Source organism: Thalassophryne amazonica, chromosome 9 (genome assembly GCF_902500255.1).
Source record: "Thalassophryne amazonica chromosome 9, fThaAma1.1, whole genome shotgun sequence".
Taxonomy (NCBI): Eukaryota; Metazoa; Chordata; class Actinopteri; order Batrachoidiformes; family Batrachoididae; genus Thalassophryne; species Thalassophryne amazonica.
This window is the reverse complement of record NC_047111.1, coordinates 84599260-84743438: the sequence shown is the minus strand read 5'-3', so window position 1 is coordinate 84743438 and position 144179 is coordinate 84599260. Positions and strand designations below refer to the sequence as shown.

The window sequence follows — 144179 nt, the reverse complement described above, 5'->3', positions numbered from 1 at the left end:
TGTAGCTCACACTTGAACCAATAGTGATATGATCAACTCTGACAAACAACTCCAACACTTGTAAGGTTGAACAGAAATGACGTGAACACACAAAAAACATGCATATAATTTTTTCCACACGTGACGTCAGAAAAGCGGTGTCAACACAATAAAAACTCGGGTCGTATCAGGTGTGTCATAATTATGGTATCTGTATTCGTGGGTGTTGTTCAGAACACATAATAATCACTGAGTAATCAGTAACCAACTTTGATTAAGGGATTTTTTTTTTTTTTTAACTCAGCACATCACACCAAGCACAGAGTGTGCAGGATGGAGGAATTTTAAATTTATCGGTGTATGTGTGTGATTTGAAATCCAATAAATAAGAAGTAGCATACATCAATATCGTATTTCTTAAGTGTGTGATATGTTACAGTGACTACACGCATATAGGCTGAACAAAGAAGGTGAAAATAAACAAGAGCAATCAGATTTCTGACGTCCACCAAGTGTTGACGAGGACTCAAAATAAAAGATATGTGTCACATCATGACCCAGACTTCACCTGGATCCAGATTCCACAACACAATTCAATAACTGCATACTGATCCAGAATGGTCCAACTGATCAAGATGTTGGAATCTGATATTTAATTCACAAGCTGAAAGAAAATAGTGTCTTTCTGATCTTGATTTTGCATTGTGATGTCGTATCCGTGAAGACGTTTTGACGTAATCCCTCAAAGCCTATATAAAGTGAACTCTTGATCCAGAATCCAGATACAGATCACCTCCAAAATTCAGCGGAGTCTTCCATGCCCTAAAATCTATTTGTGGTGCAAATTTGTTGAGAATTGGTGAACTAGATTTTTTTTTTTTTTTAACATAATCCTTCAAAGCCTATATAAAGGGAAATCTTGAACCAGAATCTGAATCGGATCCGGATCACCACCTAAATTTAATGGGTTCTTCCATATCCTAATATCTACAGTATCTTTGGTGAACATTTCATCAAAATCCTTGCAGTAGTTTTGACATAATCCTGCCAACAGACAGACAGACAGACAAATAAATAAGTGCAGATGATTTTTATTACGTCCTTGGTGGACACAATAACACTCTGTTTATTGAATTTGTATCATGGTGAAAAAGAAATTTATTCAGTGGTAACTGCCAGAAATACAAGCACAAAGTCAACAAGCAACAACACCTCCCCCCCCGCCGCCCTGCCAGCCTGCAATAAACATCAGAAGGCAAATAAGTGAGATAAAGAGCCAATTAATACATTAATACATAACATAACTAACTAAAACACAAAAGGGGGGGGGGGGGGAATTTGATATCTATATGTAAACATATAGATATGTGTAAAGCACAACACTGTAGTTAGTGCTCAGTTCAAAACAAAGGGAGTCCAGGTCCTTTCAAATGACACATTACTGGTCATCCTGATTTTTTCCCAATTTGAAAAAATAAAGAACCTCCTGATCCACCTTGTACACTGAAAAGAGAATGTCTAAACCAACTTCAAAAAGTGTTACAATTTTAAAAACCTGAATGAATTAAGTTGTTTGAACTTAAGTTTGTAAGTTAGAGTTGATTTAACTTTCAAACGTAAGTTCAAACAACTTAATTCATTCAGGTTTTTACAAATTGTAACACTTTTTTAAGCTGCAATTCTCCACTGCCAACCACATTTTGCCACAGAGGAGGTGTAAAACTGAAGAAGTGAAAGACAGTGTTGGCAAGTACCAATATAAACAATGAGGATGGAGCAAATGAGAGAGGCAAGGTGAGGATGTTGAAGCAAGTCAACAGTCTGTCAGATGATTATGACTAGGAAAAATATCAACAGGGAAATTACTGATGGATAAGTTAACCAAAAATTGCATTTAAACTCTAAAAGATGACTTAAAAACAGGGAATGTTGCATGTGTAACAGAGACTGGGCTTCATTCCACTTGCTCGTTGTATGGTTTTCATTAATTCCATGGCTCAAGAGCGCCCTCTCTCTTTGTGGACTATATAAACCTGGTAGGCAGTGGTACCGCCTTATCAGTGTATGAGAGAGACGCTCAAGTCTGCTGTCGGAATGAGACGGCGAGCTGTGATGTCTGATCAGTTTTCTGTTTTGTTCGGAATAAACAACCAAGTTCTGAAGTGAGCCTCCCGATCTTCAATAAAATCACACAACGCAGAGTCGAGGGGTTTACTGAACCAGCCCAGTTGCATGAAGTGCAACTGAGCACGGTTACACTAGTGCCATGAACCCGCCTTCAACTTCGTCGCGTCGGAGGACCCGTCTACTTCCTGGACGCCATTGGCGGGCTCTGAAGACGACGTTCGCTTCACTACAGTGAGAGGGCTCCGTCTACTTCCTGATAGCCGCTGGCGCGGGAGTTTCGTCTGGTTTTTGTTTGGCGCGCTGTGACGTTCCCGCCTCCTGCACTCATTTGGCGGGCTACGGGAAGACGCGCCGTGACGTCACTGATCTGCAGCGGCTTTCAGCGGGGACGGACCGGGCAGGTGCAGCCTTTGGCCGCTAGGTGGCAGTGGTTAGTCACGTTTGACTCAGAACAGGTATCTGGTTCTCTCCTTGTGGAACGGTGTGTCCTGACATTTGAAATATGTTGTATTTGTTTTTTTTTTATTTTGTGAGGAGTTTTTTTTGTGTGTGCCATAAGTGAATCCATACATCTTTAGGGTTATTTCTCTTCGTGTATTGAATTGTGTGCTGCTCATTTTTATTTGTGACTTAAAAAAAGTTAATTAAAAAAAAGGGAGCGAAGAAAGGAGTGATGGAGAGACACAGGTGGTTGGTAGAGGGAGAGGGTTGGTAACATTTACTCCATTACCTTCATTTGGTAGAGGAAGGGGGTTGTACAGGCCAGACTCCTCTACACCAGAGCCATGTTTGGGGGGGCTTGTTCTCTTTGGAAGACTCTACCACTGGAGCACCTCAGAGTGACCCAGTCACTCCTGCACTAGATGATGCAGGTGTGTCCGAGCATCTGCTAGCAGGTGTGGCAACAAAGACTGGGGTCTATTGGTGAAAGCATTTCAGCGTGCATTGAGTCACGCTTATGCTGTGGGGTGGGACATACGAGGTCTGTCCATAAAGTATAGGTCCTTTTTATTTTTTTCAAAAACTATATGGATTTCATTCATATGTTTTTACGTCAGACATGCTTGAACCCTCGTGCGCATGCGTGAGTTTTTCCACGCCTGTCGGTGACGTCATTCGCCTGTGAGCACTCCTTGTGGGAGGAGTCGTCCAGCCCCTCGTCGGAATTCCTTTGTCTGAGAAGTTGCTGAGAGACTGGCGCTTTGTTTGATCAGAATGTTTTCTAAACCTGTGAGACACATCGAAGTGGACATGGTTTGAAAAATTAAGCTGGTCTTCAATGAAAATTTTAACAGCTGATGAGAGATTTTGAGGTGATTCTGTCGCTTTAAGGACTTTTCACGGTGCGAGACGTCGCGCAGCGCTCTCAGGCGGCGTCATCAGCCTGTTTCAAGCTTAAAACCTCCACATTTCAGGCTCTGTTGATCCAGGACGTCGTGAGAGAACAGAGAAGTTTCAGAAGAAGTCGGTTTCAGCATTTTATCCGGATATTCCACTGTTAAAGGAGATTTTTTTAATGAAAGACGTGCGGGTGGATTGTAGCGTCGGAGATGACTGAAGACTGTCGGAGGAGGCAGAATAAGGCATTTGATTATCTGTCTTGAGACTTGACTGCCATGTTTATTCGCCATTGTCCTGACCCCGAGTTAGCTCTCATTTTCAAGTGTAAGCCCACACAATAGTGGACTGCAGCAGAAATTCATGAGAGACTGGTTGAACATAGCAGAGACAAGAAGCTTAGTTTGCAGGAAGTGACTATCAGTAGCCAACAGGTGACGAACACCCACACTGCTTCAGCTCAGAAGCCTGTTACAGTGCCATCTTGTGGACTGCAGACAGATGGTCCCCCTGATCGTCTCGATTGACTTATTGCCATGTTAGAACAGGTTCTTCAACAGCAGCCACAACAGCCTAGGTACAGAGTTGGTGCCCGACAGAATTCCAAATTCATAGGCAGACCAGCTTTGCCATGTGACATTTGTAGAGACACAGAACACACCACACACTACCACTGCAGAACCCATCAGCTATGCTATTTCTGTTTTGCCTCCGACCACACATGCGCTAATTGTCCCAGGGCTGTAGCCAGGAAGAATCGTGCTGCAGACTCCACAGTCAGGCAGGAGGGAAACTAGTTGGCCTGCACGGGGAGAGGACAAAGTGTTGGACCTGAGAGTGATTCCCCAGTAACTGATGGTGTTGAAGATTCAGAATCTGTCTATCAAAAGTGTAGATGAGGTGAGAGAAATGGGATGCAGACCGATTTTCCAAAATATGCAGAGACTAGTACCACACGATGAATTATTCTATGAAAATGTTACCTTGGGTGGGAAGGTGACAGTGAGAGCTATGCTCGACAGTGGTTCTATGGCTTGCACTCCTAGCTCTGTGGTGATACCTCAGCTGTTACAGCAAGACGTACTGAAGGCTCCCGCTTTTGAGCCCACTGATGTTGTCCTGATTGGATGTGGTGGATCAAAAACATTCCCATCAGGTGTGTTGGACCTGGAGGTTGAGCTTTATGGCTGTAAAGTTCTCGTACCAACGTTGGTGGATTCTGGGCAGCATAACAGCCTTATCATTGGTAGCAATCTATTGAAGTACCTAGTTCATCACTTAAAGATGGACACAGGCCTTTTGGGTTCATGCGCCAACTCACCTGGTCCTGATGGGTCCTCAGATAAACATCTGTCTGGGTTGATGGCTCAAGTGGAAGGACAGGAGACAGTTGGTGTGCTGGACAAGATTGGCACTGTTAAGTTGAAAAAGGCTGTTACGCTAGAGCCCATGACCGAACACCTGGTCTGGTGTAAGCTACAGGGACCAAGTGAGCTGCCTGCTGGTAGCACCGTTATCTTGGAGTCAACAACCTCAAGAGCGAGACCGCGATCGGTGATTGTAGGGAAACCGTAGCACTGCTGACAGATGACAGCTGGTTACCTCTCAAGGTGATTAATCCTTCTGAGAAGCCTGTCACATTAAGAAGTAATGCTAAAATGGGTGACGTGTACTCCTGTGTGGCAGTGGAGCGTTTTGGTGGTCTTAAAGATGCTGGTGACTCTGTGTGGTGTGCAGCAAAATGTGCAGCTGTCCAGCTGCTGCTGTGACAACGGCAGCCTGACCACAGAAGTTTCCAGCTTGCCTGATCAGCCTCCACCGAGAAAACCAGGTTGTCAAATGGATCCTTGGCATTCAGTTTTGGACAGCCTGGGGTTGTCTGATCTGAACATTGACTCATGCGAGGTGTCATCTACCTGCAAGGAAAGGCTGGTCAATCTCATTGCAGAATATCAGTCCATTTTATCCAGAACCAAGTTGGACTGTGGTAAGGCTACAGACTGTGTACATCGGATCAGAGTTGTCGATGAAAAGCCTTTCCGACTTCCCTGCCGACCTGTACCACCTACGCAGTATGAGAAACTCAGGCAAGCATTGGATGAGATGGAGGAGAGAGAGATCATTCGGAGATCCAACAGTGAGTTTGTCTCACCGTTGGTACTCGTTTGGAAAAAGTCAGGTGAGATTAGGATATGCAATGATTTTCGTTGGCTTAATGCCCGAACAATCAAAGATGCTCACCCTCTCCCCCACCCATCTGATGCCCTGGCAGCCCTCGGGGGCAATGCATTCTTCTCCACAATGGACCTTACCTCAGGGTATTATAACGTGGAGGTCCATGAGGATGACAAAACGTATACAGCCTTTACATCGCCGTTTGGATTGTATGAATACAATCGAATGCCCCAGGGACTATGTAATAGCCCCACAACCTTCATAAGAATGATGCTGAGAATTTTTGGTGACCAAAATTTTCTCAGTGTGCTCTGCTACCTGGATGATGTGTTGGTGTTTGCCCCCACAGAGGAGCTGGCATTGGAGCGTTTAGAGATGGTCTTTGGGCGCCTCAAGGCTCACAATCTCAAGCTGGCTCCAAACAAATGCCACTTCTTGCAGAGATCTGTAAGATTTTTGGGGCATATCATCAGTGCTGATGGTATAAGATCTGACCCTGACAAAGTGGCCGCCATTACGTCACTGACTGAATCTGATTTCATGGAGCAGGGTACCAACATTCCATCTCAGAGAAAGATTGGTCCTTTCTTGGCATGGTAGTGTTCTACCAGCAGTTCATTGAAGGTTGCTCGTCCATTGCAAAGCCGTTATTTGGACTCACAACGGGTGCTCGGAGCCCTCGTGGAGCTGGGCGTAAGCAAAGCAGTTGCAAAGAAAGCTGACTGAAGCTGACTGGACACGAGTGCAGCCAAGCTTTTGACAAACTGAAACAGGCATTGCTGGAGCAGGTCCCCTTGGTTCACCCTGATTTCAGTAGACCATTCTTGCTTTTTGGATGCTTCTTGCAATGGTCTTGGAGCTGTTTTGTCACAGACTGCAGATGGAGGGTCAACCGCGAGGCCAGTTGCCTTTGCAAGTAAGTCGCTCATGCATGCACAGTCCAAGTATCCAGCCCATAGGTTGGAATTTTTGCTTGAAATGGGGTGTGTGACAAATTCCATCATTGGTTGAGGGGTCAGCAGTTCACAGTTTGGACAGATAATAACCCCTGACTTACATACTGTCCAAAGCCAGGATGGATGCATGTGAACAACGATGGGTGGCTAAGTTGGCGCCTTTCCAATTTGACATAAAGTACATACCAGGCTAAGAATACAGTTGCAGATGCCTTGAGCAGAGAGCCTTTTGTGACCCCGTGCATCTTATCGGCTGATAAGAGTGCCTTATGATGACTTGTTGGCTGAAGCAACGGCTGTCTGTGCACATGGTGTGCAGGATGCTTTTCGCCAGTCCATGCAGCCATCTGACAGATTCACAGCCGGATGCCAACCACTCACTTCACAGTCAGCATTGGTTGCTCATCTGGATCCTTGTCATCAGAGGAGGTGGCAGCTGTTTTTCAGGCTCACCACCAGCCCAAATCAAAAGTGTGCCCACATGCTTACCTGTTGCCTCAGTTCCCTCAGACTGTGCTGACTCCAGAGCATGTCGATTCCGAGGTGATCCCTCTCGATATTCTAGCAGAGAGACAGCGTGATGACAGTGTCCTGAGCAGAGTGTTGTTCTATTTAGAGAGGGGTCGTAGACCATCCAGGAGGGAGCGCAGCAGGAAGCTACCGGAGTTGTCAGGTTTTTGAAGTGTTGGGACAGGCTTACCTTGAGGAACGGTTTTGTATGCTGTGGCAAGGAACACAATCACGAAACAAAAGACGTATATGTACGTCATCCCATCTTCCTTGCATGCAAAGGTTTTGCAGGGTGTACATGACGAGGCTGGCCACCAAGGGCAGCAGCGGACATTGTCTTGCAGGCAGAGGTTCTTTTGGCTTGGTCTGCATGAAGATGTAACTGATTATGTCAGGAACTGCAGACGGTGTCTAGTCAGTAAATCACAACCAGAAGCTCGGGCACCCCTGAAGAACATTAGAACATCAGAGCCCCTAGAACTGGTGTGCATTGATTTCTGGACAGCTGAGGATCATGCTAACAAGTCATTGGATATACTTGTTGTCACGGATCATTTCACAAAAATGGCTCATGCCTTTTTGTGCCCTAATCAATCGGCAAAAGCAGTTGCACATCAGTTGTGACATAACTATTTTTGCATCTGTAGGTTCCCAAAGTGCCTGCATTCTGATCAGGGGGCTAACTTTGAGAGCGCTTTGATCACGGAGTTGCTCAGTGTTGCGGGGGTTCAGAAGTCTCACACGACTCTGTACCATCCTATGGGCAATGGGTCCTGTGAGAGGATGAATCGAACCTTGGGCAACATGATCCGAGCACTTCCTCCAAGAGCCAAGCAAAAGTGGCCAGATGCACTTAAGTCTCTCATGTATACAACTGCACGATCCATGAGAGGACTGGCTTTGCACCTTTCTTGCTTATGTTTGGCAGAGTGCCGAGGCTTCCGGTTGACACTATCTTCAGTTCAGTTCTGGACAACAAAGAAGTTGCCGACTATGACCGCTATGTGCAGGCCTTGAAGAAAGACTAAAAGAGGCCATGGAAATAACCCAAATCACTGTTCAGTTCTGGACAACAAAGAAGTTGCCGACTATGACCGCTATGTGCAGGCCTTGAAGAAAGACTAAAAGAGGCCATGGAAATAGCCCAAATCACCGCTTCAAAGCAGTTGCGCCGTCATACTGAGCTCTACAATAAAAACATACAAGGGGCCAGTGTCGAGGTTGGGGACCGCGTGTTGCTCGCCAACAAGGGGCAGTGAGGCAAAAAGAAAGTTGCAGACCAGGAGAGTGCAGTATATGTTGTGATAGGAAAAAATGCAGAAAGCCACACTTTCAAGATCCAACATCACATCACAGGACAGGAGAAAATTGTCCACCGAAACCTGATGCCAGTTAATTTTCTCCCTTTAGCTGAAGTTTTGACCAAATTGAGTTTGATGTGTCATCAATGCTAGTGCTGAAGACCTACCTGAAAGGTAAGTGGCAATTTCAGAGTCTGAGGAATCGGCGGAGTACAGAACAAAAGTTTGGGTGTCTGAAGTCTTATTCCGAGTTTTTGGTGGGGCACATTTTCTGTACCAAATGAGCCGTGATAGATGTACGTGTGTGTCAGATGAAATTTGGCCGACACCTGCAACGAGAGGGTCGATGGGATCGCACAGCACACACTCTGTCTTTCTGCCACTGGTGTGCACAATGTTGCACAAGTTGTTGCAACAGGTGTATGAGGCGCTGAAGGCAGCTACAAAATTACACGTTTTTGCACACAATCCTGCTTCATGGCACTTTCTGCGCAAATCGACCAAATTTGCACTATGTGTGAAGGCCCTTAACACAGTAATGTCAGTGCCTTTTGTCCTCACCTTTAGTGTGCCAAGCATGTTTAGGAGCATGATGTTAAACCTTTCAACAGGGTTTCCCCTGGGATGATAAGGCGCAGTTCGGACTTTTTGCATTCCTGCAGTCCAACAGAGTTCTTTGATGGCCTTAGATTTGAAATCTGGCCCTTGAACACTCTGTAGTTTCTCAGGGATGCCATAGTGAACTACAACCCCTGGCAAAATTATGGAATCACCGGCCTCGGAGGATGTTCATTCAGTTGTTTAATGTTGTAGAAAAAAAGCAGATCACAGACATGACACAAAACTAAAGTAATTTCAAATGGCAACTTTCTGGCTTTAAGAAAACATATCAAGAAATCAGGAAAGAAAATTGTGGCAGTCAGTAACGGTTACTTTTTTAGACTAAGCCGAGGGAAAAAAAATATGGAATCACTCAATTCTGAGGAATAAATTATGGAATCATGAAAAATAAAAGAACGCTCCAACACATCACTAGTATTTTGTTGCACCACCTCTAGCTTTTATAACACCTTGCAGTCTGAGGCATGAACTTAATCAATCAATCAATTTTTTTTATATAGCGCCAAATCACAACAAACAGTTGCCCCAAGGCGCTAAATTAGTGACTTAATGAGTGACAAACAGTACTCTTCATCAATCTGGCTCCAACTTTCTCTGATTGCTGTTGCCAGATCAGCTTTGCAGGTTGGAGCCTTGTCATGGACCATTTTCTTCAACTTCCACCAAAGATTTTCAATTGGATTAAGATCCAGACTACTTTGCAGGCCATGACATTGACCCTATGTGCCTTTTTGCAAGGAATGTTTTCACAGTTTTTGCTCTATGGCAAGATGCATTATCATCTTGAAAAATGATTTCATCATCCCCAAACATCCTTTCAATTGATGGGATAAGAAGTGTCCTGTTGGGGAAAGTGTAATGACACGGACCACAACAGGGGGCGCAAATGAACGGTCAATAGATGAGCCAAAAGTAACAATTTAATGTTCTGAATGTGCACAACGACTATACAGACAATCTCAGAATATGATAGCAGAGAATTACCTTCACAGGTAGATGATATCTCGCAATGAGGTGGAGATGACGTCCGGGTTTTATGGAGTAGTATGATGAAGTGTAGATGGGTGACAGCTGGCATGAGATAATGAGTGACAGCTGTCACCCCCGGCTGTGTCCGTGGCGGCAGCGCCCTCTCGTGCCTGAAGCCCACACTTCAGGCAGGGCGCCCTCTGGTGGTGGGCCAGCAGTACCTCCTCTTCTGGCGGCCCACACAACAGGACCCCCCCCCCCCCTCAACGGGCGCCTCCTGGCGCCCGACCAGGTTTATCCGGGTGTCGGCATTAGAAATCGGCCAGGAGGGCCGGGTCCAAGATGAAGCTCCTCTTCATCCAGGAGCGTTCTTCGGGTCCATACCCCTCCCAGTCCACCAAATACTGGAACCCACGGCCCCATTCGACGGACGTCCAAGAGCTGGTGCACTGTCCAAGCCGGCTCCCCGTCAATGATCCGGGCAGGAGGCGGCGCTGGACCGGGAGCACAGAGGGGTGAGGTGAGGTGTGGTTTAATCCGGGAGACATGAAAAACAGGGTGGATCCGTAGTGAAGCCGGGAGCTGGAGCTTCACTGCAGCAGGACTGAGGATTTTGACGATCTTGAATGGTCCAATGAACCTGTTCATCAGTTTGGGGGAGTCCACCTGCAGGGGAATGTCCTTGGTTGGCTTGGTTGATAACCACACCTCCTGCTCAGGCTGGTATGCAGGGGCCGGGGACCGCCGGCAGTCTGCATGGGCCTTAGCCCTCGTCCGGGCCTTTAACAAGGCAGAACGGGCAGTGCGCCACACCCGACGGCACCTCCGCAGGTGGGCCTGGACCGAGGGCACACCGACCTCTCCCTCCACCACGGGAAACAATGGGGGCTGGTACCCCAGACACACCTCAAATGGGGAGAGGCCGGTGGCAGAAGACCCTGGCTGTTATGTGCATACTCGATCCAGGCCAGATGGTTACTCCAGGCCGTCGGGTGCACGGATGTCACACAGCGGAGGGTCTGTTCCAACTCTTGGTTGGCCCGTTCTGCCTGTCCGTTCATCTGTGGTTTTACCCGGACGGAGGCCACGGTGGCCCCCAGTTCTCTGCAGAAACTCCTCCAGACTTGAGAGGAAACTGGGGACCACGATCCGAGACTACGTCAGTTGGTATCCCATGCAGATGGACGACGTGGTGGACCAGGAGGTCTGCTGTCTCCTGGGCCGTTGGGAGCTTCGGGAGGGCCACGAAGTGGGCCGCCTTGGAGAATCGGTCCACTATCGTGAGGATGGTGGTGTTGCCCTGGGACGGTGGGAGGCCCGTGACGAAATCCAGGCCGATATGGGACCAGGGGCAAATGAGGCACAGGAAGCGGCTGGAGAAGTCCTTGGGACCTTTTGTGGTCTGCCTTGCCCCTGGCACAGGTGGTGCAGGCCTGGATATACTCCCGGACGTCGGCCTCCATAGACGCCCACCAGAAGCGCTGCCGGACAACTGCCACGGTCCTTCGCACCCCTGGATGACAGGAGAGCTTGGAACCGTGACAGAAATCCAAGACTGCAGCTCTGGCTTCTGGTGGGACGTACATACGATTCTTCGGACCGGTTCCGGGGTCTGGGCTCCGTGCCAGGGCCTCCCGGACGGTCTTCTCCACGTCCCAGGTGAGGGTGGCCACGATAGTGGACTCCGGAATGATGGGCTCCGGTGGATCCGACAGCACAGTTTTGACTTTGTCTTCGTGTACCCGGGACAAGGCATCCGATCTCTGGTTCTTGGTCCCGGGGCGATAGGTGATCCGGATGTCAAAACGTCCGAAGAACAGTGACCAGCGGGCTTGCCTGGGGTTCAGCCGCTTGGCGCTCCTGATATACTCCAGGTTCCGATGGTCAGTGAAAACCGTGAACGGCACAGATGCTCCCTCCAACAGGTGTCTCCACTCAAGAGCCTCTTTCACCACAAGGAGTTCTCGATTGCAGACATTATAGTTCCGTTCAGCGGGGGTCAACCTGCGAGAAAAGTAGGCACACGGGTGAAGAACCTTATTGGTCATCCCCGCTCTGGGATAGCACGGCTCCTATCCCTGAGTCAGAGGCGTCCACTTCAACCACAAACTGGCGGCTAGGGTCGGGCTGCACCAGAACTGGTGCAGACGAGAACCGGCATTTCAACTCCTTGAACGCGGCTTCGCACCGATCCGACCAGGTGAAGGGGACTTTTGGAGAGGTCAGGGCTGTCAGGGGGCTAACTACCTGACTGTAGCCCTTAATGAACCTCCTGTCAAAATTTGCAAAGCCAAGGAACTGTTGCAGCTTCCTACGGCTTGTTGGTTGGGGCCAATCTCTCACCGCCGCAACCTTGGCCGGATCAGGGGCGACGGAGTTGGAGGAGATGATGAACCCCAGGATGGACAAAGAGGTGCGGTGAAACTCACACTTCTCGCCCTTCACAAACAGCCAGTTCTCCAACAACCGCTGCAGGACCTGACGTACATGCTGGACATGAGTCTCAGGATCCGGGGAAAAGATGAGTATGTCAACCAGATACACGAAGACGAATCGGTGCAGGAAGTCCCGCAAGACGTCGTTTACCAAAGCTTGGAACGTCGCGGGGGCGTTGGTGAGGCCGAACGGCATGACCAGGTACTCCAAATGACCTAATGGGGTGTTAAATGCCGTCTTCCATTCGTCTCCCTTCCGGATCCGAACCAGGTGATACGCATTCCTAAGGTCCAGTTTGGTGAAAATTTGGGCTCCATGCAGGGGCGTGAACACTGAATCCAACAGGGGTAAAGGGTATCGATTGCGAACCGTTATGTCGTTCAGCCCCCTGTAATCAATGCATGGACGGAGTCCGCCATCTTTCTTGCCCACAAAAAAGAAACCTGCACCCATCGGTGAGGTGGAATTCCGGATCAGCCTGGCAGCTAATGAGTCCCGGATGTAGGTCTCCATTGATTCGCGCTCAGGACGTGAGAGGTTGTACAGCCTGCTGGACGGGTACTCAGCGCCTGGGACCAAATCAATGGCACAATCGTACGGATGGTGCGGGGGAAGGGTGAGCGCCAGATCCTTGCTGAAGACGTCAGCAAGGTCGTGGTACTCAACCGGCACCGCCGTCAGATTGGGAGGGGCTTTAACCTCCTCATTATCATTTACACCGGGAGGAACCGAGGATCCTAAACAATTCCGGTGGCAGGTTTCGCTCCACTGAGTCACAACCCCAGACGGCCAATCAATCCGGGGATTGTGTTTAATCATCCATGGGAAGTCCAAAATCACGCGGGAGGTAGAAGGAGTTACAAAAACTCAATCTCCTCCCGGTGATTCCCAGACACTACCAGGGTTATAGGTAGTGTCTTGTGTGTGATAAAAGGGAGAAGAGTGCCATCTAGTGCTCGCACCTTCACTGGCAAAGAAAGCGCCACCAGAGGGAGCCCTACCTCCCTTGCCCATCTGCTGTCGAGCAGATTCCCTTCTGACCCTGTGTCCACCAGTGCTGGGGCTTGAAGGGTTAAATCCCCGCTCAGGATTTTAACTGGGAGTCGTGTAGACAGATGTGTATGACCCACGTGAATGTTTTGACCCCCCCTCAGCCCAGTCTCTAAGGGTGGGCGTTTGTGTTTTGACCGTTTGAGGCAGTCTCTCTGCTGATGCTCACTCGAGCTGCAGACAAAGCACTCCCCACGGACCAGCCTCCTCTGTCTGAATGTGGCCCTGCTCGTGTCCCTAGCACCGTCAGCAGGGGGAGCTGTAGCCACACGGAGCGCTGTGGCTGTGGAGCGTGGGGAAGACGGCTCCCTTTCGGACCCGGGAGGAAGAGGGACGGCTTGTGCCTGACCACGCCCTTCGCCTCGCTCCCGTCGGCGTCATTGAATGACCAGTGGAACGTCTGTATTCGGCACCGGGTTGGCAGGAGGAGGAGCTGCAGCAGCGCCCTGAGCGCGCGCTTCCACCTGCGCGGTGAGAGCCTCCATCCTGCGATTAAGGATGACGTGTTGCTCGGTCATCAGGTCCATCCGAGCGGTAAAGGCGGTGAGGATATGCTGCAACTCACCAATCATGCCTCCAGCCGACGCCTGTGCACCCTGCTCTTCCATTGGCTGTCCAACAGATGGTTGATGCCCCTCGGGATCCATGACACGTGGCCGAGATATCCTGTTGGGGAAAGTGTAGTGACACGGACCCACAACAGGGGGCTCAAATGAACGGTCAATAGATGAGCCAAAAGGTAACAATTTAATGTTGTGAATGTGCACAACGACTATACAGACAATCTCAGAATATGATAGCAGAGAATTACCTTCACAGGTAGATGATATCTCGGCAATGAGGTGGAGATGACGTCCGGGTTTTATGTAGTAGTATGATGAAGTGTAGATGGGTGACAGCTGGCATGAGATAATGAGTGACAGCTGTCACCCCCAGCTGTGTCCGTGGTGGCAGCGCCCTCTCGTGCCTGAAGCCCGCACTTCAGGCAGGGCGCCCTCTGGTGGTGGGCCAGCAGTACCTCCTCTTATGGCGGGCCACACAACATGTCCAAAATATCAACGTAAACTTGTGCATTTATTGATGATGTAATGACAGCCATCTCCCTAGTGCCTTTACCTGACATGCAGCCCCATATCATCAATGACTGTGGAAATTTACATGTTCTCTTCAGGCAGTCATCTTTATAAATCTCATTGGAACGGCACCAAACAAAAGTTCCAGCATCATCACCTTGCCCAATGCAGATTCGAGATTCATCACTGAATATGACTTTCATCCAGTCAGCCACAGTCCACGATTGCTTTTCCTTAGCCCATTGTAACCTTGTTTTTTCTGTTTAGGTGTTAATGATGGCTTTCGTTTAGCTTTTCTGTATGTAAATCCCATTTCCTTTAGGCAGTTTCTTACAGTTCGGTCACAGACGTTGACTCCAGTTTCCTCCCATTCGTTCCTCATTTGTTTTGTTGTGCATTTTCAATTTTTGAGACATATTGCTTTAAGTTTTCTGTCTTGACGCTTTGATGTCTTCCTTGGTCTACCAGTATGTTTGCCTTTAACAACCTTCCCATGTTGTTTGTATTTGGTCCAGAGTTTAGACACAGCTGACTGTGAACAACCAACATCTTTTGCAACATTGCGTGATGATTTACCCTCTTTTAAGAGTTTGATAATCCTCTCCTTTGTTTCAACTGACATCTCTTGTGTTGGAGCCATGATTCATGTCAGTCCACTTGGTGCAACAGCTCTCCAAGGTGTGATCACTCCTTTTTAGATGCAGACTAACGAGCATCTCTGATTTGATGCAGGTGTTAGTTTTGGGGATGAAAATTTACAGGGTGATTCCATCATTTATTCCTCAGAATTGAGTGAGTCCATATTTTTTTCCCTCTGCTTGGTCTAAAAAAGTAACCGTTACTGACTGCCACAATTATTTTTCCTGATTTCTTATAGTGTTTCTTAAAGGCAGAAAGTTGCCATTTGAAATGACTTTAGTTTTGTGTCATGTCTGTGATCTGCTTTTTTTCTACAAAATTAAACTGAATGAACATCCTCCGAGGCCGGTGATTCCATAATTTTTGTCAGGGGTTGTATAAAGTTTTCAAAGAGATACTTGGCTACTGTTCTGGCTTTCTGATTCAGAGTTGGTGTTTCCACTGCATATTTTGTGAAATAATCACTGATAACCAGGACATATTTTGAATTGCTGCAGTCAGGCTCTATGGTTAGGAAATCCACGCAGACAAACTCAAGAGGTCACATAACGTGAGTGTTTACAAGGGATGCAGCTTTGTCTGGTGGTGCTATCCTCCATACATAGTGTTTACACTCTTTTATCTTTTTCTCAATGTCAAAGGCCATTTTGGGCCAACAGAACTGTGATCATATGAGGTCAAGGGTCTGATCAATACCTAGATGACCCATGTCATCATGAAAACTCTGTATAACCATTCTCCTCAAGCTTTCTGACAGAAGTAGCTAGTATTGAGTTCCATTGCCAACCTGCCTCTTACGAGAAAGAATTCCATTCTGCAGCTCAAGCTTATTAAACTTTTGTAAAAGAATGGGGAGCTCACAAAGTTCTCTCCTCATGGCAGGAGAAAGCATTTCACCTGTTTCCAGCTTGCAAATCTCATTGATCGCAAGATCATTCCTCTGTTCTTATCTCAATTATTCTTCTGAACTACTAGAAATGACAAGAAAACCATCACACTGTTCAAAGCTCTCTGGAATGGCTTCAGCAGACATGGCAAGACATTAAATGGCTTCAGCAGATGGTGAGACATGTTACAAGAGGACAATGACCACTTTCATCCATGTGAAAGAGCAAATATACAAGGTGTCTCTCACAAATATCACCAGCGGCACTGTGGGGAACATGAGTGAAACTGCAAAACTCAGGTGGGTGGTGCTCAATAAACTGGCAGATCCATTCCTGTTGTTTCTGGGAGACTAAATCGTTGAGTGGCTGAGTATGAGGCTGTTGAGAGAGACCATTAGCATCTAGGTTCTGTTTCCTGGGTCTGTACTAGAGCTGGAAATATCAAATCAAATCAAATCAAATCAATTTTATTTATATAGCGCCAAATCACAACAACAGTTGCCCCAAGGCGCTTTATATTGCAAGGCAAAAGCCATACAATAATTACAGAAAAACCCCAATGGTCAAAACGACCCCCTATGAGCAAGCACTTGGCGACAGTGGGAAGGAAAAACTCACTTTTAACAGGAAGAAACCTCCAGCAGAACCAGGCTCAGGGAGGGGCAGTCTTCTGCTGGGACTGGTTGGGGCTGAGGGGAGAGAATCAGAAAAAAGACATGCTGTGGAAGGGAGCAGAGATCAGTCACTAATGATGAAATGCAGAGTGGTGCATACAGAGCAAAAAGAGAAAGAAACACTCAGTGCATCATGGGAACCCCCTACCAGTCTAAGTCTATAGCAGCATAACTTAGGGATGGTTCAGGGTCACCTGATCCAGCCCTAACTATAAGCTTTAGCAAAAAGGAAAGTTTTAAGCCTAATCTTAAGAGTTTCTGAACACACAATGAGATTGTTCAAAAACACCAAAAAGTCTTTAAGGTTGATGTCACTCATGCTCTGAGGCATCCTATTGAACTCCCAGAAACATAACAGGTACGCAAAAGCAGTTTGAGGCTTGCTTGTGTATCCACCTAGATCTGATAGTACCCTGACTTGGGGTCAAGTACAGTAAACCACTTCAAACCGCTGACAACAGAGAAAGTTTCTTCTAGGTTCAGCAAAGCATAGGCATCTTTAATACCCCCGTTGCACTAGAGGCTGAATGCGCCTGAATCCCATTTGAATGAAAATTCGACCTCCATTTGGACAAAGTGGAGTTGCAATTGAAATCTCTGACAGCAGTCTGAGTGCACTCCAAACATTCGAGCACAGTCGCGCGGCCAGCCCGATTGTAGATCACATGCTGTCTACTTTTGGGGTGTGTTTGAGGTAGAAAAATATTGAACAGCAGTCGAGGTGGTTCTAACTGCATTCTGACTGTGATTGAAATATTCTCACGGCATCTAAAGAGCATTCAAAACAGTCTGATAGAACTCAAGAGACATTCGCCATGGTCAGGCACGTCAAACCTGCCGGCATGTCCCGGCACCACCAGTGCATCCTGTTCGGGGTGCGCAAAGGACATATTGTAATGAACAAGGTCTGTGGCACGCATTCATTTTGCGAATCAGACGTGAACATTGCGCCATCAAACCGGCAACATCGTGTGTCGCTATGAGTGAATGTGCCTCAGAGCAGTGCCGCGGAGCAGCATGCACATCTGAAAGGGTGTCACATCCATAATAACCATAATATTACAGATACATTGTCACTCCCTCTTATGGGTTAGATAAAGTATCGGTGATATTATGTTCATCATAGCTGTAACACTACGTGCTGCTGTGCCACAGCGAGTCAAAGCGTTGCGATGGCTCGGCGCAGCACAGCACATCTGACCTGGGTGTCACAGCTGTAATTAACATATTATGACAGGTACACCATCTAACTCATTAGAAGAACTGACGATGCAACTTATTTACCACGGCATTACAATGTAAATAAAATAATTACCTTTGGAACGGTTCCAGATGCGTCTCTCACCGCACATCGCTGCAGCCTGTGATGTAACCCGTGTGAACCTGGGAGCAATGTCAGATAGTGACATCTGCCATGATCCGAGGGAAAATGTACCATCCACTATGAAATACTGCCGTCCAGCTGCTGCACGCAGCGATGTGGGTGGACAGTTCTGTGACAGTTCTGAAGAAGTTTTTTTATTCTACTCTTTAGATCCTCACTACCGGTTCAGATTGGGCCTGAGATTCCTGCTCATTCTTGCTAAGTGTGACTAATGGTCTGAAGGTTTAACAATAATCAACAAAAAGTCTTGCATCTCCATTTCTCTTCCTAACCACCACTGTGGGGGAAGAAAAGGATGAGCCAGGCTCTCTGATTACTAAAAAATGTTAAAAATTTTATACTTACTGTTATTCTAAACATAAACCTAACCTGAAAATGACTTTCGGAACATTAAATGTCAAACCCAAATGCAAAATGCACGTTGCATATGCGCACGGAAATTTGTAGGAATATACACAAAATATTGCAGTTATATATTTGTATGATATCATACATGCATCGTGAGAATATGTTGAAAACCCACACCCATATCTGGATCATACCCACCTTATCACTTCTTCACAAATGTTTCTAAACCAAACAAATAAACGAACAAGGGGGGTGATCACATTCAGTATTAGTGAATTCTGGAGATAGCAAGAGGTGCAGAAATACAAAAAAATGCTTTAGTTTTTAAGCGGACTTACCCATTAAGTCAGGGTTCAACGCGGACGAGTGCATAAATTATTCTTTTGACAGTTTGAAGGCAGGAAAATAAAACATTAACAGAGACAAGATTATGAGCTGAAGCCTGAGTGTCTGCTCATTACTGTAACTATATGGCGGAACTTTGAACCAAGCGTTTGATTGGCTGCAGACATCTTGCTTTTTGATAAGATAGATACCAACCGCACGTGCTGCTTTGAAGTTTCTCATCAACAAAGTCTTTATAAGTCCATGATGAGGTCTCTTTATTTGTTGAGGAACGTATGGAAAAATGTTTAAATTGCGAGTGACTGAGCCACCCGGCCTTTACGGAACCGCTTTTATGCAACGCTATTCGTCAACATCATGGTTAAAGTCATCTCCTCCAATACCATAAATGGATTTACAAAGAACACAAAATGTATCTTTTGTTTCGTTTTACACCTGTTAATGTTTAACTAGTGCTAAAACACTTTCTGCATTCAATAAATCACCCGCCAACTACTTTTCCTCCACTTTTAAGTGTTTGCTCTACCCTTTATTCCATATTTCCTCATATGTATTTGAAATGACCTCTCTAAAATCATAAGCTACCAATTCCTCAAAAGGGATACGGACAGGAGGATGAGATGACGTGAGCAATCAGAAGGAGAAAATTGATGCCCAGCTTTAAAATGTTCTCTTAATCTGACTAACATCAAGTACAATATACTTGTTCAATTTAATGAGCCTCCTTTTCATCATATTAGTACAGAATTATTGTTAATTATCTCTTAACTGCTTTTGAAAATTAATGACATGTCAGAAGAATTGGTGCCAAGTCCAGCTGTCAATTTAAAGGTTTGTGCTGATGGATTTAGAGCCATCATAAATGTTTTACAAGATGTTATCCTTACCTCCATTGTGCAATCAAAAGTGAAAAAAATGCTCATTGTATATTTCTATGATAACTTCCCAGTCATGTGAAATGTCATCAATTTTGGGCGTGAATAGCACACTTATAACGTTGCTACAGTCAATGATTCAATGGATTCAAAATCCTGAGTCAGTTCTCCTAAAATGTGCACCAGACACAGAAGCTGTGAATAGAGCTCCCAGGAGAGGAAACATCTATAGGTTTTATTACTTCTTAATACCATATTTCTTTCAAGATGATGGCGATCATTGAGGTTGTAGCACTTTTCCTTGGTTTTGCGAGTTGGATACTGATTATGGTATCTCTGCAAGATCAGTATTGGAAGGAATCCACCACAGATGGCAGCGTCATTACGACCTCCACAATCTACGAGAACCTCTGGATGTCTTGTGCAAGTGATTCACTGGGATTCTACAACTGTCGTGACTTTCCATCCCTGTTTGCTCTGCCAGGTAAGTGAGATTTGATCACAAAGTTTGATATTTCAAAGTTGAAAAGTCACAAAACAAATTAAGTTTTTGGTTTATAAAACAGATTTCTCTGTCAAGTACATGCAAAAAGACTCATTGGACTGGATTTACATCTAATAAATACATGTAATACCAATTAAATTAAATTAAATTATCTTGCATGGATGTGCTTATTTTGAGTTGGGGCTACATATATTTATTAGATGGAAATGCTGCACATAACTGAATTGAGTTCATCCAATGAGTCATTAAATGCATTATGTATGCTTTATTGACTTCAAAGATATGTTTTTATATCAGCAATGAGCTCAGATTTTCCCTAGTAATTCAGCTACACAGTAAATTTTGTTGAGTAAAATTTACTCTGCCAGGATAACATTTGGTCCCAGTCTAAATAGAGTAAAATACACTCTATTATAGAGTGAAATTACCTCTACTGTTTTATCAAATCAAGTTTTTCTACTCCAATAAGAGTTGATTTTACACTGTGATAGAGTTGATTTAGCACTGTGATAGAGTTGATTTAACTCTATTTGTACTGGGACCAAATGTTATCCCAGCAGAGTAAATTTTACTCTGCAAAATTTACTGTGTATAACTTCATATGTTCACCAGTACAAATATATAAAATAAAGTAACCCACTGGATGAACTCAGCTCTTTCCATACAATAAATATGTGTGCCCCAACTTAAACAAAGTACATTCATACAATATAACGTAGCTGAGTTTGGCTACATATATATAAAGAATGGAAATCCTGCACAAAATGAAATTGAAATCATCCATTGTTTTTTTTTTTGTAAGTGCAGCTATTTTCCAACTATTGCATTGCATTGTGGAAAAGCAGCTTTATTTGCATTTATTTAAATTTTTGTTCTCTCAAGTAAAATGCATTTGACTATTAGCCCATCTACTGTCATGCATTTATACATTATCTTCGAAAATAACACTCACATAAATCAGATTTGCAGTTTAATTCATTATTCAAATTTTCCTCTTTCTGTTCAACATAAAAATTATGATTAGAGTAGGGAAATATTTTTCCATTTTATATATTTGTAGACACAACATCAATGTGTTTGCAATATATCAAAATAATGTGTATGCAAGATATCATAGTTGGTAAGGTACTGTCATGTATTATGTGGAAAATTTACATTTTCACTGGCTTATGTGAGAAAACTGATTATTTGGAATCACAACATAGCTTTATCTTTAAAGCAACATAGCTTTATCTTTAAAGCTATGTTGTGAAGTCAGTCAGATTTGACTGGGTGGAAAAACAAACACCTCCCCAATCCCTTAGTTTTGCAAATGTTATTAAGATGAATGAGTATTTATCCTTCTCTGCCAATTTTGAGTAGATTTTTGTTAATTGTAAATTTTAAAAAAGGTTGCTCTATTTGCAGTTCTGTATAAAACTATTTTCAGTTCTGGATAAAACTGCATAATTTTATGCAGGTGTTTTTTCACCTTTTAACTATTTACGTAAGTCTATGGGCTCTGTCCCACTGGCGTTTAGGAGCATTTGCGTATGGATTGCGCACAAAATTGGCCCATATTCGTCAAACATCCGCAATATCCGTGTAACATGCCTGTATGAGTCGGTCGTCATCCGAACACGCCCGTGATCATCCGCAGAGGCACGCATGTCCGCAGCCAGGATTTTTGAGCTGTTCAAAAATCTGAAAGCGGATAACATCCGCCTTACATACTCCAAATATATTCAATTCATACACAATACATACTCACTCTATGCGCTGTATATCTGCCGTTAACCACTGATATCCGCAACTGACGGGGATTTGCAGCTTGACAGCGGACCAGGACAGTGTGTAAAACAAATATAGTATATCATGCCCATCATGTCCACATCACAAACTAAAATAAGTTGTAGCGACTGCATACAGATTGGCCACAAATAAAGCGTTTTTATTACACCTGCGTTGCAGCTGATTTGCAGACAATCTGTGAATGCATAACAAAGACGTCACGTAAACCCAAAGTACTATATTTGGCAGAAAGCGACATACCTGACAGTCAGTGCCGGTCCAGCTGTGTGAATCCACAAAGACATAGCTGCTGCAATCCAGGACTTTTATTTAACACCAACAAAAGGAAGAGTTGCTGTTTATAGCCACAACTCACGCTGAAGTCTGTTTTCTGTGAGGCTTTCAAAAAAAAAAAAAAAAAACATCTCACACCCAAGTGGCTTCCCCCCTCCCGCTCTCCAAACTCATGACCCTCACATGACAACAAGAACATTAACTCTGAGATCAACTTGTCCAAGTCCAGCAAATACTCCAGAGTCTGTATTGTTGGTGTGAGTAATGATGTCAGCAGCCCGAGTGAGCTTATTTTATGACCGCAATGCAGATGCCGTGCACGCACAACACGTGCGCGATGCATTCATAATACACCCGTAATGCTGCCGTGATAATCTCAATGTGTTGGATCAGTTTCCTCACTACATGCGTTATATAACCGTGATTGTTCATCATATATTCGCTATATATTATTAATATCTCCGTGATTCATACTGGGACATTGGTCATTTTTGGCCATTTTTGTTGCGGACGACAACGAACACCCGCAATTTGTATACTCAATTCATGCGCAATTGATCCTCTCCCCAGTGGGACAGAGCCCTATGCATGCTGCAGGTGTGTCAGCTGCTTTACAGGAGCAATTTGCAGTGAAGCACTGCTTAATGTTAACTGGTTTGTGCAAGAGGACACTAAAAATCTCCCTGCAACAACAAAACAGATTCTGCAGAGACTTTCATGTTCAGATTTAAGACACACTTATTTTCCCTTTCGTATGGCTAGCATACTGGCACAGTGTGTTACTATGCTTTTTACTCTTTTAAATTAATGTGGGCTGTGGCCTCAACTTTACCTAAAGTCTGGGTCTTTTAGTGAGGTTAGCGCTAGTCACCAGCGATCACCTTAGTATTTCTTCTGTTTTTCTTCTTGCTCAGTGCTGACAAATTATAATGTATTTGTTGTCTTCCTGATGCCTGATTCTGTTTTTTCGCTGTTTGATGTGCGGCTCCATCCAGAGAAGGGTGTGGGGTCTTCTTCTGCAACCCTTAAAGTATTGCGCACCAGCAACATTTCCTGTATATTCGTTTTGTAAATTGTTTTGTCAATTGTGTTTGTAGCACGGCCCAAGCAGAGGGTCACTCCTTTGAGTCTGGTCTGCTTGAGGTTTCTTCCTCAAATCGTCAGAGAGAGTTTTTGCTTACCACTGTCGCCCGTGTGCAACTTTGTTGTGATTTGTCGCTATATAAATGAAAATAAATTGAAACTGAAATTAAAAATACTCAAGCAATGCTTCACTGCCCTCGTAACAAACTACATTATACATTTTAAAAGAAAAATGGACAAGTCTTAAAGCCTCATTTAAGCTAAAAAAAAAAGTGTTTCTGCAGCCTTTCAATTGTGACCATGTGGTGATGCACTGCAGCTGCTCCATCCTTCACAGTATCCCTCAAACAAAAGCTGAAGTAAGGAGCAGAACGCTACTCGGATCCCATCAATAACTGATTTTGTTGACACAGTATTCAAAGGAAATGACAAAAGGTGAGAAATCTCTGTGCATACAGATGTTAGCCAGCAGGTTTGAAGGTGGGACCTTTTGTTGCCTCTTGAGCAAGGCAAACATCACACAGCCTTTGAAAAGGTTCAATAGACCTGAGAATAATAGTGGAATCATAAGTGAGTAATTTGGTATTAATCATTGATTTTGTACTCTTCTGAAGTATCTTAGCTTACGTGTTGTTGAGAACTCATGTGGCCATCCAGCCCTCGAGCCAACTGATACCTCTGTGGCAGTAAACAACGAAAGCTTGGAGAAGCAACAATGAATTTGTGTTGACGCTCTGCTAGTGAGACTAAGCGAACATGAACGCGATAGTGGAGGGTTTTGCTTTGCTTTTGGGTTTTTTGGCCTGGGTGATGATTGGGATTGCCCTTCCAAATCAATACTGGAAAGAATCTACAGTGGAGGGCAACGTTATCACCACATCAACAATCTACGAGAACCTGTGGATGTCCTGCGCAACCGATTCGACGGGAGTTCACAACTGTCGGGATTTTCCATCATTGCTTGCACTCGATGGTATGTGGCCGTTTGTCTTTTGCATTTATCTGCCTGAAATGGTTTAACTTCCAAAGGTAAAAACAGAATTGTCTTAAATTGTTTATATATGGAGTATGGTTCTGAGCAAACAATGACACTTTGAAAGTGATTCAGGTACAGATCCATTAATTTTTGAAACCAAGATAAAGTGTTTGAGTTTATTGGACTACAGTCATGTAATCCAATTCCATTCCTGTGATTCTAACTGCCTACTCTGGACTTCCATCCAATCCATCCATTTTCTATAGCCGCTTTTTCCAGTTAAGGGTTGGGGGGGGGGGGGGGGCACTGGAGCCTATCCCAGCAGTACACCCTGAACAGGATGGCAGTCTATCACAGTGCCCTTCTCTGGACACATTTACTAAACAGCATTTTATTGGTTGAATTTATTTACTTAAAACTTATATGCAAATGGTAAAATGGTAAATGGACTGCATTTATATAGCGCTTTTCCATCTACATCAGATGCTCAAAGCGCGTTACAGTTATGCCTCACATTCACCCCGATGTCAGGGTGCTGCCACTACACACCGGGAGCAATAGGGGATTAAAGGCCTTGCCCAAGGGCCCTTAGTGATTTCCAGTCAGGTGGGGATTTGAACCCATGATCTTCTGGACTCAAGCCCAACACCTTAACCACTAGACCATCATCTCCCATGCAAGTGGGTGATTACAGTCTAGACTCTAGACTTTACTCATGTTTAGCTCCTTGAGGTGACCTATGTTGTCATTTATTGCTGTATAAATGTTCTGAAAATGGAGGGACTGTGTATACAAATGGCTGCAATTTTTACATGGTTTGTGCAATTTTTGTTTAAACTCAGTGAATTAAAGGTGAACGTCTTTAGTCCGAGGACGTCTTAATTGTGTCATGTCTACTCCATTCATGTGGTATACAGAGGTAGTAAGTAAGTCCCTTCGGCTGCTCCCTTGTTTGCACTCGGGGTCGCCACAGCAAATCCAAGGTGGATCTGCATGTTCCTGACGCAACTCCACATTACATGGAGAAATGTGGCAGGGGTGGGATTTGAACCTGGAACCTTCTGCACTGAAACCAAGCGCACTAACCACTTGGCCACCACCCCTGCTAAAAGTAAAAATAAATAAATAAAACTGTGTAGATGTCCAAATATTTATTGCCTTGACTGTAGCTCACACTTGAACCAATAGTGATATGATCAACTCTGACAAACAACTCCAACACTTGTAAGGTTGAACAGAAATGACGTGAACACACAAAAAACATGCATATAATTTTTTCCACACGTGACGTCAGAAAAGCGGTGTCAACACAATAAAAACTCGGGTCGTATCAGGTGTGTCATAATTATGGTATCTGTATTCGTGGGGTGTTGTTCAGAACACATAATAATCACTGAGTAATCAGTAACCAACTTTGATTAAGGGATTTTTTTTTTTTTTAACTCAGCACATCACACCAAAGCACAGAGTGTGCAGGATGGAGGAATTTTAAATTTATCGGTGTATGTGTGTGATTTGAAATCCAATAAATAAGAAGTAGCATACATCAATATCGTATTTCTTAAGTGTGTGATATGTTACAGTGACTACACGCATATAGGCTGAACAAAGAAGGTGAAAATAAACAAGAGCAATCAGATTTCTGACGTCCACCAAGTGTTGACGAGGACTCAAAATAAAAGATATGTGTCACATCATGACCCAGACTTCACCTGGATCCAGATTCCACAACACAATTCAATAACTGCATACTGATCCAGAATGGTCCAACTGATCAAGATGTTGGAATCTGATATTTATTCACAAGCTGAAAGAAAATAGTGTCTTTCTGATCTGATTTTGCATTGTGATGTCGTATCCGTGAAGACGTTTTGACATAATCCCTCAAAGCCTATATAAAGTGAACTCTTGATCCAGAATCCAGATACAGATCACCTCCAAAATTCAGCGGAGTCTTCCATGCCCTAAAATCTATTTGTGGTGCAAATTTGTTGAGAATTGGTGAACTAGATTTTTTTTTTTTTTTTAACATAATCCTTCAAAGCCTATATAAAGGGAAATCTTGAACCAGAATCTGAATCGGATCCGGATCACCACCTAAATTTAATGGGTTCTTCCATATCCTAATATCTACAGTATCTTTGGTGAACATTTCATCAAAATCCTTGCAGTAGTTTTGACATAATCCTGCCAACAGACAGACAGACAGACAAATAAATAAGTGCAGATGATTTTATTACGTCCTTGGTGGACACAATAACACTCTGTTTATTGAATTTGTATCATGGTGAAAAAGAAATTTATTCAGTGGTAACTGCCAGAAATACAAGCACAAAGTCAACAAGCAACAACACCTCCCCCCCCCCGCCGCCCTGCCAGCCTGCAATAAACTATCAGAAGGCAAATAAGTGAGATAAAGAGCCAATTAATACATTAATACATAAACATAACTAACTAAACACATAAAGGGGTGGGGTGGGGGGAATTTGATATCTATATGTTTACATATAGATATGTGTAAAGCACAACACTGTAGTTAGTGCTCAGTTCAAAACAAAGGGAGTCCAGGTCCTTTCAAATGACACATTACTGGTCATCCTGATTTTTTCCCAATTTGAAAAAATAAAGAACCTCCCTGATCCACCTTGTACACTGAGAAAAGAGAATGTCTAACCAACTTCAAAAAGTGTTACAATTTGTAAAAACCTGAATGAATTAAGTTGTTTGAACTTAAGTTTGTAAGTTAGAGTTGATTTAACTTTCAAACGTAAGTTCAAACAACTTAATTCATTCAGGTTTTTACAAATTGTAACACTTTTTTAGCTGCAATTCTCCACTGCCAACCACATTTTGCCACAGAGGAGGTGTAAAAACTGAAGAAGTGAAAGACAGTGTTGGCAAGTACCAATATAAACAATGAGGAGGGAGCAAATGAGAGAGGCAAGGTGAGGATGTTGAAGCAAGTCACAGTCTGTCAGATGATTATGACTAGGAAAAATATCAACAGGGAAATTACTGATGGATAGTTAACCAAAATTGCATTTAAACTCTAAAAGATGACTTAAAACAGGGAATGTTGCATGTGTAACAGAGACTGGGCTTCATTCCACTTGCTCGTTGTATGGTTTTCATTAATTCCATGGCTCAAGAGCGCCCTCTCTCTTGTGGACTATATAAACCTGGTAGGCAGTGGTACCGCCTTATCAGTGTATGAGAGAGACGCTCAAGTCTGCTGTCGGAATGAGACGGCGAGCTGTGATGTCTGATCAGTTTTCTGTTTTGTTCGGAATAAACAACCAAGTTCTGAAGTGAGCCTCCCGATCTTCAATAAAATCACACAACGCAGAGTCGAGGGGTTTACTGAACCAGCCCAGTTGCATGAAGTGCAACTGAGCACGGTTACACTAGTGCCATGAACCCGCCTTCAACTTCGTCGCGTCGGAGGACCCGTCTACTTCCTGGACGCCATTGGCGGGCTCTGAAGACGACGTTCGCTTCACTACAGTGAGAGGGCTCCGTCTACTTCCTGATAGCCGCTGGCGCGGGAGTTTCGTCTGGTTTTTGTTTGGCGCGCTGTGACGTTCCCGCCTCCTGCACTCATTTGGCGGGCTACGGGAAGACGCGCCGTGACGTCACTGATCTGCAGCGGCTTTCAGCGGGGACGGACCGGGCAGGTGCAGCCTTTGGCCGCTAGGTGGCAGTGGTTAGTCACGTTTGACTCAGAACAGGTATCTGGTTTCTCTCCTTGTGGAACGGTGTGTCCTGACATTTGAAATATGTTGTATTTGTTTTTTTTTTTTTTGTGAGGAGTTTTTTTGTGTGTGCCATAAGTGAATCCATACATCTTTAGGGTTATTTCTCTTCGTGTATTGAATTGTGTGCTGCTCATTTTTATTTGTGACTTAAAAAAAGTTAATTAAAAAAAAAGGGAGCGAAGAAAGGAGTGATGGAGAGACACAGGTGGTTGGTAGAGGGAGAGGGTTGGTAACATTTACTCCATTACCTTCATTTGGTAGAGGAAGGGGGTTGTACAGGCCAGACTCCTCTACACCAGAGCCATGTTTGGGGGGGGCTTGTTCTCTTTGGAAGACTCTACCACTGGAGCACCTCAGAGTGACCCAGTCACTCCTGCACTAGATGATGCAGGTGTGTCCGAGCATCTGCTAGCAGGTGTGGCAACAAAGACTGGGCTGTCTATTGGTGAAAGCATTTCAGCGTGCATTGAGTCACGCTTATGCTGTGGGGTGGGACATACGAGGTCTGTCCATAAAGTATAGGTCCTTTTTATTTTTTTCAAAAACTATATGGATTTCATTCATATGTTTTTACGTCAGACATGCTTGAACCCTCGTGCGCATGCGTGAGTTTTTCCACGCCTGTCGGTGACGTCATTCGCCTGTGAGCACTCCTTGTGGGAGGAGTCGTCCAGCCCCTCGTCGGAATTCCTTTGTCTGAGAAGTTGCTGAGAGACTGGCGCTTTGTTTGATCAGAATGTTTTCTAAACCTGTGAGACACATCGAAGTGGACATGGTTTGAAAAATTAAGCTGGTCTTCAATGAAAATTTTAACAGCTGATGAGAGATTTTGAGGTGATTCTGTCGCTTTAAGGACTTTCACGGTGCGAGACGTCGCGCAGCGCTCTCAGGCGGCGTCATCAGCCTGTTTCAAGCTTAAAACCTCCACATTTCAGGCTCTGTTGATCCAGGACGTCGTGAGAGAACAGAGAAGTTTCAGAAGAAGTCGGTTTCAGCATTTTATCCGGATATTCCACTGTTAAAGGAGATTTTTTTATGAAAGACGTGCGGGTGGATTGTAGCGTCGAGATGACTGAAGACTGTCGGAGGAGGCAGAATAAGGCATTTGATTATCTGTCTTGAGACTTGACTGCCATGTTTATTTCGCCATTGTCCTGACCCCGAGTTAGCTCTCATTTCAAGTGTAAGCCCACACAATAGTGGACTGCAGCAGAAATTCATGAGAGACTGGTTGAACATAGCAGAGACAAGAAGCTTAGTTTGCAGGAAGTGACTATCAGTAGCCAACAGGTGACGAACACCCACACTGCTTCAGCTCAGAAGCCTGTTACAGTGCCATCTTGTGGACTGCAGACAGATGGTCCCCCTGATCGTCTCGATTGACTTATTGCCATGTTAGAACAGGTTCTTCAACAGCAGCCACAACAGCCTAGGTACAGAGTTGGTGCCCCGACAGAATTCCAAATTCATAGGCAGACCAGCTTTGCCATGTGACATTTGTAGAGACACAGAACACACCACACACTACCACTGCAGAACCCATCAGCTATGCTATTTCTGTTTTGCCCTCCGACCACACATGCGCTAATTGTCCCAGGGCTGTAGCCAGGAAGAATCGTGCTGCAGACTCCACAGTCAGGCAGGAGGGAAACTAGTTGGCCTGCACGGGGAGAGGACAAAGTGTTGGACCTGAGAGTGATTCCCCAGTAACTGATGGTGTTGAAGATTCAGAATCTGTCTATCAAAAGTGTAGATGAGGTGAGAGAAATGGGATGCAGACCGATTTTCCAAAATATGCAGAGACTAGTACCACACGATGAATTATTCTATGAAAATGTTACCTTGGGTGGGAAGGTGACAGTGAGAGCTATGCTCGACAGTGGTTCTATGGCTTGCACTCCTAGCTCTGTGGTGATACCTCAGCTGTTACAGCAAGACGTACTGAAGGCTCCCGCTTTTGGAGCCCACTGATGTTGTCCTGATTGGATGTGGTGGATCAAAAAACATTCCCATCAGGTGTGTTGGACCTGGAGTTGAGCTTTATGGCTGTAAAGTTCTCGTACCAACGTTGGTGGATTCTGGGCAGCATAACAGCCTTATCATTGGTAGCAATCTATTGAAGTACCTAGTTCATCACTTAAAGATGGACACAGGCCTTTTGGGTTCATGCGCCAACTCACCTGGTCCTGATGGGTCCTCAGATAAACATCTGTCTGGGTTGATGGCTCAAGTGGAAGGACAGGAGACAGTTGGTGTGCTGGACAGATTGGCACTGTTAAGGTTGAAAAAGGCTGTTACGCTAGAGCCCATGACCGAACACCTGGTCTGGTGTAAGCTACAGGGACCAAGTGAGCTGCCTGCTGGTAGCACCGTTATCTTGGAGTCAACAACCTCAAGAGCGAGACCGCGATCGGTGATTGTAGGGAAACCGTAGCACTGCTGACAGATGACAGCTGTTACCTCTCAAGGTGATTAATCCTTCTGAGAAGCCTGTCACATTAAGAAGTAATGCTAAAATGGGTGACGTGTACTCCTGTGTGCAGTGGAGCGTTTGGTGGTCTTAAAGATGCTGGTGACTCTGTGTGGTGTGCAGCAAAATGTGCAGCTGTCCAGCTGCTGCTGTGACAACGGCAGCCTGACCACAGAAGTTTCCAGCTTGCCTGATCAGCCTCCACCGAGAAAACCAGGTTGTCAAATGGATCCTTGGCATTCAGTTTGGACAGCCTGGGGTTGTCTGATCTGAACATTGACTCATGCGAGGTGTCATCTACCTGCAAGGAAAGGCTGTCAATCTCATTGCAGAATATCAGTCCATTTTATCCAGAACCAAGTTGGACTGTGGTAAGGCTACAGACTGTGTACATCGGATCAGAGTTGTCGATGAAAAGCCTTTCCGACTTCCCTGCCGACCTGTACCACCTACGCAGTATGAGAAACTCAGGCAAGCATTGGATGAGATGGAGGAGAGAGAGATCATTCGGAGATCCAACAGTGAGTTTGTCTCACCGTTGTACTCGTTGGAAAAAGTCAGGTGAGATTAGGATATGCAATGATTTTCGTTGGCTTAATGCCCGAACAATCAAAGATGCTCACCCTCTCCCCCACCCATCTGATGCCCTGGCAGCCCTCGGGGGCAATGCATTCTTCTCCACAATGGACCTTACCTCAGGGTATTATAACGTGGAGGTCCATGAGGATGACAAAACGTATACAGCCTTTACATCGCCGTTTGGATTGTATGAATACAATCGAATGCCCCAGGGGACTATGTAATAGCCCACAACCTTCATAAGAATGATGCTGAGATTTTGGTGACCAAAATTTTCTCAGTGTGCTCTGCTACCTGGATGATGTGTTGGTGTTTGCCCCCACAGAGGAGCTGGCATTGGAGCGTTTAGAGATGGTCTTTGGGCGCCTCAAGGCTCACAATCTCAAGCTGGCTCCAAACAAATGCCACTTCTTGCAGAGATCTGTAGATTTTGGGGCATATCATCAGTGCTGATGGTATAAGATCTGACCCTGACAAAGTGGCCGCCATTACGTCACTGACTGAATCTGATTTCATGGAGCAGGGTACCAACATTCCATCTCAGAGAAAGATTTGGTCCTTTCTTGGCATGGTAGTGTTCTACCAGCAGTTCATTGAAGGTTGCTCGTCCATTGCAAAGCCGTTATTTGGACTCACAACGGGTGCTCGGAGCCCTCGTGGAGCTGGGCGTAAGCAAAAGCAGTTGCAAAGAAAGCTGACTGAAGCTGACTGGACTCACGAGTGCAGCCAAGCTTTTGACAAACTGAAACAGGCATTGCTGGAGCAGGTCCCCTTGGTTCACCCTGATTTCAGTAGACCATTCCTGCTTTCTTTGGATGCTTCTTGCAATGGTCTTGGAGCTGTTTTGTCACAGACTGCAGATGGAGGGTCAACCGCGAGGCCAGTTGCCTTTGCAAGTAAGTCGCTCATGCATGCACAGTCCAAGTATCCAGCCCATAGGTTGGAAATTTTTGCTTGAAATGGGAGGTGTGTGACAAATTCCATCATTGGTTGAGGGGTCAGCAGTTCACAGTTTGGACAGATAATAACCCCCTGACTTACATACTGTCCAAAGCCAGGATGGATGCATGTGAACAACGATGGGTGGCTAAGTTGGCGCCTTTCCAATTTGACATAAAGTACATACCAGGCACTAAGAATACAGTTGCAGATGCCTTGAGCAGAGAGCCTTTTGTGACCCCGTGCACATCTTATCGGCTGATAAGAGTGCCTTATGATGACTTGTTGGCTGAAGCAACGGCTGTCTGTGCACATGGTGTGCAGGATGCTTTTCGCCAGTCCATGCAGCCATCTGACAGATTCACAGCCGGATGCCAACCACTCACTTCACAGTCAGCATTGGTTGCTCAATCTGGATCCTTGTCATCAGAGGAGGTGGCAGCTGTTTTTCAGGCTCACCACCAGCCCAAATCAAAAGTGTGCCCACATGCTTACCTGTTGCCTCAGTTCCCTCAGACTGTGCTGACTCCAGAGCATGTCGATTCCGAGGTGATCCCTCTCGATATTCTAGCAGAGAGACAGCGTGATGACAGTGTCCTGAGCAGAGTGTTGTTCTATTTAGAGAGGGGTCGTAGACCATCCAGGAGGGAGCGCAGCAGGGAAGCTACCGGAGTTGTCAGGTTTTTGAAGTGTTGGGACAGGCTTACCTTGAGGAACGGTATTTTGTATGCTGTGGCAAGGAACACAATCACGAAACAAAAGACGTATATGTACGTCATCCCATCTTCCTTGCATGCAAAGGTTTTGCAGGGTGTACATGACGAGGCTGGCCACCAAGGGCAGCAGCGGACATTGTATCTTGCACAGGCAGAGGTTCTTTTGGCTTGGTCTGCATGAAGATGTAACTGATTATGTCAGGAACTGCAGACGGTGTCTAGTCAGTAAATCACCACAACCAGAAGCTCGGGCACCCCTGAAGAACATTAGAACATCAGAGCCCCTAGAACTGGTGTGCATTGATTTCTGGACAGCTGAGGATCATGCTAACAAGTCATTGGATATACTTGTTGTCACGGATCATTTCACAAAAATGGCTCATGCCTTTTTGTGCCCTAATCAATCGGCAAAAGCAGTTGCACATCAGTTGTGACATAACTATTTTTGCATCTGTAGGTTCCCAAAGTGCCTGCATTCTGATCAGGGGGCTAACTTTGAGAGCGCTTTGATCACGGAGTTGCTCAGTGTTGCGGGGGTTCAGAAGTCTCACACGACTCTGTACCATCCTATGGGCAATGGGTCCTGTGAGAGGATGAATCGAACCTTGGGCAACATGATCCGAGCACTTCCTCCAAGAGCCAAGCAAAAGTGGCCAGATGCACTTAAGTCTCTCATGTACATACAACTGCACGATCCATGAGAGGACTGGCTTTGCACCTTTCTTGCTTATGTTTGGCAGAGTGCCGAGGCTTCCGGTTGACACTATCTTCAGTTCAGTTCTGGACAACAAAGAAGTTGCCGACTATGACCGCTATGTGCAGGCCTTGAAGAAAGACATAAAAGAGGCCATGGAAATAACCCAAATCACTGTTCAGTTCTGGACAACAAAGAAGTTGCCGACTATGACCGCTATGTGCAGGCCTTGAAGAAAGACATAAAAGAGGCCATGGAAATAGCCCAAATCACCGCTTCAAAGCAGTTGCGCCGTCATACTGAGCTCTACAATAAAAACATACAAGGGGCCAGTGTCGAGGTTGGGGACCGCGTGTTGCTCGCCAACAAGGGGCAGTGAGGCAAAAAGAAAGTTGCAGACCAGGAGAGTGCAGTATATGTTGTGATAGGAAAAAATGCAGAAAGCCACACTTTCAAGATCCAACATCACATCACAGGACAGGAGAAAATTGTCCACCGAAACCTGATGCCAGTTAATTTTCTCCCTTTAGCTGAAGTTTCTGACCAAATTGAGTTTGATGTGTCATCAATGCCTAGTGCTGAAGACCTACCTGAAAGGTAAGTGGCAATTTCAGACGAGTCTGAGGAATCGGCGGAGTACAGAACAAAAGTTTGGGTGTCTGAAGTCTTATCTTCCAGAGTTTTTGGTGGGGTGGATTTGGAGGAAGCTGATGTTGACCTTCACTCCGAACTCACCTCCACATTTTCGGTGTCCCTGACTGAACCAGAGACTCAGGACGAACCGGAGACTAACCTGTCTGTCACATCTGTACAGATGTCCCCTGTTGAGGTGCCTGTAAGGCCAAGTGTTATTGCTGTTGTTGGGGAAAGGCAACACTGCAACTGATGACCGACGTGATAACCACTTGCGTAGAGTTCATGAGAGTTCCATTGTGTCTGTTGGAGACACGGGTGGTGATGGTCATGTTAGAACGAGAGCAGGGAGGCTATTGAAACCTGTTTCCAGGCTTATCGAAACAATGCATCAACAGATAGGGTTAGTTTCATAAAGGCGTCATTTCATATGTTGAGCGGTCAGCCTATTTTTTTTTTTTCTCTTTTTCTCTCCCCCATTTTGGGTTTTCTCTTTCTGGGGGTGGTTTTGTTATTTCTTTCTTGGTGAGTTGTCAATAAAGTGAGAAGTCTTAAGATCTCTTCTGCTTCGTACTCTGTTGGTTGAATGAATTCAGTCATATTATTGTAAAGTATGTAACAGGCATATTTTCAATCCCCGTGTGTGTTAGTGAAGTTTGGCCAACCTCATTTCATACTGGCTCTGATGAGCGGATGTTATTTCTGGGTTTGTGACTAATTTTCAGGTCGTTACCTCAGCAGTAAAGAACAGAAGGTGTTTTTTTTTGTTTGTTTTTTTGTCGAATGAATACTTTTTTTTGTTCCCTCTTTCTTATGTACATGGTGGTTTACTGTACCTGATGTTTGAATACTGGTTGGACCAGTCACTTTTTTTCTCTTTTCTTTCAGGTAGCAAGTGGAATTTAGCAGGGGGGGATGTAACAGAGACTGTGGGGTTTCATTCCATGGCTCAAGAGCGCCCTCTCTCTCTGTGGACTATATAAACCTGGTAGGCAGTGGTACCGCCTTATCAGTGTATGAGAGAGACGCTCAAGTGTGCTGTCGGAATGAGACACCGAGCTGTGATGTCTGATCAGTTTTCTATTTTGTTCAGAATAAACAACCAAGTTCTGAAGTGAGCCTCCCGATCTTCAATAAAATCACACAACGCAGAGTCGAGGGGTTTACTGAACCAGCCCAGTTGCATGACGTGCAGTTGAGCACGGTTACACATGCATGTCTGCAAAGTGTTATATTCTCAGGGGGTGACATGTTGGTTGGCCCCAATGTGATACCTCTTCATGGAACCCCAAATCCCTGTCTTGGCATAAGAGTGTTTCCTTTAAGAAGAGATGCTGCACATAACTTTCATTATTCATGTTCACTCGCACTTTTTCAAGCCATGAGCTTCAATGCAAGGTGCTGACTTCCATGTCAGGTGCAATTTGGGTTCAGTGCCTTGTGCAAGGGCACTTTGACACACAAAACAGGTTTAATGCAGTGCTGATGACTGTTTAAGCCTTCAAAATTATACTGCGTTATACTTTTAACACTGAGGATTTTTATTTGTGTGTCTTCTCACACAGGGTACATTCAGGCCTCCCGAGCCCTGATGATTGCTGCCATTGTTTTTGGTTCATTTGCAATTGTAGCTACTCTTGCTGGAATGCAGTGCTCCAAAATAGGAGGAGAAAACTACGTGCTAAAGGGGAGGATCGCGACAATCGGAGGAGTTTTCTTTTTAATGCAAGGTAACTTTCTGAAGGACACACAAAGCATAAGAAGTCTAAAAACCCTCTGATGCCAAAGCTTATCCCCAAATTACAACAAACTCTACGCAAGAAGACAAAAACCTTTGTTTTCAATCGTGTTACATACAGTGATGCCGGTAACGCGTTACTTAGTAACGCGTTACTCTAATCTGACCACTTTTTTTAGTAACGAGTAATCTAACGCGTTAATCTTTCCAAATCAGTAATCAGATTAAAGTTACTTCTCTAAGTCACTGTGCGTTACTATTATTTTTGCATTGTGGGTTGATAGCAGCATTAAACTTGGTCCGTGGGCAGGGGGTCGGGGTTTGACTGAACTTTTTTTGTCGAATGAATACGAACGAATACTCGCTCACTTTAAGTGAGCTGTGAGCTTTTCATCCGCGGTTTTCTGCAGCAGCTACGACTCGTCCTCACCTCTTAAAGCATGGTGACAACAGCACACCTGCACTGAACTTTACAAAGACATTTTTATGCTTTATTTTTCCGTATCGTCTCATTAAAAACAGCTGATCCTCCATGACGCGTCAACAACTAACACTATTTTCCACTCAAATGCACCTAAACTCTCTTTCTGAGGACCACATGATGTGAAAACGCAATAAAACTTTCTTACCTGTAAATCTGGTCCTGTTTTCTGCATAAATAAATGTTATCCATTCTTTGTGCTCAAACGCCAAAGCAGGGGCGAAGGAATGGGGGTGTGGGGCAAGGATGTGCCCCCCCCCACAACACCCCTAGATTAAAGGTCCAGTTTTGAAGCCTTTTTTTGCTACAACTACTAATACTACTTATAATAATAATAATTTCGACAAGTAAAATGTTTAGAGAGAATTTAAATGTTAGAAAAATGTAGAAAGAATTTAATAGTTACATTTATAAACAATGAAGGCTAGAAATTGCAAGTTTTACTGTTAACAGTGCTGTCAGCAGTGAAATATGAGATCAAGAAAGAGGTCTTTATTTTACTTTTTATAAAACAAGTATTTATTTTCATTGAAGTCAAGAAAGGGTGACTATAAAGCGAGTTTTGGATAAGCATGTATCATTGTCATGTTGAGGTGGTAGAGGGTTGTTGTCGACAGCTGGGGAAAGTAACTAAAAAAGTAACTACTATATATGGCCAGCAGCATAGAAAGCACAGTTGGGGAAAAGGAGTTTAACAAGTTTTGAAAATGCACTTTAAAAAGCACTGAAACATCCAGAAAAGTGTCTGGTGCACCACTTGTGTGCATCTCAGAAAATAGGTCAGCAGTTCAAAATGTTAATCCCACACTGCAAGAAACTCACTGATCTCACATAAAAGTCTGCAATTACAAAAAGTCTGTGAGAGTAAACAAGAGGCACAGAACACAAACCATTTAAACCACTGACACTCAGAAAAACTCATGTCATATTCTAAACCCACAATAAACAAAAACTGGACATTATTTTGTTAAAATACACAGTCCAAGCATAGATACACACACACTTTTTGGGTTATTTTAATTTGGATGTACTTACATTAAATGAAATTTATTTGCAGTTCTGCACAAAGGATTTTATCACTTATGTACCTAAAAACCTTTATTGAAAGCTGTTGACCACTGTTCGCCTTTTAGTTGTTTCTTTAAACATTTTATGCATTATTCCATATTAGTTAACAATCAGCAATCATCTTTATGTTTTTATGTACCAGGGAGCAGCTGTAAAAAAAGTGCATAAAAAGTTTAAAGTTAGTACTACCACTATCAATTATTATCATCATCATCATCATCATTATTATTATTATTATTACTAGGCACACACCTCTCCAGGAGCCATCACCTTATCGTGGTGGAGAGGTTTGTGTGTCCCTATGAACCTGAGAGTTCTGTTATCTGGAGCCTTTGTGTTCCTCGTAGGGTCTCCCATGGCAAATTGGTCTCAGGCGAGGGGCCAGACTAAGAATGTTTCACAATGACCCCATGAATAAGCGAGGAAGAGGAAATGTGACCTGGCCCGGAGGAAGCCTGGGGCCCCCCGTCTGGAGCCAGGCCTGGATGAAGGTTACGTCAGTGAGCACCTGGTGGTTTGGCTTGCCACGGAGCCTGGTCAGGCAATATCGACTTCCATCTCCACCCTGTGGGCTAACCACCTGCAGGGGGCACCTCTGGGGTCAGGTGTACTGTCCCATGGGTGGCAGTGAAAATCAAGGGCCTCTACGGACCAAACACGTAAAGCAGAGGCTAGCTCTGGGGACATGGAACATCACCTCGCTGTGGGGAAAGAAGCCGGAATTTGTGTGGGAGGCAGAGCCCTACCAGTTAGGTCTGGTGGGCCTCGCATGCCTCCACACACTGCCTCGGCTCTGGAACCACTCTCCTTGATAGGGGTGGACCTTATTTGTCTCTAGAGTTGCACAGGGTGTGAGGTGATGGGCGGGTGTAGAGGTACTCATGAGTCCACGGCTGAGCACCGCTAGATTCAAGTTTGCCCCGGAAGATGAGAGGGTCGCCTCCCTGAGCCTTCAGGTGGTGGGGGAAAACTATGTTTGTGTGTGTGCGCCAAACAGCATTTCGGAGTATTCCGCCTTCTTGGAGTCCCTGTATGGGGGTCCAGTGGGGGCTCCATTGTTCTGCTGGGGGACATCAACGCACACAAGGGCAATGACAGGGACACCTGGAGAGGCCTGATTGCAAGGAACGGCCTCCCTGATCTACAACCCTAATTCTAATGAAGTTGGGATGTTGTGCAAAATGTAAATAAAAACAGAATACAGTGATTTGCAAATCCTCTTCAACCTATATTCAATTGAATACACCACAAAGACAAGATATTTAATGTTCAAACTGATAAACTTTATTGTTTTTGTGCAAATATTTGCACATTTTGAAATGGATGCCTGCAACACATTTCAAAAAAGTTGGGACGGGGCAACAAAAGACTGGGAAACTTGATGATTGCTCAAAGAACACCTGTTTGGAAACAGGTGAGTGTCATGATTGGGTATAAAAGGAGCATCCCCAAAAGGCTCAGCCGTTCACAAGCAAAGATGGAGTGAGGATCACCACTTTCTGAACTATGCGAAAAAATAGTCCAGCAGTTTAAGAACAATGTTTCTCAACGTCCAATTGCAAGGAATTTAGGGATTCCGTCATCTACAGAGAATCTGGAGAACTTTCTACACATAAGCAGCAAGGCCAAAAACCAACATTACATGCCCGTGACCTTTGATCCCTCAGGCAGCACTGCATTAAAAACCGACATCATTGTGGATGTGGATTTTTATTTTATTTTTTACCACTGTTGTCGTGTGTTACCTGTGCTGCTCCACAGCCTGTCCAGTGGATTTTGATTTTTATTTTATTTTTTTTTAGCACTGTTGTCGTGTGTTACCTGTGCTGCTCCACAGCCTGTTCAGTGGATTTTGATTTTGATTTTATTTTTTTTTTGGCACTGTTGTCGTGTGTTACCTGTGCTGCTCCACAGCCTGTCTAGTGGATTTTGATTTTTATTTTATTTTTTTTTAGCACTGTTGTCGTGTGTTACCTGTGCTGCTCCACAGCCTGTTCAGTGGATTTTGATTTTTATTTTATTTTTTTTTTAGCACTGTTGTCGTGTGTTACCTGTGCTGCTCCACAGCCTGTCCAGTGGATTTTGATTTTATTTTATTTTTTTTTTAGCACTGTTGTCGTGTGTTACCTGTGCTGCTCCACAGCCTGTTCAGTGGATTTTGATTTTGATTTTATTTTATTTTTTGGCACTGTTGTCGTGCGTTACCTGTGCTGCTCCACAGCCTGTCCAGTGGATTTTGATTTTGATTTTATTTTTTTTTTGGCACTGTTGTCGTGTGTTACCTGTGCTGCTCCACAGCCTGTTCAGTGGATTTTTGTTTTGTTTTTTACCACTGTTGTCGTGCGTTACCTGTGCTGCTCCACAGCCTGTCCAGTGGATTTTTATTTTATTTTTTGGCACTGTTGTCGTGTGTTACCTGTGCTGCTCCACAGCCTGTCTAGTGGATTTTTATTTTATTTTTTACCACTGTTGTCGTGTGTTACCTGTGCTGCTCCACAGCCTGTCCAGTGGATTTTTATTTAGCGCTGTTGTCGTGCGTTACCTGTGCTGCTCCACAGCCTGTCTAGTGGATTTTTATTTTGTTTTAGCACTGTTGTCGTGCGTTGCCTGTGCTGCTCCACAGCCTGTCCAGTGGATTTTTATTTTTATTTTATTTTATTTTTTAGCACTGTTGTTGTGCGTTACCTGTGCTGCTCCACAGCCTGTCTAGTGGATTTTTATTTTGTTTTAGCACTGTTGTCGTGCGTTGCCTGTGCTGCTCCACAGCCTGTCCAGTGGATTTTTATTTTTATTTTATTTTTTAGCACTGTTGTCGTGCATTACCTGTGCTGCTCCACAGCCTGTCTAGTGGATTTTTATTTTGTTTTAGCACTGTTGTCGTGCGTTGCCTGTGCTGCTCCACAGCCTGTCTAGTGGATTTTGATTTTATTTTAGCACTGTTGTCGTGCGTTACCTGTGCTGCTCCACAGCCTGTCCTGTGGATTTTTATTTTTATTTTATTTTATTTTTTAGCACTGTTGTTGTGCGTTACCTGTGCTGCTCCACAGCCTGTCTAGTGGATTTTTATTTTATTTTAGCACTGTTGTCGTGCGTTACCTGTGCTGCTCCACAGCCTGTCTAGTGTCGGATTCCCTGTTTGGGAATCCGCTAGCTTAGCGTAGCTACTAGCTCTTAGCCGTTTTAGCATGGCGGCTTCTCCTGTCTCTCCCGTACTTTTCTGCTCTGGGTGTGAAATGTTTAGTTATTCCTCGGCCTCTTTTAGCAGTAACGGTACTTGTAATAAGTGCAGCTTATTCGTAGCTTTGGAGGCCAGGCTGGGCGAATTGGAGGCTCGGCTCCGCACCGTGGAAAATTCTACAGCTAGCCAGGCCCCTGTAGTCGGTGCGGACCAAGGTAGCTTAGCCGCCGTTAGTTCCCCCCTGGCAGACCCCGTGCAGTCGGGAAGGCAGGCTGACTGGGTGACTGTGAGGAGGAAGCGTAGCCCTAAACAGAAGCCCCGTGTACACCGTCAACCCGTTCACATCTCTAAACCGTTTTTCCCCACTCGACGATACACTCGCCGAGGATCAAACTCTGGTTATTGGCGACTCTGTTTTGAGAAATGTGAAGTTAGCGACACCAGCAACCATTGTCAATTGTCTTCCGGGGGCCAGAGCAGGCGACATCGAAGGACATTTGAAATTGCTGGCTAAGGCTAAGCGTAAATTTGGTAAGATTGTAATTCACGTCGGCAGTAATGACACTCGGTTACGCCAATCGGAGGTCACTAAAATTAACATTGAATCGGTGTGTAACTTTGCAAAAACAATGTCGGACTCTGTTGTTTTCTCTGGGCCCCTCCCCAATCAGACCGGGAGTGACATGTTTAGCCGCATGTTCTCCTTGAATTGCTGGCTGTCTGAGTGGTGTCCAAAAAATGAGGTGGGCTTCATTGATAATTGGCAAAGCTTCTGGGGAAAACCTGGTCTTGTTAGGAGAGACGGCATCCATCCCACTTTAGAGGGAGCAGCTCTCATTTCTAGAAATCTGGCCAATTTTTTGGGATCCTCCAAACTGTGACTGTCTAGCGTTGGGACCAGGAGGCAGAGCTGTGGTCTTATACACCTCTCTGCAGCTTCTCTCCCCCTGCCATCCCCCTATTACCCCATCCCCGTAGAGACGGTGCCTGCTCCCAGACCACCAATAACTAGCAAAAATCTATTTAAGCATAAAAATTCAAAAAGAAAAAATAATATAGCACCTTCAATTGCACCACAGACTAAAACAGTTAAATGTGGTCTATTAAACATTAGGTCTCTTTCTTCTAAGTCCCTGTTGGTAAATGATATAATAATTGATCAACGTATTGATTTATTCTGCCTAACAGAAACTTGGTTACAGCAGGATGAATATGTTAGTTTAAATGAGTCCACACCCCCGAGTCACACTAACTGTCAGAATGCTCGTAGCACGGGCCGGGGCGGAGGATTAGCAGCAATCTTCCATTCCAGCTTATTAATTAATCAAAAACCTAGACAGAGCTTTAATTCATTTGAAAGCTTGTCTCTTAGTCTTGTCCATCCAAATTGGAAGTCCCAAAAACCAGTTTTATTTGTTATTATCTATCGTCCACCTGGTCGTTACTGTGAGTTTCTCTGTGAATTTTCAGACCTTTTGTCTGACTTAGTGCTTAGCTCAGATAAGATAATTATAGTGGGCGATTTTAACATCCACACAGATGCTGAGAATGACAGCCTCAACACTGCATTTAATTTATTATTAGACTCTATCGGCTTTGCTCAAATAGTAAATGAGTCCACTTGTTATGTGTCGGACGCAGCTCGGAGAACCGACCAGCGTTTGAAGGACCCAGTATGAAATAAGCAGAGCACGGTACAAAGGCTAACTGAATTTAATACATAACAGTGACCATAATAATAATAAAAAGTGCGGTCTGGCGTGGTGCGCTCCCAGCAGCGCTAATGGTCCGGAGCCAGAGGCTGTTTCGGACCCAAGGACCCCGCCGACACCCCCCCAGGTGGCCGCAACAACCGAGTCTGTGAAAGAAGGAACCATTATGTGAGTCCACACTCTACACACAGAACACTTAAAGGTGTACAAACAGCAAACACTTCCTGGCTTGATTACTGATCAGCTTCCAACCTGCAGGCATGGAACATCTCGTTCACAAATCACCACTGCAGTGGAAGCTGATACATGACTAACATACAGCTCAATACAATAAGGTGTGAGGGACACCACATTTACTGACTGTATAACTGTTAGTCACAAAATCCAACGTACCTCAGGAAGTGTGCTGACGAGCGTGAGACCTCACCCCCTCCTCTTTCACAGACCGTGCATCAAACCTGGACATTCTCAGCGTCCGCTGCTGATGAGATGGCTCCCAAGACGACGATCTCACCCGTCTGGTCACAAGGTCGAGTCTCTGGCAAATGCACACTGTGCACTTCAGTCTTAAATGCCAACATACTCCAATCCCTCCAGATGCACCTCAGCTGTGAGTCCTGACGAGTCGCAGGTGATCAGGGTGAAGTCCTAACAGCCTCAGCAACACAGCCACTCAGTCCCAAATGCACGCCACCTGGGAGGAAACCAAATGACAAACAAACCGGCAGCCAGGCCCCCCCAGCCATACAACAGTACCCCACCCTCACGGGAAGCCTCCCGGCGACCACACACACCTGGCCCAGGAGAAACACCCCCCTCCAGGGACCATGGCTGGAAACCACGTCCGCGCTCGTCCTCCAACAGACTGCCCGAACTGGCTGCATATTTGCCCTTGGTTCTAACAGTCTTAGCACAGGTGTGGCCAGGAGTTCCTACACCTGTGCGGTCAGCCTTTAACCAAACGTGTGATTAGTCAAAAACAAAACAACCAAAACATCCCCCCCCCTCCCCAGGGGACCGTCCCATCAAACCCCAGGGAAGGGAGAAAAGAAAAACAACCCACATGTAAACACACAAACAAAAATGCCAAAAGACCCCCCCCCCTCCTCCCCCCCAAACGACACGCAGGGACCAACACCCCCCAGAGGGCCACCCGCCAGCTCCAGGAGTAATAACCACGGCCGAGGTCCCTCTGGGATCCACCGTCACCCACGGGGACTACCAGCGCCCCCCAGAGGACCACTCGTCAACCCCAGGAGACGCCTCCCCACACGACCAATGGACCCAGCCCCGGCCGCCCACGGCTAGATGGACCCAACGCCTTTTCCCCCCCAGAGGACACCACAGTCAAACCCTGAGGGTGGAAACTGGGGGAGGAAAAAAAAAAAACAAAAACCCCCAACCCCCCCCCCCCCCTCCCCTCCCGGGTGCAGAGGCCACCTGGGAAACGCCCAGCTCAACCTAACTGCACCCCTCCAGCAATGCCGACACTACGGCACCCCCGGCTGGAGTCAGAGGAGAAGAGAGGGCATAACAAAAAACAGAGAAAGACAACCCAAATACCACCCCATCACCCCCCAGGGGACCGTTCCATCTAACCCCGGGGAGGGGGGAAACAAAAAGAAACAAAAAAAAAAAAAAACAGACCAACACACAGTTATTTGGGTCCCCGTCTTTCCTTTTCTTTTTCTTTTTTTGTGTAGCAAAGGCTGCAGGATCACACCCCCAGACAAACAGTGGACAACAAAAAACAAAAACCCACTCAAAAAACACCCACACAAAATGAACCAACACAAAACAAATCAGTGAGGTATACCGTCAAGCTCAACCACATGGAACACACCTGTTCCTACTCAAGAGCTTGACGGTACCGTGATTCAGGCACCACAAGGGGGAACCAGAGTGCTAAAAAATGAAAAACCCCCTTGGTGACAAAAACAAACGAGCTGCATCCTCGTGCGCAGCTGTGTGCAACAACCAAAATGTGCTCAACTAAATAACGCCGGAGCTGAAACAACAGACGCAGTAGTTACCTTTTATCCGGGGAAACGGGGCTACGACTGTAGCACAGGAAGCCCAGCGACCCGTGCTAACAGAGCTCCGCCGTGCGCGTGAACCCATTACAAACGCACTCTTGCAGCTCCCGTTTAAGCCTCTTATCCGGTCGGAGTGTGACGCGAAGCTGTCGCCAGTCACACTCCACCACGACCCACGGATAAGGCACAAACACAGGACACGGCTGCAAGAGAGCACAAATTAGTATCTAGTAATGGGTTCTCAAACACGCACCTTCCGGGCGGAGAGCCCCGCAACTGATCCGGATAACCACTGAACGTCTGCTGCCGCCTTCCCGGCGCGTTACCATCTCTGCTACCGCTGGGTCCGTGATGTTTGGCCAGAGACTACTGTTATGTGTCGGACGCAGCTCGGAGAACCGACCAGCGTTTGAAGGACCCAGTATGAAATAAGCAGAGCACGGTACAAAGGCTAACTGAATTTAATACATAACAGTGACCATAATAATAATAAAAAGTGCGGTCTGGCGTGGTGCGCTCCCAGCAGCGCTAATGGTCCGGAGCCAGAGGCTGTTTCGGACCCAAGGACCCCGCCGACACCCCCCCAGGTGGCCGCAACAACCGAGTCTGTGAAAGAAGGAACCATTATGTGAGTCCACACTCTACACACAGAACACTTAAAGGTGTACAAACAGCAAACACTTCCTGGCTTGATTACTGATCAGCTTCCAACCTGCAGGCATGGAACATCTCGTTCACAAATCACCACTGCAGTGGAAGCTGATACATGACTAACATACAGCTCAATACAATAAGGTGTGAGGGACACCACATTTACTGACTGTATAACTGTTAGTCACAAAATCCAACGTACCTCAGGAAGTGTGCTGACGAGCGTGAGACCTCACCCCCCTCCTCTTTCACAGACCGTGCATCAAACCTGGACATTCTCAGCGTCCGCTGCTGATGAGATGGCTCCCAAGACGACGATCTCACCCGTCTGGTCACAAGGTCGAGTCTCTGGCAAATGCACACTGTGCACTTCAGTCTTAAATGCCAACATACTCCAATCCCTCCAGATGCACCTCAGCTGTGAGTCCTGACGAGTCGCAGGTGATCAGGGTGAAGTCCTAACAGCCTCAGCAACACAGCCACTCAGTCCCAAATGCACGCCACCTGGGAGGAAACCAAATGACAAACAAACCGGCAGCCAGGCCCCCCCAGCCATACAACACCACTCACCACTTTAATCATATTTTAGATCTTGTTCTGACTTATGGTATGGAAATAGAAGACTTAACAGTATTCCCTGAAAACTCCCTTTTGTCTGATCATTTTTTAATAACATTTACATTTACCCTGATGGACTACCCTGCAGTGGGGAATAAGTTTCATTACACTAGAAGTCTTTCAGAAAGCGCTGTAACTAGGTTTAAGGATATGATTCCTTCTTTATGTTCTCTAATGTCATATACCAACACAGAGCAGAGTAGCTACCTAAACTCTGTAAGGGAGTTAGAGTATCTTGTCAATAGTTTTACATCCTCATTGAAGACAACTTTGGATGCTGTAGCTCCTCTGAAAAAGAGAGCTTTAAATCAGAAGTGTCTGACTCCGTGGTATAACTCACAAACTCGTAGCTTAAAGCTGATAACCCGTAAGTTGGAGAGGAAATGGCATCTCACTAATTTAGAAGATCTTCACTTAGCCTGGAAAAAGAGTTTGTTGCTCTATAAGAAAGCCCTTCGTGAAGATAGGACATCTTTCTACTCATCACTAATTGAAGAAAATAAGAACAACCCCAGGTTTCTTTTCAGCACTGTAGCCAGGCTGACAAAGAGTCAGAGCTCTATTGAGCTGAGTATTCCATTAACTTTAACTAGTAATGACTTCATGACTTTCTTTGCTAACAAAATTTTGACTATTAGAGAAAAAATTACTCATAACCATCCCAAAGATGTATCGTTATCTTTGGCTGCTTTCAGTGATGCCGGTATTTGGTTAGACTCTTTCTCTCCGATGTTCTGTCTGAGTTATTTTCATTAGTTACTTCATCCAAACCATCAACATGCTTATTAGACCCCATTCCTGCCAGGCTGCTCAAGGAAGTCCTACCATTATTTAATGCTTCAATCTTAATATGATCAATCTATCTTTGTTAGTTGGTTATGTACCACAGGCCTTTAAGGTGGCAGTAATTAAACCATTACTTAAAAAGCCATCACTTGACCCAGCTATCTTAGCTAATTATAGGCCAATCTCCAACCTTCCTTTTCTCTCAAAGATTCTTGAGAGGGTAGTTGTAAAACAGCTAACTGATCACCTGCAGAGGAATGGTCTATTTGAAGAGTTTCAGTCAGGTTTTAGAATTCATCATAGTACAGAAACAGCATTAGTGAAGGTTACAAATGATCTTCTTATGGCTTCGGACAGTGGACTTATCTCTGTGCTTGTTCTGTTGGACCTCAGTGCTGCTTTTGATACTGTTGACCATAAAATTTATTACAGAGATTAGAGCATGTCATAGGTATTAAAGGCATTGCGCTGCGGTGGTTTGAATCATATTTGTCTAATAGATTACAGTTTGTTCATGTAAATGGGGAATCTTCTTCACAGACTAAAGTTAATTATGGAGTTCCACAAGGTTCTGTGCTAGGACCAATTTTATTCACTTTATACATGCTTCCCTTGGGCAGTATTATTAGACGGTATTGCTTAAATTTTCATTGTTACGCAGATGATACCTAGCTTTATCTATCCATGAAGCCAGAGGATACGCACCAATTAGCTAAACTGCAGGATTGTCTTACAGACATAAAGACATGGATGACCTCTAATTTCCTGCTTTTAAACTCAGATAAAACTGAAGTTATTGTACTTGGCCCCACAAATCTTAGAAGCATGGTGTCTAACCAGATCGTTACTCTGGATGGCATTTCCCTGATCTCTAGTAATACTGTGAGAAATCTTGGAGTTATTTTTGATCAGGATATGTCATTCAAAGCGCATATTAAACAAATATGTAGGACTGCCTTTTTGCATTTATGCAATATCTCTAAAATCAGAAAGGTCTTGTCTCAGAGTGATGCTGAAAAACTAATTCATGCATTTATTTCCTCTAGGCTGGACTATTGTAATTCATTATTATCAGGTTGTCCTAAAAGTTCCCTAAAAAGCCTTCAGTTGGTTCAGAATGCTGCAGCTAGAGTACTGACGGGGACTAGCAGGAGAGAGCATATCTCACCCGTGTTGGCCTCCCTTCATTGGCTTCCTGTTAATGCTAGAATAGAATTTAAAATTCTTCTTCTTACTTATAAGGTTTTGAATAATCAGGTCCCATCTTATCTTAGGGACCTCGTAGTACCATATTACCCCATTAGAGCGCTTCGCTCTCAGACTGCGGGCTTACTTGTAGTTCCTAGGGTTTGTAAGAGTAGAATGGGAGGCAGAGCCTTCAGCTTTCTGGCTCCTCTCCTGTGGAACCAGCTCCCAATTCAGATCAGGGAGACAGATACCCTCTCTACTTTTAAGATTAGGCTTAAAACTTTCCTTTTCGCTAAGGCTTATAGTTAGGGCTGGATCGGGTGACCCTGGACCATCCCTTGGTTATGTTGCTTTAGACGTAGACTGTGTTTCATAATTATTGTATGGCCTTGCCTTGCAATGTGGAGCGCCTTGGGGCAACTGTTTGTTGTGATTTGGCGCTATACAAGAAAAAAGTTGATTGGTTGATTGATTGATTGTGTAAAGGATCTTACCGCATGGGCTCAGGAACACTTCAGAAAACCATTGTCAGTTAACACAGTTTGTCGCTGCATCTACAAGTGCAAGTTAAAACTCTACCATGCAAAGCGAAATCCATACATCAACAACATCCAGAAATGCTGCCGCCTTCTCTGGGCTCGAGCTCATTTGAAATGGACAGATGCAAAGTGGAAAAGTGTGCTGTGGTCTGATGAGTCCACATTTCAAATTGTTTTTGGAAATCATGGACGTCGTGTCCTCCAGACAAAAGAGGAAAAAGACCATCCAGATTGTTACCAGTGCAAAGTTCAAAAGCTAGCATCTGTGATGGTATAGGGGTGTGTTAGTGCTGTAACGGAAAGCTGCAGCAACTTTCAACATCCTAAGTTTGCATCAAGCAAAGTCATGAAATTTCCCCAAAAGGAACAATTTAACACAGCAAGGCCTGGTATATCTCCAGGTGTCAAAGGGAGACCCTCTGAGCTGACACAGGATGGCTCGGTGTCATAAGACTCCCCAAAGTGCATTCCTAAAGGAGCTGTGAATTACCTTATCAAGATCCCAAACCAGATGTGCTAGTTCCTCTCTCATAAAAGGAAACAGATCACAGAAAGGCATACCTTCTTCCCAAAAGTCCTAAAAATGTCTTCCCAACTAGACTCAAGAAAAAAACAGCTCACTGAAGAATTGCCATCAACTTGTTGATCACAGTCCAATTTCTCTGGTTAAAATCGACCTAGTAGTGACCTCGTTCACATTTTGGGAGGAAATCCAAAATCCAGTCCATGGAACAAGAGTGACCCCTGTTGGACGAATTGGGGGAGGGCATTTGACCAACTCGTACAGATTTAAATTGTAACCACGTTTTTTAAAAATACATTGTATTGTTGTAACAGAAAAAAGAAAAGAAAAGAAAACATGTGACCATTTAACCTCATGCATGAAAGTAATATACCTTGTATGTTATACTCAGTTCATTGTGGAAAGTTTACCTAATGTGCTTTTATATATAATTGTGTTGTGTGTGCATTTCCACGGAAAACCATTTACAAGAGTTATCCTACAGGACTTGTTTGGTTTCAAAGCGGAAATTTAGGAGCAGACACTGATTTAAATATATAAAACCAGACAAAGAAACTTAGAAAAAACTACAGTACCCACAATTCTTGGGGGTGGAGTTTTTAAGCCTTTAAAAATCCTGTACCCAGGGAACTCGGTCTCTTATCTCTTTTGGGCTTTCCTCTTTGCTCTTTACTTCATCTCTCTTTTTCCCGAGTCTTGAGACGCCGCCTCAGCCGTCATACAAGATTTACGATTTTCTTTGTTTGAAACCACGTGCTTCTTCAAACTTATTTCTTGTTTGTGCGCGCCAACAAGAAATTACTTTTCCTTTTTTCCGACTAACTTTTTTCGAATAACTTTTGCTCAACTTTTGTAAAGTTAAATGCGCAGGCGCATTTAACTTCCTTTTTGATTTTTCAAATTAAAACCTTTTTCTTCTTAAACTTCAAATTCCTCTTCTGAACATTTTTCTCATAAAGTCAGCTGTTTTTGTATTGATTTTTGATTTGACCCAGCTTCCAAAAGACGACGACGAAAGACAAATTTTTGATTTTTGATAGAGAATAAAGATGCTCAAACCCTTATTCAGATGAGCCCAGGCCACATGCGCTGCAGAGATAAAAACACCTGGGTCAGCTGAGAAGTCAACAGCAATTTGAACCGCCATCATAAGTTACATCATAACAGCATAACAACGGAAAGTGTCCCCAGTAGCGAACAAAACTGGGCGGGTTGGCCGGCAGAGTCTCTTTGTCAAGGTCCCTGAAGCAGCTGTGTGACGGCGGAGCGTCGACTGAGAGGAGACGATTACAGCACCTGACCAACGGAGACCGATCTGCACAGCGCCTCCAAAGTAAGACCGGGCTACGATGTCAGATATACAGAGTGGCTTTATTTAACTCTATCCCACAAAATCATTAATCTTCTCTCACGTTAATAAATACCAAAGTAAATTCCCTGCTGCTTAGGATGAATTTAAATCCTAAACTCCCGCTACGAAACCAAATTCTCTGAACGTCATATAATCATTGCTCATTGAATTTTGTCATCATTAAATTGCTCACTGTGATATGTCCTGTTATTTAACTCCTGCTAGAGTTAAATAAATATCTTAAATGTGTGGAGTTGTCTGTGATTTTTGTATGGTTTTACAGAGGTTGTCAGATCTGACCTGCAGAGCTTACTCCTGAAGTTTGAGACTGATTTTAATATTTCCTATTGACTGACCCTAAAATCAGTGATATTATAACCTTGCTATAATATCGGCAGTGATAGGTGGTGCCCTTTTCTGAGGTAAAATTATCCACAAGTGATAATTTCATATATCCTAAAACACATATTATATTCTTCCTGGTTCTGCTACAGTGCCCATGGCATGGGCAACTTACACTTCTGTGATGGCACCATCAATGCTGAAAAGTACACCCAGGTTTTGGAGCAACACATGCTGCCATCCAAGCAATGTCTTTTTCAGGGACGTCCCTGCTTATTTCAGGAAGACAATGCCAAGCCACATTCTGCATGTGTTACAACAACGTGGCTTTGTAGTAAAAGAGTGCGGGTACTAAACTGGCCTGCCTGCAGTCCAGACCTGTCACCCATTGAAAATGTGTGGCACATTATGAAGTGCAAAATACGACAATGGAAACCCCGGACTGTTGAACAACTGAAGTTGTACATCAAGCAAGAATGGCGAAAAAAAATCTCACCTACAAAGCTTCAACAATTAGTGTCCTCAGTTCCCAAACACTTATTGAGTGTTGTTAGAAGGAAAGGTGATGTAACACAGTGGTAAACATACCACTGTCCCAGCTCTTTTGAAACGTGTTGCAGGCATCCAAACGGATAGTGTGGGTGAACTGAGAAAGTCTGGAGGAGCCCACTGTCTGACAGATCTCCAACTCACACCTCCGGCAGAGATTTTCTGGTATCCCTGTGGAGGTTGGGGGCATTGAACCAGAATAGGCAATGTTCAAAGCTTCCACTGCTGAAGCCGCAGTGGGGACCTGTGGCCTGAATGTCTTAGGAGCCTCAAGGGACACCAACCCTCGAACACTGGTGGACACCAGTGGTAAGGGAAGCCATCTGACTAAAGGGAGGAGTCCTTCTGGGATATGTTATGTCAGAGGACTCTGGAGGCAGTTGCTAGTCATCGACAGGCCCAAGGGCGGCAGCCTCTGCTGTGGGGGAGGCAAAGCAGTGGTGTGAGAGGAGTTTGGAGTAATCATGGAGAAGGACTTTCGGTTGGTGCCAAGGTGCTTCTGGAGGACCGTGTGGCCCCTCAGGAGAGGAAAATGGGGAACCATCCAAGCTGTCTACAGTAAGGATGGGACTCTGACCTCAACTGAGGAGGTAATCAGGCACTGGAAGGAACACTTTGAGGAACTCTTGCATCAGATTGGAGGACCCTTAATAGTAGGGGCAGAGCTGGAACCTGATGGAGAATCATCATCAATTTCCCTGGTGGAAGTCACGGAGGCAGTCAAACAACTCCACAGTTGCAAAGCCCCAGGGGTTGATGAGATCCATACAGAAATGCTGAAGGCTCTGGGTGTGGAGGGGCTGTCTTGGATGAGACGTCTCTTCAACATTGCATTGAGGTCTGAGACAGTGGTGGTACCCATATTTAAAAAGGGGATAAGAGAGTGTGTGCCAATTACAGGGGCTTCACACTACTCAGCCTCCCTCGTAAAGTCTACTCCAGGGTGCTGGAAAGGAGGGTTCAGCCGATAGTAGAACCTCTGACTGAAGAGGAATGATGCGGGTTCCATCCTGGCTGTGGAACAACTGACCAGCTCTTTACTCTCACAAGGAACCTGGAGGGTGCCTGGGAGTATGCCCATCCAGTCTACATGTGTTTTGTGGACTTGGAGAAGGCGTATGATTGGGTAACCCGGGAGATACTGTATACTGTGGGAGGTGCTGTGGGAGTATGGAGTGAGGGGGGGGGGGTCCCTTCTCAGGGCCATCCAAACTCTGTACACGCAAAGTGAGAGCTGTGTTCAGGTGCTCAGCAGTAAGTCAGACTTGTTTCTGGTGGGGGTTGGCCTCCGCCAGGGCTGTACCTTATCAACAATCCTGTTTATGATATTCATGGACAGGATATTGCGGCGTAGTTGGGGGGAGGAGGGTTTCTAATTTTGGTGAGCTCAGGGTCTCATCACTGCTTTTTGCAGATGATGTGATCCTGTTGGCTTCATCGGCCTGTGACCTCCAGCAGTCACTGGATCAGTTTTCAGCCAAGTTTGAAGCGGCTGTGATGAGGATCAGCACCTCTAAATCTGAGGCCATGGTTCTCAGCAGGAAACCAATGGATTGCCTACTCCGGGAAGGGAATGATGTCTTGCCCCAAGTGAAGGAGTTCAAGTACTTCGGGGTCTTGTTCACGAGTGAGGGGACAATGGAGCATGAGAATCAGCGCAGCAGGGATGGTATTGCATTCACTCTACTGTACTGTTGTGAAGAAAAGGGAGCTTAGCCAAAAGGTGAAGCTCTCGATCTACTGGTCAATCTTCATTGCTACTCTCACCCATGGTCATGAGGGTTGGGTCATGACTGAAAGAACTAGACTGCGGGTACAAGTGGCCCAAATGGGCTTCCTTAGGAAGGTGGCTTGTCTCCCTTAGCGATAGGATGAGAAGCTCGGTCATTCCTGGGGTGCTTGGAGCCGCTGCTCCTTCACGTTGAAAGGAGTCAGCTGAAGTGGCCCTGGGCGTCTTCCTAGGGAGGTGTTCCAGGGACGTTCATCTGGGAGGAGACCCCGGGGAAGACCCAGGACTAGGTGGAGAGATTCTATCTTGACATTGATCTCTGCAAACACCTTGTTATCATCCAGTCAGAGGTGATTAATGTGGCCCGGAAAAGGGAAGTTTGGGGTCCCCTGCTGGAGCTGTTGCCAGCAGGGGACCCGCGACCTGGTCCAGGATAAGCAGTTGAAGATGAGTGAGTTATTCCTAGCCAGTGTGGCGGATACAGTGGGGTAAAAGGTATTTAGTCAGCCCCTGATTGTGCAAGTTTTCCTACTTAGAAAGATGAGAGAGGTCTGTAATTTTCATTAAAGGTACACTTCAACTATGACAGACAAAATGAGAAAAAAAAAAAAATCCAAGAAATAACATTGTAGGATTTTTAAAGTATTTATTTGTAAATTATGGTGGAAAATAAGTATTTGGTCAATAACAAAAGTTCAACTCAATACTTTGTAACATATACTTTGTTGGCAATGACAGAGGTAAAATGTTTCCTGTAAGTCTTCACCACGTTTGCACACACTGTAGCTGGTATTTTGGCCCATTCCTCCATGCAGATCTCCTCTAGAGCAGTGACGTTTTGGGGCTGTCGCTGGGCAACATGGACTTTCAACTCCCTCAACAAATTTTCCATGGGGCTGAGGTCTGGAGACTGGATCAGCCACTCCAGGACCTTGAAATGCTTTTTTACAGTACCACTCCTTCATTGCCTGAGCAGTGTGTTTGGGATCATTGTCATGCTGCAAGACCCAGCCATGTTGCATCTTCAATGCTCTCACTGATGGAAGGAGGTTTTGGCTTAAAATCTCACGATACGTGATCCCGTTCATTCTTCCCTTAACACAGATCAGTTGTCCTGTCCCCTTTGCAGAAAAGCCCCAAAGCATGATGTTTCCACCCATCATGCTTCACAGTAGGTATGGTGTTCTTGAGATGCAACTCAACATTCTTCTTCCTCCAAACACAATGAGTTGAGTTTTTACCAAAAAGTTCTATTTTGGTTTCATCTGACCACATGATATTCTCCCAATCCTGTTCTGGATCATCCATATGCTCTATGGCAAACTTCAGACAGGGCTGGACATGTACTGGCTTAAGCAGGGGGACACGCCTGGCACTGCAGGATTTGAGTCCCTCTCTGCGTAGTGTGTAGCCTTTGTTACTTTGTTACTGATAAGACTGAAACATTGATTGTTGCTCCGGAGAGTGCCGTGCCTGCTATTAGGCTGCACCTTGGTGAACTGAATAGTTCAGTTAAGGGCAGCCTGCGCAATCTTGGCATTATCTTGGATAAAGGGATGTCTCTGGAACATCATATGAAACAGTTAGTTAGGAATTGTTTTTTCCAGATCCGGAATATCTCTAAACTTCGAAAAATGGTGTCTTTTGAAGAGTTAGAGATGATTGTACATGCTTTTATATCTTCGCGACTGGATTACTGTAACAGCCTGTTCACGTGTCTTAATAAGAAAGAACTGGCTCGTTTGCAGGTTGTGCAAAACTCCGCTGCACGGCTTCTGACCTGCACACACAGGAGAGCCCATATTAGCCCAATACTCAAGTCCCTGCATTGGCTCCCTGTCTCGTTTAGGACAAATTATAAAATCCTGGTGCTTACATTTAGAGCTCTGCATGGGGCAGGCTCCGGAATACATCAAGGAACTGATCCAACCGTATGTGTCCACCAGGGGCCTGAGGTCCTCCAACCTGAACCTGCTGATGGTTCCCCGTACCTGTTTTAAAACTTGAGGGGACAGATCTTTTAAAGCCGTGGCGTCGCGCCTTTGGAATGAGCTTCCCTGCTCCCTTCGCTCGATAGACTCTGTCGATGTTTTTAAAAAGCAACTTAAGACTCACCTTTTTAAAATTGCATTTTAGCTTGATTTTCTTTTAAATGTTTGTATGTGTTATTTTGTATTTATTGATTTTATCATGTGAAGCACTTTGTGACCCTGGTCTGTGAAAGTGCTATATAAATAAAGTTTACTTACTTACTTACTTTGGTTCCAGCTCCCTGCAGGTCATTCATCAGGACCCTTCTTGTAGTTCTGGGATATTTGTTCACCGTTCTCATGATCATTTTGACCCCATTGGGATGACATCTTGCGTGGAGCCCCAGATCAAGGGAGATTATCAATAGCCTTGTACATCTTACATTTTCTTACAATTGCTCCCACAGTTGTTTATTCACATCAACCTGCTTGACTATTGTAGATTCCACTCTCCCAGCCTGGTGCAGGTCTACAATTTTCTTCCTAGTGTCCTTCGACAGCTCTTTGGTCTTGGCCATGGTTGAGTTTGGAGTCTGACTGTTTGAGGCTGTGGATAGGTGTCTTTTATACAGATAGCAAGTTCAAACAGGTGCCATTAATACAGGTAACAGGTGGAGGACAGAAGAGCTTCTTAAGAAGTAGTTACAGGTCTGTGAGAGCCAGAAATCTTATTTGTTTGTGGGTGACCAAATACTTATTTTCCACCATAATTTACAAATAAATTCTTTAAAAATCCTACAGTTTGATTTCCTGGATTTTTTTCATATTTTGACTCTCCTAGTTGAAGTGTGCCTATGTTGAAAATTACAGACCTCTCTCATCTTCCCTAAGTAGAAGAACTTGCACAATCAGGGGCTGACTAAATACTTTTTTGCCCCACTGTAAGTGGTCATCCTCCATGTCATCCAGAGTTGTATCAGGAAGGCCATCCGGCATAAAACCTGTTCCAAATCAACATGCAGCTCCATATCAGATCTGCTGTGGCAAACCCAAGCATAAAAGGGGAGATGATGGTCTAGTGTTTAAGCTGTTGGGCTTGACAGCAAAGGATCCTTGGATCAAATCCCAGCCTGACCGGAAAATTACTAAGGGCCCTTGGGCAAGGTCCTTAATCCCCTAGCTGCTCCCGGTGTGTAGTGAGCGCCTTGTGTGGCAGCACCCTGACATTGGGGTGAATGTGAGACATTATTGTAAAGCCCTTTGAGCGTCTGATGCAGGTGGAAAAATGCTATATAAATGCAGTCCATTTAAAGGGAGAAGCAGAAAGACCTTATTAAAAATCAATTTTCTTTTTGTTAAAATAATGATGTTTGGACTGCTCTAATTTTGTATTAAAACAGATGAAGAAAAAAATGCCATTAAAATACTTGGGTGTCTAAATCTTTTGCACAGCTATACAAATATGGTGATGTACTGTGAAAATCATAATGAGCTATATATTGTGGTGAAATATTCAATTCTGGTAACATAATCATCAGTCGTGTTGATCACCTGTCTCCATCCTGTTCTTTGCATCTTTTGTCAGACCAACCACCTTCATGTCCTCCCTCAGGACATCCATCAACCTTCTTTGACCTCTTCTTCTCTTACCTGGTGGCTCCATCCTCAGCATCTTTCTCCCTGTATATCCTACAACTTTCCAATGGTTCCACGTGTCCAAACCATCTCAATCTCACCTCTTGTCTCCACCCATCCTACCTGTGCTGTCCCTCTGATACATTATGTCCATTCCTAATCCTGTCCATCCTCATCATTCCCAAGTAAAATCACAACATCGCTTATTTCCACACACATCCAGCTCTGCCTCCTGCCTTTTTGCTAGCACCAGTCTCGATGCCATACAACATAGCTGGTCTCACTATGTTGTAAATGTTCCCTTTCACTCCTCAGATCCTTGTCACACATCACTCCGACCACTTTTCCTCACCCAGTCCACCCTGCCTGCAGTACCGTTAATTATTTTGAACAGTTGATCCCAAGTATTTAAACTCATCTCAGTACCTTTCCAGGAATCTCCCTTGCCACTCCTGCAATAATTGTCCATTTATTCAGCATGTCTACTCCATCACCAAGTACCTGTCTCACGTTCTCCCTTCAAGTTGCACCATCTGACCCTAGGTTCAGCCCTCATTCTGTTGCTCTTTTTGATTCATTGTTTTTATATTGTCATGGTGGCAATTCCTCAGTGGCAAAAATGATTTCTCTTGATTGATGGGATGGTGGACGTGGAGAATATCTACATCCAGGATCAATCTAGATATTGCCTGTGTGTAGGTTTGTTTAATGTGGGAATGTCATTGCCAGCTGACAAACACACGGTCCTTGACAGATCCTTAGCCTGGTCCGACAGCTGGGAAATCCCAGACGATTGAGGTCTGAGGACCTTCTGCAGCCTTCATTTGCCTTCACACTGTTGGGTTACAAGCCATCACCTCCTCTGCCCGATTCACTGTTGAGAACTTCTTGTTTCACCAGAGCCCCATCAGGTGTCTTGTGTTCAGGGTTCCTGTAGGGCCTTCATGGCTACCGTAGCGACTATGGGTTACACAAGGTCTGCACCATATTTCACCCCAACAGGCAATACCCTACTCGATCAGTGAGCCAGGCATCACAATGCAGAAGAGGGGTTGGATTTTGACACCTATTAATTTATGTATATAGAGCCAAATCACAACAAAGTCACCCAATGACCATCACATAGGTAAGGTCTAACCTTACCAACCTCCCTGAGCAAGCACATAGGTGACAGTGGCAAGAAAAAAACTCCCTCTGGCATTTCAAGAGGAAGAAACCTCAAGGGGTGACCAACCGCTTAGGCCACTGGGTGCATGAAACTAAGTGCAAATGATCAAAGTGTAGACAAAAAAAATGTAATTTTCATGCAATATAGAGTCCGAACAGATGTGACTGTAAGTTTGTAGGATTTCCAAAGTGATCCTACAAAGCACCACCCAATACTGTCCAGCTGTTGTCACCGACCAACATTTAAAAAATCTTCAATCTATTTCAGGTTACAGCTCCTGCAGTGTACATTATCTACAACCCCAATTCCAGTGAAGTTGGGACATTGTGTAAAATGTAAATAAAAACAGAATACAATGATTTGCAAATCCTCTTCAACCTATATCAATTGAATGTTCAAACTGATAAACTTTATTGTTTTTGTGCAAATATTTGCTCATTTTGAATGGATGCTTGCAACACGTTTCCAAAAAAGCTGGACAGTGGTGTGTTACCTCTGTGTTGCATCACCTTTCCTTCTAACAATAATAAAGTGGTGATCCTCACCCCATCTTGCTTGTGAACGGCTGAGCCTTTTGTGAACGGCTGAGCCTTTTGGGAATTCCACCTACAAAGCTTCAACAATTAGTGTCCTCAGTTCCCAAATGCTTATTGAGTGTTGTTAGGAAGGAAAAGTGATGTAACACTGAGGTAAACATACCACTGTCCCAGCTTTTTTTTAAATGTGTTGCAGGCATCCATTTCTAATGAGCAATATTTGCACAAAAACAAAAAAGTCTACCAGTTTGAACATTAATTATCTTGTCTTGTGGTGTATTAAATGAATATGGTTGAAGAGGATTTGCAAATCATGTATTCTGTTTTTATTCACATTCACCCAACGCCCCAACGTCACTGGAATTTGGTTGTACATGTGTCTACCCCTTCTAAAATACATATTAACATAGCCATGTCCATTTTTTTTTCAAAAATCCTCCACTATTTGACCTTTCACTTTCCTCCTGTTGTCTGCCAAATGAAACGGGTTGAAAAAAAATTTGTGAACTGCATATTTGGTTTGGCAAAATTAAGAACTGATGCCTTCCTGAGTTTATCTGGACTTTGGAGCAGCACTCAGAATGCATGGGCTCAGGGACTGAATTAAAACTGCAATATTACTAAAACCCCAGTCTGTTTTTTTTTCTGTCTTAGGTTATAACTCTGCTTGGTTGTTGAAAATATGCCACTTATTAAATAATTTATTTTTTTCCCATGGATGTTTTTGTGTTTTCTAGGTTTATGCACCATGATTGCTGTGTCTTGGTATGCGGCCAACATCACACAGCAGTTCTTTGATCAGTTTTATCCTGGGACAAAGTAAGTAGTTACAAAATGAAGCAGAGGTACATCTAGAACAGTAATACAGACATTAACATGACTCATTAGAACATCCAAAAATTCTCAATCGCAATGTCCCAAAAATTATTTACAAAAATTGGTCCAGATCTTTTTCACTCAAGTTTGTGAAAGCTTGTTGATTATTTTTGAGAAATCTTGTGTAGCACATGTGGAAACTAATGGTTAGTGTGTAACGACTAATCCATGATTTCATTTTAATACTAATCACGATTGGCATTAACAGGAATACAGTAGTGATACATTACAAATCTGGAAACTTTCTTCATTATTATTGTATGCATTTTAAAATCATAGGTATGAGATTGGAGAGGGTTTGTACATTGGCTGGGCTTCTGCCATCCTCGCCATCTGTGGAGGTTTGTGTCTAATGTTCGCTTGGAAAAACAAAATGTCACACAATAAAATGTGAGTATGTGCCATCAAACAGCTCACTGACAGTAAGGTGTCTGTGGAGTTTGTGCAGATGGTTCTAATTGTCATTTTCTTCTTTTTTTAAGACCATACCCACATCAGTCAACCTCCAGAAGGCACATGATCTCAACAGTGGGGACATCTCAGTCCAACCTGAGCTACTATGGGAGAAACGCTTATGTCTGAGAAGTTCCTGAAGGCGGGAGTCTGTTCACTCTGCTATAAATAATAAGAGTTTAATTTTCTGAGTGAACAATAAGAAAGAAGCCTTTATCCTGGAGATGCTTTGGAACAGTAACATTAATTTGAAACTGTGGATTAAGCCAATGAAGAAATGTTAAAATTTGGTGTAGTTCCAGATCAAAGGACAGCAATCAAGGTCAAATTTCAACAATCAAGATTAATGCTCAATAATCAGGATCAATAGGTCAATGATCACCATCAAATATCAACAATCAAGATCATATTTCTGTGATCAAGGTCAGTGATCAGTGCAGCATTTCAAAGATGAATATCAAAAATCAGAGGGACAAAAAACAGAAATCTGGATCAAACATTAATTATCAGGGTCAAAGGATCAATGATCAGCACCAAATTTCAGCACTCAGTCAAATTGTCATCATGCAGATCAAAGATTAGTGTTCATTTTCAAATGTGACAATCAAAAATCAGTTGGGGGGGGGGGGGGGATAGGACAAAACCCCAAAGATTAGGGATCAGGGTGAAAGTTCACAAATCTGTTTTGAATATCAAGTTCAAAGTGCAAATTATCAGCATCGAACATCAGTAATAAGGATCAAATTTCAGTGATCAGTGTTCCATTTTAAAAGTGAGGATCAAAGATCAGATATAAGGGGAAATATGAAGAAAATCAGATTATGAATCAGGGTCAATCTTCAGCAGTTGGGATCAAATATTAGTGATTAAGTTCAAAGTCCACCAATCAGAATGAAATACTAGTAACAGGGAGCAAAGGTCAAAACTCATGATCAAAGGTCATTGATCAGGATCAAACACAACAGTCAGCATGAAAGTTTAGCCATTAGGATCAAAGACCAATAATCTGGATAAAAGGTGCCTGTTTAGTCTTATACATTTACCAGTAAGTGACATTAGTGCAATGTGAAAGCTGCTTTACAGCACCACCTTGTGGATTTCACACACAGTAACCTGACGCAGCATAATAATATGTGGTAATGTTGACTGAGAGACAACTGAGGAAAAAAGCACACATTTTTTAAAACTTTTAAAAATTTCTTTAAAACTGGGCAGTTTATCAATAAACAGATGAGTATTAACAACAAAAATATACATAAAGTGCAAAGGTCTTCATATTAATGACAGTATTTTAACACAAATGAATCTCCAGTCCAAATCCTGGGGTGTAGTCATCTTGTGATCTTAGATGAAGTAAAATTTAACAGCAGAAAGTGTGAAACTTTAAAAAGATTTTTCCTCAAGTTGTCATTTCACAAGGGAAAACAAACCCAAATTATTTGTTGTTGATGTAAAGATCCACGGGATTTTACACTAGTTAGTGGTTGTATGAGGTCCGTCTTCAATGAAGTTACTGAACTAGTACACATGTACAATTCAAAGTTGAATTACTGTATGCATCGTAACTATATTATTACAGAATGTTCATCACTTAATTCTAAATATGTTTTTAAAAAGTATCCTCATTTCCCATTGTGCTCTTATGGTTTTTAAATGCTGAGTATTTCCAGGTTGTATTCATGTTTCCTAAAACCTGGACTTGTTTAAATAATAAATAAAAAGTGCATTTGTCTTTCACAAAGCAAAGGTGCATAAGTGTACAGGATTAGCGTCAACTTCTATGAATAACCAAGGGTTTTATATTTTCTAAGATGCAAATACTCATAGGAAATTAGCATTTGGACAAAACGATCAAGCTGAATGCTATTTTTGTAAGTTTGATTCGAAGCTCCAAGGTTTCGCCAACAGACAAAGATTCATACGCAATAACTAAAATGTAATTACAGTCTATCATAATCCATTTCATTGTTGCTCTCTCAGTACAGACTCAAGGTCAAAAGAAATGCCTCTGTATTTTTTTTTTTTTGTACCTTTTTCTACTTTGTGCTGGACACAATGGTATGGTTCCAGTATTGAAATGTTTTTTTTCCCTTATGGGTGAGTTAAAAATGTCCCACTTGAACATTATGTTTCACACTTTAATAAATGTAATTTACAGTGACTGCTTACATTAAAATGACAATGATGGATTGTGATTTCCAGAATGAGATTTCACAAAATAATAATAATCTACAACCCCAATTCCAATGACGTTGGGACGTTGTGTAAAAGGTATATAAAACGGAATACAATTTGTAAATCCTCTTCAACCTATATTCAATTGAATACACCACAAGACGAGATGAGATATACTTTATTGGTCTCACAATGGAGAAATTATGTTTACACTCCAGTTACCTCAGACAGCAGTTAGTCCACAGTTATTACTTGTTTACCGTAATAATGGCACACATCAGAATTAAGGAGAGCACATACACATTTGACATCGTTTATGTGAACTAAATTTGAAGACGTCCGTTATCCGAATTGAAGCAAGTGGGTGAAGGTTGCGCAGCAACCCTGAGTTGCGCCACAGTCAGCTTGGGGGGGGACAGGGACCAGCAGCAGCTAAAACCACGCCGCCCCTGCAGAAGGGAAGAGGTGTGACGTGAGCAGAAGTCGGAGTGGGGGGTGTGTGGTGGGGGGTGGGTAGAAGGAGTGGAGCATGCTTCAGTCCTATGAAAAACAGTTTATTGTCTTTGTGGGTTGAGATAAGAAAGGAGCCAAATAATCACCAAGGCCTGAAAACATTCCTCTGGAGGAAAACAATCGGGCAATTTGTCCTTCAGGCTTGATAAGCCTGCCGTGTTGTGGTTTGAGCAGTGAGAACACTTTTTACAGTTCCATTTGAACAACCAAATCCCAATTATGAATTAAGAATATTCCCAATTATGAATTAAGAATATTCCCCGCCTCCGAAATCTTCAACTTCAACTGCAAGGCATGCATCTGCTCCAAGATGTCATCCAACTTGCGTTTGAGTTCAAGAGTCATCGCAGTCTGAGAATCCAATGCCTTTCCCACCTCGTTAATCATGACGGACAAGCAAGGGGCCGTGGTTCTTGATGCCAGCCTCTTGCCAATTTCCTGATAGATCAGGGCAGCACATAAGCCAGAAAGTGCCAGCCCTGCTACCATAAGACTAAATATGAATAAATCCTCGATGTCCTCAATGGAGAAAGGCGTCAAGCATGCAATCCACCAAGACCCCCAGGAGTCGAGAACATAGCCCGCACGATGCATTCCATCTGGGCAGGTAGGATCCCCCGGTCCTGACCCTTGTTGTAGAAAAGATGGTGCAGTAGCGTTCAGAGTCCCGCTGATCAATTCCATGGTTATCCAATAGTAGTCCAATAGGGCTAGTATCCATATCATTTGAGGAATTCACAGACTGGTGAAGTAAGGGACTTGAAGGTTAAAGCAGAGAGCAGAGATAAGGGAGAGTGGAGGAGATGCGACCGCCACCTCCGTCGAGTCCCAAGCTGAAACCTTTGTCTTGCTGAGACAAGATATTAATGTTCAAACTGATAAACTTTATTGTTTTTGTGCAAATATTTACTCATTTTGAAATGGATGCCTGCAACATGTTTCACAAAAGCTGGGATAGTGGTATGTTTACCTCTGTGTTTCATCACTTTTCCTTCTAACAACACTCAATAAGCATTTGAGAACTGAGGACACTAATTGTTGAAGCTTTATAGGCAGAATTCCCCAAAAGGCTCAGCTGTTCACAAAAGGCTCAGCCGTTCATAAGCAGAGATGGGGTGAGGATCACCACTTTGTGAACAACTGTGTGAAAAATAGTCCAACAGTTTAAGAACGATGTCTCTCAATGTTTAATTGCAAGGAATTTAGGGATTCCATCATCTACAGTCCGTAATATAATCAGAAGATTCTGAGAATCTGGAGAACTTTCTACACGCAAGGCCGAAAACCAACATTGAATGCCTGTGACCTTCGATCCCTCAGGCGGCACTGCAATAAAAACTGATGATTGATTGAAGCTTTGTAGGTGGAATTCTTTCCCATTCTTGCTTGATGTATGACTTCAGTTGTTCAACAGTCCGAATGTGGCTTGCCATTGTCTTGCTGAAATAAGCAGGGACGTCTCTGAAAAAGATGTTGCTTGGATGGCAGCATCTGTTGCTCCAAAACCTGGATGTACCTTTCAGCATTAATGTTGCCATCACAGATGTGTAACTTTCTCATGCCATGGGCACTAACACACCCCCATACCATCACAGATGCTGGGTTTTGAACTTTGCACTGGTAACAATCTGGATGGCCTTTTTCCTCTTTTATCTGGAGGACATGACGTCCATGATTTCCAAAAACAATTTGAAATGTGGACTCATCAGACCACAGCACAATTTTCCATTTTGCATCTGTCCATTTCAAATGAGCTCGGGCCCAGAGAAGGTGGCGGCAATTCTGGATGTTGTTGATGTATGGATTTCGCTTTGCATGGTAGAGTTTTAACCTGCACTTGTAGATGTAGTGACGAACTGTGTTAACTGACAATGGTTTTCTGAAGTGTTCCTGAGCCTATGTGGTAAGATCCTTTGCACAATGTCAGTTTTTATTGCAGTGCCGCCTGAGGGATCGAAGGTCACAGACATTCAATGTTGGTTTTTGGCCTTGCGTGTAGAAAGTTCTCCAGATTCTCTGAATCTTCTGATTATAATATGGACTGTAGATGATGGAATCCATAAATTCCTTGCAATTGAACATTGAGAAACATTATTCTTAAACTGTTGAACTATTTTTTTCATGCAGTTGTTCAGAAGGTGGTGATGCTCACCCCAACTTTGCTTGTGAACGGCTGAGCCTTTTGGGGATGCTCATTTTATACCCAATCATGACACTCACAATTAGTGTCCTCAGTTCCCAAACATTTATTGAGTGTTGTTAGAAGGAAAGGTGATGTACACAGTGGTAAACATACCACTGCCCCAGCTTTTTTGAAATGTGTTACAGGCATCCATTTCAAAATGAGCAAATATTTGCACAAAAACAATAAAGTTTATCAGTTTGAACATTAAATATCTTGTCTTTGTGGTGTATTCAATTGAATATAGGTTGAAGAGGATTTGCACATCATTGTATTCTGTTTTTATTTACATTTTACACAACATCCCAACTTCATTGGAATTGGGGTTGTAGAAATAAATTTATAATCAATACACACATGTAAATGTGCCACCTGGTGGAATTATATGGTGTCACATCTAGGAATGCACTTTGTCTAAAGGAAGAAAAAACAAACTACTGAATATCTTTGATTTTGGACAATATTTGCTTAAAGGGAAACATTACACAGTGAGAAATGCAATATGTTCCTATAAGAAACATACCAAAGAGCTGATATTCCACACTTTTTATACTAGTCCCGCAAGTACATACCTTTATCAGACATTTGAACTTCGCGCTCTCCCGAGCGCCCCCGGGCCGCCATTGTTGTAGAATATCTGGGTATTTCCCGCTCTGCGCTGGCGTCATTGACGAAAGACTGTACATGAGCTGGCGTGACCAAATAAGGAAGTGGGAAAGGTCATGGAGCAGAGGGTCATCTCTCTTGTTTGAGGCACCATTTCAGTATGTCATTCTTCAACACCGCTGAGCTGCGAGGTTGATCTTTTTGTAGTCTTCTTGCGGCGCGCAGGCCTGTGTGGTTACAAATCAAACTGGTCCGGTCTGTGATTGTGTGGAAAATACTGGAATCCATGAAGCCGAGTTTGAGACAGAGGAGTTTGAGACAGAGGATCGCCCCAATCCTCGGGACATTGTAGCATATAGCCACCAGCCGAGGTGGTCTGACGACAAGAAGAAGAAAAAGAAGAAGAGGAAAACTAACTTGGCAGAAGACAGCGGGGAAGCGGGTGCGTCAGCCGCCACAAACGGGAATGAGCAGATCGAAGAATGTGGGAAGGGGGGGGGGGGGGCCACTGCAGCCGCTATAAACGAATCTCCTCCGGTAGATCTGGAATCTATTCCAGCCAGGAGCATGGACAATTGGATTCAAGTCTGGAATGGCAAAGATGTTGAGACAGAAACTTGGCACCTGACCAACATTCTTTGGTGCAGATGCAGAAACTGCAGACTGATGCAGACGGTGTGTAACATGCGAAAACGGACCTTGAATTTAAGCTAAACAAAAATGGGTAGGATTTAACTTTTTACCTTCTACCTGCAGATTAATTCCACAAACTATCAGCACGTTAAGCAAAAGCTCTACTGCATCCTGAGACTGCAAGAAGCCGTCAACTGCCTGATCATAGGTATTAAAGGCACTGTGCTGCGGTGGTTTGAATCATATTTATCTAATAGATTACAGTTTGTTCATGTAAATGGGGAATCTTCTTCACAGACTAAAGTTAATTATGGAGTTCCACAAGGTTCTGTGCTAGGACCAATTTTATTCACTTTATACATGCTTCCCTTAGGCAGTATTATTAGACAGCATTGCTTAAATTTTCATTGTACGCAGATGATACTCAGCTTTATCTATCCATGAAGCCAGAGGACACACACCAATTAGCTAAACTGCAGGATTGTCTTACAGACATAAAGACATGGATGACCTCTAATTTCCTGCTTTTAAACTCAGATAAAACTGAAGTTATTGTACTTGGCCCCACAAATCTTAGAAACATGGTGTCTAACCAGATCCTTACTCTGGATGGCATTACCCTGACCTCTAGTAATACTGTGAGAAATCTTGGAGTCATTTTTGATCAGGATATGTCATTCAAAGTGCATATTAAACAAATATGTAGGACTGCTTTTTTGCATTTGCGCAATATCTCTAAAATTAGAAAGGTCTTGTCTCAGAGTGATGCTGAAAAACTAATTCATGCATTTATTTCCTCTAGGCTGGACTATTGTAATTCATTATTATCAGGTTGTCCTAAAAGTTCCCTGAAAAGCCTTCAGTTAATTCAAAATGCTGCAGCTAGAGTACTGACAGGGACTAGAAGGAGACAGCATATCTCACCCATATTGGCCTCTCTTCATTGGCTTCCTGTTAATTCTAGAATAGAATTTAAAATTATTCTTCTTACTTATAAGGTTTTGAATAATCAGGTCCCATCTTATCTTAGGGACCTCATAGTACCATATCACCCCAATAGAGCACTTCGCTCTCAGACTGCAGGCTTACTTGTAGTTCCTAGGGTTTTTAAGAGTAGAATGGGAGGCAGAGCCTTCAGCTTTCAAGCTCCTCTCCTCTGGAACCAGCTCCCAATTCAGATCAGGGAGACAGACACCTTCTCTACTTTTAAGATTAGGCTTAAAACTTTCCTTTTTGCTAAAGCTTATAGTTAGGGCTGGATCAGGTGACCCTGAACCATCCCTTAGTTATGCTGCTATAGACTTAGACTGCTGGGGGGTTCCCATGATGCACTGAGTGTTTCTTTCTCTTTTTGCTCTGTATGCACCACTCTGCATTTAATCATTAGTGATTGATCTCTGCTCCCCTCCACCAGCATGTCTTTTTCCTGGTTCTCTCCCTCAGCCCCAACCAGTCCCAGCAGAAGACTGCCCCTCCCTGAGCCTGGTTCTGCTGGAGGTTTCTTCCTGTTAAAAGGGAGTTTTTCCTTCCCACTGTCGCCAAGTGCTTGCTCACAGGGGGTCGTTTTGACAGTTGTGGTTTTTCTGTGATTATTGTATGGCTTTGCCTTGCAATATGAAGTGCCTTGGGGCAACTGTTTGTTGTGATTTGGCGCTATATAAATGAAATTGATTTGATTTGATCAGCCGCCCAGCTCTGGGTGAATTTCTACAGCCAGAGCTGAATAAATCCTTGACGATGAATAAATCCTCAACGTCCTCAACGTTCTCTGTTGAGGACGTCGAGGATTTATTCATATTTGGTCTTATGGTAGCAGGGCTGGCACTTTCTGGCTTATGTGCTGCCCTGATTTATCAATCTATGTTCCAGGTTCATGACCTGGAACCTGACAGTTGTGTTGGGTGTAGCAGAAGTAACAAACTCTTGGATATCTTTCCATCCACCAGTACTGCTCATATACCAAGTTTGATTAGTTTGGGCTTGACTGCCTTGGAGATACAACTATTTAGACAGCCAGACAGACTGAGCTCTCCATTATATCCTCCAAATACAAAATAAAATAAAACGCAATGCTAAAATACCCTCAGCCATATGAGCATTGTGTTCTTTATAATTTGCAGTTGTTGAATTAATTATTAAGATCTTATTGTCTTACCTACAATTTGTACATGTTCAATAAAGCCCCTCTATCAATCAATCATTCAAAAACAATATTTACATTTCAAAGGTGTCTGCTGGAGGCTTTGTGTGTGCATGAGCTTTTAACAAGAGCGGAAGTTGTGCAAATCAAGGAATATTTGTAGATCATCCTCTGTGCCTTTGCAGGTATTAATGAGAAAATTTAACTCCATAGGAAGTTAGCTTTGAGTTAGTGCACATTAGCATGCATGCTAACATCCGCTAAATGTCTTATGTAGAGTGACCAGACGTCCTCTTTTTCCCGGACGTCCTACTTTTGAGACCTAAAAAATGTCCGGAGGGAATTTCAAAATCGTCCGGGATTTTGTTCAACTGTCTCAAACATAATACAGTGGTCCCTCGCTATAACGCGGTTCACCTTTCGCGGCCTCGCAGTTTCGTGGATTTTTTTAGTCCAATTTTGCCTGCTTTTTTTTTTTTTTTACAGTGCGTTGTGTTCTGCGTCCTCAAGCAGCCAGTCGCAGCAATGCGAAGGGAGAGCACGCGCATTGTGTTCTGCGTGTGTCTGTTTATTAGTGCCATGATAACGCCATGTTGGCGCACGTTTAGGCATGAGATTGGTCCAAACCTCCAGCTCTCCCACACCTGGTCCCTTCAAAGTGTGGGTTTTCAATTCACAGATTCACAGCAGCATTTAAAGATGTCCCTTCTTTTTTTTTTTTTTAAACACAGTCCAAAAACAGACACTCCATCACAGTTCCGCAGTTGTGCGCTGTGCGCCAGGCTGCTGTCCACCTGTGCACCAGACCAGCTAGACCCGAACTGCGGGTTCCTGGAGAGCCGTCTCTGTGCTCTTTCTAAGTGGCTTCCTTTCCATCCGTGGCTTGCTGGCTTTATTTTTTCCCTGGCTTTAAACAGTCATTTTTACAATGTGATTCCACTTTCAACTTTGTGTTCGTCCGTTTAATTCTGCAAAAGCGCTCTTTTGCGCGCGGTGCCGTTCTGCATACAGAATGAGGTGGCCGCTTTATTATATACACCTAGGATCATTTATATATATATATATATATATATATATATATATATATATATATATATATATATATATATATATATATATATATATATAACTTTATTTCTTCCGCAGCTTACAAGTCACCATGATACAACTTTTAACTTGTGTTACGTCTTCAAAATCGGTCTTTTTCGCGCTCTCCACCTGTGTTGCCGCACAGCTTCTGCTCTTAGTTGCTCCACTGGAGTTATTATCTTCCATGGCTTTAAACACACATCCACTTTCACGCAGTCACCCAAATTTTAAATTTGTGTTCGTCCAATATTGACTGAAAAATCAATATCACTCTTTTGTGAGCTCGTATTGCCTCAGTGCGCACACACAGCGGAGCTCATGTGATCCATTAATTCTAGAAGTGATTAGAGGTGTTTTCAGCATCCAAGGTTTGACAGAAAATGATGAAAGGCGAGGAGTGACTCACTGGAAAAAGGCGTGACAGCGCAGCGACACCACGATGAAGAGGCGCGATCAGACAGAGGAACTGTGAAACACTGGTCAGTCACTATTAATAATTTCTTATGTGTCCAACCTCGTAGGTTGATCGTTAAAATTAAATTCGTTAGTTCTAAAAGACAGTGTACATATGTTGTTTTGTGTTATTCAGGCCAATAAATGCAATTGTTATACAGACACCATGTCATTTGTGTCATAACATACACCGATACACCGATGAATTACTCCCCCCCCCCAAAAAAGGTGTCCTCCTTTTCGGAAACCCAAATCTGGTCACCCTATCTTATGAATCACTCCAGATGTGTTATTAGGTTCCAAAAACAGTGTTTTCAGTTTTAGACATTTGTTAGATGTTTATTTCTCACTAGCTTTTACGTAATATATGAGAAAGGTGTTATATTTACACACAAACAAAAGAGTTTGCAGCTAGCTATCAGCCTGTGATGTCACCACGCTAATGTCCGCTAAATCAAGGGTTCTCAATCCGGTCCTCAAGGACCCCTGAATCTGCACATTTTTCATCTCTCCATGCTCTGTCACAAGCAGATTTGCTAATTCAGGTGTCTGTTAGGAGTTAATTAGCTGTGCAACTGAATTGCAGGTTCAGGGGTCCTTGAGGACCGGATTGAGAACCCCTGCGCTTAAATGTTTTGTACAGCTTCCCAGAGGTGTTATCAGGTTTCAGTTTTAGAAGTGTTTATTTCCCACTAGCTTTTACATAATATATGAGAAAAGTGTGATACCTAGCCAAAAAACGAAGCAAAGTTAGGACCTAACTTGGCGTGACATCATCACGCCAACATCTGCAAGATCATACCATAAAAAATAGGAGCAGAATGTGACATTTTAACCTCTTAAAATACCTCTTACAGCAGGTCTGCATCCCAAGAATGTTCCCTGTGAATTTGAGGACCCTGGCAATAACAGGACTGGACGAAAACAGGACGGACGAAAAGCCCGATGACCATATTTGATGGCCTCGGGTAAAACTAGTCTGAGGCACATCTCTAAGTGGCAAAGACTGACATGGTGCTGCATAATCTGACCAAAAGGTTAGAAATAAAGAGAGAACAACAGTGGACCTACAACCAAAATGTGAGGTATCCCATACTTAACTGTGGAAAATGCAGTGTAATAAAGAATATTTAGAAAAGAATAAAGAATATTTTAGATAAAGCTAGTATAGTGATGTATGCAGATGATTCAACCATTTATAAATCAGCACGCTCACACAATGATTTAGAAACTGTTTTAAATATGGAACTGCACAAGGTAGTTGACTGGGTAACATCTAACAAGCTAGTATTAAATACAGTAAAGACTAACTGCATGATTATTGGCTCCAGTTGTGTTATTATCAAAATCCTCGCATTAAACATTAAAATTAATAATATGATAATAAATCAAGTACATGAGACCAACCTACTGGGTGTAATGGTAGACTCAAAATGATCATGGAAAAACATAAATAATATTTTTGTAAAAATAGACAGGGGTATATCAATTATGAGAAGACATGCAAGGTTTTTAAGTTGTACTACAATGAATTATGTTGTTAAAGCATTACTATTAGTATATCTGGACTATTGCCCAGCAGTTTGGTCAAATGCCACTGGAGAAATGATAAATAAATTACAGATTATTCAAAATAGGGCTGCTCGTATAGCACTTAAGTGCAGTTATAGGACAGATATTACAATGCATAAAAATTTAAACTGACTGTTAAGTCAAAGACAGACTTTTATATTCACTGATCATTTTTACTAGAAAGATTATTGTCACGAAGTTACCTTGTATTTTGTTTAGGAATTTTTCTTTCAGTTCAGAAAATCATAGATACAAAACCGGACATGCTATGGTGGGAAACTTTACGGTACCTGCAGCTAGAACTAACACCATTAAGAACACTGTCATCTTTAGGGGTATGAAGGAATGGAATTTATTACCTGATCACATCAAAGTCACTTCAAATAAATGTTTTGTTTTTTTTAAACTTCTAAAATTGCATTTATTGACATAACGAGCAATCTGGGTTAAACCTTTAAACATATATAGACAATTTTTTATATGTATATAGACTGACCATGTGTGATGATGCATTTGACTGGAATTTTTTTAATATACGAGGTCTGTGAGAAAAGTATCGTACCTTTTTATTTTTTTCAAAAACCATATGGATTTGAATCACGTGTGATTGCATCAGCCAAGCTTGAACCTTCGTGCGCATGCGTGAGTTTTTTCACGCCTGTCGGTTGCGTCATTTGCCTGTGAGCACGCCTTGCGGAAGGAGTGCTCCACCCCCCTCGTCGGATTTCTGTTTGTGCGGAAAATGGCTGAACGGTTGGAGCAGCGCTATTGCATTAAATTCTGCCAGAAACTTGGTGACAGCCAAGTGGAAATGATTCGGAAAATCCAGATGGCTTTCGGAGATGAAGCTATGAGCACCACACGGATTAAGGAGTGGTACAACCGGTTTAAAGACGGCCGCGTAACGGTGGAGAGCGAGCCACGCTCCAGTCGACCTTCAACATGCCGAAATGAGGAGATCGTTTCCAAAGTGAACGCTGTGGTGATGCGGGACCGTTGAGTGACCATCCGAGAAATTGCGGAGGAAGTGGACATTAGTACTTTTTCGGCACATTCCATCGTGACAGAAGATTTGGGCATGAAGTGAGTGGCTGCGAAATTCGTGCCGAGGTTGCTGACGGCGGAGCAAAAGCACCTCCGTGTTGAAGTCTCACAGGACATGCTGGACTCCATTCACACTGATCCCAGCTTTATGGACACCATTATAACCGGTGATGAGTCCTGGGTGTACGGGTACGACCCGGAAACCAAATTCCAGTCGTCACAGTGGAAGCATTCCACGTCACCACGACCAAAGAAGGCGCGCCAAGTGCACAGCAATGTGAAGGTAATGCTGACTGTTTTTTTTTTTACTCCTGCGGTGTGGTACACCACGAGTACGCACCAAAGGGTCAAACAGTAACGAAGGAGTATTACAGGGATGTCCTCCGTCGCCTCCGTGATGCTGTACGGCGCAAGAGACCGGAGTTGTGGGCCACAGGAAATTGGCGCCTCCACCACGACAATGCTCCAGCACATTCCTCGAACTTAATTCGGACTTTTTTGACTAAAACAAAACTCCTGTGGTTCAACAGGCTCTGTACTCTCCTGACATGGCCCCTTGCGACTTCTGGCTGTTCCCAAAAATTAAAAGACCATTAAAAGGAACGCGTTTTGAGATGAGGGAGGACATCATGGCTGCGCTCCATCCGAAAGATGATTTTTTGGAATGCTTCCAACAGTGGCGACACCGCTGGGAGAAGTGTGTGGAGTCCCAAGGAGACTACTTCGAGGGTGATTAGGTTTCCAACGCTCCAGGTAAGCCAGTTTTTTTTTTTCCCAGCCAAAGGTCCGATACTTTTCTAACAGACCTCGTATATTTTTGAATGCATTTTTGATTAATGTATTTATGATTTATGTTATGTATGTAAACCTGTGTGGACCCCAGGAAGAATAGCTGCAGCAGAGCTGCAGCTAATGGGGATCCAAATAAATCAATAAATAGATAAATAATTGCACTGATCAACCTGACAAGTTAAGCTCTCAGCCATGAAAGTACCTGCCTATCCATCTACACATTTTCTAAACCTGTTTACTCCAGTTAAGGGTCACAGAGTGCTGGAGCCACATATAGGCAAACAAACACATTCACACTCTCACTCACAGCTACAGTCAATTCAGTCATTTGTACACCTCAGCTGCATGCAGAAGTGGGAGGAAGCTGGAGCACCTGGAGGGAACATATACAAACATGGGACGAACATGCAAACTCCACACATAAACAGGGTTCCTACACATTTTTTATTTTAAAATTCCAGACTTTTTCGATACTTACATTTTCAGGCTTCTGAGATTTCACTGTACAAATAATTACTCATTATGGAAATTTTAGCTAAGCTGCACCAGTAATAGGGGCAGAACGTGGTAAAAACACAAAAGCTTGCATCATATCCTGCTTTGTATCAATAAATTAGGTTGTAACAGTCTGACAACTGTGTGATGCTATCAGATTAATATGATATACCTTACTGAATTTTCATGGAACAAAACCTGAGGAAGGTTCAAGCACATTGCTGAATTAAAGACAAAGAATTAAAGCAGTTCTGAAAACAAAAAGTACGACAAAGTACAACAGTATGACAAAAAAAGTGTACCTAAGGAAGTAACAGTGAAGTAACAATACCCATATGTTCCACAATCAGCCATGTTTTACCAGGCGGGTTTCTAATCTTTTGGAGCTTCATTTGCCAAATTGTCCAGGATTTGTCCATCAAAGCGGACAAAGTGTGAGCCTTCACTGACTGTCAGGTCCTGAGCGCCTTTGGCAGCGTAGAAGTTCCGAGCTGGAGTGTTCCAATCCCGCACAGACAGCTGAAGCCTCGCACACTGCTTCACTTTGCTCAACTGTGCAAACAACACAGGGTTTCCTCTTCATCACGGAGAACACATTCAAACTGACAGAAGTCATCCGACGTGGGTAACTACTGTGTCACAGCTACTAGGTCATAGGTTTCCTATACATATGGGGGAGGTGATGGTCTCGTGGTTAAGCGTTGGGCTTGAGACCAGACGATCCACAGTTCAAATCCCAGCCTGACCAGAAAATCATTAAGGGCCCTTGAGCAAGGTCTTTAATCCCCTAGTTGCTCCTAGTGTGTAGTGAGCACCTTGTATGGCAGCACTCTCACAACGGGGTGAATGTGAGGCATTATTGTAAAACACTTTGTCCGTCTGATGTAGATGGAAAAGCGCTATATAAATGCAGTCCATTTACCATTTAATTTACCATTTATATTTGTATATTTTTAGAGCAAACAGATGTTTATGCTGTAATACACCTTTTCTGACAAAATACTACAACTTCAAATGACATGTTTCAGAGTTCACCCCTAGAAACCATCAGGTGGATTTATCAGTGTTTGAAAAGATCCACGTATGTGCTCCCTTCTACCGTGTCATCCAGTCATACTATTTTATGTACAGAAAGTCTAAAATCCAATAAAAAAAAATTTAAAATCTTACCGCAGCTACTTTACACAGCAAACCCGTGCCAATGCCATTTCCTGTAAATGCAAAAAGAAATATGAGGTTGAACAAATCATGTGGATGAATTTATTATTCTTTGATTATTATCTCCTGTGTTTCATCTTTGTTGAATACTGCACTAAGGCATAAACGTACAAATGGCTATAGCTCACTAATGTGTACTGCTCCAAAAGTTATACTTATTACAAAAACTAACTAACTTTATGGGCGAAACAACTGAGATTAGTTATTGGATGTCTGCTTGCTTGAAATTACTGATTACCAATTTGTTTATGGCGTTTCAAATACAAAAAGTAAATCAGGCTTCTCAATATAAAAATTTTGAAAATGATCTTCTTTAAACTCAAACTGAAAGCAAATCTCTGCAACTTCATATAAATGAATTAAAAATATAAAGCCAAGATGATGGGTTGCATAACATACACTTTGGTATAATACCTGCAAATAATCAATTTTATTGCCAGTTTTCTTCAGACAAGTCAAGAGATGGATACATGAACATTTCCAAATCATTGAATATGTCTTGGACTTTATTTACATCAGTTACAAAGAAATACAAACAGTACGACACTCTATGGTAAATCTGGGTGTAGTAGACAGTTCTCAAAAACTGAGTGACTGTGCAAGAAGGAGAAGAGTGAGGAAACCCACCAAGACACCCAGAAGAAGAAATGAGGCTTCTGTGGCTGTGATTGGAGAAATTGTGCATAGTGCAGGAGGGGGTTTTATTAAAAAGAAGACCTGAAAGTTCAACTACGAGGTCTATTAGATAATAAACCGACCCTTTTATTTTATTTTTAACTATATGGATTTGAATGACGTGCGATTACACCAATCATGCTTGAACTCTCGTGCGCATGCGTGAGTTTTTTCACGCGTGTCGGTGACGTCATTTCCCTGTGGGCAGGCCTTGAGTGAGATGTGGTCCCGCCCTCTTGGCTGAATTCCTTTGTTTCACACGCTGCTCGAGACGGCGCGCTTTGCTTTATCAAAATTTTTTCTGGACCTGTGAGGAATATCCTAGTGGACACTATTCGAGAAATTAAGTTGGTTTTCGGTGAAAAGTTTAACGGCTGATGAGAGATTATGGGGTGTTTCTGTTGGTGTAAGGACTTCCCATGGAGCGGGACGTCGTGCAGCGCTTCCAGGCGCCGTCGTCGGCCTGTTTCGAGCTGAAATCATCCTAATTTAAGTCTTAATTCACCCAGGACGTCGGGAGAGAACAGAGAAGATTCAGAAGAGGCCGGCATGAGGACTTTATGCGGACATTCCACTGTTTAAGTGAAAGACGTGCGCGCAAATTCGCCGAGTCGTTTCCGTGACGACTCGGCAAATCTGTGTGCGCCGCGACAGGAAAAACACCTCCATGTTGAAAACCATTTGTAAAATTCAGGCGGCTTTTGATGGCTTTCAACAAGTGAGTAACTGAGAAATTGTTTAACAGCTTGGGCATGTTCCAACTTGCCGTTAAGGTTTCCAACTGAGGTGTTTTTCCTGTCGCGACCCCCCGCGGTCGGGTCCGGCCTGACATGCGACTCTGCCCGCACATTCTTTCATTACAAAATTACCTTTAACAGTGGAATGTCCAAATAAACTCTTATGCCGACTTCTTCTGAAAGTTCTCTGTTCTCTGACAACTTACTGGGTCAACAGAGCCTGAAATGTGAAAGTTTTCAACTTGAAACAGCGAGACACTGCCGCCTCGAAGCACAGATCGCCGTCAGGCACCGTGGGCCGTCCTTACGGCGACACTACCAGACCAAAATCTCTCATCAGCCGTTAAAATTTTTTACCGAAAACCAGTTGAATTTATTGAATGGTGTCCACTCAGTTGTGCCTTACAGTTTTGAAAAAATTTTGATCAAACAAAGCAGCAGTCTCTGAGCCATTCCTAAACAATGAAAAAAAATCGATGAGAGGGTGGGCGACTCCTCACTCAAAGACTGCCCACAGGCGAATGACGTAACCGACAGGCGTGAAAAAACTCTCGCATGCCCACAACGGTTCAAGCATGTCTGATGTAATCACACGTGATTCAAATCCATATGGTTTTTGAAAAAAATAATAAGGTCGGATACTTTTCTAATAGACCTCGTACTATTTGCCAGAAGGTACATCTGAGATACAAGCCTAGATTTAATGTTTTGGTGAAAGAAATCCTCCTCTATACCTAGAAGCGGTTTCTGATATCTGATCTGATATCTGATCTGAGCCTCTACTGGTGGTTGGCTCTCACTGCGGTATTGTATCACTTCCTGTTCTGGAGCACAGCGGTGTTTTGCTGTATCTGTTAGCTGTTTAATCTGCGCAGTTAGATTGATCTAGTTACCTAGATAACGATTTGTTTCACAGTGTAATCTTCACGTGCCTTAACTAAAGCACTCTGTCTGCTGAATCACCTCTAAATTATTTACACATTATTCACTTTGTGTGTTTTTACGAATCCACTAGCTCTTAGCCGGTTTAGCATGGCGGCTTCTCCTGTCTCTCCCGCACTTTTCTGCTCTGAGTGTGAAATGTTTAGTTATTCCTCGGCCTCCTTTAGCAGTAATGGTACTTGTAATAAGTGTAGCTTATTCGTAGCTTTGGAGGCCAGGCTGGGCGAATTGGAGACTTGGCTCCGCACCGTGGAAAATTCTACAGCTAGCCAGGCCCCTGTAGTCGGTGCGGACCAAGGTAGCTTAGCCACCGTTAGTTTCCCTCTGGCAGATCCCGAGCAGCCGGGAAAGCAGGCCGACTGGGTGACTGTGAGGAGGAAGCGTAGCCCTAAACAGAAGCCCCGTGTACACCGCCAACCCGTTCACATTTCTAACCGTTTTTTCCCACTCGACGACACACCCGCCGAGGATCAAACTCTGGTTATTGGAGACTCTGTTTTGAGAAATGTGAAGTTAGCGACTCCAGCAACCATAGTCAATTGTCTTCCGGGGGCCAGAGCAGGCGACATTGAAGGAAATTTGAAACTGCTGGCTAAGGCTAAGCGTAAATTTGGTAAGACTGTAATTCACGTCTGCAGTAATGACACCCGGTTACGCCAATCGGAGGTCACTAAAATTAACATTGAATCGGTGTGTAACTTTGCAAAAACAATGTCGGACTCTGTAGTTTTCTCTGGGCCCCTCCCCAATCGGACCGGGAGTGACATGTTTAGCCGCATGTTCTCCTTGAATTGCTGGTTGTCTGAGTGGTGTCCAAAAAATGAGGTGGGCTTCATAGATAATTGGCAAAGCTTCTGGGGAAAACCTGGTCTTGTTAGGAGAGACGGCATCCATCCCACTTTGGATGGAGCAGCTCTCATTTCTAGAAATCTGGCCAATTTTCTTAAATCCTCCAAACCGTGACTATCCAGGGTTGGGACCAGGAAGCAGAGTTGTAGTCTTACACACCTCTCTGCAGCTTCTCTCCCCCTGCCATCCCCTCATTACCCCATCCCCGTAGAGACGGTGCCTGCTCCCAGACCACCAATAACCAGCAAAAATCTATTTAAGCATAAAAATTCAAAAAGAAAAAATAATATAGCACCTTCAACTACCACAGACTAAAACAGTTAAATGTGGTCTATTAAACATTAGGTCTCTCTCTTCTAAGTCCCTGTTGGTAAATGATATAATAATTGATCAACGTATTGATTTATTCTGCCTAACAGAAACCTGGTTACAGCAGGATGAATATGTTAGTTTAAATGAGTCAACACCCCCGAGTCACACTAACTGTCAGAATGCTCGTAGCACGGGCCGTGGCGGAGGATTAGCAGCAATCTTCCATTCCAGCTTATTAATTAATCAAAAATCTAGACAGAGCTTTAATTCATTTGAAGGCTTGTCTCTTAGTCTTGTCCATCCAAATAGGAAGTCCCAAAAACCAGTTTTATTTATTATTATCTATCGTCCACCTGGTCGTTACTGTGAGTTTCTCTGTGAATTTTCAGACCTTTTGTCTGACTTAGTGCTTAGCTCACATAAGATAATTATAGTGGGCGATTTTAACATCCACACAGATGCTGAGAATGACAGCCTCAACACTGCATTTAATCTATTATTAGACTCTATTGGCTTTGCTCAAAAAGTAAATGAGTCCACCCACCGCTTTAATCATATCTTAGATCTTGTTCTGACTTATGGTATGGAAATAGAAGACTTAACAGTATTCCCTGAAAACTCCCTTCTGTCTGATCATTTTTTAATAACATTTACATTTACTCTGATGGACTACCCTGCAGTGGGGAATAAGTTTCATTACACTAGAAGTATCTTACTCTCAGAAAGCGCTGTAACTACGTTTAAGGATATGATTCCTTCTTTATGTTCTCTAATGTCATATACCAACACAGAGCAGAGTAGCTACCTAAACTCTGTAAGGGAGTTAGAGTATCTCGTCAATAGTTTTACATCCTCATTGAAGACAACTTTGGATGCTGTAGCTCCTCTGAAAAAGAGAGCTTTAAATCAGAAGTGTCTGACTCCGTGGTATAACTCACAAACTCGTAGCTTAAAGCAGATAACCCGTAAGTTGGAGAGGAAATGGCGTCTCACTAATTTAGAAGATCTTCACTTAGCCTGGAAAAAGAGTTTGTTGCTCTATAAAAAAGCCCTCCGTAAAGCTAGGACATCTTTTTAATCATCACTAATTGAAGAAAATAAGAACAACCCCAGGTTTCTTTTCAGCACTGTAGCCAGGCTGACAAAGAGTCAGAGCTCTATTGAGCTGAGTATTCCATTATCTTTAACTAGTAATGACTTCATGACTTTCTTTGCTAACATAATTTTGACTATTAGAGAAAAAATTACTCATAACCATCCCAAAGATGTATCGTTATCTTTGGCTGCTCTCAGTGATGCCGGTATTTGGTTAGACTCTTTCTCTCCGATCGTTCTGTCTGAGTTATTTCTATTAGTTACTTCATCCAAACCATCAACATGTTTATTAGACCCCATTCCTGCCAGGCTGCTCAAGGAAGCCCTACCATTATTTAATGCTTCAATCTTAAATATGATCAATCTATCTTTGTTAGTTGGCTATGTACCACAGGCTTTTAAGGTGGCAGTAATTAAACCATTACTTAAAAAGCCATCACTTGACCCAGCTATCTTAGCTAATTATAGGCCAATCTCCAACCTTCCGTTTCTCTCAAAGATTCTTGAGAGGGTAGTTGTAAAACAGCTAACTGATCATCTGCAGAGGAATGGTCTATTTGAAGAGTTTCAGTCAGGTTTTAGAATTCATCATAGTACAGAAACAGCATTAGTGAAGGTTACAAATGATCTTCTTATGGCTTCGGACAGTGGACTCATCTCTGTGCTTGTTCTGTTGGACCTCAGTGCTGCTTTTGATACTGTTGACCATAAAATTTTATTACAGAGATTAGAGCATGTCATAGGTATTAAAGGCACTGCGCTGCGGTGGTTTGAATCATATTTGTCTAATAGATTACAGTTTGTTCATGTAAATGGGGAATCTTCTTCACAGACTAAAGTTAATTATGGAGTTCCACAAGGTTCTGTGCTAGGACCAATTTTATTCACTTTATACATGCTTCCCTTAGGCAGTATTATTAGACGGTATTGCTTAAGTTTTCATTGTTACGCAGATGATACCCAGCTTTATCTATCCATGAAGCCAGAGGAGACACACCAATTAGCTAAACTGCAGGATTGTCTTACAGACATAAAGACATGGATGACCTCTAATTTCCTGCTTTTAAACTCAGATAAAACTGAAGTTATTGTACTTGGCCCCACAAATCTTAGAAACATGGTGTCTAACCAGATCCTTACTCTGGATGGCATTACCCTGGGTTAGGGTTAGGGTTAGGCTAACCCTAACCCTAACCCTATTTACGCAATATCTCTAAAATCAGAAAGGTCTTGTCTGAGTGATGCTGAAAAACTAATTCATGCATTTATTTCCTCTAGGCTGGACTATTGTAATTCATTATTATCAGGTTGTCCTAAAAGTTCCCTAAAAAGCCTTCAGTTAATTCAAAATGCTGCAGCTAGAGTACTGACGGGGACTAGCAGGAGAGAACATATCTCACCCGTGTTGGCCTCTCTTCATTGGCTTCCTGTTAATTCTAGAATAGAATTTAAAATTCTTCTTCTTACTTATAAGGTTTTGAATAATCAGGTCCCATCTTATCTTAGGGACCTCGTAGTACCATATTACCCCATTAGAGCGCTTCGCTCTCAGACTGCAGGCTTACTCGTAGTTCCTAGGGTTTGCAAGAGTAGAATGGGAGGCAGAGCCTTCAGCTTTCAGGCTCCTCTCCTGTGGAACCAGCTCCCAATTCAGATCAGGGAGACAGATACCCTCTCTACTTTTAAGATTAGGCTTAAAACTTTCCTTTTTGCTAAGGCTTATAGTTAGGGCTGGATCAGGTGACCCTGGACCATCCCTTGGTTATGCTGCTTTAGACATAGACTGTGGGGGGTTCCCATGATGCACTGTTTCTTTCTCTTTTTGCTTTGTATGCATCACTCTGCATTTAATCATTAGTGATCGATCTCTGCCCCCCTCCACAGCATGTCTTTTTCCTGGTTCTCTCCCTCAGCCCCAACCAGTCTCAGCAGAAGCCTGCCCCTCCCTGAGCCTGGTTCTGCTGGAGGTTTCTTCCTGTTAAAGGGGAGTTTTTCCTTCCCACTGTAGCCAAGTGCTTGCTCACAGGGGGTCGTTTTGACCGTTGGGGTTTTTCATAATTATTGTATGGCCTTGCCTTACAATATAGAGCGCCTTGGGGCAACTGTCTGTTGTGATCTGGCGCTATATAAAAAAAAAGCTGATTGATTGATTGATTGATTGAAAAGAAATTCTGATTGTGCCTGTGATGATGGGGGGATCCTCCGGTTAAAACCTGTCTGTCAGACAATGGCAGAAAGATACATGCAGCACACAGCAGGCAGAGGGTGCTTATTACCCCCCCAAGTGGAGTAGCGCAGTATGCCCTGCTGCCACGATTGCATTTGGGGGGTGGGGTTGCCTGAGGGGTTGCTCGCCCAGGGCGCCAAACAGGCTAGGACCGCCACTGTCTATACCACTTCATCATGAAGCTGTATAACTGGGGATACAAAATAGAAAACATCCAAAAATCATTAATTGAAGACAGATGACTTTTTACCCTTGAGTGCAACACCTAGTTACAGAATAGTGAGTTTTAACTGAAAGGAATCAAGTTTTTATTAAAAAGTTTGTTTTTATTCCTCCTTTGGTACACTTCTTTAAAATAAAACAGACAAAATTGTCTTACATTTCATTTTTATTTTTAAAATTACTTGCTGTAAATTTCAATCTTGGCCTTTTCCTGATATACTAGTTTGAGTTACCTACGTATTTTGCCCAGAACTATACTGTGTCAGGGTTTGTGTTTTGGCTGGTTATCTGTTTTTGCTTTCTGGTCTGTTTGTTATTTTTTTCTGATTCATCGGTTTTCTGTGTGTTTATTCTCTTGCTGGAGTTTTCTGCTTGGGTCTGTCTGTCTCTATCTCTCTTGTTTGTCTCTTGGTTCTTGGTTGTGGGTGGTTCACTCTCTCTGGCCACGCACTGGTTCTGGCGCTGTCCATGCACACCTGTTCGTGATTTGCAGCTCGTCACCTGGAGTTATATAAGCTCACTGTGTGCTTTAGTCCCTTGCCACATTGATGCGCCTTGTGGCTTCTTTCCAGCTCTTTTCCTGGCGTTCCATAGTCCTATTGGGTTCCTCTGTTTGATTGACCACACCTCAGCCTGATGATTTTTGGACTGCAGTGTTTTTTGGACTGCTTACTTGTGTACCAACCTCTGCTATCCTCCTCAGTAAAGCCTTTTTACAACCAGAGCTGTTTGTTTGAACCGTGCATTTGTGTCCAACCATTTCTGACCAACCAGCCTGATATACTGCATCAGTTTTTAATTTAACCTTTATTGAGACTTTTGGACGAGAACATAACATCACCTCTGAATTCAGGCATCACATAGAGGTCCTCCAGATACACTGACCGGCCCTTCCATGTGCTGTACGTGTAAAAGTAAATAGTGTACCCGACAACTGTGAAGCCTACGTGGGAATAAAGGCAAATTGTTAATGCAGCAAGCAACACTGAGACATAAAATATATGCAAAAAAATTACAGTGGTATAACTGGTCAAGTGTGATGCTCCTTTAAAATACCCCCCCCCCCCCATCATCTATCAAGGCTAACATGTTCCAGTTAGTGTTGGACTCAAACCCAACAGGCCCCTCAATCAATAAGTTACCTTCTTTAGATTTATGCTCCTCTGGCACTTCTGCAACAAGACACTCAAACAAGGGATTCTGACAGAAACCATCACGCTCCAGTTCTAATGTAAAACAGACAACAACATAATCAATTACACATGAATGTGTGACCATGACCATATGACCCTCAGTGACCCCTGAATGACCAGAGTGTAAAGAAATGATCCACTTGTGACACAGGCTCCTTTTACACCAGAACAAAAACCACACGTGCCATAACATGAAAATGTAATTATGGATATATATATATATATATATATATATATATATATATATATATATATATATATATATATATATATATATATATATATATATATATATATACAGTGAGGAAAATAAGTATTTGAACACCCTGCGATTTTGCAATTTCTCCCACTTAGAAATCATGGAGGGGTCTGAAATTTTCATCTTAGGTGCATGTCCACTGTGAGAGACATAATCTAAAAAAAAAAAAAAAAAAAAATCCAGAAATCACCATGTATGATTTTTTTAATAATTTATTTGTATGTTACTGCTGCAAATAAGTATTTCAACACCTGTGAAAATCAATGTTAATATTTGTTACAGTAGCCTTTGTTTGCAATTACAGAGGTCAAACATTTCCTGTAGTTTTTCACCAGGTTTGCACACACTGCAGCAGGGATGTTGGTCCACTCCTCCATACAGATCTTCTCTAGATCTTTCAGGTTTGGAGTTTCAGCTCCCTCCAAAGATTTTCTCTTGAGTTCAGGTCTGGAGACTGGCCAGGCCACTCCAGGACCTTGAAATGCTTCTTACGGAGCCCCTCCTTAGTTGCCCTGTCTGTGTGTTTGGGGTTAATCATGCTGGAAGACCCAGCCATGACCCATCTTCAATGCTCTTACTGAGGGAAGGAGGTTGTTTGCCAAAATCTCGCAATACATTACCCCATCCATCCTCCCTTCAATACAGTGCAGTCATCCTGTCCCCTTTGCAGAAGAGCACCCCCAGAGTATGATGTTTCCACCCCCATGCTTCACGGTTGGGATGGTTTTCTTGGGGTTGTTTTCATTCTCAAAACATGGTAAGTGGAGTTGATTCCAAAAAGCTCTATTCTGGTCTCATCTGACCACATGACCTTCTCCCATGCCTCCTCTGGATCATCCAGATGGTCACTGGTGAATTTCAAATGGGCCTGGACATGTGCTGGCTTGAGCAGGGGGACCTTGCTGCCCTGCAGGATTTTAAACCTTGACAGCATCATGTGTTACTAATGTAATCTTTGTGACTGTGGTCCCAGCTCTCTTCAGGTCATTGACCAGGTCCTCCTGTGTAGTTCTGAGCTTTCTCAGAATCATCCTTACCCCTCAAAGTGAGATCTTGCATGGAATCCCAGACTGAGGGAGACTGATAGTCATCTTGTGTTTCTTCCACTTTCTAATAAATAATCATAACAGTTGTTGTCTCCTACCAAGCCGCTTGCCTGTTGTCCTGTAGTCCATCCCAGCCTTGTGCAGGTCTACAGTTTTGTCCCTGGTGTCCTTAGACAGCTCTTTGTTCTTGGCTATGGTGGACAGATTGGAGTGTGATTGACTGAGTGTGTGAACAGGTGTCTTTTATACAGGTAACAAGTTCAAACAGGTGTAATTAATACAGGTAAAGAGTGCAGAATAAGAGGGCTTCTTAAAGAAAAATTAACAGGTCTGTGTGAGCCAGAATTCTTGCTGGTTGGTAGGTGTTCTAATACTTATTTGCAGCAGTAACATACAAATAAATTATTAAAAAAATCATACATTGTGATTTCCAGGTTTTTTTTTTAGATTATGTCTCTCACAGTGGACATGCACCTAAGATGAAAATTTCAGACCCCTCCATGATTTCTAAGTGGGAGAACTTGCAAAATCACAGGGTGGTGAAATACTTATTTTCCTCACTGTAAATACGAGGTCTGTGAGAAAAGAAAGGGACCTTATTTTTCTCAAAAACTATATGGATTTGAATCACGTGCGATTACATCAGCCAAGCTTGAACCCTCGTGCGCATGCGTGAATTTTTTCACGCCTGTCGGTTGCGTCATTCGCCTGTGGGCAGGCTTTGAGTGAGCACTGGTCCACCCTTCCCGTCAGAATTCCTTTGTCTGAAAACTTGCTGAGAGACTGGCGCTTTGCTTTATCAAAATTTTTTCAGAAACTGTGAGGCAGATCCGAGTGGACACCATTTGAGAAATTCAGACGGTTTTCTGTGAAAATTTTAAGGGCTGATGAGAGATTATGGCGTATTACTGTCGCTTTAAGGACTGCCCACGGAGCCGGATGGCGCGCCGCGCCCCGAGCCGCTGTTGTCAGCCTGTTTCAAGCTGAAAACTTCTAAATTTAAGCCTCTGGTGATGCAGGACGTTGTGAGAAAACAGAGAAGTTTCAGAAGAGGTCGGGATCAGCAGTTTATCTGGACATTCCACTGTTAAAGGAGATTTTGTAATGAAAGACGTGCGGACGGATTTGCGCGTCGGCACCCAGCCGCTCATGGCGTGCCGCCACAGCAAAACACCTCTGTTGGAAGCCTTCCAGGACAAGTTTGAACATGCCCAGCAGTTAAACAATTTCTCGGATACTCACTCGACTGAAAGCCATTGAAAGCCGCCTAAATCTTACAAATGGTTATCAACACGAAGGCGTTTTCATGTGGCGCCGTGCGATGAGCGGCTGCGTCCCGACACGTGAATCTGTATAATAGAAATAATAATAATAATAATAATAATTACAAATTCATAATAATTTGCAACTTTTGAGGTGTTTAAAACCTAAATTAAATAAATGAGAATGTTGAAACTCCTTGGTGTGTTGATGAAGGTGATTGAACTGTTTTGGGTGAACTGACTGGTTTTACATGAACATATTTACAGCTCTCAAGTCTCAATCAACCGGTCCTGTCATGAGACTCAACATGTTTCACACTCTCATGCTAATGCATGATGTTCTCCAACATTCCACCGCTACCTGCAAGACAAGATTCCATGGAAAATAACTCCTTGAGCGTATCTCAGCTTGACAGCTCTGTAGCTATATTTGTTGTCACGAGGCTGTGAAAGTATGAAGTACAGTAACCAATCAATCAATCAATTTTTTTTTATATAGCGCCAAATCACAACAAACAGTTGCCCCAAGGCGCTCCATATTGTAAGGCAAGGCCATACAATAATTATAAAAAACCCCAACGGTCAAAACGACCCCCTATGAGCAAGCACTTGGCAACAGTGGGAAGGAAAAACTCCCTTTTAACAGGAAGAAACCTCCAGCAGAACCAGGCTCAGGGAGGGGCAGTCTTCTGCTGAGACTGGTTGGGGCTGAGGGAAAAAACCAGGAAAAAGACATGCCGTGAAGGGGGGCAGAGATCGATCACTAATGATTAAATGCAGAGTGATGCATACGGAGCAAAAAGAGAAAGAAACAGTGCATCATGGGAACCCCCCCACAATCTACGTCTAAAGCAGCATAACCAAGGGATGGTCCAGGGTCACCCGATACAGCCCTAACTATAAGCCTTAGCGAAAAGGAAAGTTTTAAGCCTAATCTTAAAAGTAGAGAGGGTATCTGTCTCCCTGATCTGAATTGGGAGCTGGTTCCACAGGAGAGGAGCCTGAAAGCTGAAGGCTCTGCCTCCCATTCTACTCTTACAAACCCTAGGAACTACAAGTAAGCCCGCAGTCTGAGAGCGAAGCGCTCTAATGGGGTAATATGGTACTAAGATGGGACCTGATTATTCAAAACCTTATAAGTAAGAAGAAGAATTTTAAATTCTATTCTAGAATTAACAGGAAGCCAATGAAGAGAGGCCAACACGGGTGAGATATGCTCTCTCCTGCTAGTCCCCGTCAGTACTCTAGCTGCAGCATTCTGAACCAACTGAAGGCTTTTTAGGGAACTTTTAGGACAACCTGATAATAATGAATTACAATAGTCCAGCCTAGAGGAAATAAATGCATGAATTAGTTTTTCAGCATCACTCTGAGACAAGACCTTTCTGATTTTAGAGATATTGCGTAAATGCAAAAAGGCAGTCCTACATATTTGTTTAATATGCGCTTTGAATGACATATCCTGATCAAAAATGACTCCAAGATTTCTCACAGTATTACTAGAGATCAGGGAAATGCCATCCAGAGTAACGATCTGGTTAGACACCATGCTTCTAAGATTTGTGGGGCCAAGTACAATAACTTCAGTTTTATCTGAGTTTAAAAGCAGGAAATTAGAGGTCATCCATGTCTTTATGTCTGTAAGACAATCCTGCAGTTTAGCTAATTGGTGTGTATCCTCTGGCTTCATGGATAGATAAAGCTGGGTATCATCTGCGTAACAATGAAAATTTAAGCAATACCGTCTAATAATACTGCCTAAGGGAAGCATGTATAAAGTGAATAAAATTGGTCCTAGCACAGAACCTTGTGGAACTCCATAATTAACTTTAGTCCGTGAAGAAGATTCCCCATTTACATGAACAAACTGTAATCTATTAGACAAATATGATTCAAACCACCGCAGCGCAGTGCCTTTAATACCTATGACATGCTCTAATCTCTGTAATAAAATTTTATGGTCAACAGTATCAAAAGCAGCACTGAGGTCCAACAGAACAAGCACAGAGATAAGTCCACTGTCCGAAGCCATAAGAAGATCATTTGTAACCTTCACTAATGCTGTTTCTGTACTATGATGAATTCTAAAACCTGACTGAAACTCTTCAAATAGACCATTCCTCTGCAGGTGATCAGTTAGCTGTTTTACAACTACCCTCTCAAGAATCTTTGAGAGAAAAGGAAGGTTGGAAATTGGCCTATAATTAGCTAAGATAGCTGGGTCAAGTGATCGCTTTTTAAGTAATGGTTTAATTACTGCCACCTTAAAGGCCTGTGGTACATAACCAACTAACAAAGATAGATTGATCATATTTAAGATTGAAGCATTAAATAATGGTAGGACTTCCTTGAGCAGCCTGGCAGGAATGGGGTCCAATAAACATGCCGATGGTTTGGACGAAGCAACCAATGAAAATAACTCAGACAGAACAACCGGAGAGAAAGAGTCTAACCAAATACCGGCATCACTGAAAGCAGCCAAAGATAACGATACATCTTTGGGATGGTTATGAGTAATTTTTTCTCTAATAGTCAAAATTTTGTTAGCAAAGAAAGTCATGAAGTCATTACTAGTTAAAGTTAATGGAATACTCAGCTCAATAGAGCTCTGACTCTTTGTCAGCTTAGCTACAGTGCTGAAAAGAAACCTGAGGTTATTCTTATTTTCTTCAATTAGTGATGAGTAGAAAGATGTCCTAGCTTTACGGAGGGCTTTTTTATAGAGCAACAAACTCTTTTTCCAGGCTAAGTGAAGATCTTCTAAATTAGTGAGACGCCATTTCCTCTCCAACTTACGGGTTATCTGCTTTAAGCTACGAGTTTGTGAGTTATACCACGGAGTCAGACACTTCTGATTTAAAGCTCTCTTTTTCAGAGGAGCTACAGCATCCAAAGTTGTCTTCAAAGAGGATGTAAAACTATTGACGAGATACTCTATCTCCCTTACAGAGTTTAGGTAGCTACTCTGCTCTGTGTTGGTATATGACATTAGAGAACATAACGAAGGAATCATATCCTTAAACCTAGTTACAGCGCTTTCTGAAAGACTTCTAGTGTAATGAAACAGGATCTTAATAATTAATCAAACAACTGCAAATTATAAGGAACACAATGCTCATACAGCGGAGGGTATTTTAGCATTGCGTTATATTTGACCAGAGCTGCCAGCTAACTCTTAGGATCACGTGCTACAACTTGACCAAATGGGTGCTACAAGTTGGCGTGCTAGGAGTTGATAGTTGATACGAGTTGACTATGAGTTTTAACAAAAAAAAAAAAAAAAAAAACCAACTTTGTCTGAAGCAACTGGTGGCCATCTTGTACTCTTCTGTGCACGTGTGTCAGGAAGTCAACATGCTGTGCCCTCTGAAATCAGCTGATGAGTTGCGCACTGGGACCAACCACCAGCTCTTCGACCCAGAGCAACTTTGGGGGTGTTGATTCTGGTGAGGGTCTCACACACTCTTTCAATGATACTGCCATGAGACTCTGCAGTACTGATGGCCGGGTGAAGCACGGGATGGGAGAAGAAAGAGATTGGTTGATGTTTGTCCTGATTTTACTTGATTACTTAATTTGATTGTCTGGATTTTATTGAACAAAAGGACAAAAAGTTCTCACAGTCTCCATTAGACTGAATGGTTGCAGCAGGAGATGCAGAGGAGATTGTGTCAAATAAAACTTTTAGCTTTTGTCTTAATTTTGAAAAATAAACAGCTCTCGCATCTTTCACCATATTATTAAAAGAAATTAAAATCGCATTTCATTGCAGGAGGTGGACCTGGAGCTTTGTTGATTTCCACAAACTACCAATGCTGTCATTCATCCAGGGGGAGGAGTTATTAAAAAGGGGTGTGTCTGATTTTGAATGGAGCCACTCTATCTAAAATAGACAGTCAATAACTAAAATATTTACATCATCTGAAATAGGAACTGTGCCGAATGTTTTACACACAGGAAACATAAGGTTCCAATCTCACTGGGCTGCAACAGCATGCAAATAGCAATTGTCAGGGAAATTGTTTGATTTTGTACAATGTTTGCTGGTTGGTGGTCTTCTCTCACTTCAGTCGCAGGGCGTGGCACTTGGATTTTGAACTGTCCAAAGTTGGCAAGGTGACAAGGGTACTCCCAGTATGCTCCCAGAGCCATTACTGGTGCTTGCGACCCCCCTAACCCTACTCGCTGGAACCCCTTGAGCCACATCCCTGAGCTGCTGGGGAGACAACAACAGTCCATCCAGCGGGGACATCATTCTACTATTCGGTGAGTTCGCTATCCACACTTTCGTTTCAGTTCCATGCCCCACTGTGGAGCTACACTAGGCTTTATTTATACTCTTGTCAAAGTCATTCAATAAAGCTCTATTGCTCGGTCTGTGGGTTTGTCTCTTTATATGTTTGTCTGCTCATCTTTTTCCGACTCCGTGTTGTGATGATTTATGGACTTTTTTCTGCCAATAGTATTTGTTCCATGATTGAAAACTATTAAAATATGACGTGTGAGGAGGGAAAACATAAAAGTGATGAACAGCCTTTGCGTATGGGAAGCCATGAATGCCACAAATACATCACATTCATTCATGTATCACCAAAAATCCACTGAAAAAAAAAAAAGAAAGAAAACTCTGTTTGGTTTACGAGGGCTGTCAAAGTATAGGTCCTTTTTATTTTTTTCAAAAACTATATGGATTTCATTCATTTGTTTTTACGTCAGACATGCTTGAACCCTCGTGCGCATGCGTGAGTTTTTCCACGCCTGTCGGTGACGTCATTCACCTGTGAGCACTCCTTGTGGGAGGAGTCGTCCAGCCCCTCGTCGGAATTCCTTTGTCTGAGAAGTTGCTGAGAGACTGGCGCTTTGTTTGATCAAAAATTTTCTAAACCTGTGAGACACATCGAAGTGGACACGGTTCGAAAAATTAAGCTGGTTTTCGGTGAAAATTTTAACGGCTGATGAGAGATTTTGAGGTGATACTGTCGCTTTAAGGACTTCCCACGGTGCGGGACGTCACGCAGCGCTCCCAGGCACCGTTGTCAGCCTGTTTCAAGCTGAAAACCTCCACATTTCAGGCTCTATTGATCCAGGACGTCGTGAGAGAACAGAGAAGTTTCAGAAGAAGTCGGTTTCAGCATTTTATCCGGATATTCCACTGTTAAAGGAGTTTTTTTTAATGAAAGACGTGCGGACGGGTCCGCGCATCGGGACGCAGCCGGCGCGGTGCGGTGGCACAGGAAAAACACCTCCGTGTTGATAACCATTTGTAAAATCCAGGCAGCTTTTGATAGCTTTCAGTGGCGTGAGTATATGAGAAATTGTTTAACAGCTGGACATGTTCAAACTTGTCCTTAAGGCTTCCAACGGAGGTGTTTTTCCTGTGGTGGAGCGTCGTGGCGGCTGCGAGCCGACGCTGCAATCCGCCCGCACGTTTTTCATTAAAAAAATCTCCTTTAACAGTGGAATATCCGGATAAAATGCTGAAACCTGTTAAGATCTGGACGCGGGTTGAGGAGCGATCCAGCGTCTGACTGAACCCAGCGCTAACCAGAAGCAGTTCCAAAAGAAACAAAAAAATTTTTTTTCCCCACTGTGCTGTACACAAAATACAAAATAAGTGAATCTGGTGAGGTGAAGAGGCGGCGCGCTCTCTCAGCGCCTCAACGGATCGGAGCCCGAACGTTCTGGACTCAGGAGTTCCGCCGACACCCCCCAGGTGGCTTTTCCCAGGACTATATTCTGTGAAGGAGGAACAGAGGTGAGGTTATTCAACACTGTTACCAAGAAATACAATTTAGAGGCACACTCATCAGCTACACGTTCAGGTCTGATTGTTAAAGATTTTGTATATATGTTATCACTGTTAAACATTTGTACCTTTGTCTTCTTTCTCATGAGAACGGTGTTGTGCTGTTTTGCACCTAACCCTGAGAATGTACGTGTTATTCAACCTTGTTTTAGCATGCTGGGGTCAATCTGAACTGGGAATGAAGAGCTGGATGTACTTATTATTATTATACAACTTTGTTTTTGTAGCCGCTAACGACTGGGAGTGAAGCATGACGGGGTCAGGCTGAACTGGGAGTAAAAGAACTGAAGGTTGTTTTGACTGTTGTGATGTGATGCTTAGTGTGAAGAACAGGACACTCCAGGCAGATGCAGAACAGCTGATAACTGCAACAGACGAACGGGATGTCCTGACCTTCGACGATAAGAGTAAAAGAAAGAAACTGTTTTTCCTTACAGCTGCGCTTATTGACGTATGTGTTTATGTTACGGGAAGAAACTTGTCTTGCGTCGTCCCCCCCCCTTAGGACAAGTTTTTTTTTTTATGTGATGAGGGCTTCTCTAATAAAAAGAGCGGGAGAGCAGGCCAGACTTTAGTGTAGCCTTGGTGTACAGCCTGCCTGCACTCCGCGCGAGATAAATTTGACTTTCTGTCTCACTGGTGTTTCTTGACTCTGTTTGTCTTATCAAGGTTTTAAGAATGTTTGGAGGAGAAAATACCCAACACTGATTTCAAACTTAATTCAAAAGAACAGCTGCTCACAGCTTGTGGAGGATTATCAATCCGCGCGCCACAGCCGTGAGGAGTAAACGAGACAATTTTCTTCAATACTTAAATTTAGCTGCGCAAAAACGCCACATATTCACAGATGAGCTTTTAAGAATAATCATCTCTGACGTGTGCTGACAGCGCTTGCCTCTCACCCTCATCCTCCTTCACAGGCGCAATGTCAGATTCTGGAGCGGCCGTCAGCGTCCCCAAACGGTCGTCACAAGGTCGTATTCTCCGGCAATTAAGCCCAGATCACTGCTGGCTTAAATGCAGTTCCTCATCTCTTCATTGGTACCAGCTGAGAGTCCTTAGAGCTGCACGTGAATGTCACAGATGTCATAGATCGTCCTGATTAGAGAATCGCACGTGAGCGCAACAGGTGCAGCAGATCCCCGTGACAGAGGTGAGAGACTGTTCTGCAGCACATTCTCCACAGAGATCAGCCCCAAACCACCTGGGAAGGAAAACAAACACAAAAACAACAAAGCAGTGTCCAGCCAAGCCCCCCAACACACAACAGAAACCGACTTCTTCTGAAACTTCTCTGTTCTCTCACGACGTCCTGGATCAATAGAGCCTGAAATGTGGAGGTTTTCAGCTTGAAACAGGCTGACGACGGCGCCTGGGAGCGCTGCACAATGTCCCGCACCGTGGGAAGTCCTTAAAGCGACAGTATCACCTCAAAATCTCTCATCAGCCGTTAAAATTTTCACCGAAAACCAGCTCAATTTTTCGAACCCTGTCCACTTCGATGTGTCTCACAGGTTTAGAAAAAATTTTGATCAAACAAAGCGCCAGTCTCTCAGCAACTTCTCAGACAAAGGAATTCCGACGAGGGGCTGGACGACTCCTCCCACAAGGAGTGCTCACATATGAATGAAATGCATATAGTTTTTGAAAAAAATAAAAAGGACCTATACTTTATGGACAGACCTCGTATGTTTGTCTGCTGGTTTGTTAAACATTAGAAGGATAAAGAATTTATGTACAGTTGTGCTCATAGGTTTACGTACCTTGGCAGAATTTTACATTTTGTGGTCACTTTTCAGAGAATATGAATGATAATACAAAAAATGTTATTTTTCCCCCACTCATTTTTCATGGTTGTGTGAAGCCATTTATTGTAAAAAAAAAAAACAGGTTTACTCTTTTTAAATAATAATGACAACAGAAACTACCCAAATGACCTGATCAGAAGTTTACATACCCCAGTCCTTAATACGATGTGTTGCCCCCTTTAACATCAGTGACAGCTTGGAGTCTTTTGTGGAAGCTGTGGATGAGGCTCTTTATTTTCTCTGATGGTAAAGCTGTCACTGAATATGTCTTGGACATCAGTTATGAATAAATACAAACAGTATGGCACTCTATGGTTAAAAAAAAAAAAAAAACAAGCTACAGGAGAGTTGGTTTTAACTGCAATGACAACATTTATTACACATTAGCTCGATGAGCTTCAGCCAAATATTAGTAATAAAGCTCGTAGTAACAACACATAATGCTCCAAAACTATGCACAAGTAGACCTAACAAATGACTTAAAATAGTTGGTCCAACACAAAACTCAACATGTGGCTACACACAAGACACTTATTATTATTATTATTATTAGGGATAGAACTCATGAAATTATTGTTCATTACTTTCCATTTCAGTCATACTCACAGGTGAAATGTTCATCCACAGTCTTTGAACTGGTGATTTGTGCAGTTTATAGCTGCACATGAAGGCATTTTTGGCAAAATCACGGTTGCGTCCACCTGGTTAAAGATCAGTAGAAAAGAGCGTTCAGGAGCGGTACATGGGAGTGTATGACTATTTTCCAAACTTTTTCTTCTGTTTGGATCTGAACGGAATCTGTACATCTTGAAGCCCTTGCTGTGACTATTTGTGCATCCAAATGCACAGCAACCCGTCATTTTCAGCAAATAAATAAATAAAATAACTGGATTTACATGCAAACAGATAAACAGTGAACACTATTTTGAACCCAAGATGGCACCACAAGTCACATGACCATTTTTTTTTGACTCATCATGTTGCCACTCTGTCTAATAAAGGCACCCTGCTCAGCGTGCCGCTCTTGTTGGAGCGACATCTCCCTTGTTTTGGAATTGTGGGATAGCCAACCTGGTCTCACGGCAAATCGTGATTCAGCAGCATGAAATATACATTAATCTATTGGTTGATGATATTGTGACGAAAAGCGCCTCATTTTCGTCACGGCAGCACGAATTCATTGTAATTCATTCCGTGATGGCTGCGGGGGGGGGGGGGGGGGGGGGGGTCCGGTTATTATGGATAGGGTGGGGGGAAAGAGTAAGATTAGGTTATGGTTAAGGTTAGGGTTGGGGGTAGGAGTAGGGTTAGGAATAGTGAGTTAAAAAAAACCCGTCACGAAAATTTGACTCATAGCTTGCACACAGATTGAGCTCGCTGGACTACTTTCACCTGACCCAGTTTCCGGTTGTTGCTGGATGAGTGAGATACTGACTTATGATCATTTAGGCATAAAAACACACAAGATCTTTCATCGCCAACTGTAAATGGTTATCAAAACATCCATCCATCCATCCATTTTCTTCCGACCGAGCTCTTCACCCTATCTCTAAGGGAGCGCCCAGCCACCCTGCGGAGGAAACTCATCTCGGCCGCTTGTATCCGCGATCTCGTTCTTTCGGTCATGAGCCGAGTCATGAGTTATCAAAACATTTCAATCATATCTTTCTGAACTCTTCCACATCATCTCCATCGTGTCAATGTTTACAATGTGCTTGAGTGATAACAGGTGAGGTTGCTCATAAACTTTAAGTTTCTTAAATATTCATATCAGCCACTCTTCAGTTATCTTCATAATTTTATTACTGGTAAATTTTAGAATTAATTTTGATGACATATACTCATTATCTCACAGGAATTATCACAATTATCTGGGAACTACTTTTTGCACAGGAATTGATCAGCACGTTGGCCGCAGGGGCGTACTAACACAGAATCCCCAGAAACTGGTTAGAGGTTCGGCCAAAAGTTAGTGGCAGTTGTGAGAGTGTGTAATAAAGGCACTCTACCACAAACCGATGGTAGATGAAGCCGCACACCAGAAATGGCACGAAATGATTCGATCCACTGACATCAATAGCTTTTTTGCTTAACAACTCCCTTATCAATACTTCAGAGCGCACGCTGTTTTTGAGGGTGTTTGTCAGGGAAATGATCATTTCTCTATGTTGATTACAGACCCTGCAGCGGGTCTGTAATCAACTGCTTCTGCAACGGCTCTGCTGCTTTGAAGCTTGAACCAATGAAGCAGTGCTCCAACCCGCTGCTTTGTTGGTTCATTGCTTTGATGCTTTTCAGAAGCAGCAAGTCCACTTCTTAACCCCCCTCAAAGCCATTTAAAAATGCCAATCATGAGTCACTTTTGTGCTGATTAAAGTCACTAACTGGCCTCTTGTCTTGTTGCAGGCAAGAAACAAGAGTCGCCCTCCGTTCCATTTACACAGCTCCAAACGCTGCGCCGCTCTCTGCCGAGTCAAGTTAGAGTCCGGACGGAATTAACAACTTCAAAGCGAATAGCTATTTTAAATCAAATGACACCTCTTTCCAAACGTTGTAATACAAACAATAAACTACAATCGACTAAAACATTTTTTTCCTCCCAAAATGAGACGTCCTCTTTTTTTATGAATTACATTGATGCTGACGTGCAGCGCAGCCGGCTGCAAGAGCTCAGCTCAGAGGTACAGAGTGACATTCATACCATTAATGTCTGCAAGGAAATGCTTTTCAAAAAACTACAAATTTTGTTTATTTTTATTTACAGTGAGGAAAATAAGTATTTGAACACCCTGCGATTTTGCAAGTTTTCCCACTTAGAAATCATGGAGGGGTCTGAAATTTTCATCTTAGGTGCATGTCCACTGTGAGAGACATAATCAAAAAAAAAAAAAAAAAACAAAATCTGGAAATCACAATATATGATTTTTTACATAATTTATTTGTATGTTACTGCTGCAAATAAGTATTTCAACACCTGTGAAAATCAATGTTAATATTTGATACAATAGCCTTTGTTTGCAATTACAGAGGTCAAACATTTCCTGTAGTTTTTCACCAGGTTTGCACACACTGCAGCAGGGATTTTGGTCCACTCCTCCATACAGATCTTCTCTAAATCTTTCAGGTTTAGATTTTCAGCCCCCTCCAAAGATTTTCTATGGAGTTCAGGTCTGGAGACTGGCCAGGCCACTCCAGGACCTTGAAATGCTTCTTACAGAGCCCCTTCTTAGTTGCCCTGGCTGTGTGTTTGGGATCACTGTCATGCTGGAAGACCCAGCCATGACCTATCTTCAATGCTCTTACTGAGGGAAAGAGGTTGTTTGCCAATATCTTGCCATACATGACCCCATCCATCCTCCCTTCAATACGGTGCAGTCGTCCTGTCCCCTTTGCAGAAGAGCACCCCCAGAGTATGATGTTTCCACCCCCATGCTTCACGGTTGGGATGGCTTTCTTGGGGTTGTTTTCATCCTCTAAACATGGTAAGTAGAGCTGATTCCAAAAAACTCTATTCTGGTCTCATCTGAGCACATGACCTTCTCCCATGCCTCCTCTGGATCATCCAGATGGTCACTGGTGAACTTCAGACGGGCCTGGACATGTGCTGGCTTGAGCAGGGGGACCTTGCTGCCCTGCAGGATTTTAAACCATGACAGCATCATGTGTTACTAATGTAATCTTTGTGACTGTGGTCCCAGCTCTCTTCAGGTCATTGACCTGGTCCTCCTGTATAGTTCTGAGCTTTCTCAGAATCATCCTTACCCCACAAAGTGAGATCTTGCATGGAATCCCAGACCGAGGGAGATTGTCAGTCGTCTTGTGTTTCTTCCACTTTCTAATAAATAATCAATTGTTGTCTTCTACCAAGCTGCTTGCCTGTTATCCTGTAGTCCATCCCAGCCTACAGTTTTACAGGTCTACAGTTTTGTCCCTGGTGTCCTTAGACAGCGCTTTGGTCTTGGCTATGATGGACAGGTTGGAGTGTGATTGATTGAGTGTGTGAACAGGTGTCTTTTATAACAGGTAACAAGTTCAAACAGGTGCAATTAATACAGGTAAAGAGTCCAGAATAAGAGGGCTTCTTAAAGAAAAATTAACAGGTCTGTGTGAGCCAGAATTCTTGCTGGTTGGTAGGGGGTCAAATACTTTGCAGCAGTAACATACAAATAAATTTTAAAAAATCACACATTGTAATTTCCGGATTTTTTTTTTTTTTTTTTTTAGATTATGTCTCTCACAGTGGACATGCACCTAAGATGAAAATTTCAGACACCTCCATGATTTCTAAGTGGGAGAACTTGCAAAACCGCAGGGTCTTCAAATACTTGCTTTCCTCACTGTATGTCCAGAGATCTAGGCGCCACCATGTAGATTTTATTTAAGTCCAGAGATCAAAGATCCAGTGACCAGTTTCATATTTATCTACTTTAAGACTCAATAAAATGTTGTTGACATAGAAAACCTATAAAGCCTACTTTTAGTACACAGAAAATTCACAAGAGGTATTGATAAGAGAATCGATAAGGAATCTGATCGATAAGCGGAATCGATATCGATAAAATCTTATCAACACCCATCCCTAGACCTAAATGACATGGCGTGATGCTGAAGAGCTTCGCTCATAAAATGTGTGCGACATATACGAGGTCTGTGATGAAAAAAGCGGTCCTTTTTATTTTTTTTCAAAAAATAAATGGATTTGATTCATATGTTTTTACATCAGACAAGCTTGAACCCTCGTGCGCATGCGTGAGTTTTTTCACGCGTCGGTGACGTCATTCGCCTGTGGGCAGGCCTTGAGTGAGGAGTGCTCCACCCCGCCCGTTGGAATCTCTTTGTCTGAATAGCCGCTGCGGACAGCGCGCGTTGCTTTATCAACATTTTTTCTGGACCTGTGAGGGATATCCGAGTGGACACTATTCGAGAAATTAAGCTGGTTTTTGGTGAAAAGTTTAATGGCTGATGAGAGATTATGGGGTGTTTCTGTCGGTGTAAGGACTTCCCACGGAGCGGGACGTCGCGCAGCGCTTCCAGGCACCATCGTCGGCCTGTTTCGACCTGAAAACATTCTAATTTAAGGCTTAATTCACCCAGGACGTCGTGAGAGAACAGAGAAGATTCAAAACAGGCCGGCATGAGGACTTTATGCGGACATTCCACTGTTTAAGGACATTTTGTAATGAAAGATGTGCGCGCAAATTCGCCAAGTTGTTTCCGTGACGACTCGGTGAATCTGTGTGCGCCGCGACAGGAAAAACACCTCCGTGTTGAAAACCATTTGTAAAATTCAGGCGGGTTTTGATGGCTTTCAACAAGTGAGTAACTGAGAAATTGTTTAATAGCTTGGGCATGTACCAACTTGCCCGTTAAGGTTTCCAACGGAGGTGTTTTTCCTGTCACGACCCCCCCGCGGTCGGGTCCGGCCCGACATGCGACTCTGCCCGCACGTTCTTTCATTACAAAATGCCCGTTAACAATGGAATGTCCGAATAAACTCCTCATGCCGACTTCTTCTGAAAGTTCTCTGTTCTCTGACGACTTACTGGGTCAACAGAGCCTGAAATGTGGAAGTTTTCAACTTGAAACGGCGAAACGCTGCCGCCTCGAAGCGCAGATCGCCGTCAGGCGCCGTGGGCTGTCCTTAAAGCGACACTACCAGATCAAAATCTCTCATCAGCCGTTAAAATTTTTACCGAAAACCAGCTGAATTTATCGAATGGTGTCCACTCAGTTGTGCCTTACAGTTTTTGAAAAAAGTTTTATCAAACAAAGCAGCAGTCTCTCAGCCATTCCTAAACAATGAAAAAAACGACGAGAGGGTGGGCGACTCCTCACTCAAAGACTGCCCACAGGCGAATGACGTAACCGACAGGCGTGAAAAAACTCTCGCATGCCCACGAGGGTTCAAGCATGTCTGATGTAATCACACGTGATTCAAATCCATATGGTTTTTGAAAAAAATAATAATGTCCGTTACTTTTATCACAGACCTCGTACATTACCGTTACACTTAAGTACCATTTGTTACGATGACATAATATTACAAATGGTAAAATCGTATTTGTGAAAGGTAATCCCATGCGATCTGGTTTCTGTACTGCGCCGGTTATTGTAAGCATACGCAGCACAAAATAATTGGCAGATGGAAAAGCGCTATATAAATGCAGTCCATTTAATTTATTTTTGCAGCCATATGCTTGAATAATAACAAATTGTGTGTGTAGTGTGACGACCACAAAAGTGTCACATTTGTGTTTATGGAAATAAGAGTAAAAGGAATTATTTTATTTTATTTTGAATACAAGTTATTGTATTTTATTTTGAAAAAAGTACCCCCAAGAGTTTTGCATTTCCTTGTGCATTGGTTTGGCTTCCTTCAATGTGTATGCTGTAATGTTTGCTCCATGCCAGCAGGGGGCGAGGGCGGGCGACTGGTTTAGCGTCTTGTATTGTGTTTGATCTCATTACTGCAAGATCCTTGAACCTGACAAGCCGTGTCCTCCTTTTTCTCCTGCATCACAGGTTGTGTTACAGGAGTCAATCTGTTAACCACGGTGCCGTTGCTACGGTACCCGTTACAGATTTTTGGTGGCCCGTATGGGGAACGGCGTCAGATGCGCAGGCGACGAGCACAACCAGAATCAGCCATGTGAAGCGTTCCGGCAGTTGGCGACTCTTCAGCCCATTCATCTGGAGGAAGATTGGGTCCCACAGCCACGATGTCAGTGCCTCCCCTGCCCTCCAACGTGTGAAGACGCAACTTACCTGTTTTGGCTGACCTGGTAGAGGAATAGTCTTTAGTGCGAGCCGTCCGGGTTCAATCCCACCGCCGTCCCGGCCACAAAGGTCCTACAGTCACATTTAGATTTATGCTCCTCTGGCACTTCTGCAACTAGACACTCAAAGTAGGGATTCTGGCAGAAACCATCACGCTCCAGTTCTAAAGTAAAACAGACAACAACATAGTCAATTACACATGAATGTGTGACCGTGACCATATGACCCTCAGTGACCCCTGAATGACCAGAGTGTAAAGAAATGATCCACTTGTGACACAGGCTCCTTTTACACCAGAACAAAAACCACATGTACCATAACATGAAAATGAAAATTATTGATATCTGCAAGTTTTTACTGTTCAACCTGTACAGCAATAAATAATAATAATAAATAATAATTTAATAATTTGCAACTTTTGAGGTTTAGGTTTAAAACCTAAATAAAATAAAATAAATGAAATTGTTGAAACTCCTTGGTGTATTGATGAAGGTGATTGAACTGTTTTGGGTGAACTGACTGGTTTTACATGAACATATTTAGAGCTCTCAAGTCTCACTCAACCGGTCCTGTCAACATCTTGTCACGTTCTCATGCTAATGCATGATGTTCTCCAACATTCCACCGCTACCTGCAAGACAAGATTTGGTGGAAAATAACTCGTGTATCTCATCTGCAGAGCTCTGCATATTTGTTTTACACAAATATTGTGTCCATCTGTCAATTATTCATCATTAAGGAGCATTTGTCGTCACGGGGCTGTGAAAGAACAAAGTACAGTAAAGTACAAAGTTACTTTTTACTTAAACTGAAAAACTCACTTAATTTGATAAAATAGATAAAAGTCTCTTTTTTCTAAATTAACAACATTTGGCCATTTCACAATTGGGGTTTTACTGACATAGTAATGTAAAGAAAAATTAACAAATACAAATAACACTGAACATTAAGGCGCTTAAGACATTTCATACTTTTAAAAAGTACTCTGGGTTAAGCCAAATTTATCACAAAGGTTAATTTAACCTCTAATTTTAAACTGGAGCAGCTGTTTGTTGTGATTATTTAGCCAGTTTCGAGGATCAGGACTTACCATGATCATTCTGATATATCTTGACAGTTTTCTTTCTTTGCAACATGTACTTTGAAATTCATGTCTTCAGCATAAAAAAAAATAGCAGCATGTTTCTCACACTGCCCGCAGCTTCTGGCTGACTAGTGGCGAGTGGTAGAGTTTCTTTGAAAGCCCTTCAGTATGGAAGCCTATGGAAGCTCATTTCCACCCCCCCCCCCCCCCCCCCCAAAGATCCAGATTATTAAATCATAATTACGAGATAAAAAGTCATAATTATGAGATTAAAAAGTCTGAATTATTATGACATTAAAAACTCATAATTACAAGATAAAAAGTCATAATTATGAGATTAAAAAGTCATAATTGTGAGATAAAAAGTCATAATTGTGACATAAAAGTCGAAATTATGACTTTTTAATCTCATAATTATGAAATAAAAAGTTGTAATGTCCATAGATGGCGGGATTGCACTTTGCTTTGGTTGACAAATGTGAGTTAACCTCAGAAGAAGATGGTCTCCATCTGTGTAGACTGTGCTCTGTGTTATTAGCGTGACAACTCACAAATCTTACATATATTTTCTGAAGAATCGTGTAATTTGGGCCTTTGGAAGAACGGAGGCAAACAAAGAAGAAATCAGGGGGTTGTCACTAGCAGGTAAGGGCGGTTGTTTGTTGGAAGGACACGGTCGTAAGTGAGTTGGCGTTTTTGGATAGCAAGCGGCCAGGCTGTGAGTGATCGAATATGGCAGTAGAAGGTGGCTCTGGATCTGATCAAGAATTTAAGAAGTTTGTTGCAGATTTAGATGTTAAGCTGCATGTTATTTATGTCCAAGAGTCATGGCATAAGCCTCAATTAGATTTTGTGGTCCAGGGATATATAAGTATCAGACATGATCAAAAGGAAGGACAAGGAGGTGGCGTGGTGACCTTCAGTAACCATGGCATGAGATATAAGGTTGTGGGCTTAGGGCAGGATCATGAGTCAATAGTAATTAAAATTTGTATTGAGAATATGGAATTGGTGCCGATTAATTTCTATAACGCATGTCATAGATTAAGTTTAACTGATCTGGATAGTGTGCGTGGGCTTGAACAGGGTAAGGTTTTGTGGTGTGGAGATTTTAATGCTCATAGTGTTTTGTGGGGAAGTCAGGATAAAGATGTGAATGGGTCTACTATTGAGGACTATTTTGAAGAAAATGATTTGGTTTGCCTCAATGATGGAAGGCACTACATATAACACCACCAATAATACAGAGAGTTATATTGATCTTACCCTAGCATCTCGTGAAGTGGCAGGTATCATTTCCTGGGAGGTTTTTAAGAAGTCCACTGTCGGTAGTGACCATTTTCCAATTACTACAAGTCTAGGAATAAGGGTGCTGAAAGACGAGGATGCAAGAGTGCCCAGGTGGATTTTGGGTAAAGCTGTTTCAAGTTTTGATAGAGGAATAGTTCCTGAAATTTCTTGAATTAGATCACTTAGAAGGTGCGTGGCTTAATAGTGACAAGGTTTCCTCTGTTACCCGAGCTGCACAAGTTGCTATTCAAGAAGCAGTAGGAAAAATAGGCAAAAAAGAGTGTACCATGGTGGAGTTCAGAATGTAAGGAGGCTGTTAGAAAGAGAGAGAAAGCCTTTAAAAGATTAACAATATGTCACTCCTTGGAGATGCTCATTCAGTACAAAAAGGTGCAAGTGCTGCTTAGGAGATCTATTAAAGTGGCAAAAAAAAAGGTTTTTTGGAGGCAGTACTGTAATAATATTGGAAGGAACATAAACTTGTCAGATGTGTGGGGAGTTGTAAAGAAAATGACTGGTATTCGAAGAAGTGGAACAATTCCTGTTCCAGAAAATAATGGTAATGTGGCTACTAGTAACAGAGAAAAGGCTGAGGTTCTTGCTAACGCACTTGTTAAGCTGCATAGTTCTGCTAACTTGTCAGATTCAGCAAAAAAATATAGACATTACACATTAGCATTGCACCCTGAAGCAAGTATTAGGAAAAGTATATTAAATGAATATCTTGACTTACCTTTTTCTGTGTTTGAGCTTCAGCAAGCCCTTTGCACTGACACGAGCATGCCTGAGACTCACACAACAGCACAGACTGTGTTGTGATGATGCCACCCACTGTGTTCACAGCTGGACACCATTCTTTGTTCTACCGGCTGCCACGCACTCTGCGCTGGATGCTGCATATATAAAATAATTATTTTGTTGCAGATTAATCATTTTTTTTCTGCAGACTGGCTGTTGAAAACGGCTATAATCACTTCCTGAATCACAGAGGAGGCTGCAGCCGGAGCCGTTGGCACGTGCGCATGCCCAACAAGGTGCAGAAAGCATTTTGAGCCGTTTAAAAAGGTACATTTACATTTAAATTACATTTTGTTTACATTGTCATGGCTTGATAAAACAGTTGCGTGTTCTTTTCTTCTTATCTGCAGCTGTTAAAGCTGTTATAATCCTTCAGACGAGCTGCGCTCTGATGCGATCTGCTGATGTCACCACTCGCTCTGTTCACTTCTTTACTCCACTTGACGAGCTGCACGTAGTCTTGGAGATTAGATTGCGCCACATAGCACGATATTTGTGCGTGAAAGATTTTTTGAACATTTCAAAATTCTCTGTGCACAATAGCACGCACCAGCACCCCTCTGGCATCCTGTCTGCACCCGGTAAAGACAAGTTTACTCTCCGGCACGACACATCGCGACACCGGTCGTGATGTGTCGTGAAGCAAAGGCATGCTCATGTCAGTGCACCTTAAGCATGCCTTAACTTTTAGTTAACAGAAAGGTTACAGGTGGTCGAACAGAACATTTAGTTAAATAGAACATTTAGTAAAACATACAATATTTATCATTTTGACAGTTCCTCCCTTTGATCATAATATGATAAATAAAGTAATGAAATAATAAATCAAGCACTATATACAAATGAGAACATAACACAGCATCTGTATTGTGACACTTTTGCAATGTTAAGACAACATGTCATAGGGTTACATTCTTCAGGGAACCCATGATCATCATCAAGAACATACAGAAACACCACCACCTTCTCTGGGCCCGAGCTCATTTGAAATGGACATACGCAAAGTGGAAAAGTGTGCTGTGGTCTGATGAGTCCACATTTCAAATTGTTTTTGGAAATCATGGACGTCATGTCCTCCAGACAAAAGAGGAAAAAAAAACAAACAAAAAAAAAAAACATCCAGATTGTTACCAGCACAAAATTCAAAAGCCAGCATCTGTGATGGTATGGGGGTGTGTTAGTGCCCATGGCATGTGCAACTTACACATCTGTGATGGCAACATCAATGCTGAAAGGTACATCCAGGTTTTGGAGCAACACATGCTGCCATCCAAGCAACATCTTTTTCAGGGACGTCCCTGCTTATTTCAGCAAGACAATGCCAAACCACATTCTGCAACAGTGTGGCTTCGTAGTAAAAGAGTGCAGATACTAGACTGGTCTGCCTGCAGTCCAGACCTGTCGCCCATTGAAAATGTGTGGCACATTATGAAGCACAAAATGCGACAACAGAGACCCCGGACTGTTGAACAACTGAAGTCGTACATCAAGCAAAAATGGGAAAGAATTCCGCCTACAAAGCTTCAACAATTAGTGTCCTCATTTCCCAAATGCTTATTGAGTGTTGTTAGAAGGAAAAGTGATGTAACACAGTGGTAAACATACCACTGTCCCAGCTTTTTTGAAACGTGTTGCAGGCATCAATTTCAAAATGAGCAAATATTTACACAAAAACAATAAAGTTTATCAGTTTGAACATTGAATATCTTGTCTTTGTGGTGTATTCAACTGAATATGGGTTGAAGAGGATTTGCAAATCATTGTATTTTGTTTTTATTTACATTTTACAGAACGTCCCAACTTCATTGGAATTGGGGTTGTATATCAGTCTGTGTGTAATGAATGAATATAATAAAGTTTCACTTTTTGAATGGAATTATTGAAATCAACTTTTTTTCATGATATTCCAATTATATGACCAGCGCCTGTATATTGTTGTGACACTGATTACAAATCTTGAAAAAATAATCAAATTTATATATATATATATATATATATGTAACGGGGTTGAATTGTACCTGTTAAATTATGGCAAAAAGGTGCAACACCGCCATCTAGTGGCGCAGTGGTGGACTTGGGTAAAGCACAGAAAAAAAAAGACGTCCTTTCCTACGGTCCGGGATAATTAATTATTTTCTTTACATTCCAAATGGTTATATTTAACATTTTGCCGCGGCATGTACTCACTGTGGCTTAAGCTAACTGCTTGAGCACTTTCTGTGAGTTATTGGACCAAGAAAAAGATGTTTAGAGACTTATTAATGATGCTAAACTAGCTTAAATGTTTTCCCTCGTGGCAGGTGTGTTCAGATTGTCCCGACACTGACGCAATCTTTCCCACACCACTGCGGTGCTATATGCTGTGTTGCAGGTAATATTCTTTTTTTGTGCATTTTTCCTGTAAATGTAACCTTCCCTGATGTTTTATTTTGTTATCAGCCTGTGTGAGCAGCTTTTGGTTGTTCAGTTAAAGGGCTCGCATTTGTTCACATAGTTCTGTATTTAATGTTAATGAGTCACTAGTAAAGTATCTCATAGTAGATGTTTATTGTGTTCTTCAAAGATGCTTCATGTCATGTAATGATTATGTAGGGATTGTCAATTTAGAATGTTAGAACAACAAAATAATACACTATACAATCACATTAGAATGTATTTTTCTTTTTATTTTATATGAACAGATTTCTGTATTTAATTGCAACAATTGACTTAATTACTGGCCAGCACAGAAAAAAAAGATGACTTCACTGTGGTGTGTTCAGATTGTCCCGACACTGACGCAATCTTTCCCACACCACTGCGGTGCTATATGCTGTGTTGCAGTGCTGTAATAAAGTACCATCATAATCCACCTGGTCGTCATCTCTGGAGGCAACAGCAATGTGGTAGCCTGCGACCCGTCACATTGGTGCCGTGACCTGTCGATCTGTTGCTGGTTCTTCACCCTGGACCGGGATTACCTTGCTGGAGAGCTTCACCTTGCACTTCCAGGTGGACAGAGTATCTGCCGGTCTATAGCATATCTGGTTGTTGCTCCACCAGTTCTTTTGTCTTATTATATTCTTTTCAGTTTTTATTGTGTTTTATGAGATCCTTTTTGTGTGGAGATTTGAATATGAGCTACATACAAGGGAATGCTAGTACGCCTCCTTTTATTGGTAGAGGTAGGGGTAGGGGTATGGTGTTGCAGTTTGATAGCCCTGTTCGGGGGGGGGTGTTCATGTGATGGGGGGTGAGCACGTGCTGTCTGGGACCTCTTCAGTCAGTGGGGATGGGGTTCCTTCGCAGAGCTGTCATGCTGAGCCTACACAGAGCACACCGGTTACTGCTACATTTACGCAAAACCCGGTTTCACCCTCTCCTGATGTAGTCAGTCAATTGGGCGACATTATCAGGCAGGTTGGACAACAGCTGGCGGATAGCGTAATTGCACGCCTCAGCCCAATGCATAGTACACCTACACCGAGCCCCCAGAATGTACACGATGCCCCCACTAACTTGTATACACATAGTCAGAATTTGTCACAAGTTCAACTACTGTCTCCTAGGAAGGTGAAAGAGCCTCCAACCTTCACAGGAGATAACTCTGACTCTGTGGATGTGCACGAGTGGGAAGACCTGATGAAGGGTTACATACAGAGGGCGAATGTCAAGCCAGAGCAGCAGGCTGAGGAGATACTCATCCACCTCAGAGGTCGAGCTAAAGATGTTGTGAAGTTTGGGATGAGGAACAGCGGCATCGACGTGACTCTAAACCCAGATGCCATTTATGCCCTCCTCCGGAAACATTTTGCTGCTGTCCCCTGTTCCCCTCTTCCTCTGGCAGACTTTTACACTACACTCCTGAAGAGTAGCGAGGATGCATATGACTACTGGCTGAGGCTCAACCAAGCTGCAGATGTCGCTGCTGACCGCCTCAAAGAACAGGGCAAGGAACTACATTGCCCCAGTCTGGAAGTTACACGTATGTTTATAAAGAATTGTCCTTGCAAAGAGCTTGCTATGACTTTCAGGTCAAAGACAATTGATAAGTGGACTGCGGTGGAGGTTCAGGATGTGTTGGAGGAGTACCATGCCGAGAGAGGTTTGAGAGGTGCTACTGCTGCTGCGAGTAGGAAGCCCAGTGAGAATGTGTATGTGAACAGTGTTGAGGTACTTCACACTGCGGTACCTCCACCTGACTTAACAGACTCTCACACAACGAAGTCATCAGACCTGGTGGCTCTTGAACGCGTCATCAGTATGTTGGAGAAAGTTCTGCTGGGGGGACCTACTCCAACCCAAGCTAATACCACCAGGCAGCTTAGAGTGAGAGCCCCCAGGATTGAGGGTCTGAATGAACTACCGTGTGCTGTCTGTGGCGATGCTAACCATTCTGCACTCACTCATTGCCGTGACAAGAACCTCTGCTTTAAATGTTTCTCAGCCGGTCACTCCAGACGCAGCTGCTCCGGGCAGATGGCATCTACACAGTTGGGAAACTAGAGGATCTGCATCAAGGGGAGGACGGTGCGGATCCTACGGATGTTCCTCCCTCAGTTAATATTGACGACTTTGAGTCAGTCTTTGAGTCGGTCTGTTCCAGCGTGCCCTCAAGCAAAACTGTCATATTTCAAGGCACACACAGAATTCAGAAGTCAGACAGCTTGTTCTACACCACCGTCACTGCAGCAGGTGTCTCTCTGAAGGCAATGATGGACAGTGGATCGACAGGGTGCACATTGAGTGAACCTGCTGCACAGCGCCTTCTGCTTCATAATCCAGATATGAAACATTGCTCTGCGGATGATGTTATCATTGTTGGATGTGGGGGTCATCAAGTCACGCCTTCGGCTGTGTGCGACGTCGGAGTAGAGGTGTATGATTGCAAAATGATTATCCCCATGTTCGTGGTACCTGGACAGACCGATGACATGATCTTGGGCAGCAATGCTGTAAAGACAATTATCCGACTATTAAGAAAGACTGATGGCTATTGGCGCCTCATGTCTGAGCCCAGTAGTGTAACTGATGATGACTGCCACCACTTCTTTTCTCTTCTTTCCAACACAGAGAGGTGGAGAGGTGACACGGTGCCTGACAAGGTTGGCACACTGAAATTGCAACGGTGTGTGTCACTACAGCCACAAAGTGAACACCTCGTGTGGGGCAAGCTTCCTGCTTCTGCACCTGTGTCGGTTGGTAGTACAGTGATTGTTGAACCAACTCGTGCAAGATGCAAACCCAGAAATGTCTTGATTGGCAGGATTGTTACACCTATGTGGGGTGACAGATGTCTGCCCATGAAAATCATCAATCCTACCAATGAGCCCATAGTGCTGAAGAGGAACACAAAACTTGCGGATGTGTTTCCTTGTGTTGCAACTGAGGATTTGTCCCAACCTGACCACATCCGAGTGCACTCTCAATCCCTGGCTGATGCTACGATGCCAAGTTCCAAGGAGGATGTTAGGAGAACATTAGACGAGCTTTGTTTATCTGATTTGGACTTGGATTCATGTGCAGTCTCTGACCTGTGGAGGGACAGGCTTCTCCAGATCATTGAGAGGCATAAGTCAATCTTCTCACAACACAAAATGGACTGTGGGGAGGCAACTGACTTTGTGCACAAGATACATCTAGTGGATGAGAAGCCATTTTGGTTGCCCTACCGCAGAGTGCCACCAAGCCACTATGAAAAGCTGAGAACAGCCCTCAGTGAAATGGAAGAGAAAGGCATCATTCGCAAGTCCTCCAGTGAGTACGCATCGCCCCTTGTCCTTGTTTGGAAGAAAAATGGAGATCTGCGCATTTGCACGGATTTCAGATGGCTCAATGCTAGGACAGTGAAGGATGCGCACCCACTGCCTCATCAGGCTGACGCTCTCGCTGCACTGGGTGGAAATGTCTTCTTTTCCACCATGGATCTCACCTCTGGCTTCTACAACGTGCCCTTGCATGAGGACCACAAGAAGTACACTGCCTTCTCATCCCCTTTTGGTCTGCATGAATACAACCGGATGCCTCAGGGTTTGTCCAACAGCCCAGCTACATTCATGCAGATGATGCTGTCAATCTTTGGAGATGAGAATTTCACCAGCCTTTTGTGCTACTTGGATGATCTTTTGGTCTTTGGGCCTAATGAGCAGATTGCACTTGAGCGCTTGGAGATGGTGTTCTCTCGCCTGAAGAGTCATAACCTCAAACTGGCACCAAAAAAGTGCCACTTCCTGCAGAGATCTGTTAGGTTTCTTGGACATGTCATCTCTGAGTCAGGGGTGCAGACAGACCCTGGAAAGGTTGCTGCCATTAATCATGTACAGGTGTCTGATTTGATGGACAGTGACGGCGTTACTCCTTCGCAAAAGAAGATTCGGTCATTCTTGGGGATGGTGTTGTATTATCAGCACTTCATTGAGAATTGCTCCACTAAGGCGAGACCCCTTTTTAAGCTCCTCTCAGAACAAAAGTCTGGGGGAAAAACCAGACGCAAGAGGATACATGAGAAGAAGTGCTCTGGTCAGGTGGCACTCTCGGCAGATGATTGGACATCCGAGTGTAAGGAAGCATTTGACACCCTGAAAAACGATTTGTCACATAGTGTAACCCTAGCCCATCCTGACTTCGGAAAGCCTTTCATTCTCGCCGTAGACGCCTCATTTGATGGAGTTGGAGCCGTTCTTTCCCAACTTCAAGATGGTGAGAAGATTGCAAGGCCAGTCGCTTTCGCTAGCAAATCACTGTCAAAATCCCAGATGAACTACCCAGCTCACAGGCTAGAATTTCTTGCATTGAAATGGGCCATATGCGACAAGTTCTCCCACTGGCTGAAAGGAAGGCATTTCACTGCATGGTCAGACAACAACCCTTTGACTTACATCCTGACGAAGCCCAGGTTGGATGCCTGCGAACAGAGGTGGGTGGCAAAGCTAGCAGCATATGACTTCGACCTGAAGTATGTCCCTGGGTCTAGGAATACTGTTGCTGATGCTCTGAGCCGTGAACCCTTTGTCCAGTCCAGCATTAGCCATCGTCTGGTGAAGGAGCCCTATCTGTCTCTGTTGAATGAGATTAATGGGGTTGTCACTGGCACAGTGCAAGACGCCTTCCGACTTACTACCAACTGCCAAGTTATTCAGACTGCTGATGGCTCCAGTAATGAGGATTTTAGCCCAGGACAGGACACCTGTCTGTCGTCTGGAGGTGCAATTGGTGCAGAAGAGGTGTCTGCCGTATTGGACGCTCATTGCACGGGTGGTGTCTCCCGTCTGTCTGGCGTGAGTCCTTCCTCACTGCAGTTACCAAATGAAGACCCATCCATCGTCATTCCCCTCAGCCAGTTGCATAACATGCAGCAACAAGATGAAACAGTGTCCAGGGCCCTCTTTTATGTTCAGCGACATAAGAGGCCAAACATGTGTGAGAGAGCAGCTGAGCCAAGCTGTGTACTCAGGCTGTTGAAGCACTGGAAGAAATTGAAAGTGCATAATGGGATTCTCTACAGGGTGAAGAGGGATCGTCATGTTAACAGGAAGATTTTCCAGTTTGTCATACCCGAGTCTTTGAAACAACAGGTCCTGCATGGTGTTCATGATGCAGCTGGTCACCAGGGCCGTTCAAGAACCCTCTCCCTGGCCAGTGAGAGATTCTTTTGGACAGGCATGGGCAGGGATGTTGTGATGCATGTGAAGCGTTGCCAGAGATGCATTTTGGGTAAGACATCTGAACCAGATGCCCGAGCTCCCCTTGGGCCTATCCGCACCTCGGCTCCTATGGAACTGGTCTGCCTTGATTTTTGGACAGCAGAGACAAGTGATGAGAAGACTACTGATGTCCTCGTTGTTACAGACCATTTCTCAAAGCTGGCGCATGCCTTTCCCTGTAAGAACCAATCTGCAAAGCAAGTTGCTCGCTGCTTATGGGACAAATTTTTCTGTATTTATGGATTCCCCAACCGGATCCATTCTGATCAAGGAGCTAACTTCGAAAGTAGGCTCATCAAGGATCTTCTTGAGATGGCAGGTGTGCACAAATCTCACACTACTCCTTATCATCCAATGGGCAACGGCATAGCAGAAAGGTTCAACAGAACTCTTGGAGGCATGATAAGGGCTCTTCCCCCACAGTACAAGTCTAGGTGGCCACAAATGCTCCAGATGTTGACCTTCTGCTATAACTGCACAGTTCACGAGACGACAGGCTATGCACCATTTTACTTGATGTTTGGACGGCCCCCACGCTTGCCCATTGACATCATGTTCCATCATGTCCTAGAGAATGACAACACTGTCAGCCATCATGAGTTTGTAAACCACCTGAGGAGAGATCTCTCTGAAGCCGCACAGGTTGCTCGCCGGCATGCATGGGGTCAGCAAGATCGCCATGCCAAAATTTACAATCGTAAAGTGAAAGGTCTGCCGTTGACTGTGGGTGACAGGGTGCTACTTGCCAATCGGGGAGTTAAAGGCAAGAGGAAGGTTGCAGACCGGTGGGATTCGACCCCTTTTGAGGTGGTGTCTGTGAGATCTGGCATTAATGTCTACAGGGTCCGCGATAATGTTACTGGAAAGGTGAAGGTTGTGCACGGAAACTTGCTGCTCCCAGTTGATTTCCTGACATTTCCTGAGCAAGATGGGCCTCAGGCAGTGCCTGGAGAGTCGCAGTCATTTGTGTCAGGTGCCAGTGGCCAAAGCTCTGTTGTTGATGATCAAGAGGACGCTCAATCACGCACTATGTATTGGCTCTTGCAGTCGCCTGTCCGGGCTGAAGCTGGGAGTGGGAGTGTTTCGGAAGGGGGTGACTTTGGTGACACCTCTCTTGTGCATGCAGTGGAGACAGGCCAGTCAGGGAAGCTGCCAGACTGTGCACCTGATGGCTTTGAGCATGACCACATCCCTTGTGCGCATCTTTCCTCATCCTCAGTCTCGGTGCATGTTACAGGACACACACCTACTGATACATCTGTTGTCTTGGGTGACTTTCTCTTTCCAGATGGGGTTGAGTTGGAAGAGGTAGTTTGCACACATCCGCTATCCACACCGGCCCCTTCAGTTTTTACGAGATGTGGGAGGGTCAGCAGACGCCCAAATAGGCTTATTTGTGAGATGTTGGACCAGAGATTTGTGCAGAAAACTGAACCTGTGTTGGGGTCCATGTTCGGTCCCGTTGCATGTAATGTGCGCATGTCAGTTTGTGTGTAGACCAGTTAATGTGACTTTTGTAGCAGGCGATCACCTGTTGTGTTTTTTTTTCCTTCTCCTGCTCTTTTCTTTTGGCTAGTGTAGTTGACTTTAGAATTGGGTATATGTGATTCCTTACACTGTAAGAGCAAAGGTATGTCCATGTTTATGAGATGTAGAAGGCATCTCTGTTAGTCTGTGATAAGTACAGGTTTTGGTGCCACCCTGTCCTTGCACACTTCCTTGGGAAGAATTTCGTGCATCACTGCTCGATACCCACAACCCTCTAGTCTCTCCCTCTCCCTTGTTTTTGTTGGATCCATATTTTTCTTTTTTTTCTCTTTTTTTGTATGTCGGTATTTTGTTTTGTTGTTGTTTGCTTTTATATTGGAGGTTTGTTTGGAGTTGCCCCTATTTAGCATAATTTAAGGGGGGTGTATGTAACGGGGTTGAATTGTACCTGTTAAATTATGGCAAAAAGGTGCAACACCGCCATCTAGTGGCGCAGTGGTGGACTTGGGTAAAGCACAGAAAAAAAGAGGACTTCACTGTGGTAAGACGTCCTTTCCTACAGTCCGGGATAATTAATTATTTTCTTTACATTCCAAATGGTTATATTTAACATTTTGCCACGACATGTACTCACTGTGGCTTAAGCTAACTGCTTGAGCACTTTCTGTGAGTTATTGGACCAAGAAAAAGATGTTTAGAGACTTATTAATGATGCTAAACTAGCTTAAATGTTTTCCCTCGTGGCAGGTGTGTTCAGATTGTCCCGACACTGACGCAATCTTTCCCACACCACTGCGGTGCTATATGCTGTGTTGCAGGTAATATTCTTTTTTTGTGCATTTTTCCTGTAAATGTAACCTTCCCTGATGTTTTATTTTGTTATCAGCCTGTGTGAGCAGCTTTTGGTTGTTCAGTTAAAGGGCTTGCATTTGTTCACATAGTTCTGTATTTAATGTCAATGAGTCACTAGTAAAATATCTCATAGTAGATGTTTATTGTGTTCTTCAAAGATGCTTCATGTCATATAATGATTATGTAGGGATTGTCAATTTAGAATGTTAGAACAACAAAATAATACACTATACGATCACATTAGAATGTATTTTTCTTTTTATTTTATATGAACAGATTTCTGTATTTAATTGCAACAATTGACTTAATTACTGTCCAGCACAGAAAAAAAGAGGACTTCACTGTGGTGTGTTCAGATTGTCCCGACACTGACGCAATCTTTCCCACACCACTGCGGTGCTATATGCTGTGTTGCAGTGCTGTAATAAAGTACCATCATAATCCACCTGGTCGTCATCTCTGGAGGCAACAGCAGTGTGGTAGCCTGCGACCCGTCACATTATTTTTATATATATATATATATATATATACGCAACACTTTTGGTTTTGCTCCCATTTTGTATGAGATGAACTCAAAGATCTAAAACTTTTTCCACATACACAATATCACCATTTCCCTCAAATATTGTTCACAAACCAGTCTAAATCTGTGATAGTGAGCACTTCTCCTTTGCTGAGATAATCCATCCCACCTCACAGGTGTGCCATATCAAGATGCTGATTAGACACCATGATTAGTGCACAGGTGTGCCTTAGACTGCCCACAATAAAAGGCCACTCTGAAAGGTGCAGTTTTATCACACAGCACAATGCCACAGATGTCACAAGATTTGAGGGAGCGTGCAATTGGCATGCTGACAGCAGGAATGTCAACCAGAGCTGTTGCTCGTGTATTGAATGTTCATTTCTCTACCATAAGCCGTCTCCAAAGGCGTTTCAGAGAATTTGGCAGTACATCCAACCAGCCTCACAACCGCAGACCACATGTAACCACACCAGCCCAGGACCTCCACATCCAGCATGTTCACCTCCAAGATCGTCTGAGACCAGCCACTCGGACAGCTGCTAAAACAATCGGTTTGCATAACCAAAGAATTTCTGCACAAACTGTCAGAAACCGTCTCAGGGAAGCTCATCTGCATGCTCGTCATCCTCATCGGGGTCTCGACCTGACTCCAGTTCGTCATCGTAACCGACTTGAGTGGGCAAATGCTCACATTCGCTGGCGTTTGGCACGTTGGAGAGGTGTTCTCTTCACGGATGAATCCCGGTTCACACTGTCCAGCGCAGATGGCAGACAGCGTGTGTGGCGTCGTGTGGGTGAGCGGTTTTCTGATGTCAATGTTGTGGATCGAGTGGCCCATGGTGGTGGTGGGGTTATGGGATGGGCAGGCATCTGTTATGGATGAAGAACACAGGTGCATTTTATTGATGGCATTTTGAATGCACAGAGATACCGTGACGAGATCCTGAGGCCCATTGTTGTGCCATACATCCAAGAACATCACCTCATGTTGCAGCAGGATAATGCACGGCCCCATGTTGCAAGGATCTGTACACAATTCTTGGAAGCTGAAAATGTCCCAGTTCTTGCATGGCCGGCATACTCACCGGACATGTCACCCATTGAGCATGTTTGGGATGCTCTGGACCGGCGTATACGACAGCGTGTACCAGTTCCTGCCAATATCCAGCAACTTCGCACAGCCATTGAAGAGGAGTGGACCAACATTCCACAGGCCACAATTGACAACCTGATCAACTCTATGCGAAGGAGATGTGTTGCACTGCATGAGGCAAATGGTGGTCACACCAGATCATGACTGTTATCCCCCCCAATAAAACAAAACTGCACCTTTCAGAGTGGCCTTTTATTGTGGACAGTCTAAGGCACACCTGTGCACTAATCATGGTGTCTAATCAGCATCTTGATATGGCACACCTGTGAGGTGGGATGGATTATCTCAGCAAAGGAGAAGTGCTCACTATCACAGATTTAGACTGGTTTGTGAACAATATTTGAGGGAAATGGTGATATTGTGTATGTGGAAAAAGTTTTAGATCTTTGAGTTCATCTCATACAAAATGGGAGCAAAACCAAAAGTGTTGCGTTTATATTTTTGTTGAGTGTGTGTGTGTGTGTTTTCTCCGGTGATTTTAATGAATGAAACAAGCAGACAGTAGCTGATTCATGCTGTATTGGCGTATATGAGATATAACGTGAAGACGCTCAGGCTGAAAGAAATACAACTAATTTACTCCTCCTCTCTTCTGTATAAAACCTGTGTAGCCTCTTAATTTTGCTCTCTGAAGGACTTAAATGACCTCTTAATTTTGCTGAGTGACACCAAGATGACACATTTAACTTCAAAATACACGCCACTGAGTGTGTCTCAAATGTACTCAAAAGTACTGGAACACTTGGTACTTCACATGTTTTAATTTGTTTATGCCATTTCAAATACAAATAAATAAATCTAAAGATATCTTCCTTACACTCAAACTGAAAGCAAATCTCTACAAATTGATATAAATCAATTTAAAATATAATATCCAGCTTCCTGATGAAGTGGTGTAGAGGAGGATTTTCTTAAAAAGAAAACCTGAAAGTTCAGCTACAATTTGCAAGAAAGTACATCTGAGATGAAAGGCTGGATTTGATGTTTTGGTGAAAGAAACTTTTGTATTTCTTCAAAACTGATGTAGGGTAAGGTACCCATTAAGCCCACCAAAATCTAAGTTTCGCTATTTTTTCTATATATTGACATAATTTGTAAGAGACATCATTTTTTAAAGGGAGGAAGATTTACCTCTCATTTGAATATTTAGCAATTAGTTGATGTACAATTCGAAAGACGAAATTAATAAATTTGAGGGAAAAAGTCAAGTCTGGAATGGGCTTAACTGGTACCATCCATCCATCCATCCATTTTCTTCCGCTTTATCCGGAGTCGGGTCACGGGGGCAGCAGCTCAAGCAAAGCTGCCCAGACCTCCCGATCCACACACACCTCCCCCAGCTCCTCCGGGGGAACCCCAAGGCATTCCCAAGCCAGCCGACAGATGTAGTCCCTCAAGCGTGTCCTGGGTCTTCCCCGGGGCCTCCTCCCAATGGGACGTGCCCGGAACACCTCTCCAGGGAGCATCCAGAAGAGATGCCCGAGCCACCTCAACTGACTCCTTTCGATGTGGAGGAGCAGCGGCTTGACTCCGAGCTCCTGTAAATCCTAGAAACTTCATTTCACTTCTCAAATATCACTGTGTTTGTCTGCTACATGATATGTTTAACTGAACTTGCTGATCCAAACAACCAATGATTTATAAAGGAAAATCATGGAAATCATCAGGGGTGCAAAAACTTTTGCATACAACTGTATTTAAAATATCTTCATCTTGAGACCTTCATCAACCCAAGCAATTTTGAACTATGTGTATCACATAGATATACGTGACCGAACATCAACGTAGGTTGATGTTCAGTCCAAGGCTTTGCCTTAGTTATATTATTTGCACACTGTTCTGTTTTGACACTCTGTGCTTCTTACCCTGTGTGCTGCTATACAATGGTGCTGGAACCTCAATTTCCCAGAGGAAGTCTTCCCAAGGGACCAATAAAGTTGTATCTAGTTGTATCAAATTAACATAGACCAAAACCTGAGGAAAGGTTCAAGCACAATGTTGAATTAAAGAATTTTAGCAGTTCTGAAAACAAAAGGGTTCCACCACAGTACTACAAAAAAGTGTACCTAATGAAGTAACAGTGAGTGTATATTTTCACAAAAATCTGTGTATTTAATCTGAAGTTTCCAAGTACTACTGCACGCAGTGCTGAAACAATCAGGTGTTCTGAACCAAACTGCAGCATGATCACCTTCTGATGGGTTTGAAGTGATCACATGTGTACATTAAGAAGTTACAGTGCCGTATGTTCCACAATCAGCCATGTTTTCACTAGGCAGGCTTCTAATCTTTTGGGGCTTCATTTGCCAAATTCTCCAGGTTTTGTCCATCAAAGCGGACAAAGTGCCAGCCTTCGGTGACTGTCAGGTCCTGAGCACCTTTGGCAGCGTAGAAGTCTCGACTTGGAGTGTTCCAGTTCAGCACAGACAGCTGAAGCCTCACACACTGCTTCACTTTGCACACCTGTGCAAACAACACAGGGTTTTAACAAAAACTGAACCAATACAGCTTCATCACGGAGAACACATTCAAACTGACAGAAGAAGTCATCTGACGTGGGTAACTACTGCATCACAGCTACCAGGTCATAGGTCTCCTTGACATTTGTACATTTTTAGAGCAAACAGATGTTTATGCTCTAATACACCTTTTCTGACAAAATACTACAACTTCAAATGACATGTTTCAGAGTTCACCCCTAGAAACCCATCAGGTGGATTTTATCAGTGTTTGCAAAGATCCACATATGTGCTCCCTTCTACCATTTCATTCAGTCATACTATTTTGTGTATACAAAGTCTAAAGTCCAATAAAAAAATAATAAATTCTTACCGCAGCTACTTTACACAGCAAACCCTTTCCAATGCCATTTCCTGTAAATGCAAAAAGAAATGAGGTTGAAAATATTTACACCAGCAAACACTGGAAGAATGGAAAGCTATAGAAATTTACCAGCATGGTACCTACAAAGAAACTGGTTCCAAGCCAAGATAAATTTAGACATAAGAAAACCTACTGTGCAAACATTTTGACACTTTAAAAAACAAAAATGCTGTAAAACTAAAGAAAAGATTCCAAATGTCAGATTTACTGTATGCAATAGAAAGCTAGGCATTAAAGACCAAATGAAATAAACAAAACTGACTTCATTCAGTGAACTGTTCTATAATTTTACAAGCACATCATATGGATGAATTCATTATTCTTTGATTATAATTTCCTGTTTTGTTTTTTTATCTTTGTTGAATATTGCACTCAGCCATGAACTTACAAATAGCTATAGTTCACTAACATGTACTGCTCAAAAATTTGCATGTTATAGGAGAAGCCGGGGCACAGTGGATCAGAAATGTTGTTTTGTGGTAGCATAAACACATGATGCATAGGTTTTAGGTCATTCTATTGTGGATTTAATACAGCAAGTTATTGTTTATAAGGCTGTGTTATTTATGTCTCCCCAAGTGTAATTTATAGATGTTTAAAATAAAAATGCTTGTGTAAAGAAAAACTATTTATATAGGTGCTTTTTAAAAATGCAAACAAAGGAAACAGAACACAGATACAAAAAATATAAAAATAAACTATTGACAATAATTAGGAAACAAAAAAAAGATTATTATAGTGAACAATTAAATAAGAGTAAAGATAATATAAAGGCAACATGGGGAATTATAAATAGTGTGATTAAAAGTGATGGAGCGAAATCAACTTTTCCAAATTACTTTGTCAAGGAAAATAAAGAGATATATGACATAAAAGAAGTTGCAAATGAGTTTAATGATTGTTTTTCAAATGTGGGATCAAGTCTGGTGGGAAATAAACTAATAGTAGAAGATAAATTAAAAACACTTGTAAATATGGTCAATAGTATTTTCCTTGACAATGTGGAAAAAGATGAAATAAGAAATATTGTAAAAAAAAAAAAAAACTGTAAGCAAAAGATCAACTGACTATGAAGATTTAGACATGATGACTGTAAAAAGTACAATATATAGAAACTGTTATTGAACCATTCACTTACATTTGTAATCTGTCTCTGTCAACAGGAATTTTCCCAGACGAAATGAAAATTGCCAAGGTAGTCCCATTATATAAAAATGGAGACAAACATAATTTTTCAAATTACGTCATTGCTTCCACAGTTTTCTAAAATTATGGAAAAAGTTTTTGTGACAAGGTTGGACAAATTCATTGAGAAACATCATATTTTAAATAATGCTCAGTATGGATTCAGAACAAAACATTCGACAGCTATGGCAATTATGGAATTAACAGAGAAAATATCAACAATAATAGATAATAAGGATTATTTTGTAAGTACTTTTATCGACCTGAAAAAAGCTTTTGATGTTATCGACCACTCAAGATTGCTTCACAAGTTACAACAATATGGAATTAGAGGTATTGCACATCAGTGGGTAAAAAGCTACTTAGAAAATAGAAAACAGTTTGTTCAGATAAATAATACTAAATCAGAATTGTGTAACATTATTTATGGAGTACCACAAGGGTCGGTACTTGGACCCAAACTGTTTATTTTGTATATCAATGACTTTGTGAATGTATCTAAAGTACTTGGCAGCATATTATTTGCTGATGATACATTATTTTACTCTGGATCAGATATACAGGAAGTAGTACAAGTGATAAATACTGAGTTGGAAAAAGTTAAACATTGGTTTGATATAAACAGATTGTCACTAAATCTTAATAAGACAAATTTCATATTGTTTAATGACAGAGTGGAAAAAATGATGTGTCATTAAAAATAGATGGAATGGACATACAAAGGGTAAAAGAAACAAAATTTCTAGGAGTCATGATTGATGAAGATCTTACATGGAAATCACATAAATTACACAAAAGGAAAAATAGCAAAAGCCATTGCTGTTTTGCATAAAGTAAAATTTTCGTTGAATAGTTATGGTTTATTAACATTGTACAATTCATTGATTGTCCCATATTTAACTTATTGTGTAGAAATCTGGGGATCAACATGTAAAATTTATACACAACTATTATTTATTCTGCAGAAAAGAGCTTTAAAAATGATTAGCAATAGTCGTTTTAGAGATCCATCTAATCCATTATTCATTAAGGTACTTAAATTTCATGATTTAGTTGTTTTGAAATATTACAAACAATGCACCAAGCTAATAAAAATACCTTACCAATAAACATTCAAAATATGTTTGAAAAAAGAGTAAGTAGTTGTAATTTGAAAGGAATAGAAGTCTTTAAAAAACCAACATTCAGAACCAAAGTAAAGGAACGGAGTATTGCAGTGAATGGTGTAAAATTATGGAACAACCTCAACAAAGAAATCAAAGAATCAAGGTCGCTTAAATTATTTAAAAAACGTATTCAACTAGATGTATTAAGTAAGTATGAAACTATGAAATAAGTCAGTGGATTGTGACAAAGTCTAAATTGTAATCTGTTAATAATGTCTAAAATTTTTTAAGTCTAAAATATAACCTGTTAAAAATGTAATCTTTTAAATAATGGCTAAAATTATGAAATAAGTCAGTGGTATGTGACAAAGTCAAAAAATGTAATCTGTTAAATAATGTTGAATAATGATGCTTAAAAATGACAGATTGTATTGTAAAAAGGGGCAGAAAATATAAGACTTGTTCTTCTCTCTACTTCTTTTCATTCAGTGTCTTGTAAAGTACTCATTTCTGCTTTCCTTTTAAATGAATGAAATAAATATTGAAGAAAAAAAAAGTTTTAAAAATTTTGATTCACTGTGCCCCGGACACTAATTCGTGGGGCACAGTGAATCAACTTAGAATATATTTTAAAAGCACATGATTATAAAGATTTCCTCAAAATTATTAAATATATGCTGATGCATATACAAACTATAATCCAACAAACCAGCTATGTAATGTGTGAGTGTCTTATATAGTGATATAAGTCCTTTAGAATCTATTATAAATACAACTGTCATAATTTCTGTTCAAACATGAAAACAGTTGTTTATACAGTAGTGTTCATGAAGCAGCAGGACCTTCATGGCCGGGACGACGGTGGGGGATCGAACCCACGCGGCTCGCACCAAAAGACCGTTCCTCTACCAGGTCAGCCAAAGGGGAAAGTCTTTTCAATTGGGACCCGGGACTTTCATCCCGTTACATTCAGAATAATAGTAGTGCTATGTGACTAAAAAGATTAATCCAGGTTTTGAGTATATTTCTTATTGTTACATGGAAACAAGGTACCAGTAGATTCAGTAGATTTTCACAAATCCAACAAGACCAAGCATTCATGATATGCACACTGTTAAGGCTATGAAATTGGGCTATTAGTAAAAAAAAAAGTAGAAAAGGGGGTGTTCACAATAATAGTAGCATCTGCTGTTGACGCTACAAACTCAAAACTATTATGTTCAAACTGCTTTTTTAGCAATCCTGTGAATCACTAAAATAGTACAGTATTTAGTTGTATAACCACAGTTTTTCACAATAATAGCAGTGTGGCATTCAGTCAGTGAGTTTGTCAATTTTGTGGAACAAACAGGTGTGAATCAGGTGTCCCCTATTTAAGGATGAAGCCAGCACCTGTTGACCATTCTTTTCTCTTTGAAAGCCTGAGGAAAATGGGACGTTCAAGACATTGTTCAGAAGAACAGCGTAGCTTGATTAAAAAGTTGGTTGGAGAGGGGAAAACTTATACGCAGGTGCAAAAAATTATAGGCTGTTTATCTACAATGATCTCCAATGCTTTAAAATGGACAAAAAAAAGCAGAGACGCATGGAAGAAAACAGAAAACAACCATCAAAATGGATAGAAGAATAACCAGAATGGCAAAGGCTAACCCATTGATCAGCTCCAGGATGATCAAAGATAGTCTGGAGTTATCTCTAAGTGCTGTGACAGAAGACACCTGTGTGAAGCTAATTTATTTGCAAGAATCCCCCGCAGAGTCCCTCTGTTAAATAAAAGACATGCAGAAGAGGTTACAATTTGCCAAAGAACACATCAACTGGCCTAAAGAGAAATGGAGGAATATTTTGTGGACTGATGAGAGTAAAATTGTTCTTTTTGGGTCCAAGGGCTGCAGACAGTTTGTGAGACGACCCCCAAATGCTGAATTCAAGCCACAGTTCACAGTGAAGACAGTGAAGCATGGTGGTGCAAGCATCATGATATGGGCATGTTTCTCCTACTATGGTGTTGGGCCTATATATCATATACCAGGTATCATGGATCAGTTTGGATATGTCAGAATACTTGAAGAGGTCATGTTGCCTTATGCTGAAGGGGACATGCCCTTGAAATGGGTGTTTCAACAAGACAATGACCCCAAGCACACTAGTAAACGAGCAAAATCTTGGTTCCAAACCAACAAAATTAATGCTTTGCAGATGTGAAGAAATCATCAAAAACTGTGGTTATACAACTAAACACTAGTTTAGTGATTCACAGGATTGCTAAAAAAGCAGTTTGAACATAACAGTTTTGAGTTTGTAGCGTCAACAGCAGATGCTACTATTATTGTGAACACCCCCTTTTCTACTTTTTTTTTTTTACTAATAGCCCAATTTCATAGCCTTAAGAGTGTGCATATCTTGAATGCTTGGTCTTGTTGGATTTGTGAGAATCTACTGAATCTACTGGTACCTTGTTTCCAGTGTTGCCACAGTTACTTTGAAAAAGTAATCCAATTACTGATTACTGATTACTCCTTGAAAAAGTAACTTAGTTACTTTACTGATTACTCAATTGTAAAAGTAACTAAGTTAGATTACTAGTTACTTTTTTAGTTACTTTCCCCAGCTGCCGACAACAACCCATGTCAACATAATGATACCTGTTTTGCCAAAACTCACTTTATAGTCACCCTTTCTTGACTTCAATGAAAATAAATACTTGTTTTATAAAAAGTAAATAAAGACCTCTTTCTTGACCTCATATTTAACTGTTGACAGCACTGTAACAGTAAAACTTGCAATTTCAAACCTACATTGTTTATAAATGTAACTATTAAATTCTAACATTTTTCTAACATTTAAATTCTGTCTAAACATTTTACTTGTCGAAATTATTATTATTTTAAGCAATATTAGTAGTTGTAGTAAAAAAAACGGCTTCAAAACTGGACCTTTAATCTAGGGGTGTTGTGGGGGAGGGGGGCACATCCTTGCCCCACGCCCCCATTCCATCTGGATTCGCCCCTGCTTTGGCGTTTGAGCACAAAGAATGGATAACATTTATTTATGCAGAAAACATGACCAGATTTACAGGTAAGAAAGTTTTATTGCGTTTTCACATCATGTGGTCCTCAGAAAGAGAGTTTAGGTGCATTTGAGTGGAAAATAGTGTTAGTTATTGACGCGTCGCGGAGGATCAGCTGTTTTTAACGAGACGATACAGAGCAGCTCAGCTCAGAATTATAAATAAAGGAGGAAAAAAAGTATAAAAATGTCTTTGTAAAGCTCAGTGCAGGTGTGCTGATCACCGCGCTTTAAGAGGTGAGGACGAGTCGAGCAGCTGCAAAAAACTGGATGAAAAGCTCACAGCTCGCTTAAAGTGGGCAGTTCAGTCGAACCCCGACCTCCTGCCCACAGACCAAGTTTAATGCTGTTATCGACCCACAATGAAAAATAATAGTAACGCACAGTGACATGGAGAAGTAACTTTAATCTGATTACTGATTTGGAAAGATTAACGCGTTAGATTACTCGTTACTAAAAAAAGTGGTCAGATTAGAGTAACGCGTTACTAAGTAACGCGTTACCGGCATCACTGCTTGTTTCCCATGTAACAATAAGAAATATACTCAAAACCTGGATTAATCTTCTTAGTCACATAGCACTACTATTATTCTGAACACTGCTGTATATAGAAATTATAGAAATAATTAATGGAAAAATAAATGTAATTATTTGTCATCCACTTGATACTGGGCATTGGCGGCTGGCCCATAGGGGGCGCTGGGGCACCGCCCTCCCAGATGTGTAGGGGAAAAATTATAATTTTTAAGTATTAGAAATGTCAGTTTTACTTAATAGTATGTGCCTCCATGTAATCTGAATCATTAAAACAACATTTCCACCACCTGACTCTCATTCAACAGTGCATTTCCCACTGACAGAAGCACAGAACGTATCATTTCTCTTCTTGGGCGATCACTCATCAGGCCCTTGAAGTGCAACAAAATGACCAATTGTGTATATTGCTAAGGAAAATAATAAATATTTGGCCAACCAGCATCGCCAAATTTATTATCTTCTGGGTGAGAGAATTGTCGCCCATGGACCAATTGTGTGTGGTTGCTAAGGAAATATAATGAATATTTGGCCAATGGGTTGGCTTGCCCGTGGATTTATGAAAGTGCTGCTGTTTTTGTCAGAAACAGAAACCACACCAACATTTGGGTTATGTTTATTTATTTATTTATTTATTTATTGTCTCTGTGTGTTTTGCTGGAGTAAGTTGATGAACTTTGGGACTTTATAATTGCTGCTCCTCCTGGTCATTATGTCCTCGGTGGTTTTCAGCTCCGGATTCTCCTTTGATCACTTCAGCTCAGGTGAGCTGACGAGTTGTTAGGATTTACCCCCGAATGTTGCTCCTGGTGTGGAAATGAGGATGAAAATTTAAGATAAAAGGAATGAGTGAAGTTTGTTTGTTTGTTTTAGGGAGTCAAAGCTGTGATCTTTATTGGTACAGCGGACCAGTTATAACAGTTAAGGGAGACCGGGGCTGTTTGTAACAGTGTTCAAAGCTGCAGAAATTAAAAAATTAAAAAAACCGAGGCTAACGATCTCGCCGCTTTAAATTAAACGCGCCTGGAGCCACAGCTGAAGCAGTGTGTGTCTGCATCTCTGAGTTCCAGGACTCGGCCCTGGGATGGCGCTCAGAGCGCCTGAGTCCTGGAGAAACTGCAAACAGAAGCTGTGGAAATCTGTGTGCATGTCGGTGGACCACCTGCTCTGATTCCTCGTCCAGAACAAAAGAGGGATCATCTCCATCATCATCAGAATCCACACTGTCTGTCGACACGCTGCGCGCTCCGTCTTGCTCCGTCTAAAAAAAAAAAGTGTGCCGTGGTCACTGCTGTATCACTGTATCACGTTATTAAGCCATATATATTGATTTATAACAGAAAACTGTCAAAAGGGGGAATAAATATAAGTGTAAAGATGATCGAATATATCAGAGCAGTAAATTAATCAGTGCGTGTGAACGCGCGCGTTATTCCACCAGCTGATCACTGATCCACAACGTGAATTCTGCCTTCCAGAACAGCTCTTTATATAATCATTTTGATTCATCTACCTATTGCCACATGTACGAGAAGATAAAAGTACAGAAGGACTGAACTGTCATTCCTACACTCATAATGTTATATTTAATAAAAAATAATAAGCGCACGCAGGAGCTGCTGCTGCTGCTAATGCTGCATTCAAGTACCATCAGAAATTACACAACTTTTTTGTTGTTTCAAATTCAGCAGTTGCTTGTGGCAAAATAATGAATTATAGCCACACAAAAGATTAATTCTGGCCTATGTAAGGTGCCTGAGCCCATTGACCCCCCCACACAGATAAAAAAAAAAATCCAAGCAAGCAGGCTGAGTTGGCTCTGTAATTTCCAACGATACATGAAGCAGCAGCAGCCTCAGTGCTCACAAACCGGCTTCTGCACTGTGTGAAAACATTCAGCTGTTCCACTGAAGTCAAATTAAACAATAACGTTACAAAAACTAAACAAACGATTAAAAAACCCCAAGAACGACAGCAAAATGAAACACAGATGAATTGAGGTTTTCGTTGCCCTTTGTTCAAATTTTTCAACAGTTTAAAAATCCTGATGAAGTGCCAGCTGCAGGAACGAACCTGCGCGAAGGTTAAACGATGCCAACAAAAATCAACGAAAGTCCATATTTCTTTTTTCATCAGGGCTTCGTTGCCCTTACGTTAAGTGCCGTGTGACTGGGCCATTAGGAGTGGTTAGCTTATTCATTATTGGTTAGCTTGTGCTTGCTTGGCTATACTCTTGAATTTCATAGTGCACAAAGTACACTACTTTATACCCTCCGTAAATCCTGCGTGATGTTGGAAGATAGGGTGGCTCTTTTAGAGAGCTGGGTCCATAAGTTAGAACAGCTTCTTAGCTCAGTGGAGTTAGATGTTACGGGCACTCCAGATGAGGTTAGTGTTGGGCCGGCTAGCATGCCCATTAGCATCAGCCTAGAAATGCTGGCTGTGGAGGATGGCTTTCAGACTGTGGCTAGGTGGAGGAACCCCGTAGGGCTTGGTGCCCGGTTGTGGTACCCCGATCACACTCGCCACTGCAAACTGTGAATCGGTTCTCCCCCTTGGATTTGCCTGATGTGAATTCTCTGAGCCCACGAGTAACTTCCACTCCTGTCTCCAGGCCGAAACTCCAGACTTTAGTGGGATTCTAGGGGATAGGGGATTCTATCACCTGCAAAGCCAGGTTACAGACGCCAGCTGACGTTAAATGTATTCATGGGACCAGAGCTCCCGATATTGCCTCCCATCTTAGGGTGCTGACGCTGCAGAAGGGAAGACAGACTAAGGAACATGACATGAGATATAGTCATATATTTATTCACGTCGGCACCAATGATGTCAGGATGAAGCACTCAGAGGTCACAAAAATGGACATAGCGAGGACCTGTGACCTTGCCAGAAAGATGTGTCGGCATCAATTAATAGTCTCTGGTCCCCTCCCCTCCTGGGGTAATGATGAGGTGTTTAGCAGGCTGACATCGTTAAATAGGTGGCTGGCACAATTTTGTAGACAGCAAGGCTTTAGCTTTATTGATAACTGGCCTTCATTCTGGGGCAGCTGTGGCTTGCTGATGCCGGTTGGTCTCCACCCTACTGGGGAAGGCACCGCCATCTTGTCTGCGAACATAGATAGAGCTCTACAGAGAGGGAAACATTAGGAATTTACAGGAGGCCACGGAGCAGGTGATTAGAGACACTGCAAGGCTTATGACAAATGTGGGTGTGGAATCCATTAGCTTAGCAGGGAAATTAGTGCAGAAAATCCACTATGGTAATAGTGCAGTTTATCTGCCAGAGAGGGAAATTCAACAAGTTGAGACTGTGCCCAGCATGCCTTAACCCAGCCACTACACTCTACTATTGAGGTGGGCTCCATTACTGAGGTATTACCTAGATTTAGAGAATTTGATAGTATCTCTCTAGGCATGCTGATGAAACTCGTAACTAAAGTGGTGAATGATCTTCTGCTTGCAATGGATTCGGACACCACTATGGTTCTTGTGCTGTTGGATCTCAGTGCTGCATTTGATACCATGGATCATCATATTCTACTTGATAGGCTGGAAAATCATTTTGGGATTACTGGGAGTGGCCTTGCATGGTTGAGGTCATACTTGACCAGTCGTTCTCACTGTGTTCTGTACAGTAACACTACCTCTAACCTTAGTGACATGAAATTTGGGGTTCCACAGGGGTCTGTCTTAGGCCCCTGGCTTTTCTCCCTTTATATAGCACCCCTTAGGCACATATTGTGGTGCTTTGGGTTTACCTTTCACTGCTATGCTGATGATACTCAGTTATACATTCCGATAACTGCTGGTCATCTCATCCACATAAAATCCTTAGAAGATTGCCTTGCATTAGTGAGAAGCTGGATGTCTAGATTCTTCCTACTTTTAAATTCTGATAAGACTGAAATGATGGTTCTTGGTCCAGTGAGACAACGGCATCAATTTCACCAGTTAACGCTTAGCCTAGGCTCGTTTGTCATACATCACACGGACAAAGTGAGGAACCTTGGGGTAATTTTTGATCCTATGATGTCCTTTGGCCTCCACATTAGAAATATTATGAGGACTGCTTTCTTCCACTTGCGAAATATAGCGAAGATTCGTCCCATCCTGTCTATGGCTGATGCTGAGACCCTGATCCATGTGTTTATCTCTTCTAAATTGGACTACTGCAATGTTTTATTTTCTGGTTTACCACAGACTAGCATTCGGGGTCTCCAACTGGTTCAGAATGCTGCTGCCAGACTCTTGACACGAAGCAGAAAATTCAACCACATTACACCTATTTTGGCATCCCTTCACTGGCTTCCTGTCCCAGTGAGATCAGATTTTAAAGTTCTGCTACTAATCTATAAAATTGTTCACGGACTGGCACCTCCCTACCTAGCTGACCTAATTAAACCTTATGTACCGGCCCAGCCTTTACGTTCTCAGGGTGCAGGACTACTTTGTGTCCCTAGGGTGAATAAGACATCTGCGGGTCACAGAGCTTTCTCTTATCGTGCCTCTGTTCTGTGGAATGATCTCCCTGTGTCAATAAAACAGTCAGATTCTGTGGAGACTTTCAAGTCCAGACTTATTTTCTCTTTCGTATGGCTAGCATACTGGCATAGTATAGTTCAACGCTTTCACTATTTTAATTCATTTTATTAGGAAATGGAGCGTGCCACGGCCTCAACTTTACCTAAATTCTGGGTCTTTTAGTGAAGCTTAGGGCTAGTGGCCGGCGATCACCTTAGTATTTCCTGTTTTTTCTTCTTGTTGATTAATGCTGATAATTTACCTGTATTTCTTGTCTTTCTGATGCTTGATTCTGTTTTTTTCTCTCTGTTTAAGGTGCAGCTCCATCCAGAGATGGGTGTGGTATTTGTGCTGAAGACCCTACTGTCCTGTGCACCAACAGCTTTTCCTATATATTCGTTTTGTGAATTGTTCTGTAATTCATGTCTGTAGCATGGTCCAGCAGAGAGACCCCTTGAGTCTGATTTGCTTGAGGTTTCTTCCTCAGAGGGAGTTTTACCTTACCACTGTTGCTCTGGGTGTTAGTAATGTTAGACCTTGAGAAGACGAATGTTAGACCGTTTGAAGTGCTGTGAGGCACCATTCTTCTGTTGTGAGAAATAAATACCAAGACACTGACATCCACAAAATTTACTTTTGATAGCAAAAAAAAACTGACTTCACTTGCCACTTAGTTTTACCCTTAATGTATCCAAAAACAAAACACTAATTTATAAGGGGGATGTCTTTATGCCTAAGAATATGGCATAACTGCTGCAAATATATATGTAGTTTTGCAGATATAGCTACTGATTCACTGTGCCGCGTGATTCACCATGCCCCGGTTTCCCCTATTTATTACAAAAGTGAACTATAACTTTATGTGTGATACAACTAAGACGAGTTGTTGAATGTGTGCTTGCTTGAAATGATCATAAAAACTGTTTTTGAATTGGATGCACAGTTATTATAATGTGTTTTATTTGTGCCAAAAGTACATACATTTACGGGTTTTCTTGTTGCACTTGGTGGTATGTATATTTTTTGTGAATATTACTTTTAATAAATTTGCTTTTTTTTTTTTTTTTTTTTAGAAAACTTGACTTAAATATCTTCTCTCACTCATACAGATAATGCTCATAAGATAAAATTGTGCCCACCCCAAATACAGGCAGTAATAAAGATTTCTTGGCAACTTAATATTCTTAATTTTTTATTAAATTTTGCAAGAACAGTGACAAAACCTCAATAAAAGAGTTTTATACGTCAGTGACATTTGTTGGTTTTTGATATATTATATTTATGAAGAAGTTATGAATTTTAGTGTAATTTCTTGTACTAATGCATGTACAGTAGTCAGGAGGTCTGAGATACGGAAGTATGTTCGATACTGCATAAAGTGTGAAGTGTCCGTAGCCCCTACCATTTTGATTGTTCTTATTTACTGTCTGGTTCCATCAAGTGCTCATTTTTACACTTGAAAGTGATCAATCATTCCACCATAACTTGTGGAAATAAGTGTACGATGCCTGTTATAATGCAGGATGAACATCAAATGTAGTGTCTGTAGGCCCAAATATCATAAATTTTATAACTCCCTCATACCGTATGTATCAAAGAGAGAGCAATTATATCACCAGGATGCTTAATTGTGTTTACAGGCGTTTAATTACATTAATTACTGAACATAGTTTGGAGGATAACCGAGAACTTTGAATTTTTCAGTCACAGACGGGCAGAATTGTACCGTTTTTCCTAATGCACTACACTGACTTTTTTCCTTTAAAAAAGGTACCATTATGACGTAACACACCATTGATGGAGATCTGAAGATCATTTGACAAGATGATACTGCTGTTGTCATATGTCATGCTAATTACAATGACGGGGCTACAGACACTATCATGAAAAGGTAATACAGGTGCCCCAAGCTTTGCTCCTGGAGAGCACCTGCCCTGCTTGTTTTCTAACTCTCCCTGTTCCACTCCCAGCTAATTAATTCTGTCATGTGTGCTCAGCCAATCAAGCTCTGGAAAACACCAATTTTACAAAAATCACATGTGACATGCGCAGGTGGATGTGGAAAACATGCATGGCAAGTGCTCTCCATGAACAGGTTTGGTAACACCTGATGTAATACATAAAATTACCAAATCAAAAGTACTTTGTGTTGAAGTCAAGTTTCAAAATGCAATGTCTAGATTAAGGTGTTATAGGTAAGTATTTTGGAGATTTTCAGATCTTTGCAAGTCCACGTATATTTGTTTGGAACAGAAATAGTTGTACTGATTTATACATTGTTACTGTTCACTACATGTGGCCTTGGGGTTTCTATGACAGAACTACATTATAATATATATTATCTATAATATTTTATTATATTTTTGCAACTGTACTATTACTGACTAGCATCAGCATCTGTTTGTGTTTAAATATTACTGAAAGTAAGCCATGCATAAAAATGTCAATAATGATGTTGTATGATGTGTTTGTTCTTGAAATTTGCACAATTAAATTATCCCACAGGAAAACATGGAAAAAAGTACCCCCATTTAGTATGTTGAATGACAACTGGTGTACTAAATATTGTGGGGTGGCAAGAGGATACCCAAATACTTTATAGATTGCAGTTCCCATTTGAATGGGAATTTTTCCACAGAGATGCTTAGGTGGAGAAAAATTAAGTGTTAAAACTTGGGTCTTTTGTATATTCAATTTATATCCCGAGTAATTTCCAAATTTCAGCAGAATGTTCATTAGTTCCGGAAGAGTAACACTGGGTTCAGAGAGATATACCAATACATCATCTGCATATAACGCAACTTTTTGTTCCTGGTCACCAATAGTAATTCCTCTTATTTTCTCTGATTGTCTGATGCATTGAGCAAGTGGTTTAATATATAGTGAGAATAATAGCGGTGATACCGGACAGCCTTGGCGCGAGCCGTGCTGTAGTGTGACAGACTCCGTGAAGTGTCCATTAATTTTAACCCGCGCCGAGGGTTTATCATACAGTGTGCGAATTATTTGAATAAAATTATTATGTATCCCTAATTGTTCCAGAACTTTATACAAAAACGCCCAACTAACTGAGTCAAACGCCTTCTCAGTGTCGAGGCTCACCAAAAGAGCCTCTATATTGTTTTGATGGATGTGGTGCATGACATGTAGGGACCGTCTAATGTTATCGTGAGTTTGACGTTGTGAAATAAAACCCATCTGATCCGTATGTATGAGATGTGGAAGCATCTTCTCCAGACATTTAGCTAGAATAGTCGTGAACATTTTATAGTCAACGTTAATCAATCAATCAATTCAATCAATTTTATTTATATAGCGCCAAATCACAACAAACAGTTGCCCCAAGGTGCTTTATATTGTAAGGCAAGGCCATACAATAATTATGTAAAACCCCAACGGTCAAAACGACCCCCTGTGAGCAAGCACTTGGCGACAGTGGGAAGGAAAAACTCCCTTTTAACAGGAAGAAACCTCCAGCAGAACCAGGCTCAGGGAGGGGCAGCTGGGACTGGTTGGGGCTGAGGGAGAGAACCAGGAAAAAGACATGCTGTGGAGGGGAGCAGAGATCAATCACTAATGATTAAATGCAGAGTGGTGCATACAGAGCAAAAAGAGAAAGAAACACTCAGTGCATCATGGGAACCCCCCAGCAGTCCTACGTCTATAGCAGCATAACTAAGGGATGGTTCAGGGTCACCTGATCCAGCCCTAACTATAAGCTTTAGCAAAAAGGAAAGTTTTAAGCCTAATCTTAAAAGTAGAGAGGGTGTCTGTCTCCCTGATCTGAATTGGGAGCTGGTTCCACAGGAGAGGAGCCCGAAAGCTGAAGGCTCTGCCTCCCATTCTACTCTTACAAACCCTAGGAACTACAAGTAAGCCTGCAGTCTGAGAGCGAAGCACTCTATTGGGGTGATATGGTACTATGAGGTCCCTAAGATAAGATGGGACCTGATTATTCAAAACCTTATAAGTAAGAAGAAGAATTTTAAATTCTATTCTAGAATTAACAGGAAGCCAATGAAGAGAGGCCAATATGGGTGAGATATGCTCTCTCCTTCTAGTCCCCGTTAGTACTCTAGCTGCAGCATTTTGAATTAACTGAAGGCTTTTCAGGGAACTTTTAGGACAACCTGATAATAATGAATTACAATAGTCCTGCCTAGAGGAAATAAATGCATGAATTAGTTTTTCAGCATCACTCAGACAAGACCTTTCTAATTTTAGAAATATTGCGCAAATGCAAAAAAGCAGTCCTACATATTTGTTTAATATGCGCATTGAATGACATATCCTGATCAAAAATGACTCCAAGATTTCTCACAGTATTACTAGAGGTCAGGGTAATGCCATCCAGAATAAGGATCTGGTTAGACACCATGTTTCTAAGATTTGTGGGGCCAAGTACAATAACTTCAGTTTTATCTGAGTTTAAAAGCAGGAAATTAGAGGTCATCCATGTCTTTATGTCTGTAAGACAATCCTGCAGTTTAGCTAATTGGTGTGTGTCCTCTGGCTTCATGGATAGATAAAGCTGGGTATCATCTGCGTAACAATGAAAATTTAAGCAATGCCATCTAATAATACTGCCTAAGGGAAGCATGTATAAAGTGAATAAAATTGGTCCTAGCACAGAACCTTGTGGAACTCCATAATTAACCTTAGTCTGTGAAGAAGATTCCCCATTTACACTCAACAAAAATATAAACGCAACACTTTTGGTTTTGCTCCCATTTTGTATGAGATGAACTCAAAGATCTAAAACTTTTTCCACATACACAATATCACCATTTCCCTCAAATATTGTTCACAAACCAGTCTAAATCTGTGATAATGAGCACTTCTCCTTTGCTGAGATAATCCATCCCACCTCACAGGTGTGCCATATCAAGATGGTGATTAGACACCATGATTAGTGCACAGGTGTGCCTTAGACTGCCCACAATAAAAGGCCACTCTGAAAGGTGCAGTTTTATCACACAGCACAATGCCACAGATGTCGCAAGATTTGAGGGAGCGTGCAATTGGCATGCTGACAACAGGAATGTCAACCAGAGCTGTTGCTCGTGTATTGAATGTTCATTTCTCTACCATAAGCCGTCTCCAAAGGCGTTTCAGAGACTTTGGCAGTACATCCAACCAGCCTCACAACCGCAGACCACGTGTAACCACACCAGCCCAGGACCTCCACATCCAGCATGTTCACCTCCAAGATCGTCTGAGACCAGCCACTCGGACAGCTGCTGAAACAATCGGTTTGCATAACCAAAGAATTTTTGCACAAACTGTCAGAAACCGTCTCAGGGAAGCTCATCTGCATGCTCGTCGTCCTCATCGGGGTCTCGACCTGACTCCAGTTCGTCGTCGTAACCAACTTGAGTGGGCAAATGCTCACATTCGCTGGCGTTTGGCACGTTGGAGAGGTGTTCTCTTCACGGATGAATCCCGGTTCACACTGGTCAGGGCAGATGGCAACGTGTGTGGCGTCGTGTGGGTGAGTGGTTTTCTGATGTCAATGTTGTGGATCGAGTGGCCCATGGTGGCGGTGGGGTTATGGTATGGGCAGGCGTCTGTTATGGACGAAGAACACAGGTGCATTTTATTGATGGCATTTTGAATGCACAGAGATACCGTGACGAGATCCTGAGGCCCATTGTTGTGCCATACATCCAAGAACATCACCTCATGTTGCAGCAAGATAATGCACGGCCCCATGTTGCAAGGATCTGTACACAATTCTGGGAAGCTGAAAATGTCCCAGTTCTTGCATGGCCGGCATACTCACCGACATGTCACCCACTGAACATGTTTGGGATGCTCTGGACTGGCGTATACGACAGCGTGTACCAGTTCCTGCCAATATCCAGCAACTTCGCACAGCCATTGAAGAGGAGTGGACCAACATTCCACAGGCCACAATTGACAACCTGATCAACTCTATGTGAAGGAGATGTGTTGCACTGCATGAGGCAAATGGTGGTCACACCAGATACTGACTGGTATCCCCCCCCCCCCAATAAAACAAAACTGCACCTTTCAGAGTGGCCTTTTATTGTGGACAGTCTAAGGCACACCTGTGCACTAATCATGGTGTCTAATCAGCATCTTGATATGGCACACCTGTGAGGTGGGATGGATTATCTCAGCAAAGGAGAAGTGCTCACTATCACAGATTTAGACTGGTTTGTGAACAATATTTGAGGGAAATGGTGATATTGTGTATGTGGAAAAAGTTTTAGATCTTTGAGTTCATCTCATACAAAATGGGAGCAAAACCAAAAGTGTTGCGTTTATATTTTTTTTGAGTGTACATGAACAAATTGTAATCTATTAGATAAATATGATTCAAACCACCGCAGCGCAGTGCCTTTAATACCTATGGCATGCTCTAATCTCTGTAATAAAATTTTATGGTCAACAGTATCAAAAGCAGCACTGAGGTCTAACAGAACAAGCACAGAGATGAGTCCACTGTCTGAGGCCATAAGAAGATCATTTGTAACCTTCACTAATGCTGTTTCTGTACTATGATGAATTCTAAAACCTGACTGAAACTCTTCAAATAGACCATTCCTCTGCAGATGATCAGTTAGCTGTTTTACAACTACCCTTTCAAGAATTTTTGAGAGAAAAGGAAGGTTGGAGATTGGCCTATAATTAGCTAAGATAGCTGGGTCAAGTGATGGCTTTTTAAGTAATGGTTTAATTACTGCCACCTTAAAAGCCTGTGGTACATAGCCAACTAATAAAGATAGATTGATCATATTTAAGATCAAAGCATTAAATAATGGTAGGGCTTCCTTGAGCAGCCTGGTAAGAATGGGGTCTAATAGACATGTTGATGGTTTGGATCAAGTAACTAATGAAAATAACTCAGACAGAACAATCGGAGAGAAAGAGTCTAACCAAATACCGGCATCACTGAAAGCAGCCAAACATAATGATATGTCTTTGGGATGGTTATGAGTAATTTTGTCTCTAATAGTTAAAATTTTATTAGCAAAGAAAGTCATGAAGTCATTACTAGTTAAAGTTAAAGGAATACTCGGCTCAATAGAGCTCTGACTCTTTGTCAGCCTGGCTACAGTGCTGAAAAGAAACCTGGGGTTGTTCTTATTTTCTTCAATTAGTGATGAGTAGTAAGATGTCCTAGCTTTACGGAGGGCTTTTTTATAGAGCAACAGACTCTTTTTCCAGGTTAAGTGAAGATCTTCTAAATTAGTGAGACGCCATTTCCTCTCCAACTTACGGGTTATCTGCTTTAAGCTGTGAGTTTGTGAGTTATACCACGGAGTCAGGCACTTCTGATTTAAGGCTCTCTTTTTCAGAGGAGCTACAGCATCCAAAGTTGTCTTCAATGAGGATGTAAAACTACTGACGAGATACTCTATCTCACTTACAGAGTTTAGGTACCTACTCTGCACTGTGTTGGTATATGGCATTAGAGAACATAAAGAAGGAATCATATCCTTAAACCTAGTTACAGCACTTTCTGAAAGACTTTTAGTGTAATGAAACTTATTCCCCACTGCTGGGTAGTCCATCAGAGTAAATGTAAATGTTATTAAGAAATGATCAGACAGAAGGGAGTTTTCAGGGAATACTGTTAAGTCTTCAATTTCCATACCATAAGTCAGAACAAGATCTAAGATATGATTAAAGTGGTGGGTGGACTCATTTACATTTTGAGTAAAGCCAATTGAGTCTAATAATAGATTAAATGCAGTGTTGAGGCTGTCATTCTCAGCATCTGTGTGGATGTTAAAATTGCCCACTATAATTATCTTATCTGAGCTAAGCCCTAAATCAGACAAAAGGTCTGAAAATTCACAGAGAAACTCACAGTAACGACCAGGTGGACGATAGATAATAACAAATAAAACTGTTTTTTGGGACTTCCAATTTGGATGGACAAGACTAAGAGTCAAGCTTTCAAATGAATTAAAGCTCTGTCTGGGTTTTTGATTAATTAATAAGCTGGAATGGAAGATTGCTGCTAATCCTCCCCCTCAGCACGTGCTACGAGCATTCTGGCAGTTAGTGTGACTCGGGGGTGTTGACTCATTTAAACTAACATATTCATCCTGCTGTAACCAGGTTTCTGTAAGGCAGAATAAATCAATATGTTGATCAATTATTATATCATTTACTAACAGGGACTTAGAAGAGAGAGACCTAATGTTTAATAGACCACATTTAACTGTTTTAGTCTGTGGTGCAGTTGAAGGTGCTATATTATTTTTTCTTTCTGAATTTTTATGCTTAAATAGATTTTTGCTGGTTATTGGTGGTCTGGGAGCAGGCACCGTCTCTACGGGGATGGGGTAATGAGGGGATGGCAGGGGGAGAGAAGCTGCAGAGAGGTGTGTAAGACTACAACTCTGCTTCCTGGTCCCAACCCTGGATAGTCACGGTTTGGAGGATTTAAGAAAATTGGCCAGATTTCTAGAAATGAGAGCTGCTCCATCCAAAGTGGGATGGATGCCGTCTCTCCTAACAAGACCAGGTTTTCCCCAGAAGCTTTGCCAATTATCTATGAAGCCCACCTCATTTTTTGGACACTACTCAGACAGCCAGCAATTCAAGGAGAACATGCGGCTAAACATTTCACTCCCGGTCCGATTGGGGAGGGGCCCAGAGAAAACTACAGAGTCCGACGTTTTTGCAAAGTTACACACCGATTCAATGTTAATTTTAGTGACCTCCGATTGGCGTAACCGGGTGTCATTACTGCCGACGTGAATTACAATCTTACCAAATTTACGCTTAGCCTTAGCCAGCAGTTTCAAATTTCCTTCAATGTCGCCTGCTCTGGCCCCCAGAAGACATTTGACTATGGTTGCTGGTGTCGCTAACTTCACATTTCTCAAAACAGAGTCGCCAATAACCAGAGTTTGATCCTCGGCGGGTGTGTCGTCGAGTGGGGAAAAATGGTTAAAAATGTGAACGGGTTGGCGGTGTACACGGGGCTTGTGTTTAGGGCTACGCTTCCTCCTCACAGTCACCTAGTCGGCCTGCTTTCCCGGCTGCTCGGGATCTGCCAGAGGGAAACTAACGGCGGCTAAGCTACCTTGGTCCGCACCGACTACAGGGGCCTGGGTAGCTGTAGAATTTACCACGGTGCGGAGCCGAGTCTCCAATTTGCCCAGCCTGGCCTCCAAAGCTACGAATAAGCTACACTTATTACAAGTACCATTACTGCTAAAGGAGGCCGAGGAATAACTAAACATTTCACACCCAAAGCAGAAAAGTGCGGGAGAGACAGGAGAAGCCGCCATGCTAAACCGGCTAAGAGCTAGTAGCTGCGCTAAGCTAGTGGATTCCTAAAAACACACAAAGTGAATAATGTGTAAATAATTTAGAGGTGATTCAGCAGAGGGAGTGCTTTAGTTAAGGCACGTGAAGATTACACTGTGAAACAAATCGTTATCTAGTTAACTAGATCAATCTAACAGCTAACATACAGCAAAACACCGCTATGCTCCGGAACAGGAAGTGATACAATACCGCAGTGAGAGCCAACCACCAGTAGAGTACAGAAATAGGCCTGTATGAACCACATTTTAATTTGTCTTTACCCTCTTTGGGGATAACTGAAATAACCGCCTCCTTCCAGGATGGTGGTGTTTTTGAATTTTTAAAAACTGAATTACAGGCTTTTAAAAGGCTAGGGGTCAGTTCCTTACGAAATACCTTGTACCAATCTGAAGGGAAATTGTCTGGGCCAGGTGTCTTATTGGCTTTCGACCTAGAGATGGCACTGTTTAGTTCTTTCTCTGTTATTTCTGCTGTCAATATATTATTGTGCTCTTCAGATAAAGTAGGTAAATTAAGGGAATTTAGAAAATCCTCAATTTGTGAATCTGTCCCTAAAGGTAGTTGTGTATATAGGCTTTTATAAAATTTCTCAAATGTTTTTGTATTTCTTCTTGTTTATGCAATAGAAGACCAGAGTCTGAATCTTTTATTTTATATATTGTATTATCTGCCCTTTCTTTTTGTAGCCTTCTAGCAAGGATTTTTGATGCCATAAGGCCTGCCTCATAATATTTTTGTTTCACAAAAACTAACTTTTTTTCAATTTCCTGAGTATATAATAAGTTTATTTTGTTTCTTGTTTTTTTAATCTCTTCCAATATACCTGGGGATTGTTTCTTTTTATGCTCAGTTTCTAACTCTTTTAATTTTTTTATCCAAGTCTAGACATTTTAATTGTTTTTCCTTTTTATTGTGGGCGCACCAGGATATCATTTTCCCCCGAATTACTGCTTTCAAGGCATCCCAAACTATAGTTGAACCTACGTCCCCAGTATCATTAATTTCTAAAAAATTGTTTTATCTCCTTTCTCATGTTAGCCACAAATAATGGATTATTCAAAGTACTTGTATTAAATCTCCAAAGTGTATTATGCAAAGTTTGGTCAATCTGTATTGTACAACTGACTGGAGCATGATCAGATAAATTGATTGAGCCTATATCACAACTGTTAATTCTATGACGGTCCCTCTTAAAGATAAAAAAAATAATCTATACGTATGTGTCATGAGGATGTGAATAAAATGTATAATCACGACCCGAAGGGTAAAAATCTCTCCAAAGCTCAAGTATTCCAAATTCAAACAGCAAATTGTTTACTTTTTTAGACAATATGTTATTATCTGAGATTTTAGATGAATCTAAATTGGAATTAAGACGTAGGTTCAAATCGCCACCACTGATTATTATTCCTGGTGCACCAATTATCAAATCAAAGACCTTCCTATAAAAAGAGAAATTACTTCCGGGGGGGGGGGGGGGGGGGGGGGCATAAATATTACAAAAACTTATCACATCATTGATCTTACCCGAAACTACGATATATCTTCCATCTTTATCAGTTTCCTCAGACACGTAATCGAAAGGTATTTTCTCTGAAATTAATATCGCCACCCCTCTTCTTCAGCCGTTTTTATAAGATGAAAAATATATTCTTGTGTAACCCATTCTTTTTAATTTTTCGTGTTCTACTGTAGAAAGATGAGTTTCTTGTAACATTACAATTTGGGCATTATCTTTTTTTACTTTTGATAGTATTTTAGTTCTTTTAATTGGATTTGAGATCCCTTTAACATTAAATGTAACTATTCTAATATCTTGTATGTTCATGGTGTCTTATCTAAAATAAAATAAAATAAAAACCTATAGAGATAACATTTACTTTCATTTAAATTAAAATGGTGCACAAGCGAACTCTCTCCCATTGAACAAACAATAAAAGAACCTGGAACAAATTGAACAATTACACCAAAAATAAAAAAGGTCCTTCCAAGGTAGGGGCTCGTGTAAATAAGCCCTGTATGGTCCAGCGGTGTTAAGGACCAATTAGGGGAGGATCTCACCTCGTGTGTGAGGGAGAGCCTGTTGTGTGGGCCGCTGAAGAGGAGGTACTGCTGGCCCACCACCACCAGAGGGCGCCCTGCCTGGAGTGCGGGCTCCAGGCACCAGAGGGCGCTACCGCATCATGGGAGTAATCTGGGTGACAGCTGTCACCCATCACCAAACACAGCTGTTTCTACTCAGCACCGAGGTATATCAGGAGGACGGCGTCTCCACCTCAGTGCCGAGATATCGCCTAAGACCAAGGTAACATTCTCTGCAGCATATTCTGTGATTGACAAACTTGTTAAACCTTTCAGGACTGGTGACTACTGAGACCCTCCTTCTTTGGATAAGTACTCACCTTCCTGCTGAACTTTGCCAAGAGGTGGAGGCGGCTTCTCCCCTCTCTGTACTGGGTGCGTTCATCCACTCCTGTGTGTTCTTGCTCTCTCCTGCCAGCAGTACCGGATCCGACGAGCGGAGGCAGTGGCCACCTGGGAATTCGGGACTTGGCGGTTCCAGTATTTCCAGGGTTCGGTGGCAGTGGAGATCTGGGTGGTTCCGGTTCGACTGAGACGGACGTCTCCTATCTTCGAGCCTGCCCACACGACACCAGCGGATTCGACCCTAAACATTGTGTTTGTTATACTACTCGTGCTTGTTTCAGTAGTAAATCTTGTTTTTTACTTCCTCCATTGTCCATTCATTGCGCCCCCTGTTGTGGGTCCGTGTTCCTACACTTTCACAACAGAGCCCTAATGATGTCTTCTTGCTAGAGAAATATTTTTCGACCCACATAAAGATTCAGTCGCGACTATCTGAATATCTAGTTAATCAAAACAGTACAAAAACAGCAAGTTCTGCAATATAACAGAGAGGAAAAAAAAACTGTCAACCATCATACATATAAAAAGTGCAGATAAACCCACCAAATATAAAAAATTAAGGATACCATTAAGTGTCCACTTCTCTCCTAAACACCTGAAGTCTTTCCTTGAGGCGGGCGTGATGACTGTCTTGTGTAGACTCTCCATGGTCCTGGCCTCTGTGCTGTTTTAATTAAACATGTTTAATTTTTTTCTGCGTTGCGCACCGGACACAGAAAGAAAGTAGTTTTCCTTGCAAGTTTAGGCAACCTAAAGACCCAGTCACACGGTACTTAAGGAAGGGTGAAGAAGCCCTGATGAAACAAGAAATCTGGACTTTCAATGACTGTTGTTGACATCGTTTAACCTTCGCGCAGCCTTGTTCCTGCAGCTGGAGCTACGTCAGGATTTTTAAACTGTTGAAAATTTTGAACGAAGGGCAACGAAAACCTCAATTCGCCTGTGTCTCGTTTTGCTGTCGTTCTTGACGTTTTTTAATCGTTTGTGTAGTTTTTGTAACGTTATTGTTTAATTTGACTTCGTTGGAGCAGCTGAATGTTTTCACACTGTGCAGAAGCCGGTTTGTGAGGGCTGAGGCTGCTGCTGCTTCATGTACCGTTGGAAATTACAGGGCAAACTCAGCCTGATTGCTTGTATTTTTTTTATCTGTGTGGGGGGCAGCTTCAATGGGTTCAGGCACCTTACATAGGCCAGAATTAATCTTTTGTGTGGATATAATTAATTATTTTGCCACAAGCAACTGGTGAATTTGAAACAACAAAAAAGTTCTGTAATTTCCGACTGTACTTGAATGCAGCATCAGCAGCAGCAGGAGCTGCTGCGTGCGCTCATTATTTTGTATTAAATATAACAATATGAGTGTAGAAATCATGTGTAGTGTAGAGTGTAGAGCCTGCTAAGTGTTATCAAAGTGTTTCCTCGGTTAAAGTTGAGACCGCTTTCTAAATGTTCATACTTGCAAACTAATGAGCAAAACGAGCTTCAATGGAAGAGAACACACCAATGAACTTTAAAGCTCTGAGAGCCAAGTTCCAGGAGGAAGCCTTCCTAGCTCAGTCTAAAACTAGTCGACCAACTGTTGCTGAGAAACCCAGATATGCTCCACCACCTGGAGGCCAATCTAACGCTGTGGGTAGCAGTTTCAACATCACTGTCGACAAGACACAAGTGGTTCCCAGAGTCATGGTCAGGGATGCACTTCGGACATCTGGGGGTCAGCGACCAATTTCCTTTCTCCCAGAAACTCAGCCGATATTGCCCTCATCGGGGCTTCCTTGTGGTGACATCACAACAAGGCAGTCCCTCAAAGACCGACACATGCCTTTGGTGCTCCCTGCCCTTCCTTTGAAAGATCAGAAGACAGAATCGCCAACCAAAGGGGAAGACCAGCTAGAACCAGAACCACACTGTAAAGTTGTTCTGCAAAATAAGGTTAAAAAGAAGAGTTTACTGCTTCCTTTCAAATCACACAGAGCTCCAAAGGTCAGTTCAGAAAGTAGCGAGGAGTCCACCTACGCAGATTTAAGCATCAGACCTGCTAGTGCTCCTGGAGAGTTGCCCTCTATGGAAAAACACGTGACTGAAAATGGGATTTCTGCCCAAGGAGACCAGTCAAATGTAGAGTGCTTTCTCTCTGGCCAAGATGTCCCAGTCACCCCACTTTCTGAAGAGATACGTGCCGACTCTGACAACCGAATTATGAGCACCTTGGAGAAAGCCAAGAAGAAATTCTCACAGAATCAATTTTTGACCTCTGTTAAATCAAAGAGTTTTCTATCGCCTGATTCTACATCGGCCGACAAAACATTCTTTTCACTGCCACATAACACTGACAGTACTGAACCTCTTGTCCCCTCACCACCTCCTCTCTTCCTGCCCCACATAGCTTGTATTTCAGCCAGGCCTTTCTACAAAGTGAACAATTCTGTACGCGCATCTGCATTGGACAAACGCTTTTGCAGGGATAAAACTGAGCTTTCATCTGTCAGGAGTGCTGAACCTAATCTACCCCCCAGCCCCCCTAAAAAGTTTCTTCCTGCTCTGAGTTCTCTGGGGCTGTTGCCAGTCAAGCCTCCCAGACCTCCATTGGTAGATCTCAGTCGTTACCATCCAGCTTCAGTCCAAGAGATGTCACCAGGTCTGAGTCAAGAACCAACTGAAGAACCAATAACCGAGCACCCATGCTTGCTGCAGCCTGTACTAGATGCTCCAGAGTTTCCAGACTTTGAGAATTCAGAGGTTGGAACAGCAGATGATGATGTTGATATTTCTGAACTAGAGCTGGAGGCTTTAGACCTAGTTAATCTTCCCACACCAGATGACCCCAGGATCCCTGATTTTGAAGATTTCCAACTTAACTTGTCAATTTGTGAGCCTCCAAAACCCAGTGTAACTACAGACCTTGAGGTTCTGAAATCTGACCATCATAACTTAATCTCTCTTGATCAAGTTAGCTCATCTGACCTACTAGACTTGTCAGAGATCCCAGATCCTCCTGTATCAGACCACTGGGCACAGATTGAGGGGGCTGTCATACCTCCACTTCCCAAGTTTCATGCTGAGGAGGCTGTCAAAGGGGCTTTTGGGTCCCACTGTATTAAAAAGGAAATGGATGCCTGTAACCATGCAGCAATGGCAGATGGGATTCAAACACATCCCAGTGTGTATCAGCAGGACAGCTATGACAAAACCTCTGATAATGTGTATGAGGATGTCGAAAACATCCACAAGATAGGATCAAATCACAACTCCCGTAAACGTAAAGGCAGCTTGAAGAATCCATATGCTAACAACCATACTGTGGAGGAGGAGGCATCTCTAAATGTATGGCCTCGGAATCCGTGGGGCAATGTGTCAGGGGAACATTCTCAGTCAGTCCATGTTCACAGTAAGGAGTGGCACAGCCCCAGTACTGCTGATCAGAAAGAACAGAAGAAAAGGGAAAAACACAGACTGGAGAAAGAGAAAAAGGAACAAAAAGAAAGGGAGAAGAAGGACAATGAAATGAAAAAGAAGTTCAAAGTGACTGGTGAAGAGGAGAGAAGATCTTCACTTAGCCTGGAAAAAGAGTTTGTTGCTCTATAAAAAAGCCCTCCGTAAAGCTAGGACATCTTTCTACTCATCACTAATTGAAGAAAATAAGAACAACCCCAGGTTTCTTTTCAGCACTGTAGCCAGGCTGACAAAGAGTCAGAGCTCTATTGAGCTGAGTATTCCATTAACTTTAACTAGTAATGACTTCATGACTTTCTTTGCTAACAAAATTTTGACTATTAGAGAAAAAATTACTCATAATCATCCCAAAGATGTATCGTTATCTTTGGCTGCTTTCAGTGATGCCGGTATTTGGTTAGACTCTTTCTCTCCGATTGTTCTGTCTGAGTTATTTTCATTAGTTACTTCATCCAAACCATCAACATGTTTATTAGACCCCATTCCTGCCAGGCTGCTCAAGGAAGTCCTACCATTATTTAATGCTTCAATCTTAAATATGATCAACTTATCTTTGTTAGGTGGCTATGTACCACAGGCTTTTAAGGTGGCAGTAATTAAACCATTACTTAAAAAGCCATCACTTGACCCAGCTATCTTAGCTAATTATAGGCCAATCTCCAACCTTCCTTTTCTCTCAAAGATTCTTGAGAGGGTAGTTGTAAAACAGCTAACTGATCACCTGCAGAGGAATGGTCTATTTGAAGAGGTTCAGTCAGGTTTTAGAATTCATCATAGTACAGAAACAGCATTAGTGAAGGTTACAAATGATCTTCTTATGGCTTCGGACAGTGGACTTATCTCTGTGCTTGTTCTGTTGGACCTCAGTGCTGCTTTTGATACTGTTGACCATAAAATTTTATTACAGAGATTAGAGCATGTCATAGGTATTAAGGGCACTGCGCTGCGGTGGTTTGAATCATATTTGTCTAATAGATTACAGTTTGTTCATGTAAATGGGGAATCTTCTTCACAGACTAAAGTTAATTATGGAGTTCCACAAGGTTCTGTGCTAGGACCAATTTTATTCACTTTATACATGCTTCCCTTAGGCAGTATTATTAGACGGTATTGCTTAAATTTTCATTGTTACGCAGATGATACCCAGCTTTATCTATCCATGAAACCAGAGGACACACACCAATTAGCTAAACTGCAGGATTGTCTTACAGACATAAAGACATGGATGACCTCTAATTTCCTGCTTTTAAACTCAGATAAAACTGAAGTTATTGTACTTGGCCCCACAAATCTTAGAAGCATGGTCTCTAACCAGATCTTTACTCTGGATGGCATTTCCCTGACCTCTAGTAATACTGTGAGAAATCTTGGAGTCATTTTTGATCAGGATATGTCATTCAAAGCGCATATTAAACAAATATGTAGGACTGCCTTTTTGCATTTACGCAATATCTCTAA

At 42.7% G+C, this 144179-nt stretch overlaps 3 protein-coding genes across 6 annotated transcripts in view; 1 reads left to right on the top strand and 2 right to left on the bottom strand.

The window, feature by feature from the left end:
• Positions 1–24095: 24095 nt before the first annotated feature.
• Positions 24096–59626, top strand: LOC117517551 (claudin-15-like). The gene is made up of 5 exons (XM_034178611.1): positions 24096–24312; positions 35667–35831; positions 58637–58718; positions 59055–59165; positions 59258–59626. Exons 1-5 carry the CDS (start codon positions 24096–24098, stop codon positions 59355–59357), a joined length of 675 nt encoding a protein of 224 aa, XP_034034502.1. The 3' UTR covers positions 59358–59626.
• A 13620-nt stretch (positions 59627–73246) lies between these two features.
• On the bottom strand, positions 73247–89211 carry LOC117517974 (diamine acetyltransferase 2-like). Its single transcript, XM_034179091.1, has 5 exons — positions 89142–89211; positions 82342–82425; positions 82041–82142; positions 74093–74133; positions 73247–73474 (listed from the first exon to the last, which is right to left on the bottom strand). Exons 1-5 carry the CDS (start codon positions 89209–89211, stop codon positions 73295–73297), a joined length of 477 nt encoding a protein of 158 aa, XP_034034982.1. The 3' UTR covers positions 73247–73294.
• Positions 89212–115922: 26711 nt separating this feature from the next.
• The window catches only part of sat2b (spermidine/spermine N1-acetyltransferase family member 2b), a 39798-nt gene continuing 11541 nt past the window's right edge, over positions 115923–144179 (bottom strand). Inside the window, exons 5-7 of one of the 4 annotated variants that reach the window (XM_034178608.1) lie at positions 117056–117096; positions 116478–116686; positions 115923–115935 (exon numbers count right to left, since the gene is read on the bottom strand). In XM_034178608.1, coding sequence (XP_034034499.1) covers positions 116507–116686; positions 117056–117096 — 221 coding nt within the window. In that variant the 3' untranslated portion in view covers positions 115923–115935; positions 116478–116506. Of the gene's footprint in view, positions 115936–116163; positions 116687–117055; positions 117097–144179 lie in introns of those variants that run through there. The other 3 variants (XM_034178606.1, XM_034178609.1, XM_034178610.1) reach the window with 3 other exon arrangements.

Bases quoted from the DNA above. Each gene is read 5' to 3' on its own strand.
- LOC117517551 (XM_034178611.1), top strand. From the start codon at position 24,096: ATGAACGCGATAGTGGAGGGTTTTGCTTTGCTTTTGGGTTTTTTGGCC. The intron at 58,719-59,054 runs GTAAGTAGTTAC...TTAAAATCATAG, and splicing joins CAGTTTTATCCTGGGACAAA to GTATGAGATTGGAGAGGGTT. The intron at 59,166-59,257 runs GTGAGTATGTGC...TCTTTTTTTAAG, and splicing joins AAAATGTCACACAATAAAAT to ACCATACCCACATCAGTCAA.
- LOC117517974 (XM_034179091.1), bottom strand. From the start codon at position 89,211: ATGTCCCCGCTGGATGGACTGTTGTTGTCTCCCCAGCAGCTCAGGGAT. The intron at 82,426-89,141 runs GTAGGGTTAGGG...GTTTTACATTAG, and splicing joins GGCTCAAGGGGTTCCAGCGA to AACTGGAGCGTGATGGTTTC. The intron at 82,143-82,341 runs GTAACTTATTGA...ATTCCCACGTAG, and splicing joins GGAGCATAAATCTAAAGAAG to GCTTCACAGTTGTCGGGTAC.